This window comes from Patella vulgata, chromosome 9 (genome assembly GCF_932274485.2).
Source record: "Patella vulgata chromosome 9, xgPatVulg1.2, whole genome shotgun sequence".
In the NCBI taxonomy this organism is placed as follows: Eukaryota; Metazoa; Mollusca; class Gastropoda; family Patellidae; genus Patella; species Patella vulgata.
In genome coordinates this window covers 23,314,212-23,436,107 of record NC_065887.2, presented here as the reverse complement: position 1 = coordinate 23,436,107, position 121,896 = coordinate 23,314,212, and the positions used below count along the sequence as shown (strand labels likewise).

At 37.0% G+C, this 121,896-nt stretch overlaps 2 protein-coding genes, 4 long non-coding RNA genes and 1 pseudogene across 8 annotated transcripts; 2 read left to right on the top strand and 5 right to left on the bottom strand.

Moving 5' to 3' along the window:
- The first annotated feature begins 1,017 nt into the window (after positions 1 to 1,017).
- LOC126832244 (uncharacterized) lies at positions 1,018 to 27,947 on the top strand. 2 transcript variants are annotated; one of them, XM_050562959.2, is made up of 13 exons: positions 1,018 to 1,178; positions 1,543 to 1,836; positions 2,777 to 2,833; positions 3,989 to 4,022; positions 10,372 to 10,450; positions 10,706 to 10,834; positions 12,071 to 13,698; positions 15,550 to 15,688; positions 17,083 to 17,223; positions 17,902 to 18,069; positions 19,265 to 19,375; positions 25,764 to 25,932; positions 27,445 to 27,947. In XM_050562959.2, the coding sequence occupies exons 3-13, from the start codon at positions 2,809 to 2,811 to the stop codon at positions 27,939 to 27,941; spliced, it is 3,120 nt and encodes a 1,039-aa protein (XP_050418916.2). In that variant the 5' UTR covers positions 1,018 to 1,178; positions 1,543 to 1,836; positions 2,777 to 2,808; the 3' UTR covers positions 27,942 to 27,947. The 2 variants fall into 2 exon arrangements, with proteins under 2 accessions (XP_050418916.2, XP_050418919.2); XM_050562962.2 differs by lacking the exon at positions 1,543 to 1,836.
- Positions 20,595 to 23,477, bottom strand: LOC126828389 (piggyBac transposable element-derived protein 4). Its single transcript, XM_050558170.2, has one exon. It carries the CDS (start codon positions 23,328 to 23,330, stop codon positions 21,582 to 21,584), a length of 1,749 nt encoding a protein of 582 aa, XP_050414127.2. The 5' UTR covers positions 23,331 to 23,477; the 3' UTR covers positions 20,595 to 21,581.
- A 1,742-nt stretch (positions 27,948 to 29,689) lies between the features above and the next one.
- On the bottom strand, positions 29,690 to 33,201 carry LOC126832262 (uncharacterized). Of its 2 annotated transcripts, none has more exons than XR_007684631.2 (4): positions 33,108 to 33,201; positions 32,043 to 32,190; positions 30,552 to 30,699; positions 29,690 to 29,774 (listed from the first exon to the last, which is right to left on the bottom strand). It is a non-coding gene; the product is annotated as an uncharacterized LOC126832262 (long non-coding RNA). The 2 variants fall into 2 exon arrangements; XR_007684632.2 differs by having other exon boundaries at positions 32,056 to 32,190; positions 33,108 to 33,194.
- A 5,511-nt stretch (positions 33,202 to 38,712) lies between these two features.
- LOC126832257 (uncharacterized) lies at positions 38,713 to 39,659 on the bottom strand. The gene is made up of 3 exons (XR_007684624.2): positions 39,553 to 39,659; positions 39,010 to 39,157; positions 38,713 to 38,775 (listed from the first exon to the last, which is right to left on the bottom strand). It is a non-coding gene; the product is annotated as an uncharacterized LOC126832257 (long non-coding RNA).
- Positions 39,660 to 54,004: 14,345 nt separating this feature from the next.
- On the bottom strand, positions 54,005 to 55,142 carry LOC130014225 (uncharacterized). Its single transcript, XR_008789181.1, has 3 exons — positions 55,048 to 55,142; positions 54,642 to 54,789; positions 54,005 to 54,061 (listed from the first exon to the last, which is right to left on the bottom strand). It is a non-coding gene; the product is annotated as an uncharacterized LOC130014225 (long non-coding RNA).
- Positions 55,143 to 58,562: 3,420 nt separating this feature from the next.
- Positions 58,563 to 60,323, bottom strand: LOC126832260 (uncharacterized). The gene is made up of 4 exons (XR_007684628.2): positions 60,280 to 60,323; positions 59,695 to 59,787; positions 59,264 to 59,411; positions 58,563 to 58,675 (listed from the first exon to the last, which is right to left on the bottom strand). It is a non-coding gene; the product is annotated as an uncharacterized LOC126832260 (long non-coding RNA).
- Positions 60,324 to 87,985: 27,662 nt separating this feature from the next.
- Positions 87,986 to 90,083, top strand: LOC126832710 (putative nuclease HARBI1; annotated as a pseudogene).
- The last annotated feature ends 31,813 nt before the right edge of the window (positions 90,084 to 121,896 follow it).

The window sequence follows — 121,896 nt, the reverse complement described above, 5'->3', positions numbered from 1 at the left end:
AGAGTATGCCGTAGTGCCGCTGTACGGGCAAAATTTCACTCATCCCACAGTGTATGGCGTATGCCCGTCTTCATTAGCACAGTTCCAAGCAGAACAGTAGGACGTTAAAACCCCATTTCATTTCGTTTCATTTCTTGAAACTAGTCGGGAAGCCCCCAGGTCCCTACCCCATGCCCCCGGCTCCTTCAGCTATGGCTACGAGCATGATTTGCTACTAATTATCTTAGCCCGCTGCCACCGCTACTTAATATTGAGCGACTCGTTTATTCGACTGAATTATTCGACTGAAGTATTCGACTGAACTTTTCGACTGAATTATTCGACTGGTTTATTCGACTGGATTATTCGACTGAACTAACTGACTGATTTTATCGACTGGACGAGGCCACATGAAAATGTCAAATACCTCATCCCGACACGCCCCCCCCCCCCCCGCCCCATCGCATCCCCTTTCCATGTTCATATCATATATATTGACTCTATTCTTTTCGAGGCGGACAAGGACAGCTGTCTAGTCGTTCGGATGGGACGAGCATGAACTAACTTACTGATGTTATCGACTGAACTAACTGACTGATTTTATTGACTGGACGAGGCCACATGATAATGTCAAATACCTTATCCCCATATGCCCCCCTAACCCAACATATCATATATAGGGACTCTATATTCTTTTGGAGGTGGACAAGGACAGATGTCTAGTCGTTCGGATGGGACGAAAAACCGAGGTCCCGTGTACACATTGGCGTGCACTTAAAAGATGGGGGCATATGGGGATGAGGGAAAAAGTAAAGCATGACTTTATTAAGCCGCGGTGGCAATAACACCTTAAAGTTTTAATTTGAACAATCAAATTTGAACATGAGGGGACGTAAAAAATAAACAAAAACAATGATAAAAGATATTGGAATTAGTGCGTTTTTTCTTTAACTTATACTGATTACAAACGATTCCAAAATTTTAATAAGCCATCGACCGGTTTATTCGACTGACTATTTGATTTGGACTTAGATGTGGTCCGTTGTGCACGATCTGGAAAATATCTTTCTCTAGGGTTCGGTTTAGGTTTACAAATTACAAGTCAAAGTGCCCGAAATGTGGTGTTACGAGTTCAGTCGAATAAGCCAGTTTTGATCTTCTATTTATTTCCGTTTTTTTCCAGAACTATTAAAAACAGAGTAAAAATATAAGGAACATTTTTTAGTTACTTTGTATGTAACGGATTCTTATCCGATGTTATCGGCTCCTACCGACGGCGACTGTTTAGTGTTTAGGGACGACAACAAAAAATTCAACTATCCCGTATTGCTTTAATTCTGTTATTTCTGAATAAGGCTGTCCAACAGCTTTACAATGACAACAAATGAGTTTGATAGGCCTATATTCTATATTAACAGTCGTTGTTGTTTGTATGGCGCTATTGCACTTTCGTACCTCTACCAGTTCCTGTGGTCGTAGGAACTTGAAATTATTAGAGGATGTTACGGGGGACTAGCAATGACCACACACCAAATTTCAGCCGAATCGATCAATGTATTTCAGAATCAGAGGAGAGCCAAAAAAAGATCCCCTCAATAGTCAATGATCAATAAACGAATTGAAAAAATCGCTCCCCTCAAAAAACGCTCCCAGTTTTGACAAGAAGAGTGATTTAGAAATTAAGGAGAGTGATCTGATATTAAGGAGAGTGATTAGTTAAGTGAATGGGAAATGGTTCTAAGATCAATAACTGCATTCCTGGTTTCATGAATGATAATAAACCCCCAAAGACTGGAAAGGAGAGTGATTTTCAGTTTTAAGATGAGGGAAAAAAAACTCCCCTCGGTTGACATTCAGGTGAGCGGCAGGTGCTCGAGAGTGATCGCTCGCTCGCCTTAAAAAACAATGACTGTATTAATGGAGTTATGCCTAATTAATTGTCGCTAATTAACGCCTCCTTTGTCTGAAGAACAAAGAAGGGAAAGTGAGGCCATCGAGTGCAGTCACTAGCGGTAAAATTCCACTAACTTTCTTACATGGCGGTCACTTCGAATCGCGCATATCTGAAAGTAACTTACCGGATTATGGCCCCTGATTGATCGAAAAATTGCATTTTTAGCTTGTGTAGGCCTACCTACTCGGATGTCACAATTTGTATTCAATTTTAAACAACATTTAAATATAACACCGTTACACATCAGTGAAGGTTGAGTTTGAATTTCATAAAAATCTGACCTAAACTGCCCGACAAAGTGGCCGCTGCTTGTATACAAATAATGTAAAAGTATGTAATACCAAGATTGTGGACACTCTAGAAGTCCTATTTTTGTCCGATTTTTATCCGATTTTATAAAACATATAAATGTATCACTGTTGTTACACCCTAATGACGGTTGAGTTTGAGTTTCATGTAAATCAGACCAAAACTGCCGGTGAAAATGGCTGCCCCTCATACGCAAATAGTGTAAATATATGTAATACGAAGGTTGTGGACTCATCTGATTTTGATGAAACCTAAAATATATCTTTATATATCAAAGATTTCAGCCCCTTTTGATATTTGCGCATTTCAGACAATAATTTTCTGGATTATGGCCCCTGATTGTACGAAAAATCGCTTTTAATTTTGGCTTGTTCTCTATCCATCTCTTGCAAAATATAGGCCTATGTTGCCAGGCAACCACTGTTTTTTTAGCTTGTTCTCTATCCATCTCTTACAAAATGTGTGTATCTTGCTTGCCTGGCAACCTCTGGTTGAGTTGAACATTGGCTGACAAAAAAATTCATATAATTTCAGATACAAGTCCATGAATATCATTCTTGTTAAAGATGAGTAACCTTGAAGCATCCGTAGGTAATGTAATCTTCAAAAAACTAAAATGAAATGAGGTTTAATGTCCTACTTTTATACAATCACCGAAGTAATGAAAAAATGAAATGAAATAGGGTTTAATGTCTTACTGTTCTACACTGACAGGGCTAATGAAGACAGGCATACGCAACGCAGTGTGGTACATGTATGAGGGTAGTTTTACCCAGACAGCGACCGTACAGCCTACTTTTGTATCGCATTCCAGCTGCCAAGGATTATGTTATGTCTGACTGTCCGTCCGCAGGTCACAATTCTTATCCGATTTTAACAAAAATTGAAATATACGTTTATCTCCAACAGATCTCAGTTCCTTTCGATATTGGCATGTATCGGACACTCTATAGGTTACAATTATTATCCGATTTATATGAAACTGCCCGACAAAATGGCCGCCCCTTTCACGCAAATAAGGTTGTAGGCCCTCTAGATATATGTTAATATCCCATAGGTCATGTTTCCTTACGATAGTCGCGCATATTGAACTGTAACTCCCTCTAGAGATCACAATTTTTATCTTATTTAAAGAAAAAAACGTTTAAATATATCATTGTTACACCCTAATTACAGTTGAGTTCGAATTTTGTGAAAATCGGGATGAAACTACCCGACAAAATAGTCGCCCCTTGCATGCAAATAAAGTTGTGGGCCCTCTAGATATATGTTAATATCCCATACATTGTAGGTCATGTTTCCATACGATAGTCGCGCATATTGAACTGTAACTCCCTCTAGAGATCACAATTTTTATCCTATTTAAAGAAAGATACGTTTAAATATGTCATTGTTACACCCTAATTACAGTTGAGTTCGAATTTTGTGAAAATCGGGATGAAACTACCCGACAAAATAGTCACCCCTTGTACGCAATAGTGTAAAAGTATGTAATACAAGGATGTGGACCCCCTAGAGGTCAAAATTTTTATCCGATTTTGATGAAACTTAAAATGTTTTTTTATATCCCAAAGATCTCGGTATTCATGCATATCGGATGAACTTCCTGGATTATGGCCACTGATTGTACGAAAAATCACTCATTTTTTGAGCTTGTTCTCTGTCCATCTCTTGCAAAGTGTGGGTGTATCTTGCATTGCAACTACTTGTTTATAAAGCAAAACTAAAGTGATTTTTTTTTTACAGGTGCAAAAGCCAAAGATAATCTTGGATTGAATGGGTGAGTTTATATAATAACAATTTTTGTCACCCGCCTTTTGAATAAAGAAGGGGACTATTCAAATGGGTTCGGCTGTCTGTCCGTCTGTCTATCTGTTCGTCACACTTTTTGGGACATAATAACTTGGTATAGGTGTTTATTAGGTCATTTTCTGCTTAGTGTAAGCAGAGATAAGCAATTTGATTGGTGGATGCTTTGGGACACGATAACCTTAGTTCTAATTAAGTGAGAGTGATGAAACATGGTGTAAAGTTTCATTACATCAATACCTTGCTTAAAGCGATAATTTCAAATTTTCTAAGAAAGTCAAAACATAATTATTTCTATGTCTTTTGCTGAATAGGTTATCAAATCACTATTATACGATCATGGGCATTATTTCCCACCCTTAAAAATCTATGACACAGGAAATAACAACACAATTACCTCCCCTGTTTTGCTATTGACAACATGGGGCAGCCATTTTCTAATGTTGGAATTTGAAGTTAAAAATGATATTTTTGCAAATTTCTCAGCTGGCAATAGCGAATTATAGGATTAATAGGATTATTCTTTAACAAAGTAGGACTGTTTATGGATACCATCTATTTAAAGGCTTTATTTTAATACATTTTAAAAATATAACTTGAAAATTTGCAATTGCAACTGTAAGGTCGATGATGAGCAATTTCTGTTTAGGGTAAGCAGAGCGATAAGCAACTTGATTGGCTGAGACTTTGGAACACAATATTTAACTCTACTTTAATTGAGCTAGAAGGTCCAAACTTGGTGTAGGTGTTTATTCAATCTGATTAAAATACAGATCTATATTTCGTTTCGGGGGGTATGGCTTAGTGGTTAGCATGTGCGCGCTGTATCATTAAGTCTGTCATTGAGTCAACTGGCGTGGTTTCGAATCCTCGGTTGTACGTGACAAGGAGTAGGGTCGCCTGTCCAACCTCGTGGGTTTTCTCTGGGTCCTCCGGTTTCCTCCCACCGCTAAAGACCCCTACGCGCAAGCGAATTATGGAAATAAAATTGAACCATATGTTAGTCCCGAAATGACCTAGTGTGTGTCGAGTGGACGTTAAAACCCATTTCTCTCTCTCTTTTATATTTCGTTTTGTTTTTTTATACGCCCACATTGAAATGTGGTCATATATTGTTGTCGCCCTCGTCCGTCCATCGTTCCAGCCGTCTGTCTGGCGGTCCGACGTCCACAATTGCTTGTGGACGCTCTATAGGCTAAAGTTAATATCCGATTGAGTTGAAATTTATACACAGTGTTTAAGGTCATGAGAGGACGAATTCTATTCATTTTCAGTGATTTTCGATAATTAGTGCTAGAATTATGGCCCTTGATCACTTCAAAAAATCTTGTGGACGCTCTAGAGGTCAAAGTTTATATCCAATTGACTTTAAATTTATACATAGTGTTTAAGGTCATGAGACGAAGAAGCCTATTGATTTTCAGCGATTTTCGATAAATACTGCTAGAGTTATGGCCCTTGATCACTTCAAAAAATCTTGTGGACGCTCTAGAGGTCAAAGTTAATATCTGATTGACTTTAAATTTATACACAGTGTTTAAGGTCATGAGACGAAGAAGCCTTTTGATTTTCAGCGATTTCCAATAATTACTGTCAGAGTTATGGCCCTTGATCACTTTGAGAAATCTTGTGGACGCTCTAGAGGCTAAAGTTATCATCCGATTGATACACAGAATTTAAGGTCTTGAGACGAACAAGTATATTGATTATCAATGAATCTTTATGACTTGAACAGCTAAATCCATGATATTAAAAGTTTTGTATACTAAGTGTTAGCATGGGGCAGAACTTTATAAAAACCAAGCAAATTCTAATGGTTTTCTGATAATTACTTAACCCCTTTCCCCGCTAAATTATAATTAGTAAAATCATGAGAATCTGTTGAATTAATTTTTGGCGCTTCAACCACTTTAGCTGAATTATCCATAACTTTCTTATTAAGAAAGATAACTTGATGAAGTAAAGTTTTCTGAGTTCATAAAAGCTCAGGGAATAATTTGCTGATCATTTTGGGGAAGTTTCATGATAAGGGATAGGTGAAGGTTTTTTTGTCAATAAAGGGGTCAAAAAATCTGACCCCAAAATCTGCAAAAAACACCCCCTGAAAAATACAAAATATCATTTTAGTTCAATACAAACTGGTTTTATTCACTCACTTAGTTATTAGCTTTATAATCGACCAGTGTATGATAGCGGTTTAAAAGTCCTTTGCACAGAGGGCGGGTTGATCGTGACATGTCCCACAGAAAAAATGTGTCTTGTGGCGATGATTTTCTTTTCTGTTACTGCACACCTTACACTCACATTTTCTAGCCCCGGTTTCAATTCTATGGAATTGTTTATCAAGTCTTTGAAGTGCTGGGGCTTCAAGAGGCCTTCCACATTTCCTAGGGGGTGCTCCGGGCACTGCCACAGCCTGGGTCACAAGTCCCCTTACAAGCATTTTTCGAAATGTCAAAAGACTCAGTTTGTGCTTTGTAACTGGTGCAGGCATACTTAGCTTGTACAAAATGTAGCTATTAACAACAGTCACTTCAATTAACCAGAAAAACACCTTTTTCCACCATTTTACCGACTTGCGACAGAAACTATAGTACCCACTCAACTGGTCACTGAGATCGACGTCACCCATGCTCAAATTATCTATATATATATTTGTGACTGTCGTTTGTCTGTCTGTCGGTCTGTCTGTCTGTTCGGGGCCAGGTCGCGTTAGTCTACCACTTCCGGTTTCGGAGTTATGACCCCCGAGCGAAGTCTGGGGTATAGGGGTATGTCGGACCGGGGAGTAACATAGGCCAGGTGGCGTTAGTCTACCACTTCCGGTTTCGGAGTTATGACCCCCGAGCGAAGCCGGGTATCCTGCTAGTATCCCATAACTGCGACTGGTTTCTTCACTATATTATCAGCTGCTCCTCTCTGTCGCTGTACAATATCTTGTGTTTCGTTACCAACATGATTTGTAGAGATCATAACTACGTTTCGGTTTGATTTTGCCTTCCAGTTGAGTAACAAAATATTATCACTTCTCTTCGCTTTGATGGCGTAGAGTTGTAATGGCGCCTTCACTTCATCCGGTATGCCGACTCTGTTTAGTTGCAATGTACGGGTCAAATGCGTCCTCTTCGTTTCTAAATGCTCAACTAGAGGTATGGAATTGTACAATTGATCGGTATGTATATGGTATCCACGGTTCCAATAGGGTTCCACTAATTGCGATATGGTATGGGAAGTTTTCGATAATCCATCAGCGGGAACTTGATCATCAGTCTGGCCGTAATACATTTTTATATTCAACATATATCCAGTGGTGTCTGCCAAAGTTCGAGCAAGTATCCCCCATTTTGTCGGTTTTTTAGGACAGTATTGTCTGAAACAAACACGCCCTTTGAAACCTATCATGCTTTCGTCGGCCGATATATTCTGAAATGGCACAAAATAGTACTGTGATTTTTTTACAATGTCATCCACGATTGGTTGTATTTTGGCTCCTCTCTGAGGCACAGGTTCATTAGGATCTGTGTGTGCCACATGTAACATTGTGTGGAAAATAAGGCAAAATCGATCACGGACCATTGCATCCCTGAAGAACGGTACGACCGATGTCCATTCACCTGTCCAATATAAGTCTACGTATGACTTCTTTACAATACCCATCTTCAACAGAATGCCTATAAATCTGTGCATCTCATGCGTGTTAGTGTCCTTCCATCGCTGTAAACAGGATTTAGGTTTCAGAATAGTATTCTGTATCTTCTCCGCAGCATAGCGGTTTATTTCAGTAACCAATTTAGTCATCAGTTCATCATCAAAGAAGAGTTTGAAAAAATCGACAGCCTCTGGTTCGTTGTCCATTAGATGATCAATATTTCGAGGGCCTGGATCATCTTCTGGTGTAAATCTATGACGCGTAGGCCCTAGATCATTGACTGTTTCAGAATAGTATTCTGTATCTTCTCTGCAGCATAGCGGTTTATTTCAGTAACTAATTTAGTCATCAGTTCATCATCAAAGAAGAGTTTGAAAAAATCGACGGCCTCTGGTTCGTTGTCCATTAGATGATCAATATTTCGAGGGCCTGGATCATCTTCTGGTGTAAATCTATGACGCGTAGGCCCTATATCATTGACTGTAACATCGGTCCACTGTCTGTCTGGTTGGACAATACCACGGTTTCCCACTCCACGGCCTGGATTTCCTCGAACCCTTGGGCGTCCATGACCTCGCCCACGAATACCACCCCTTATTACTGGGGCTTGGGTCACCTGTGCTTGACCAGTAATACTTTCATCAGAATCTGAACTGTTACTCATATTAGAACCATGATAGTCACTAGAAACATCGTTATCGTGGTCAGTATTATCTGATTCTGAACTAATATCTTGTGCATGGTAAGAACCCGCTTCTGATTCACTTTCTCCTGAAGATAAAACATTATCTGAGCCCTGATTATCAGCTACAAAACTGTCTTCAATGTCTGATTCTTGTAAAGATTCTTCATCATTTCATATCATTCATTTCAAGGCTGAAAGTGCTTGCTCCACAGTCAGCCTTTGTCGGCGTGAGGGTGCCTCCATGTTTTATTTACTAATTTACTTGAGAAAATTTGATAAATCTCGGTTGAAATTAAGGTTGAAACATTTTAGTTGAACACGGAAAGACGGCATCCATTGTTGTTATATTTACCGGAAGAAGATAGCCTCTATCATCCAGGCGTTAATTTATGCGAGATATTTAGCTACAACCTGTTAGAGGTCGATTCGTGTCAACCCGCCTCACGGCGGTATTCGTGGCAAAATCAAAATTGAAAATCCGCCTGAGGGCATTAAACGCAGGGAAAGGGCTAGTGAGTTGTTACTCTTAATCAGATTTTAATGTATTATAAATGTTTCATTACCGAAAAAAGTAAAAATATGCGACAACTTTTGTTGACTGCCCGGATGATATAGCTGCTGTGGGCGTATGTTTCGTTGCCTGGCAACCTATCTTTATACTTTTAATCAGATTGGTGTTTATTAGCCCAATGCCTTGATGGAGTTCGAAGATGAGCATTTTCTGCTTAGGGTAAGCAGAGATAAGCAATTTGATTGGTTGATGTTTTGGGACACAATAACTTTAGTTCTAATTAAGTGAGAGTGATGAAATTTGATGTATAGTTTTATCACATCAATACCTTGACTAAGTTAGATAACGAGCATTTTCGGCTCAGGGTAAGCAGAGTGATAAGCAATTTGATTGGTCGAGACTTTGGAACACAATAACGAGCATTCTAATTGAGCTAGAATATTCACACTTGGCGTAGGTGTTTATTACGTGAATGCCTTGATGGAGTTCGAAGATGAGAATTCTGCTTAGGGTAAGATGAGATAATCAATTTGATTGGTTGCTTTGGGACACAATAACTTTAGTTCTAATTGAGTGAGGGTGAGGACACTTGGTGTATAGTTTTATAACATCAATACCTTGACTAAGTTCGATAATGAACATTTTCTGCTTAGGGTAAGCAGAGCGATAAGCAATTTGATTGGTCAAGACTTTGGAACACAGTAATTCTCCTCTCCTCCTTATTGTGGTAGATTGTTCAAACTTGGTGAATGCCTTGATGGAGATCTATGATGAACATTGTCTGCTTATGGTAAGCAGGGATAAGTAATCTGATTTGTTGATGCTTTGGGGCATGATAACTTTGGTTATAATTAAGTGAGAGTGATGCTTTGGACAAGTTAACTTTGATTCTGTCTGATGGAGATTGATGAAACTTATTGTATAGTTGATAATCAGTTGGATTGCTTATACTTTTGAAAAAAAATAAAATAAATGAGCGATTAATTGATATGTGTCATCTGTTTATTTTGTGATTTCGGCGGGGGACATCAGCCTCTCATTACTGATATGACAATTGGGTAAGAATGTAGCATGTGTTTTTGTGCTTCAAGGAAGCATTAAAAGTTTTTTTCACAAAAATTGATTTGGATACTGTCAATGGCTGCTTTGGTATATATGCTGTTTCGTAGACAAAGAAATAGTTTTTACAATTATGAAAAAAATATTCAATATATTACAGGCTATATGATATATTTGTGTTCAATGGAAATGTGTGTATAATTGTAGGGTGAAATGTAATGATTATTTTTTGTATTGTATGGTGGAATGCATTGTTGATGGCAGTGATGTGTTTTGTATTGTAGGGTGAAATGTATTGTTGATGGATATGATGTGTTTTGTATTGTATGGTATAATGTGTTTTTGATGGTAGTGATGTGTTTTGTATTGTATGGTATAATGTGTTGTTGATGGTAGTGATGTGTTTTATATTGTAGGGTGAAATGTATTATTGATGGAAATGATGTTGTTTATGCTAAAGACTGGGCTGTTTTATTACACAATATACAAGTGCAGGTATGCATTTTTTTTGACTTGGAGATCCACTTCATTATTATTGCACTGTGAACATGGTTATCAAGGATTAGATTTAAAAAATGAACAATCATAAATTCGTCAAAGGTTGAATTTAGAAGAAATCTTTACTCAGATTCATCCAGAATATTTGTGTCCATCAACACATTATTAGAGATGAAAATATTTGACACCACTTCCTGCTGCTTCCTATTTATTACACAGCTGATTGGAATAATATTATGTATTTTATTTTAGGATGACGGTATGAGTGAAATAATAGTCAACATCTGTGAAGACTATCATAGACAATATGGCTGTGGTATAAAGACTATGTTAGCTATGGTATATCTATTATCACACTCAGCACACAACTTAATACAACAGGTATGCCCTTCATATTGCTTTAGGTAGCCAACATATTTTTTTTGAGGAGAGGTCCGGCTCTGGCTCATTGAATAAGGTGCTGGCTAATCAAGCTGGATGTCTTGACTTTGATCCCGGTATTGGCAGAGAAAGTTCCATGTGATATTTTCGACTTGGGTTACCCTTGCCAGTTGTGCAGGATGAAGGGCCTGGCAATTAAGAACAGCATATAGTCTTCAGATGGGACAAAAAAAAAAACAACCCAGAGGTTTTGTGTACACGAGTCACGTTCGGTGTCCGGGCAATATTTCCCTCATATCACACTGCATGATGTATGCTCGTCTTCATTAGCCTGGTTGGAATTATGAATTATTTTGAAAAAGTTATACTAAAGTATGATTTTGGTAATTACTTCATTTACTTTGTGAAAGATACGGAAGATACAGTAGAATCTGTATTCAGCAGCCACTCGAGGGAATTTTCGTGAGTGACCTCTTCATAAAATATCAATGTTTGTTAATGCTGACATCAAGTAAAATTTTACACTTGCATACATTGCTAATTTGGTCTTTGCTGAAACTTGATTGGAATAAAAATTCTTTGACTCGAATCTCCGCTATAAGTTCTGTAAACATATTGTACGAACATTGATATTACTGTCTACCATTGTTGTGTATTTGATAATATTTATAATATAATCCAGGAATTATTTTATTTTATCAAACAACCACATGTCTATAAAAAGCCATCACTGAATTTGTCACCAATTTTCAGTACTGTAACTCTGTATGTAATATATATATATATGGGGGGGGGGGGTAAAACTTTGGTTTAGCAACAACGCGGCATTAGAAAATACACTGGCATGCACGTAATAGATCCCTTGGCAGTTGGAATTCAATATAAGAGTAGGCCATAGTAGTGCTGCTGCCTATGCAAAATGTCTCTCATAGCACACTGTACGGCATATGCCCATCTTCATTAGGCCAGTCGGAGCAGAACAGTAGGATGTTAAACCCATTTCATTTCATGCGCTGGAAAATAGATACTAGATGATCAGAACAAAGCTCGGCTTTGACGGTACATTTAGTTTATCCAATCAGTATCAAACAATGTTTTGTTACATGTGAAAACAATCAAGGTTGTCATTTAATAATAACAAAACTTACAAGAGATTTCTCTGAAAAGGAGATTCTGCTCACACTGATTCTACTGTATGTAATATGTTTCTATTACCTATTCTTTCTTGTATTTTAGAATGTTCCTCTTTATTGTGTCATCAAATTAATGAGAGAAGCTATCCATGATTGTATTGAGCACATTAATACCACTACCATTCCTTTCAAGCTCATCAACTCAAATTCCAACCTGAAGGTAGACTCAATAAATGGAGATAACCCATTTGTGACCCCCAAGGAAGGCACAACATATAAAGATAAATCAGTTGCAGTAAAAGGAGATAGCATATATGTAACCTTGAACGAAAAAGCAATAAATGAAAAAGAAAGTAAATTTTTAGTAAAAGAGACATTTGAAATTCAAGATGGAGTTGGTTGTAATGTCTCCAGTGATTTTTTAGATGTTCCTCTTCAGTTTAAGACTCCGTCTGAATTGATGCAGAATGTCCAGAATGACAGATCAGAAATGAAAAAATTCAATGATAATGAAGATATAGTGAATTGTAAGCCGGTTCTTTTAGAAATGAAAACATTAAAAAGTCAAGAAGAATTAATATCTGATAACGAGGATATTTCTTGGTTCTTTGAAAATTCAACAAATCCACTGACTTCAGAGGGTTCATGTGAAATCCTTGAGACTCACATTGAAAAAATGCGTAAAATATCCTTTTATCAAAAAGATGGAAATTTCAGTATGTTGACATCCAGTGGAAAATGTCAATATGATTCTGATTTTGAAGACTGTTTTGATGATGATGATGAAGAGGAAGCGAAAGAACATGGTGAAGATGAATTGGACTCATGTTTTAATTCTGCCCCTGAGAGTGATATTCCCACAAAGTATGAAATATTAGAAACTCATAACATTTCAAAGAGTGATAAGAGTTTTCAAATCAGAGCATTAGATACATCTTTAAAAAATTCACAAAGTGATCAAAACATAGAAAAGAATGATGATTCCATTGGTAATCATCTCAAAACAAATAAACTTGAATTGTTTGAAGAAGATAAAACAACTAGGAATTGTTCTGTAGAAGATCAAGATAAAGTTGATAATCCTTATATAGAAACTCAGTATAATTCATCAAAAACAAGTAGTGATATGAAACGTATTGATAAAGTTGATAATCTTAATATGGAAACTGAGTGTAATTCATCAAAAACAAGTAGTGATATGAAACGTATTGACAAATTATTACATGGCTTGTCACTTCGACAACCTTCATCTTTAAAGTCTGCCAAAACTGTGTTGAATTCAAGTCGCCATTTTAAAACAAATGGCCAGCTTTCTTTGAATTATCAACCAGATGCACATACTGAAAGTGCATATAATCTTGAAGAGGAATCAAACCAAATTGATAGGCTTTTAAGTAATTCTAGCTGTCATTTAAAAACATTTAAAGCAAATAAAAAACATGAAACTAAGAACATTTTAGACAAAGATCTGAATTTAAAAAAAACAAATGATTTTCCTACTAACTTTAGTGGAATACTGGAAAAGCAACCCTGTTTAGAATCTGTTCAAAGCACCCCCACTAAGAAATCACAGTTTGTGAACATGACATTTAAACCTTTAGAGGATGAATACAAAGATACTAGAGCTAGACTTTGTATTGAAGCTCTTGGTAGAGGATTAAGCAGAGGCTCCAATATGATGAAATATGCTGTCGACTGTTTGAGAAAACAGATTTCTGAAGATTATAAGACGTAAGCTTACATTTTAGAAGTTTGCTATGTTTGATTGGCAGGAAGCTCCGGACCTGGTTTCACAAAACATACTCAGACTTGATTTATGAATTTATGCAAAATTGTTTTCCTTATTATCTCGCACCAAACAAAGTTAGGGAGGGTTATTGAAATGGCGTCCGACCTTTGTCCCGATTTCGTTTCCGGAGTAGATCTCATAAACCGTTCAAGACATCTTTCTGAAACTTTGTAAGATAAGCAATTTGATTGGTTAATACTTTGGGACACGATAATTAAGTGAGAGCTATGAATTTGAGTATAGATTCATTATATCATAACCTTGACTAAGTTTGATGAGAATTTTTTGCTTAGGCTAAGGAGCGATAAGCAATTTGATTGGTCAAGACTTTGGAACATAACAACTCTGCTTTAAATTAAGGTAGAATGTTTAAACTTGATGTTGATGTTCAATAGGTGAATGTCTTGACTGAGTTCAACGATTAACATTTCCCGCTAAAGCTAAGCAATTTCTTTGACTTTGATTCTAACTGATAGAGACTGATGAAAATTTGTGTATAGTTGATAATCAGTTTGATTTCTCGATACTTTTGAAAAAGTTAAACGTTCAATTAATTAATATGTGTCATCTATTTATTTTTGGATTTCGGCGGGGGACATCAGCCTCACTGTTAGCTTGTTCATTATCCGTTCAAGAAATATATTTGAAACTTTGTACAAACATCAGTTTATTATAGTATTTTATTTTCTGATGTATAAGCTTATTGTTTAACATACAGCAGTTGATTGAGGTAGGCAAAGGTTGTTGTGCAAACCTTCCAGAGAGTTGCGACCGTGCCTTGCCGAGCTACTGTGATCAGAGTATGAATTCTCTGACTAATCCCATTTATATTCCAAGAAGTTGTGTTTCCTTATGCCTTCCAAACAAGTGCAAGCAAGGGCGCAGGATGGTGATGACTAGTCATCTTGTTTTAACTAAAATAGAGCCGTTTATAAAATGTTTGTTGTTTAAATTATCATCTATAAGAAACTATGTACAAATTTTTGTGTTTCTGGATCAAAGATATTTCTCATAAATGGTAATTAAAAGTTGAGTACCGTAAATTCTTGATTTAAGTCTTCGAATGCTTTTTGAAACCGGGGACAGATCTATATTCTTTGCTGATACAGAATCGTTCTTTTTTTTTTTAATCGATTTTGCATTCCGCTGATTGCCAAAATTCAAATAGTGGTCACTTTCAAGTCAACAACAAAACATCATGTTTGTCTTCCATAAATCAAAGGCTTGATCTGAATTCTTGTCAGTCAATCTAACTCAAAATACTAATTTAACAGCAGTACTTTTTGTTGCTCATGATCATGATGCCGGACTAATAACATAAATTAACACAAAAAATGTTAAAGTAATTTTGACGTAGCTATGGTATTAAACAGCTTGTAATGCACATTTTATTAGGTCAATGAAGTGAATATCAGATGAACAACATGTATAGATTTAATCCAGTGACCCTCTAACAAAGTCAAAATTACAAAAAATGTAAAACAAAAACTGTACCAGAATACCCTTTTTTATGGCAAAACTTTACATCACATGCCCACAATAACAGACTAATCTTGGGGTAGTTCACTTCATTGAATGATGTTATGATCAACAGCTGCAGAACATGGGCTTTAATTGTCAAGAAATTTATCCATTTTTAGGATTTTATGATCTTGTACTTTAAATCTTCACTAATAAATCTCTCTTGCTAAATATATAGCAGCAAAAACACAACCCAACAACTATTGGCAATATTTATAAATAATGTAGTGTTTGATTTATGTATCTCTATAATGATGGTCTTCAAATTTTAGGTTTCATACACGTCTTCTCAATTCATGTTTATTAATTGGTCCAAATCCAGATTTTACCAGGCTTGTAAATGGCTTGGTTTTACCATGTACAACAGATGACATATTATTGATGAAGAACAATCATCCAGTCAGATCATTGGTGAGCTTACATGTATATTCACCAGGTTTTTTTTTATCAGATATTCTGGGAGGTTTTGCAAGAATTGTCTAGAAGAAGTATACAGATTCAGGCTTGCTCAATGATTGATATTGTCTGTGACAAAATATATTGAAAACTACTTAAAGGGACAATAACACTCTTGCTGGCTTGAAAGCTCCAGAAAATAAATAATGTCTCTATCTAAGTACTAGATGTTTAAGTGTCCTACCTGTTGTGTAAATTATCCATTACATCCAATTTTACTTGTCCAGAGGGTTCGAAAATATTTTTAAATTGAAGTTTCATTTGAAAAGATTTACGTTAGACGTTTCAAACCATTATGTTGAATTTTTCAAAATTTTTAAATAAGGTGTGTTAAGATGAAATTTGTATCATCAATTAATTGAAATATTCTAAAATAGTACAATTTGTTGACCAGAATAAAGATTGGGACATATAATTCAGTTACAACAAGAGTGGTATTGAGCCTTTAATGTATGTTCAATGTTTCTGATCAAGGGCTATATATAACCCCAAGATTAGTTCTTATATACACCCTTGAATTTTGATAGTGTCTGATTCCTATTTCATGGAAAATGTAATCAAAAAAACAGACAATCCTAGCAAGATTTCAGAATTCTATAATTTTTTATGGACCTAGACAGATAATAGACAAATGTCAACATCAAAGAGACATAGCACAAAATACATTTGATTGAATAATTTCTGGAGTGATAGTTAAACTCTATGTTTGACCATAATTCAAACATGTTCTACAAAATGGATGGGTTGTACTCAAGAAGTAGTGGTCAAAGTATTTATGGATAATAATTACTATATCAAGCATATATCAACACAAATAAATAAATTGAAAATAGAATTATTTGTGATGATATGCTTGATAACGACTTGTGAAATCTTGTCGAAACATCGCAGTCAAATAAACCATAGTAATTATTTTCCATAAATAATGTTTTATTTGATTATGTTCCAATTATAAATGCCATTCAAAGAATAAAGTAGTGATGTTGCTTGCCTAACCTCCAACTGCTATAGATCCCTATTGAAACAAAGCTATACCAAAAACTGTGAATGACCTTTGGGGATGGGGGGGGGAATGACTGAATGGTCTAACACATGCATTTTAGACCATAAGGTCTGTGTCGTTGAGTCAAGTGGTGTGGTTTCGATTCCCAGCTTATACATGTTCAAGACAAGGGGGTAGGGTCAGTTGTACTAAAATTGCACCACATTTTAGTCCTGAATCACCTAGTTTATGTTGCGTGGACTTAAACCCCAACTCTCGCTCTCTCTCTCTCTCTCTCTCTCTCACACCATTTCCATTGATGACTTCTACAGTATCTACATGTGTGTTGTTTTTTTTTAAATTTCAGTTATTAACTGGTGATTTAGTGTATAATCAACATCATAAAGGCTATAAGCAAAATTTAAAAGGCATAATAACAACTCAATCAGTGGCAAAAATATCCCAAAAAGATCTGTGGATATCAGAAACTATATCTGTTCTAAATAAGGTATAATGTTTTTTGACTTAGGTGTTAGGAATTAGTATTCTACGCATCCTGGCAAAAAATTTAATTTTTCGGAACATGGGAACAGCCCGCTAATCTGTCCTAGTTGAGGGCGTGACATTTTGGGCGTGTCTGTTAGGGGTAACTCACTGCACAAACTGTCTGGCAGTGGTCATTCATGATTCCTGTGGTGGTACCGAACAACCCTAAAGCTGTTTTAGCTGGTGCAGATTTCAGCTAATCTTGCCTAGCTGTGGTCTGGAAATTAGATAACTCTTGTCAGGGATACTCCACCACTACAGGTATCTGGAAATTACATAGCACGGTTAGGGGTACCCCACCACTAGAAATGTCTGTCAAACTGTTTTTGTAATTCTTGAAGATGTAAGGTACACTGCTGTACCATTTTCATGTTGTCCACTTTTGAGCTAATCTAGCCCAAGAATTCATGCCCAGAATCACAACCCTCACAGCCACACCTACCATCAGAAACCTGACAGACTTGCATTCTGATGATACCAGATATACATGCATTGATACCATATAGGTGAAAATTGGTACACTTTTCAGCTAGGTTGACACCCTGGGCTCCTGGTCTATATATCCATGTTATACTTGAACATTTGAATTAATGTTATGGGAGGCTACTCTTGAATTAATGGTATTTCATTTTGATTTCAGCTATCTGTTAATTTTTTATTTGTCAAAGGTAAATCAGATGTCAAATTAAAGGATGCACTTCAGACTCAAAACATAATTATATTAGATTCAATACCTTATAAAGCTCTAGAGATTTTAAGTTTTACAACATTAGCTATTCCACTGGTATATATACATGAAGCGAATGAGGTAAGAATAAAAAAAATTGGTTTGACTATCTTATTAAGAATTAGTTCTGTGTTACTAGCTAGTTACTATGGTTGTTTGGCCGAATGTTCTTGGTCTAATGCCTGCTCTTCTGTTCATAAGATCTGTAATTGAGTCAAGTTTATTGGTTTCGATTCCCAGGTTGTATGTGACAAGGAAAGGGTTGCCAGTCTAATCTTGTGGGTTTTCTGTGGGTCCTCCGATTTCCTACCACTGCTAATGACCACATGTTAGTCCTGAAATGACTTAGTTTGTTTCAAGTGGATGTTAACGCAATTTCTCTTTCTCTCTCCTAAAATTTAAATCTATAGTATAATTGCAAATGATACTGTTTTCATAAATTATATGATCATAATGCTAAAGTTTATACTAATCATAAGTAAATCTTCATTTAGATTATCCAACCTCATGGGTTTCTCGGGTCCTCATTACTCTCTCTTTCTCTCATTAAGATTAAATACTACGCCAGGCATGATTCAGTTAAATGGTTTCTTACCAGATAAATAGTGTTTTTTTAAAAGGAAGTGTTCTCCCTTTGGCTAATAGGCTTGAGAAATGTCCACAATCATGGGTCATAAGCGATAGTGAAGTGATAAAATATTTATTGCCTGAAAAGGGCTAAGTTTGGTTCATAAGTGTTCTAATGATGAGATTTTAAAACTGATGTATTTCATGCCAAATTGGGAGTGCTGACATGTCTACATTCACTTTTGATATGACATACTAAAGCGGTGGACACGAGCTGAATCCTTCGCCCAATTCACCAGTCAATTTCATCATCTTTCACGTCACATGATTAATAATGGCGGAGAGCCAGAGACCCTGTCTTCAAACATTCACATGACTTCTCGATATGAGTGGATGATGAGTGGTGATTTGCTAATAATTGTACAATCAGATGAATCCTTCGGTGTAGCGTACACACTAGGCGAATATATCAAATATGTTTGATTCGGGTGAATGACAGTGGACACACTAGGCAAATTAAGATAAAACTGGTTACTTCCTACATAAGCCTAAATTTTGATTATGTACCTTGTCATATATGTATAGAGAGTAGTTGGCATGTATATCTGATTAGGAAGTAAGTTATGTTACAACTTTATTCTAATTATTCTAAACACTTTTCTATTGTCTATATGTATGATATTTATGATATATGGTATATATTTTACAGGGTAATGTATGTAAAAATATAAATGTTTTACCATATGATGAAAGTTACTTGAATTCAAGACATCACTCAACAACTCAATTTCAAGTTACTTGTCCTTCATATCCAGTTCAGGTAATATATAGAAATGAAATGAAATGGGGTTTAACGTCCTACTGTTCTGCTCCGAACTGGGCTAATGAAGACGGGCATACACAACAGTGTGGTATGAGGGAAATTTTGCCCGAACAGCGGCACTATGGCCTACTCTTATATCGAATTCCATCTGTCTTGGTGACTTTTACGTGCACACCAATGTGTACACGGGACCTCGGTTTTTCGTCCCATCCGAACGACTGGACAGCTGTCCTTGTCAGGCCCTCCGTCCTGCATCACTGACCAGGGGGAACCACGCCAGAAAATCTGGAGGAACTTTCTCGGGCAATGCAGGAATCGAACACCCGACGTCCAGTCTAGCGAGCCCAGTATCTTACCCACCTAAATTCCATAAGAGACCTAGACTCCAAATTAGCCTGTTTTATTATTAACTGGTACTCCTCCTTTAATTATTTCTCACTAAAGATGGTATGGCCATGGTGGTTTAGAGACTGTTATGTGCTGAATATGCTAAAGATAAAACAACTTGTCTGATATCAGTTGACATTAAACCCTAGGAACAACAGCATTTATAAGGGAGCTACATTCAGGTTGTTTCGAAAATCGTGTACAAAATTTCTACTATGCTAGATGAGTGGACAGCAGTGCCCAATACTCTGAACCTTGATTCTTAAGTTGGAGGTCCCCTTCCCATGGGGGTGGGGCCGACAAAATGTCAAAATTTTGTGTTTAATTTGACTTTTGCGTACAACAATCAACTTTCATGCATAAGTCGGCCAACTTCAGATGTCGCCAAAAACACTGCTTAAACATACATTATGCAAGAGCTAAATCTGTCTATTTCAGGTCTATTAGGCCTGAAATGTTATCTAAATTATTAATTAGACATTAATTAACCTATCCAGGCCATAATCAACTCGAGATGGCAGCGCTTACCATTGATGTTTAGTGGATTGTAAGCCGATTTACTGCATAACTTTCCTTCTCGATTAAACGATTAAATGGATAATGGAGACTGCTGTTTATCGTACTGACTTTAGTAATGATGAACGAGGCTTATAGGAATTTCAATCCCTTAGTTCTTGGTTCATCGTGGATCAGTTTGAATGAAATTTTCACCAAATTGCCTTTATATTATCTAGTTTTTAACTATTATAGTGAGAACTGCCAACTCGTTATCGAATCTCCCATAATGTATCTTTAAGAACACCTCTGACCCTTCCTTCCTCTCTTAACCCTTTCATTACTAGTGAGTTTTATAATGTATGACGCCAAATCCTGACAATATTCAGAAAAAACGTCGAAAAAATATGCGAAATGTTCATGTGATTATAGCTCAAAACCTATCAACTTTCAAAGAAGACAAGTTATGATTTTCTGAAAGGAAATTGAATTCTCTTTCCAATGGAGTCAACTAGAAATATGCATCTCTCATCACTACTTATGTATCATAAGATGTATCTGAAAAAAAATTTGAAATTTTTTTCAAGATAACCTTTGGAGAAAAACTTAATGCTACAAAGTTCAAAATTAATCTGACAAGTTAATTTCATTTTAAGGAGAATTTAATTTCCTTCACAATGGTACAATATTTTTGAAAATCTGATGGTAAATAAAAAAATGGCAACCATTTTAGTAAAAGAGTAACAAAGTCGTCAACCGTACTGTGATTGTTGCGACGGAGGAAACCGTTAGGTTGTCGACATATTTTGCTTACCTTGACTTATTTAACTTAATATTAATGTACAAAGCTGTAGTTTTTAAGGCTTAATGGTGTTAACATGTATTCCATTGAAAAAGCTCAATATACAAAAATAAACAATTTTTTGTTGAGTTTCTGGGTGCTATCATCAAATTCGGGCGGCGACTTCAATGGATTGGATTTATGTTATTTATACTAGGTAAATCTGTTGTATACATGTATCTGAAGGAAGATATCCAGAAACATTCTGGGGAAAAAATGAGAAACACCAAAGAGTTTATAAAACCATCTTTATACATGTACATGTATATCTTTCAAACTTGTAAATTGAACTCAAAACTTTTTAAATTTTAACTCAAACTTCTGAACTCAAACTTCTGAACTCAAACTTCATAAAAGTGAACTGGGTAACATAACTCTGAAATAAATAAAAAGTAAAAATTAAAACTAGAACATAGTCCATTTTAAAATCAGCAAAATATCAACAAATCTTTGGTCCAAGTTCATTGTTATTACAAATGTCTATTTTGACTGAGATGCGTGGTACAGTGGAAAGCATGTTTTACACAAATTAACAGAACAGATATTGCATCCGAATGACGATTGGATCCCTCTACCACTTGGTGCGCGTTTTCCTGAGGCACTGCACAAAACACACACACGTTTGCGCCCAGAAAAATGAACTAGCGAATGACCAGATATGTTGCTTTCATCGAACACGTTTTCTAATTTACGTTTTGGGGTGCGTCTGTAACTTTTAGAAACTGCTCCACCAATCAAACACTTAGCCAGCGAATGACGAAATTCAAGTTGAGTCATTGGGGTTTTACCCAGTGCTTTCATGTGAAGCTTATAAATCAGAAAGCTGTTTACACATGCAACATTTAATAAAAAGTAAAACAAATAGCGCCACCATTTTAGGCTTGTACGGCCAAAAGAATAGTATTGGCGGAGCTGGTCACCCAAGTCTACTCCCCCCATACATTTGTTGTAATTAATTATGCAAAGTGGTTTTGAAACATTTTCAATAATTCCAGCTCTTGTTCTGCGTTGTACTACCAACATTTCAGCATCACAGTTCGTAGACAAAATGTGCACCGTCTTTTTATCCTGCCATGCTGTTGCGATCAAGTTGTTACTTTGAATAAATTTGGTACTGCCTTTAGCAAGTTTATGAACATGTGATAGTGGATAGTATTTCCTATTGGACCGAATAGTACCACAGCAGTATGTCTTTTTATTCAAGAGTTCGATTGCCAAATCAATACTAGTGAAAAAATTATCGAAGTAAACATGTCGATACTCGTATAACATGGTTTCCATAAGGTCCATAACAACCTTGTGTCCAAGATTTTTTTCTTGTACTCCGTCGAGGCTTTTGCCAGTGTAAACATTGAAGGCATGTACGTAACCTGTATCAGACGCAGCAGCAATCCAAACTTTTATACCTCTTTTCGTGGGTTTCATGGGCATGTATTGTACAAATCCGAGGCGACCCTTATACTTAACCATACCCTCATCAATACTTATATTTTGTGGGGGATCATATTGTTCTCTAAAAGATTTTTTGCACATGTCTATCATGGGTCTTACTTTATACAAACGATCAAAACCATCTGCACCCTTAGCTGGCTGTTTAGTAGAATCGGTGAGATGCAAATCTCTTTGAATTGCAAAATATCTGTCACGAGACATGCACTTCCTTATGAAGTCACTGTTCAACGAGGGGTCCGACGACCAATATTGTTTCAGGGACGGCAAAACAATCAACCCCATCAGCATTGTAATACCTATAAAAGTTTTCAGTTCACTCACTGATATATTTACATCACGTCCATTTTGAGATGAATAACGGTTTGTCTCTAATTTCAATGTCTCCCAAAAAGTATTAGGAATCAACTGATCAAAATATGCGGAAGCTGGAGGCAACTTGGAACCATCTCCGGCGCCATCAACTATGTCAATCTGACCTACATTTGGAAAATTAGTCGGTCCTTGTTTTGCCGAAAAACGTTTGATAATTACCTTGCGAGTAATCTGACTCCATTCGAGATCGTCCCTATTTAATATGTCCTCAAAGTCATCATTTTCGCTGCTAGACTCTCCAGACGAATCGTATTCCAGTCCTTGTTCAATTTCAATGTCACTTTCATCGTCAAAATTATCATCCAATTCACGGTCATTTATTACCTCTTTTTGCTTCAATTCGGCACATTCAACGTCATAAGAATCGAATCCATTAAAATCGCCGTCTGAATCCGATGACGCCATTCAAAAATTCAACGAAAAACCTTCATTTTTACACAAAACTCTTCAATATAAAAAATTTCACGGAGGCCGTCATTTTGAATACTGCTATGTTTACAGTACACTCCAGTTGTCGTTAGTCACGTGAGAGTTTTGTTCCGAGCGGAAAATTACCGAGTTTTACCGACCGTCATTTCGGGCGACATCGGGCGATCCCGTACAGGACGTTACGGGCGGTTTCGGGCGCTTACGTAACGAGAGGGTTAAAAACACCCCCTTTACCCCCCTGAGAGATGAGTTAATTCGACTCCGCGTACAACATTAATTTTTTCGTTAAAAGTTCCACTATGGGTCTGCTAGAATATAACACTAACTTAAGATAGGAACGCAAAATCTCCCTCCATCCCATGTAAGAACGACAAACCGGGGGCCCATGGGTGAAATGACCAAAATGACGATTTAAATTGACTTTTGCGTACAAGGATCAACTTTCATGCATACATGTACCAACCTCAAATGTCACCAAAAACACTGCTTAAGAAGACCCCCAATCCTTCCTTCCTCCCTTAAGAACATTCCCTACCGGACCAGTAGTGAAACTTTTTAACGAAAAAATTAATTTTGTACGTGGAAGTCGAATTAACTCATCACTCAGAGGGATAACAACCTGAATCTAACTCCCTTACTACATGGTACTCACAAAAATATTTGAAGATTTGATTTCAGATAGTGTAAATTTAGATTGATGGAATTTTCCGTTTTACCATATATACATGTATATACTATTCAAAAAAAGTAGGGGATATTTGATTTTGGGGGCATAATACTAAAATATGCAAATGACTACGAAAAAAGTCACTATAGAACCTAACAGAAGAAACATTTCCAGTTACATGTGACGCCCAAACGCACCAATAGCTACCGCATGGAATGCAGGTGATGCTTGGGATCATCATGGGGGTCCAACCCAAGATTTGCACGACTCTGACTTTGAATGTTACAGTCATTGTGGCATTGAATTCCAGGGTGGAAACATCAGTTTAATTGTTTTAGTGACCAGAAAACAAATTTTGATATGCGTCGGCTTACCCAAAATGAAAGGTTACGTGCCCTTGGCATGCTACAGATCGGCACAACACAGGCGGTTGTGGCGCGGACGATGAATGTTTCTCAGTCTATCATAAGCAGGCTATGGTCCAGATACCGTGATACACAATCTGTACAGGACAGACCACGCTCAGGTCGACCAAGGGCGACAACTCAAGCCCAGGATCGATTTATCCGTACCTTGGCCTTGAGAAATCGTGTCATCACAGCAAATCAGATCAGCGCTCGTCTTCAAACAGACACTGGTGTGAGAGTGAGTGGCCAGACGATTCGGAATCGACTGCATAGGGGTCACCTTCGCGCCCGACGTCCTCGCGTGATCCCATGTTTGAGAGATCATCACATTCAGGCAAGACGTCGTTGGTGTAGGGATCGTCAACACTGGGATAATCGACGCTGGAGCAATGTGATGTTTTCAGATGAGTCAAGGTTCACTGTTGATTTTTTGGACAGACGTAGGAGGGTGTGGCGTCGTCGAAACGAGCGCTTCCAAGACGTTAACGTCATGAGACATGATCGATTTGGGGGTGGTTCTGTTATGGTGTGGGGAGGCATCACTGTTGCTGGAAGAACGGCTTTACATGTTGTTGCAGGGCGTGTTACAGGCCAGTACTACCGGGACAACATCTTGGCAGTCCATGTTGTGCCGTTCGCACGACGTCATGGCCGCCGTTTCATCTTCCAGGATGACAACGCAAGATGTCACAGGGCCAGGATCGTTACAGGTTACCTCCAACAACAGAACATCACCACATTACCTTGGCCAGCACTGAGTCCCGACCTCTCCCCCATCGAGCATGTCTGGGACATGCTTGGACAGAGGTTACGTCAACGTCAACAACGTCCTGCCAATGTCCAAGAACTTGCTGCTGCGTTGCAACAGGAATGGGACAATCTGGACCAAAATGACCTTAGACGTCTCATTAGGAGTATGCCACGTCGGATCAATGCTTGTTTGGCAAAGAGAGGAGGATTTACCCGTTACTGACTTGGTTGTGATGCTGTGGTAACTTTGCTGTTTGACCCCGGGTATCATTTTACCCTTATAATGGTCAGTCTGTGCCTTACTTAGTCTAACGATCATTTGGAATAAATCGATGAATGTGAACTTCATTTCATTTTGTCATTTGTTTCTTCGTCAGTTTCATTAGGTGACTTTAATAACACTTAAAAATCAAATATCCCCTACTTTTTTTGAATAGTATATATTCAGTGATGTTCACAATGTCTCGAAATTTGAGAGTGCACTAAAAATGGTCCAAATAATGTGACTGTTGAACATGTATAATATCCCATACAACACTTGAATACTAAACGTGATAATTTATGTCCTGTATTATTTAATTTCAGACTTTAGTTATTTGTCATCCGTGTCAGTTAGGATGTGAGGTGAGAGAACAAGAGTTCTGGGCATGTATAAACAGACTGTATGGTGCTATGAATGATAGTAAGATATTACCAGGAGGTGGAAGAACTGAAGAGAAATGTTATCAGTTTCTTCAGACTAAAGTCAAAAAAGGTGATGTATGTATGGAAACTAAATATACTAAGTGCAGGAGAACTACACAACATGCAAAACAAAACTGATCAGACAAACTTGCAGACCAGACAAAATACACAAGGACATTGCAAGAAATAAACAGCACATATCAAATCAAGTGAATAAATCTGGAGGCCAGCCATGCTGTACTGTCAAGGGCTTGGAATAATACATGCTTCACTCTAAATGAAAAAAAGATAGTGATTTACAAGAAAGACATAATTGAATGGTCTTATTCATAGCAGGATGAACTATTGCAGTAAAGTTACAATTTCATATTTTTAAGTTATATTTTTAAAATGTATTAAAATAAAGCCATAAAACTGATGGTATCTATAATCAGTCCTACCCTGTTAAAGAATAATCCTATTAATCCTGTAATTCACTATTGCCAGTTGAGAAATTGGCAAAAATATCATTTTCAACTTCAAATTCAAACGTTTAAAGATAGCTATTCCATGGTGGGGAATAGAAAAACAAGGGAGGTAATTGTGTTATTATTTCCGGCGTGAAGATTTCTATTTGTGAGAAAGATAACCTATGATCATATAATAGTGAGTTGACAACATAGAAATAATTATGTTTTGACTTTCTCAGAAAATATGAAATTATAACTTTAACTAGTTTAGGGACCCCTGAAACTACCATACTCATTTTCAATCCATTGACCTCAAGGACTGTAAAAACAGATACCTAACAATTTCTAAACTAATATTAGGCCGAAAATGCTTAACAACTGGGTGTATCGAAACCACGTTTACCAAATGAAGAAATTTGCACTAAAAAAAGAAACCTAATCAAATGTTTGAATTTCTTAATTTATTTTTGAACCCAAAATAGAATTCAATACCCCTGAAAACCTTATTAGAAATATTTTAAAAGCAATATCCAGATGGAAGGAAACTCCATTATAGATTCTGTTTTGATTGCCATTTTAAATTTACACCATTTGGGCTATTCAGAGTTACTTTTTGGAGTAGGAATCGAACTCGGTAACCTCATTTATTATTTCATCTGCTAGAATTATTAACACATATAACCAAATGTTTAATGAATTAAGGGAATAGAAGACAAGTTTTTATATAGCATTTGAAATATACATCTTCTCGTATTATCAGCACATGGCATTTCTTCATTTTGTTGTGAAATTTCCGGTAGTTCTAATTTTTAAAAAGCAGAATACAAAATTCGCAGGAAATAAAGGTATCCTGATCATCAAATGGCATTATTCCCATTTTTGGGTGTTCGCCATTTGCCGTTTTAAGAGAATCACACACACCTCTCTAACTACTTTGTATTGTACGATTTTAACAAAAATCGATTATTGTCCCACACTGAAAAGCACTGGTTATATCCCTCTCAGGAACTTCCCACATACGGACATATTGAATTATGTTCATTTTGCCATGGCCGAATTTGAGTATGATTTTATTTTAATAAGTATGATTTCCTACAGTAGACAAATAAACTTTTATTATTTTCTTTTTCTAGCTTATGAAGACATTGGGGATAAATTGGATGAAATGACTTTATTTAAACCTGTGGTGTTTGAAGAAATTTCTAATGTTTTTAAGGAATACTTCAAAACTGTTCAACACAATCAGAATATGTGCAGCTCTAGTTGTCATGGAGATAATCTGCATAATACATGTATGTCTCTTCCGGAAATTCAAGGTGGCATTGACTCAACAAATATAAATTTTTCTGATACATTTCAGTCAACAGACAACTGCCACAAAAATCAGAAAGCTTACCAGATTGAACCCTCTAAATTCTTGTCAATGGAATCAAGCCGTCCAATAGAAAACTGTGTTACAAATTGTGTGTTTGATAATTTTACATGTAAAGTGAATTGTTGGAAGAAAGTTGTAGAAACTATTGTAGATAGTATTAGAACTGATGCCATTATTAAAACTGGTGCAACAAATGAAAACTGTGATAAATTTCCGTCTCTTCAGATTCATTCCATCAATAAAACTGTTTTATAAAAAAAATTTATAGTTTATGTATATGAAGAGGTTTTTTTCCAAAATTAAATATGATGTATATCTTGAGCGCAGATTCTACATCGCGGACAGATTACTCCAGCGCAAGCGCGAATTTCTAATTTCCATTGACTAATCTGCGTGGCGTAGTTAAGTCTGTCCAGAGTATTTAATGGATTACCGCGATGATAATCCGCAAATATATGTGGAGTAGTTTACAATAATATATTTCAGTGGGAACTGACCAAAGTTTTATTGCGTCACAGCCCGACAGCCTTTTGAAAAAAAAATGAACACACACATAGACATACACATATCCACTTAACCAGAATTCAGAAACACGTAGGCTACACCGCACTTTGATAAAATATTTAAAAATCTGTCAGCTGTTTGTTATAACTGTATTTATTTCACTATACAAAGTAACACTGAAGTTTACCGTAATTACAGCATATATTTTTTGACATTCAATTACGTGGCCAGTTGACGTATATAAATAGCGAAGATTGTGAGATACTGAGGACTCGAATTTAAATCTTATTCTTAGCATGCACGCTAATTATGCCGCGTTTTTTGAAAATTATTTGAAAAATCATTACAGTACAAAGACCATGGAGGACAGATGTTACATGGGAAGTCTGAAAGACTATTTTCATAATTCTTTAAAAACATCGTGGAGCCACGGTGACTAAGTGGGTAAGACGCTGGCTCGCTAGCCATAAGGTTGTGTGTTTGATCCAAACATTGGCCGAGAATTTCATCGGGTTTCCCCTTTGGTTTCCTCTTGTCAGTGAAGGATGGATGGGAAAAAAACCGAGGTCCCGTGTATACATGGCCGTACGATCTAAGAGTAGGCCATAGTACCGCTGCCCATGCAAAATATCCCTCATTGCAAACTGTAAGGTGTATGCCCGTCTTCATTAGCCCAGTCGGAGTAAGACACTGAACCCAATTTCATTTCATTTCTGAGCACCAGTTTGGAATCTGCGCGGACTGTTTACTGTGCGCAACACGGCAGCGAAGATTGCAATTTGTGAGGGGTGAATAATGCGCTCAACATGTCCATTTCAGATAGGAACCCCGCCTGAACACAAGCCTGGGGCGGCAAGTGCTAGAACCAACTCTAAGATCCCCGATCTGTTTGATATCTAAGTGATGTCTAAGAAAACCTGAAGCGCACAGTTTCTTATAAGGTAGATAAATGAAATAGTCGAAGACGTTTTGCGGCCATTGAACGAGTTGATGTCTAGGGCACCAAATTAACCAAAATCATGCCCTGAACTACTTTATACAATTTAACCAAAAGTTGGTCTTCAGTTTTAGTCATCTGATCGAAACCCGTTCTCGCGAGAGATTTGTCGATGTGTATTAAGACCAAGTTTATCGCGGTAACTTTACAACGGTATGGCGGGTGTAGTATATATATTATTATATTTAGTCCAGACAATATTTATGCCAGTGACATTATTTGTTAGATCCATATGTTAATTGAAGTAACTTTGCGTACCCTATAACGCGCAAAAATACATCCTTGGCGATATTTATTTTCAAACGTGACTGGCAGAAAAGATATCCTTTGAAACCAAATTATTAACATGTTAATATAACTCATTAAATGTTATTATTAATATAGAACACATTATTTATTGATGTGGCGATGACACACACCCTTGTTAATTTCTCTAGTAAACTTTGGGCATAGTTATTTTAAGATTTAAAAAAAATGTCAGTTAATAAGATAAGACAAAACTTAAAATACAAATTTATTGATGTCTCAATAATTTAAACAAATCTGTGCCATCTTCAATGTGGAGTTTCTGTACAAGCAGTTGAAACCTAAATCATAAAATAATAAAGGAAATAAAACAAAAAACAAATTTTTCAGCTGGTAGAATAATTTCATACTTTACCCCCAAATCCCCTTAACAGGCGTACTGTTAAACAGAAATGACGTCTCGGCTAGGCGAGAACATCCAGATATATTCTATCTTCAGCGATAATGAAAAACAAATATATCAGACATCGATAATGCTGGAATTACCACCAACCAAGAGTAGACAAATCCGTCCCAGGATGTCGGCATTAATACAAGTAATATGCAAAGAATAAATACAGCTGTTTAAGTTAAACATGTAAGAGATCTACGTATTGTAGGTCTTTCTTTGGACCTTAAATGTTATATAAAGTATTAGACAATTATTAACATCAACTCTTGATGTCACCGGATAGCTCCGATTTTAAGTGGATTAGAACGGTTCGGTCATTTAATGGAGAAGCGAGCGAGGCTAAGACTCGAATAACCAGTACGGTGGTTACGATCAATGCACACATCTAGTCAAAACTACAACTATTGATAACTTCACTCAAAATAAAGTAATTTGAATGAAATTTTCAATATATTCATATAGCGAGAACGGCCTGATCTTTATCTTGATATTACATAATGTATCTTTAACAAAGCTAGTAATTTATCCAGAACGGGGATAACAATACTAGTCGACGATAGCTATATAACATTGGTCATTTTTGAAAAAGACCAGATAGGTCGATTCCGTTGTGATAACTATATATACCAGTAGTTAAACCTGAACAGCAGTAACACTAGTAAATTACCCAGAACAGAATAATGGACAACCAGCATCCAGGATATCCTTTGTAGCTATTTGAGTACAGGCTGTTACACACTGACTAGCAGTCGAGTTGGAACCGATTCTATCCAGGATCTTATTGATGGTATCCTTCAGGTGTTTAAAATCAATATCTAAAAGAATACAATATTACTTATTACAATCTCCAAATATGGAGTAAAACCTTTCGATTACTCCTGCCCCACCCGATTCTTCATTGCCGTGTGACTTTAGTGTTATTTATCCTAATTTATACGACAAGCCCAGAGTAATTATTATATCCCTATTATAGCTGCAAAAACAACTATGAAGTTTCATCGACCAGGAAAATTTGACATGGAGACTGAATCTGGATCATCAAACGATATATTTGACGAGGTGAACTACCCACACACCAGGTTCTATGACGAACAACGTACAGGAACGAGGAACAGTCTATTTAGTGCCCTTGTGCATTATTTCGTAATTCCAGATTGTTAGATGAGCTTACAGTCGTCACTTAACCAATAACACAGCTACAATTCACTCATCTATCAAACTTTTTATCATATGCGTTTTGATGAATTCAAATGCCTGATTTAGAAAATCGAAAATTGGTGAACAAACCCGTTTTGGAACCGTAAACGTGATGGATCAGTAAGCAGAAGTTTTGATATCACGTAGAATCACAGAAAGGTTAGTTTCAAATAGGAACTAGAATGGACTTATTAAGCATATTACCAAAAAAAAGTTTTGATAGTTTTATATGTGAAAAGAAATGAAATGGGTTTAACGTCTTACTGTTCTTCTCCGACTGGACTAATGAAGACGGATATAAACCATACAGTGTGCCATGAGAGAGCCCTTCGTCCTGCATCACTGACAAGGGAAAACCACGTCGGAAAATACCGACGATCTTTCTCGGCCAGTGCAGGGATCGAATACGGGACCGCCAGGCTAGCGAGCCAGCAGTTTTATATATATTCACTTCTCAAATATAACAAAGTGGTTCATAACTATACGTCTTCTTGCAAACAGAGCTCAAATCTATTCGTGGGAATCCCCTCCAACCTAGATATATAAGTGTCGTCAAGGTACTCAATGCTATATTTTTAATACATTTGTAGTTTCAATGACCACATCAATTTAAACTATAATTAGAATAAATACTGGATCCAAATAGATAACTGACAATGCCAAAATTGTTGTGAATGATTTGGATATAATATATTATATTATAATGCTTCTAGCACAGTTGCCCCTTAATTATCTGTGGTTGGAAGCTTCGGCCCGGATGCATGCTTGAAAAGCTTTTTAAAGGACTCATTAATTCTTTCAGTCTGGCGCCCACCCCTCTTTGGAGGAAATTTTCCGTAGATCCTTTTGATAAAAAAGTACAAGAAAGGTTTAGCTACGCGGACTGCTCTAGAGGGGAGTGTTATCAGGAAGATAAAGGACACCCTGTCTAGGAATTAGTTATACTATATGGACAACTAACCTTTTCTACACACCTTGCACTAACTTATCTACCAGATCCCCTAAGATAAATCTCTTGTCTGTGGTTAATACCAGGGGTAATACTATCAGCAAACACCATACTACTTTCATCTTGGATACAGTTATCTATACTCCGTGATGACACCTCACTGAAAATAAACGGTGAAAAGAATTGTTTTTATCTATTCTTAGAAATATGTGATTATACCATATGTTTTTTAAAAGATTAGAGGTGAAATAATACCATTATTACCCGCGTAAAACTGTATGTAGCTTTTATATTACTAATGGTAGACTGCTATATAATAGACAGTCTTCCCTACATTTCAACTGGTTTGATCTTACAGCATTAATTGATGACAATAATGTTGTGATTTGTCGAAATTACAGAATCGACCTTGAAATAAAGATAGTAATCTGGCTGTTCAATATTACTCAATCTGGTAGCATAGCAAAGGATGTTTAGTACCATGTCAGTTGACGATTCTAAAACTAACACATAATTCAGTCAAGGTAATTGCCTGCACACTGGCACATAATTCAGTCATGCCTGCACCCATCTCACAAAGTCCTTTCAGTTTTCAGTAGAATCATTTTTTTGGAGTTCTATAGAGAGAGAAATGAAATGGATTGGGGTTTAACGTCCTACTTTTCTGCACCAACTGGGATAATGATGATGAACATCATGGAGTGAGCTATGATGGTTCTTTTCCGTGCACATAAACATGTACATGGGACCAAAGATTTTCGTCTCACCGTAGAAGCGGTTTCTTTGCCAGGCACCAATCAAAGGGGTAAACCTAGCTAAAAAAATCAGGAGGGATTCTCGGGTAATACCGGAACTAAATTCCGGACTTCATGGTTAGTAAGAAAACGACTTACTCAGCGAAACACCATTTCTCAATCAAGGAGCGAAGCCAACGAGATAATTTGCTGTAAAAATTACTTAAATTCTTTACTATTGACAATTTATATTTCTCGCCTTCGGCATTCCTTCAAAAACATGCTAAGAAACCAGATATTTGATCATAATATGATCAATACAATTTTAAAAGAAAATTTACACCTTGTCTTTCAGAGCTTGAAAACACCAACCAAAAACTGGAGACTAGAATTTCAAAAGTTAGTATGCTATTTAAAAAAAAGCTTATACGATTTAATAAAAGAACATCTAAACCTTGTCTCTAAAGAGCGAGAATCGTCAAGACCATATTATAACTTTACCCGATTAAGCGTCGCCCAACTTACCTTCTCCAGTATAAAAAAGAAGAAAGTTAGCACATGGTGTTTGTTCTGACAAAACAACCTTCTTTGACACGAACACAACTCAAAACTAGGTTAGTGACCTCCATGCTTTTTTTGGTTCTGTCAATAAAAACGTTATCGTGACATTAAACTAGTTCTGAAAACTATTTTGAAACCGGTCGGGTTTTCTTATCTCTTGAATGCAATGCGTTGGATAATAGTGTTATTTACGAACATTTCTCACCACAGTGTTTTACTGGAACCATTCTATTGTAGAGAAAAAAAATATTTAGCCGTATATACTGCTATATGATGTAGTCATCGTTTCGGATTGACATAATTTTAAACAACCTGCCATTCACTTAAGCTATTCTAAGGGGCCCCCACACTAACAGTAATTTGAACAGAACAAAACCCAATGAAAAATCTCCCCTAGCCTTTTCAAAGCCATGACTATATTGTACATGAATGCATTACACGCCTGTGGTGCTTAATAAAAGCATCTGTTACGGAATCAAATCAAATCACCTGTTGACGCATTGATGTAGCCCCACCGGGAATCAACTATTTGGCGAGAGACAAAGACATCCATTAATCTTTCCAGCGTTTTAAGTATTGCTGTTGTTTTATCACATGAAAGAAAAAGGGAAAAAAACATCTTGGAAAATAACATATTATACGCCCACTGGCGGCATATCGCCCGCCCAGTTAAATTTACATTATGTAAGAATTAGATAAAGGTCATATGTTGAAAATTTCAGTCAAATTACTTTATTCTTAGCAAAGTTATGAACGTCCGTAGTTTTGATAAGAATAGCGATTTTCATCGCTACTATTGTTACGATAATAACCAAAGTCTCGAATATCCATTTTTGAATTAAATTAATAAATGGCGATCGTGTTTCAATCCATTAAAGATCGGGACCATGTTCTAGAGAATTGATTATTGGCTTGTCGTGTGAATTAATGTCTGGTAAGAACTGCAATGAGTATCTTTAGGAGCTAGTGCCAAATGAAAGTTTATCAGTCATTTTACCACAAATTAATCACTAACTACAAATGAAAAACTGTTGATTGTATACCATTTACAAGATATCGAGACAAGTAATTTTCATACATTTGGTCCTTATAGCAATGGCAGACTCAGGATATCTGGTTGGCACCCCCCCCCCCCCCCCCATCACCTGATCTCCAACCAACAAAAAGATAAACATTACACGTATCATAGAAACATGATTATAAGTGAATTTGTTTATACTGTTATCTTGACAGTTTATATCTGTAATGCGTCACAAGGTTTTCAAAACAATGATAAAATAAAGTGCAATCTGCGCAGTGTCTGGAGGTGGGATTGAACCTGGCTGCGGCAACGCTACCCGTCCATCTTGTTAACACACTACACACTACAATAATTATTGGACCTTTTTGGACTTTTAATAAGTTGTTTAGTTTGGTAGAAGACAGACGTCTAACACCAAAAGAGGCCCTAAGCACATAGCAGATTTTGGTGACCCCATGTAGGCCTGTATATATATTATATAAAATATTATAAACAATAATAAGCCATAAAACCAACTTGTGTTTTTCAAACAGAGGTTTTATACACGCTATACCTAACTGAAACAAAGCGGTCATTAGTAAGGAAGGAGAAAGCGGATGACGCCCCCTTATTAAAAGTTATTGGGCCCTTTGAATGCTCGTATAAAGTACGTAAAACCACTATATATCATATCATTTTGAATTTGTTGTTAATAATCAACATCAAATCACCATTAGTCCGGTGGCTGAAGGGGGTGTGTAGGGGGGGGGGGACTCGCCACCCGAGCTGTGTTTATGAGACTAAGTTTCTAGATCAGTATTTTGCGTAGATTCCGAATCTGTGGGGTGATCTGGCGTTTGAGGGGGCGTTTTCGAGATATGGTGGTCCAATGTCTACAATTGGGGTGAAATGTGATTAGCACATGTGAGCTGTATTATAAGGTCTGTCATTGAGTCAACTGGCGTAGTTTTGAACGCCCCCTCCCCCATACAGCCCCCGCATTACATTGTATCCCCACACTCTCCGATGGCCAATCGTTATTGACAATCCCCTTCTAGATGACATGTTCAAAAACTAAGAGCTGTGCATGGGTACAGGCGTTAAATTCAGACCTGGCAGCGTGACTGTATTCAAGGACCGATTGTCGAGATAAATAGAGCTGGCCAGATACCGCCTGTCGCCTGATCACTAGTTTATCCGACCAGGGAGGAAATTGTAACCTCAACGAAGTTCCCGAAAATTTAGAAAATAGCCTGCCGGAAATGCAGTCTGGCAGTATTTCAGGCACTGATCGTCGAGATAAATAGAGATTACCAGATACCGCATGTCGCCAAATCACTAGTTTATCCGACCAGAGAGGAAGTGTAAAACGAACGGAGTGAGTGAATCAAAGTGAATGAATATTTTCGCCACGATATTTTGAGAAATAGACTGCCGGAAATGGAGCCTGGCAGTATTTCTGACACTGGTCGTCAAGATAAATGGAGCTAACCAGATACTGTCTGTCGCCGAAGCAATAGCCTACGCGAAACGAGAGGGAGGTGTCAAACGAACAAAGTGAGTGAATCAAGTGAATGAATATTCTTGCCGCGTTGAAACTATGTCCAAACACTTTGAGGATCGTAAAAAGCACTTCGCAAGTGGCTCACGTGTTTTCATATATATAGTCCAGTCAATTAATGATTTTATCCCCCCCCCCCCAAATTTTGCGCACCGGAAAGCTTTAAAATCCAAGAAGGCCGACATTTGCCTAATCAATGTATATGAAAACCCTAAACTATTGGTTTAAGACCCTATACATGTATTATGAACATATAAATTAATGCTTTTGGGGCCATTCTTTCATTTGAAGATATAGCCAGTACTGTAAACTGGCCCCTTAATTAAAGCGGTAATAATAAGTAAAATCCAAGATGGCTGACATGCGCCAAATGATCAATGTACAGGAAAATCTTAAACGTTTGGTTTAAGACCTATAAGTGTAATATGAACATGTAAATTAATGTTTTTGGGGTCATTCTTTCATTTATAATTGCTAAAATTTAACTAGTTGTATAATATGATACATACAAAAATTCCTTTAACATTATAGAAAAATACTATCTCATATTTTAAACTGCTGGCTTTACTATGTGCCATACAAATTATGTCATAAATGGAATGCGATTTGGCATGTAAACTTCCAAGAATTATTACACAGTGGGCTTCCCATACAGTAGAATAGAAATGAAAAAGTCGCATCCTTATTTCCATGACACAATGTAAGCACCCCCGTGAGAAAAAGTTCCCTCAAGCCTAGTCCCAAAAAATTAAGTGCTCAGTTATTATAAGTCGCCATTATTATAAGTCGCCATAATGTCACGATTCTTTCACTAATCTCATAGGTCTCATACTATCGTATCACTATCATATTCACGATTATAGCGAATCCCTAAGTTAGTAGTACCACTAGTTAGTGGGCCTTGGGGCGACAGACTGTACAAAACAGGCGGCATTGACAGGCAGGCCTCAAGATTCTTTCCCATTTCTTATCCACTCGTTCACAGGAATTTGCCCCCACCAGTGAAATCAAATGCCTGGAAATTGACTAAAATTTTCAGACCCAGTCCCAAATAATTAAAATTTCGGTTATATATTATACGTTGCTATCTGATATCTACGACGCTCGATTCTATTACGGTAGTATTCTTCCACTCCTCGGTGGTCTGGGTCGTGAGGCGATAGACAGTACTACTGTTCTGTAAACTCTCACAAAACAGACGGAATTGACAGGCAGATCTCGAGATTCTGTCCCATTGATTGCCATTTCTGATCCACTTGTTCACAAGAATTTGCTCCCAGCAATGATCCCAAACGCCTGGATATTGGCTCAGATTTTCTCCTCTTCGGGTTACTCTGTATTATAGCCACTGGCCCTAAGATTCACAAAAAATTAATAACAAAATCAGTAAAAATCATAATATGACACGAACTTTGTGTCAACTTGAATAAAACTGCTTTCCAGCGAGATAACGATCGTCGAACAACTATACAGGCAAAAGGATCTATTTCCTACCGGGACGCCCAGTATTAGTGCCAGTATTTTGTTGACATTCATTGTGGGGTGGGGTTATGGATGGCGGCCTAAGATTCGGACTTCCCCCACCCCCTCCTACTTACAGCCTCTAGATCCGCTACTGGTTTTACCTCGAGATTCTATGAATGTATAACAGTAAATATGATGCAAACTATAACGTTGTATAGCACAGCAAACTGAGATAGGCGCTTATTTTAGCTAAAGTTGCTCAGTTAATAAAATACACCCTCATGTGTCTTAGAAATCATATAGACGGCATCACGCTTCATTCTATGAAGAACAAATTGGTAAATAATTTCTTGCACATCTATTTGCTTGTCTTGCTTCACTCATCTTCCAGGACATCAGGTTATTGGGGGCAGGGACCCAAAAACGTACATACCATATATGCCAGTAAGTGATGGAGAAGTGCAGAGTTATGAGTATACGTATTTGGGGTTGGGGATTCCCCGAAAATGGTATAAGGAACCACTTGAAACCACTGGGCTTATCTTCAAATGAAAGAATGACCCCAAAAACATTAATTTATAAAGAGACCAAAATTGTTATTTTATGATAAAACAGTGCAGAGTTATGCCCCTTTATACATTTGGATTCTGTACAGCATGTTTCTGGGGTAATATCCCCGAAAATGGTTGAAGAGAGCATCGGACATCTATGAAAACCATGCCATATACAAGTTTGACCATGACAGCCTAATGCATGGCGCTTGTTTCATGTGTTTCCGATTTTAGGAAGGAAAATGCCCCCACCCCTTGACGCCGCCACTGAAAGAGCTGCACCCTTTCCTAAAATAAATCCCATAAATCATGCATTATTTGGAACAAATAAGAATCACGACAACGAATTAGGATTTATAGATACGAAATTTTACAATAAAAAAATAGGAGTGTCGAATGCTAAATAAGCAATGTAAATATTTTTTTTCTGAAATGACAAATGGGCATCGACATAACATTAAAAGATCCGATAATCTTGCCAATAACCTAGATATTCCCATTCGTAGAACATTTGTCGGAATGATAGAGTCTAAAATTGTTGATGAATAGTCGTGTATCTTACGGTAGCGCAAGTCTTAATGTCGCTTGTTTATTGCATTTTGTCTAGCTTGATTCCCCTTCAAACATGGCCGGCGGATTACATATGAACAACTGCGGCAATACAAAGGGAGATTGATATGTTTAGAGCGATGAGGACACAACGTAGGGAAAACCACGAGGTTAGACAGGCATCCATCCTACCAATATTGACGTGCAGACGATTTAACCACCAAAACACACAATAGTATATCAAAAAATACAATAACAAATACAAATTTCAATTACAATTTATTCCACTTAACCAATCTTAAAGTGAGTAGCCATAAATTGGAATCTGAAAAAGAGAAAATAGTAAATGTTATGTTTTGTTCCTTCCTTGTTATGTAGCTGAAACCTATACAAAAAGAACGGAGCCAAAACGTGTACCTCGACATCAGTTATCTGATCTTGTTAAATTCTAAACTTACACTTCTATTATTTCATCCATTATTTTTAGCCAAGCTCGTATAAACCAATGAAGATTCTGTACTCTAATCACGAGCTTCACTGACAGAAAGACAATACTTACGATTTACAGAAGAGAGGACATCCAGAACCAATAATCTCTGCAGTGGCAATTTTGTGACATTCGACCTCACACTGGGCCTCTGTGGCATCAGTTCCGATCGCAGCAGCGATTTTATTTACATTTTCCTTCAATACATCAAGATGGATATCTGGAATTAACAGTATATATTGTAAACATAAAATATCAAATAACACAAAAGAGCAAACAATATACAGAAATTGACTGTCACTAGAAAAGAGTCATATATTATGAATTTTTACTAAAAGTTATAATAGTTATGTTGGTCTAATAAATATTAAAACTTATAATTTCTACACTAAACCATTTATAGTTTACACCCGTGGCCAGTGATTTCACGCCTAAATGTCTTGGGAGAAATAAAAAATAATTTGATTGATTATTTCTAACATACAGGCCAGTCCATTTTTTACACCAGTTTCTTCGTTCCTTCTTGGAGCTGAATTCGCTTACAGAAAATTTCACGAGATGTTTTGTGCTTGGATCTGCTTTATTATATATTACAATAACAATCTCTGAACGTACCTTTTTTGAGTTGGTTGAAGATGTCAAGAAGTGGATTGGCGGTAAATGCCAAGGGCAATAGAACCAGAAGAACAATGGCAAATTTCATTTTGATTTCTAAAACAGAAAAAGAAGTGTGACGATTTTATAATTAATTGAAAAAAAAAAAAAAAAAAATTTCTTTTCCGTATAGATCATATAATTTTAAATTTCTGTTTAATTTCTTTTCTGTATAGATCATATAATTTTAAAATTCTGTTTAATTTCCATATTATACCTATTTAAGACTGCTTGGGAAATATATGGCTTCAAAACGGATTAATCCTGATACACCCTTTAGACTGTCAAGAGAGAATCAAAGAATTTAAACTTTTACCCAGAAGTGGCCGCTTCGTCAGCTCCGACTATATATTGTTTATAAACCCAATCAGGGTTATGTACTGAAATTCACTATTGACGGATCCAGTTGTCCATCTCATTTACTTAGACAGACTCAATATGTGAGGTTATGTGAAACAACAACGTTCCCTTACATAACTAAAAAGTAAGCGGCTCATAAATAAAGTAAGCGGCTCATAAATAAACTAATTAGCTCACCTGACTGGAGATTAGATTCAGTAGCGATTCAAGTATTGCATATGCCTTTTATAGTGAGTGCGCCATGATTTGCAATGTGTATCTGCCATCTGCAAGGCTAACCTTGGGATATACATAGATTAAATCAGATAAAGTAAAGTTTATTGGCCTAGAATGTTCCCGGCCGTTTCCTCATGTCTTTTATCTTTCTTCTTTTTAAAAACAAAATCAATAAAACGACATAATACATAGTTTACATTACATTCACAATGTATAACATCAAATCTTAGAATCTCATTAAAATTTCAAAACAATAATCACACAGATCACCGATTTATTATTGAAAGCTATATTATAATTCATTTAGTAAAAAAGAAAGACAAAGAAACTAAAAACAAAACACAAAAATACAAAAAATAGCTAGAGGTATGAAAGGAATCCTAGAAAGGTATGCATAATATTCATGTTGTATAATCTCATTAATTTACTAAAGTTTCATTTAATTCATTTTTTCTTTCAAGTAGTTTCGATAATTAATAATTGTAGGACTAATATTTTCTATTTTCGATTTATAGAGGTAATATTTTGTTCAAAATATGAAATGATTTATAAATAAGAATTCACGATATGATTTAGAACCTGTTTCTTTCAAAAAAGCAAAATGAATGTTTGTAATTGTACTGAAATGTCTTTAGTTGAACATATTTTATGCAAACCATTCCATATTATTTGTGCGTAATTGCAATATATATAAATGTGTTCTGTGGTTTCTATATATTTGAATAGCAAAAATCGCACAAAGAAGATTCTTTTAATTGGATTTTAAATAAAAGGTCGTTTGTAAATATAATTTTATGGCGGTATTTACATTGGAAGTTCTATAACCTGATGTTACTGTTAATGCTGGTTTTATAGACCAAATTGAAGACACATGAGATTTCACTTTCTTCTAAATTAAAACTATTCGCTTCTTCCCGTTTACTTATTGATAATGGTTAACTTTTAGAATCTAATCGTAGTAAATAAAAATGTTTTTTGTTTTAATCTCATCTAGTGATTTTTTATATATAATTATAAAATTGTTATTAATATTGTCAGACACGTTTTGTTTTCTTACAATAGGCGTAGATTCGTAGTCGATTTTATCCAAAACCTCTTTAACTGCTAAGCAAACGCTTTCATTTTGCTCGCAGAATGGATTGCTTGTTAGATCCGAAAAAAAAAAAAAAAAAAATTCCAGCGGCTGCCGGGCAAGATGCGCCCTCACTTTGCAAGAGATGGATAGGGAACAAGCTAAAAATAAAAGCGATTTTTTTGTACCATCAGGGGTCATAATCCAGAAAGTGATGGTCTGAAATGCGCAAATATCACAAGGGACTGAGATCTTTGGGATATAAAGATACTGTTTAAGTTTCATCAAAATCGGATAAAAATTGTGACCTCGTATTATATACTTGTACACAATTTGCGTACAAAGAGCGGCCATTTTGTCTGACAGTTTCACTTCGATTTTCCCGAAATTCGAATTCAACCTTCATTAGGGTGAAATGGTGACATATTTAAACGGTTTTTCAAATCGGAAAAAAATTGTTGCCTCTAGAGAATCTACAAGCTAAAAATGGGATTTTTCGAACAAACAGGGGCCAAAATCAAGGAAGTTACGTTCGGATATGCGCGATTATCAAAAGGAACCAAGATCTTAGTGTGTAACGGTGATATATTCACTCGTTGTGTTTTTAAATCGGATAAAAATTGTAACCTCTACAGGGACAACAAGCTAAAAACGCAATTTTTCGTACAATCAAGGGCCATAATTATGCAAATACCTATGCAGGTTGTGATATGATAAATAGTCATGGACACTTGACATGCTTTGAGAGTATGTTCACAGATGAAGAACTTATCGCCCCAACAGAACCACTGAGCTGCACATGCTACACGCAATAGCGCCATAACACGTGGGAGGGGTTTAATTTCAAATTTGACACTTCAAGGAAGGGTTGATGAAAACTGCCGCGTGCTGGTTTATCCTATCCATGTTTGATTTCCTATCGGTTCTTGCATAAGGTTTACTGTTTAGCGTATCTTTGCTTTAGTGTGTTACGTTTAATTTGCAATGAGACGTCTTCAAAATGATGAACGTCTACGTGCTATTGGCAGGCTTCAAATGGGTTCTACACCACAGCGAGCAGTAGCCAACATGCTTAATGTGTCACAGTCTGTGATCAGCAGACTGTGGAACCGGTACCACAGTCTGTTATGATGTGGGGAGGAATCACCACGACTGGCAGAATGGACTTGCATATTGTTCAAGGAAGGGTCACTGGTGTGTACTACCGTGACCTCATCCTGGCACCGATAGTTCTGCCCTTTGCTCAACGTGCAGGTCGACGCTTCATCTTTCAAGATGTTAATGCCCGTGCCCACCGCGCTTGTGTCGTGAATGACTTCCGCCAGCGTCACCATATTGTCCATATGCCTTGGCCAGCCATGAGTCCTGACCTTTCCTCTATAGAGCATGTCTGGGACATGATTGGGAGACGTGTTCGTTGACGTCAACGTCAACCGTCAATACTGATAGAATTGGCCGTGCCACTACAAGAGGAGTGGGTCAGATTGCCCCAAATCGTGATTTTGTTTTAAGTGTATAGTTTTTAGCTTCAGTTGAATAAAATGAACAGATGTTTAAAATGTATTGTGTAATAGGATACTTAAGATAATAAATAAAACAATTTTTATCAATGTAACTATACCTTTATTACATTATTTCATTTATAGATACACCAATAATCCTGTAGGTATTGCTTTGTTACAACTATTTTATATATAGATACACCAATAATCCTGTAACTATTGCTTTATTACATTATTTTATACATAGATACACCAATAATCCTGTGTTGATGGGGCGTTGTAATGTTGCTATTATTCCGGATTCGTTGTTTGATTGGCTACGTGATTTGGAATGCGCAAATTCCTGGACCGTATCGCGTATCCATTTCGATTTTGCGTGTGACGTCATCAGTGCGTGTGTATTTCTCATACGTGAGATACTGCAGCTTTCACTCGGAAAAGGCCCGTACAACATCGACGTCTTTTTTTACCGCATTCTTGGCTTCTTTTAGACGCTGAAATGTTGTGCAGTAGCGTTTTTATGAATCTATGTGTATCCTAGAACACGAAGGTGTATATTTGATGTGATTTTAACCATGAAAAAGATTGGAATTTAATCATTATTTTTGATGAGCTGTTCGCGGAATTTTCATATTTTTCCTGTCTGTCTGCATGCTGGTTGATCTACGTGCTAAACTTAGGGAGGTGGGACCTTGCAAATCTGTAAAGACGTATATACTTTCTGAAATAATACATTAGTGAAACCAAAAATTGTTGCCCAATCGAAGTCGAATTTTTAATAAGATTCGATACTAAATTTTTTAAAATGTTAAATGACTCATCGACTGTCAAGCGACTTTACTCCCTTTAGGAATTTGTAGGCTAGGCACTTGACTAGTACTGCCATCATGCTGTAATAGAACTAAGCCCATCTCAGCTACCCATACGTACGCGGTGTGAAAATCTGCCCAAACTCTAAAACTACATTAACGAAACGTATCACGTAACGATACGGATACGCGATGCGAATGGGAAAAATTCCACTTGCCAAAAGTCTCTAATAATACTCAAGTTAAAACGCATTAATTACAAATCGTTCCAGTTTTAATATTTCATAACATCTGAGAATTGATTGGCCATGATACTTCCATTATCTTTGTGAAACACCGCTAAAGAGATTATCATCAACCTGGTTGTTTATTATTCTATTTGGTGTTGCATTTCGTTTTTAATTAAATCTATTGGCAGTGGCGTGCATAAGTATGGTGGTGCTTGGGGCCTACTCTTAGATTGTATGCCCCCAAGACTCAAGTATATGACTGACTCTCTATTAAGCCGTACCTATGTCCAACATATTAACGGGAAATAATATACCAAAGCTATACGAATGAATGAATGAAATAGAGTCTTATGGCACATCGACTCCAGCCTTACAATTTTGCACTAAAAATTTGGTGACAGCGTACCCAAAATGCACAATTTCTCCTAATCCTTTCCAGATTACTTTTAGGGGGTGGGGTGAGGGTGAATCTTTACCGGACTATAAAAATGAATGGCTTCCCGCCAATATGTCGAAAGTCAACATATTTCTACAATTCAAATCGTAGTAAAGCCAATAAACGACATTTCATCGAACTGTGGTTTTATCCCTTAGACAGCTTTGTGGAAATCACCCTTCCCCACTCCCCATCCCAGCAACATACTCCACAAAAACAACAACAAATGTTATTTCAATTAAAATTTATTCAATTTAACCAACTATATGAAAGTGATTAGCCATATACTGGAATCTGCAAAACAGAACACATAGGTTAAATTATGACATGTTATATCTGGAATGACTCCTTACCTCTTAACTACCCCTTCCAAAATTATTAAAGAGTCGTATTTATCGGGCCATTCAGTGCAAAATTGGAATTACTTAATTTTCAAACAACTTAGTATTTTGATATACAATACCGCTTTATACTTTGGCTTCTTATTTGTATACTTAAGCGAGTTCATATGACAAGAACGGTTTAATTATTCCTGACAGGCCAACAATCGACCGTATGAGTTACTCTCGTAATCGAACCTTTCAGTTTCTCTGTATCCACGTCATGATTAATTTATATACGCAATTCTCTCCAATCGATTCTCTACCATCAACTATCAATATCTCCTTACCTTTTCTCTTTTTTGGTATTATGTAGATATCAAATGCTTCCACGACTGAAAGACAATACTTACCCTTTACAGAATACGGGACATCCAGAATTGAGGATCTCTGCGGTGGCAACTCTTTTGCAGACAGTCTCGCATTCAGCCTCCGTAGCATCGCTTCCAACAGAAGCGGCAATCTTATTTACATTTTCTTTCAATACATCAAGATGGATATCTGGTATATAGTAAACATAAAATATCAAATAATGACACAGCAGTAGAAATTATATACCACATAGAGCTGTTACCTAGCTTAGATTGATAATTTGTAATCATGGTCTACGTGTAATGTGCGACGTCATAAACACGACAACTACACTGCTTTAAAGACATATTAACAGACGCAATCTTAGAAACCCATCACCGAACAAAGTAAAGTTAACACTAGAAAGGCTAAGTATAAACGTTTCAAAGAATCTTTCGCACAAAAATAACACTGTTTAGTAAAACGCATCTAGAGTCGATCTTTTGACGCCCTTTATCCACAAATTCTATAATGTCGAACACCTTACAAAAATCAAAACACAAAAGTCAATCCAGGATATGTCAATGCCCAACATCCTCTCGTAAATGTGCCTTCAGATAAGTAATATGAATATAATTAATATATAAATATATGAATTTTCCGTCTGAGAAAGTAGTTCCCATATTTTCAAATATATCACAATTAACAATTACAAAACTATTTATATAGTTTTAAATAACAAGGAGATAAACATATACGATAAACCAATTAGTATAACTTCAATACAATACGACATAGCTTATTTGCGAGCTATGCCTACAGTCGGTTCAGTGCTGCTTTGCAGGTCTAGCTTATTAGGCTTTCTGACTTTCGATTGAAAGACCATAGTTTTTGCTAAAATTATTATTATTCTTAAAGTCCTAAATGTTCTCAGCGTACCTTTCTTGAGTTGGTTGAAGATGTCAACAATTGGATTGGAGTAACATACCAAGGGTAAGAGAACAAGAACAACAATGGCTAATTTCATTTTGATATCTAAAAAAGAAAAAAAAGAATAAATATAATAATTACTTAATGAAATAAATCTGATTTAGATATTAAATACAGTACTTCATAATGCAGATTTTATATTGTTTTGTTTTTTTCAATTCATGTGCAAATTAAAAAGCTTCAAAATTTTTGTAGGCCTATCAATCATAAGAATGATCAATTCTAATGCTATCAGTTGAACTATTCAGCGACCAGTCAAATATGAACCTAAATACATACGATTTTAGTCCTGTCTGACACAAGATATCTCCTCGCGAGCCCATTACGTAAAATTGGAAGTTTTCTAATGATGAAGCGGTTTGAAGAACACAATTCAAAACTAATTAAATCACGGTTGTTACTGTTATTCATTTTTCAATTTTACAGATAAACTCCAAGACCTTTATTCAGAACAAGCTTCCATAACAAAGTTTGTTAGAACTCAAACGGCGTTTAGGACAAATACAACCCCCCCAAAAACGTCAACCAACGCCTTGACAGATCCAATATTTGTCTGCTATTGTCCCCTCCTCTGTAACTACATAGTTACCCTAAGCCCATTCGCTTACCTGACTGTAGATTCAGTGGTGGTGTAAGTGCTGCACATGTCTTTTATAGTCAACAATGGATTGATAAGCCTTACGCATTCTGTAGGACTTACTTCACTATCTTTGGGTAGTTGACTTATAATGTCAGTGAAACTTTGATTGTGTTTCTCTGTATGGGCCACGAAGGCTGTACATTTTGCTCATGTTCTTTAACCAATCCCTAATCACGCCAAGAGCAGAAATGGTACCGGTGCTATTCTGGTGTATAACAACTTAGAATGCATTTCTTAAATATTAGAAAATTTAAATTAAACTTTAAAAGTGTTTGAAAATTTCTGATGCATTCTAACTGAAACTCTGGCTAGTTTTGTCTTCTCTTGGTGTTGTAATTTCAGATTTGGATTATTGTGTGTCTACAATTATTACATTACATTAATACTTTATTTTATGTTATCCTTGTCTGGAGTGCCGGAATGGGCCCTGGCAAAAAGTAGAGTCTAGTCTGACATTATGTTATCACATCAAATGACCAGTCGTTCCAACCAACGACCGAGGTAAGGTGAAACACATTGCCAATGGTGGAAACATTTCCGAAGATAACAGAATTTAATGTTCCTTATCAAACTTTATCCAAATAGATGACTCAATCTCTGTAACAAAAAAACTCCAAAACGTTTTATAAGAACATAACACGTCCCAGTATATTGCACTGGAGGAATGTATTGGGTGAATGTTATTTCAAATAAAATGTTCCAGCAACAATCGAAGGATGTACGAACTTCGTTACAATTGCATTTCTTTCGTGTGTTTCAACATTGACTATGTTACTAATTAAAAAATTGATTACGAAAACCACCTAATGCATGCCACTTATATAACAATCTCAATGAAATAGGATGACAGAGGAATTTAGTTAATAAATGCTAGTTAGAGTTGAATAATGTTAGACTGTACTGAATTCAAATCGCTACTGCACATAAGTACCGAGCAGTCTATTGGATGTAAGCACTGTTCTAACCTTTCCTCGCTTCCAACTATCCTTGGTCTCCACCCTATGATCAAACCCCGATACTCACCCCCCACACACCATGCCCATTTTGCGAAAATGATTAGCCCACTCCCTCTCATGGTTCCCCTTAGCATAGATGTAACATTCACGATGTTAGTCTCAAAATGACAGAATAAATAAGCGTTGGTAAGACATTAAACCCTAGTCTAGTCCAAACAACAAACAATCTCATTGTTGGGTGTCCCACCATAAATAAATATTTAAAAGAGAATCGGTTTCAGACGAGTTATTTGCCCCTGAGTTAGCAATAGGTATCAGACCAGTTATTTGATAATCTCGCTTACGAACATGGACGTAACTGACTTTAGACATGTACTTAGTCATAGCTTGATGTTATTTTTGAAATATTTTGAACGTTACAGGCGCATGTGACGCTGTTGTGAGTTAAACTTGGAATGGCGGAAATTCTGGCTTGCGTGCGGCACTCTACAACCAGTGTTTAATGTTTATAAAAATTATATTGAACTTGAGAAGTATAAATCCTAATAATTATAACAATTTGAATAGGGAAGTTGATAGTCGTTGGGTGATATTAATGAGTACGTAAAACTTTGTGGTAGACTCTATAATACTATTCTTGAAATTTATATATCTTCCGCAGCTATTCTTCCATTTTGTGGTATAATTAAGGATTGACTACACAACTAGAATAGATAACCAAAGACAGATAGCTCCAATTGTTACATGGCTCCTATAAACTGGGGTAACAGTTTACACTAGAATTCATCTGACCATTCTATAATATCATTTAAAAACTCAAAAGTCTCTGAATTTCACGCTAAAACGTAAAAAGAAAGAAAATAACGTTGAGATTACTTTGAATCATTGCCTATGATTTATCATATTGAAAATGTTCAACATCTCTTGAAATAAACTTATTTAAATTAACAGTCTTAATTCACTTTCATTTACACCAATGGTTATATCAAGGCGTCGCGATGTTTTTTTTTTCTTGGTCTTAAGTTTCATCAGCAATAGTACCAATTTATGAACAGGTTATTCGAAATACTGGACTGGCTTAACTCTTTTACAATAACGATCTAATAATAAATCAGTCATCTCTAACTTAACTTTACGTACTAAGCGGTAAGCCATCTTCTTCAGGATACACATCTAGCCAAATCCCAGTGATTTCTTGGTTCATTATCAGACTTGATACTCACGATATCGTTGACTTGTAGATTCTCATGACTTCTTGACCATTCCTGGATTTCTTGGAGATTCTGGAGGTAACTCTTTCTCCATGAGTTCCAAAACCCATTGGCGATATACTGAACTTTTCGCCATCTCTTTCGAAGGTATATTTTGTCGCCTTGGCAATTCACGACATGGAACGAACGTGTCGCTTATTCGATTAGTTTTACTTTTCGTCCGGTAAACAGTTTCGCCCGATTTTTCCATTGGTGAATCTTGGTGGTAGCAATAAATATGCTATTACCAGAAGATAGCCAATGGTTTAAGAGTATCTAATTCGTAGGAGATTATTATGGGTATATTATCCGATATCGCCCCGCTTTAATAAGAGAGAAAGATTAGTCTTGTGTTTTGGTTATTCTTTATATGTAATGGTCTTTAGAGGTAGGGAGGCACGGTGGCTAAGTGGGTAAGACACTGGCTCGCTAGCCTGAAGGTCGCATGTTCGATTCCTGCATTGGCCGAGAAAGTTCATCGGGATTTTCCGACGTGGGGTACAGAACGGAGAGCCTGACAAGGACATCTGTCTAGTCGCTCGGATGTATATATTGGCTTGCACGCAAAAGACCCCTTGGCAGTTGTAATTCGACTGGTTCATCCACCCACGGGCATACGCAATACGGTGTGCTATGAAGGAAATTTTGCCCGGGCAGTGGCGCTACAGCCTACTGTTATATCGAATTCCAAATGGCAAGAGATCTTTTACGTGCTAGGGGGGGGGGGCGAACGATTAGCGCGTGCGCGTTGTATCATAAGGTCTGTCATTGAGTCAACTGGCGTAGTTTCGATTCCCCGGTTGTACGTGTCAAGGAGTAAGATCGCCTGTCCAACCCCGTGGGTTTTCTCCTCCGGTTTCTTCCCACTGTTAAAGACCCCTACGCGCAAGCGAATTATTGAAATAAAATTGAACCATATGTTAGTCCCGAAATGACCTAGTTTGTGTCGAGTGGACGTTAAACCCCATTTTCCCTTTCTCTCTCTTATGTCTACAGTTCATGCTGGGTCCTTACGTCTTGTTTCTACAGTCCACTTTTGTCTTTCTTGTGTCTTACATTCGATTATAATACCTTATGCATTGTGTCTTACAGTCCATCTTGAGCCATTGCGTATGTCTACTGTCTTATAGTCCATTTTGAACTCGTGTGTCTCTTTTGTTTCTTACAGTATATTTCTTTGTTGAGTAATCCTTGTTTTGGTCTTGTGTTTACAGTGAATTTTAAACCCTTTCGTCTTTCTAGTGGTAGTCCGTTTTATTTGTTTGATAGTGCAAGGTAATTTAGTTATGAATTTACTAACCGCGGTCGTGTTGGACCCTATACTACCAGAAGAAATCTCCAAGACAGTAAAACATCTTCTAAGAAATGCTCGTTTATACGCTGGACATTACCACAGCCAATGAAACAATTAACTACAGTGGGTTATTGCATATCTCAGCTCAAAACCTTGATCTGTAAATATTAAGTAAATATAACCAACTGTAACACTATCTTAGTGATAACAGAGATCAGTTTATTAAATATATGATTTATTTACATCGGAACAGAATATCAAACAGTTAACATAGATACAACATGAACTAAACTACATCGGGAACTAGACTACGACAGGAACATATCAGGACGGTACATAACTATCTTGAATCCAGCATTCCGCCCCTCTGCTAAGACAACGGCTGAACTCGGGCGAGCCCATCCGCCGATCTCTGCTTTTCTCTAGTCTGCGTCTTCCCCCCTCTCCGCTCGTGCCTTAACAGAAGTATATACGAGTTGAAAAGTCAATATAATATATTATCAAAAGCAGCTTAGGTCAATAAGTTCTATGCACCCAGATGATCGTTCAGTTTGATGAAAGTTATAGAGTACTTTGTCCGACAACGTCGCCATGACAACTATAATTCAGTATTAATGCGTTTTACTAAATAATAATATTATTATTACTGAAACATGACCTTTGTGTATATGTAACGTTCCGTTTTCTAAAAATAAAAGTTATATACATGTAGTACTACTAGTATCTACAATATTTTTAGTTGAATTTTGGGATGGATTGAAGTGCATATCTTTAGACGCAGTAGATTATTTTCAAAAATCATGATGAGCTCTTGTTACAAAGTGCTTAATTTTCTATTTTATAAAATACGAACTATTATTTAGATGCAGTGAACCTATTGACCCCGATTAAGATAACTTGTAAATGCCATATATAGTAATGATCTCGTGTGTGTAGACCCAGTTAAAAGGTATATAACCAAAGGTATATTGATGAACGCCATTGGCACCTGGAACCACACTCTCAGAAAAACCTGACGCAAACAATCGGCCGTGTTTGGTCTCGGTACGAAGTTATTAAATCTCCTCTGAATTTCATTCCAAAGATGTTCAATCGGGTTTAAGTCCGGACTAAGGGCTGACCAGTGTATAACATTGACACCGTTTTGCTAATTACTAATCTAATTTCTCTTGTTTAGCCTTTTTCGGTTCTAATCACATGGGAAAAGTTAGTGCAGTACAGGCAACAAACATTCACATGACAATATTCATTCCCTTATTTGTCAATGAAGCCATGAAAAAATATTCTTCTTTATACGTTACTCTTTTAAAAATACGTAGTTACGAACTTCATTAAAGTCTGTCATTGAGTCGACTAGCGTGGTTTCGAATCCCCGGTTGTACGTGGCAAGGAGTAGGGTCGCCTGTCCAACCTCGTGGGTTTTCTCCGGGTCCTCCGGTTTCCTCCCACTGCTAAAGACCCCTACGCGCAAGCGAATTATGTAAATAAAATTAAACCATATGTTAGTCCCGAAATGACCTAGTTTGTGTCGAGTGGACTTTAAACCCCATTTCTCTCTCTCTCGCCCTTTTTATACGCCCACATTTTCATGTGGACGTATATTGTCGTCGCCCCTATCCGTCCGTCCACAATTGTTTGTGAACAGTCTACAGGTCACAATTTTTATCCGATTTCAACGAAACTTGAAATATAGGTTTATCACCCTAAGATCTCGGTTCCTTTCGATATTGGCATGTATCGGACTGTAACATCATGGATTATGGCCCCTGATTGTACGAAAAATCACGTTTTTAGCTTGTGAACACTGTAGAGGTCACAATTTTTATCCGATTTGGTTTAAACTTGAAATGTATGCTTATAACCCAAAGATCTCGGTTTATTTCGATATTCGAGCATATCGGAACGTAACTTCCTGAATTATGGCCCCTGATTATACGAAATTTTTATCCGATTTGGTTTAAACTTGAAATGTATGCTTATAACCCAAAGATCTCGGTTCATTTCGATATTCGAGCATATCGGAACGTAACTTCCTGAATTATGGCCCCTGATTGTACGAAAAATCGCGTTTTTAGCTTGTGGACCCTATAGAGGTCATAATTTTCATCCGATTTAAAAACCCGTATTATTATATCACCGTTAAACCCTAAGGACGGCTGAGTTCGAATTTCGTGAAATTCAGCCCAAAATTGACAGACAAAATGGCCGCCCTTCGTTCTCAAATAGCGTAAAAATATTTTATATCAAGGTTGTAGACCCTATAGAGGTCACAATTTTTATTCGATTTTGTTCAAACTTGAAATGTAAGTTTATAACCCAAAGATCTTGGTTCATTTCGATATTCCCGCATATCGGACCGTAACTTCCTGAATTATGGCCCCTGATTGTACGAAAAATCGCGTTTTTAGCTTGTGGGCCCTATAGAGGTCATAATTTTTATCCGATTTAAAAAAAAACGTATTATTATATCACCGTTACACCCTAAGGACGGCTAATTTCGAATTTCGTGAAAATCGATCCAAAACTGACAGACAAAATGGCCGCCCTTCGTTCTCAAATAGCGTAAAAATATGGTATATCAAGGTTGTGGACCCTATATGGGTCACAATTTTAATCCTATTTTGACGAAACTTGAAATATAAGTTTATAACCCAAAGATCTCGGTTCCTTTCGATATTCGCGCATATCGAAACGTAACTTTCTGAATTATGGCCCCTGATTGTACGAAAAATCGCGTTTTTAGCTTGTGAACCCTATAGAGGTCATAATTTTTATCCGATTTAAAAAAACGTATTATTATATCGCCGTTACACCCTAAGGACGACTGAGTTCGAATTTCGTGAAAATCGGCCCAAAACTGAAGTAGCGTAAAAATATGGTATATCAAAGTTGTGGACACTATAGAGGTCACAATTTTTATCCGATTTTGTTGAAACTTGAAATGTAAGTTTATAACCCAAAGATCTCGGTTCCTTTCGATATTTGCGCATATTGAATTGTAATTTCATGAATTATGGCCCTTGATTGTAGAAAAAATCACTTTCTTTTTAGCTTGTTCTCTATCCATCACTCGAAAATGTGGGCGTATCCTGCCTGGCAGCCGCTGGTTCTATCTATTAAACTCACTCCAGCCGCAACTAACCGACACCGAAAGAGTGTGAAATGTAAAACACTGTAGTTAGTTGCCGCATTGGTGAGTTGAGAAGTTACGTTGTTGCAAGCTCTAAATACGTAGAACTATTTGAGACTGGAAAAATAACCGAAACAAAAAGTTTACTTGTAGTCTTTATATACTGTACAATATATTAAATAATTTATGCATCTGTGAGACTATAAATAAAGTGTTAAATTATTAGATTTATAGGGGCAATGTATTTTTTTCCGTAACAAAGATAATACTGCACAATATATTATTTATCTGTAACTCGTCGGGGTGGTGGATGACCGAATGGTTAGTGCGTGCGCGTTGCGTCATAAGGTCCGTCATTGAGTGAACTCACGTAGTTTCGATTCCCCGGTTGTACGTGATAAGGAGTAAGGTCACCTGTCCAACTCCGTTGGTTTTCTCAGGGTCCCCCGGTTTCCTCCCGCTGCTAAAGACCCCTAAAAGCAAGCGAATTATTGAAATAAAACTGAACCACATGTTAGTCCCGAAATGACCTAGTTTATGTCGAGTGAACGTTAACCCCATCTCTCCCTCTCTCCCTAACGCGCACGTCAATGTATACACGGAACCTCAGTCTTTAGTTCCATCTGAACAACTAGACAGCTGTCCTTGTCAGACCATCCGTTCGGCGCCACTAACAAGGGAAAGCCACGCCGGAAAATCCCGATGAACTTTCTTGGCCAATGCAGGGATTAAACACGCGACCTCTAGACAAGCGAGTCGGCGTCTTACCCACTTTATTTTAAAACAATTGTACACAACAATATATTTTCTTTCAACTATTTATTTCATTAAACAAATTATACACAACAATATATTTTCGTTCAACTATTTATTTCATTTAACCAAGATGGAAGTGGCCAACCAAGGATTGAAATCTGAAAAGGAAACCAAGAAAGAATATAAAATATAGTCTTAACAAACTACTCATCCTAGTAAATGGAGCTTGATCGGTACATGGACATCTTAAAAGTATTCTTCATGGTTAGATTTATAACTAAATTTCTAATGAACAAAGAACGAAGTATGGATATTCAACATTTACGGTAGAAAACTGATTAACTCGTAAAACAACAAACGCATCAATTACGTCAAAATAGATTTAAAAATATGAATGTTTTCATCATCTGGATTCTTTGATCAATGTTTCCGCTGGTATTAAAAAGTCTTGACTGACTTTATTACGTAATATTTATTTTTTCATTGTGGGGTGGGGGGGGGGACAGTTAATGCTTCTTTCAAATCATTTATGAAATTAGAACCGGAATCACATTATAGGTCATATTTGCCCCCTGAAAATGTTATTGTTAAATCACTTATCAGACAGTAACTAGAAGATTCGAATCGTGATCTTAACGTTTAGACCGTAGCAAGCATCAAACTTAGCCTTTACAGAAGAATGCACAGACAGAATCAAGTAGCACCATCTTAACATTTAGTCCTTAATATTTAACTTACCCTTTACAGAAGAAAGCGCAGCCAGAATCAAGGATGGCTTGGGTGGCGATTTTATGACATTCGGTTTCACATTGAGCTTCAGTACCGTCACTTCCGATTTGAGCAGCAATTTTGTTAACATTTTCCTTGATTACATCAAGATGAATATCTGAAAATATGAATGATCAAAATAATTTAAAATGAACACAAATTAGAACACTAACTTATTGCTAAGTAACTTATGGTGGATAAACTACGATTCGGTACTGCGATAATACCAGGTATAGAATTCAGTGACCTTTTATCGCCGATTATCTGTTGACAGATACTTTTGTTTGGAGAACTATGATTAGCCTTTTGCTGGCCTTAAATCTCATTTAATTCGGTAAATAAAATGAAAATGGACAGTTCAGATGAATAACCTTACCCTTTTGTAATGTGTGGAGTAGATCAGATATTGGGTTGCAGTAAGCCAATGGCAAGAGAACAAGGAGGACGATAGCTACTTTCATTTTGATATCTAAAATAATAAAGGGTATAAATATATGTATATTGTAAATAAAATGGTTTCTGAATCTGACCATGTTTTATACCCTACACTCTAACTCTTGTTTAGGTAATATTAGAGGTTGGCAGATTATGAAATTTAGCCTGTGTCTTTTGGTTTCACAAATAATTAATTATCGTGTCTTGCTCTTTCTCTATCAAGGGGAATACCGACGGACAGTTTTTGATACATTTTAATTTCCCCACAGGTTCCATCCATCTCAATGGCTGTCTGATTGATGTTCGAATAACTTATTTTCCAAACATTTACATTTTCAAAGGCCCGCCTAATAGATTTTACTATTTTAAATATCGTACAATAATTTTTTTTACATCACATTGATTCCAACTATTGTGTTAAGACAAGACAATTAATATTTAGTCGGTATATCAGCTCGTGACAATTTACTGAAAAAAATGTATATTACAGATAGGTAAACAAGGCAGATGTTTAAATTTTCAGATTCTTTTATAGAGCTTACATGTACGTACCTGACTGTTAGAAACTTCAGTAACTAGATTAGCCCACAATCCTTCTTTTATATTTTTTTTCTTTAAAGATAAGAAAACGGATCAAACTAAATTCAAAGATAATGGACACCTGTCACTGATCCCATTGAAGGTCTTTCAGTCTGGAAATTTATAATAAAAAAAACTACATTTTTAATGCTGTGTCATGGACGTGTTTGTGATGGAATTCGTGACATAGACAGGGTACCACACCTGTGCGCATTTATCAGAAAATATTATATTTTGTACCTTTAGTGTTGCTTTCATTTAATTAAGCATCATCTTATTTTGCTGAGCATAGGTTGCACTTTTGATGTATTTTTGTCTTTTTTATTAGTATTGTCTAGTAAAGTGGTCTAAATAGATAAACATCCCCGTCAGCTCTAACCATTCCTAAAGCATTCGATCAAAGACGGCGGGGCGGGACGGATGAGCGATAATTTGAAAGTTCCTTTGAACGATCAAATACCCACTTGGTATATACCCACTTGGAAAATAGCAGAACCTTGACAAATGGAATTCGACGAACAGTAGGTGGAAACTCCACTTTCTGGGAAAAGTTTCTCATCGCACACTGCATGACGTGTATCCGTCTTCAATATATTTCTAAAATACACTGGTAATAAATGAATGATGTTATTTCTAAAATACATTGGTAATAAGCACTGGTAATAAATGAATGATGTTATTTATAAAATACACTGGTAATAAATAAATGGTGTTATTTCTAAAATACACTGGTAATAAATGAATGGTGTTATTTCTAAAGTGTGTAGTGCTTTCAAAGTCGAGATTTTATTCATATCGGGGAAAATCATACATATGTGCGAGCTATTCCATCTCTTGTGGACTGAATTTGATGACTCATTTAGATCTGTTGTATTGGGATACTTTCGTAATGTTTTTCAACTGCATGATTACATCGGTGATGATAAGAATCACCAAAATCAAATATGTTGAAATGATGTCAGTACATTCGAAGAACTGTACCTTGGTAACTTTCTAGCTTTGTTGGGAATCCTTTCAAGAATATTTTCACAGGGAATCTCTTTTGACTTTCGGTATTTATTAAAGACGAATATTTGAAGCTTAAGTAGATTTTGAATCGGGTTAGTTAATTTGGATTCTATGTTAATTGTTTCAATTATGTTGCTTTCGACATCTTAATACCTTTTATTTACGTCTTATGTCTACAGTTCATGCTGGGTCCTTACGTCTTCTTTCTACAGTCCACTTTTGTCTTTCTTGTGTCTTACATTCCATTTTAAAACCTTGTGCATTGTGTCTTACATTGCGTATGTCTTCTGTCTTATAGTCCATTTTGAACTCGTGTGTCTCTTGTTTCTTACAGTATATTTCTTTGTTAAGTAAACCTTGTTTCGGTCTTGTGTTTCCGTCTTTCTAGTAGTCTGTTTTATTTGCTTGATAGTGCAAGGTAATTTAGTTCTATCTCTGAGACTGTAAAACATCTTCTAAGAAATGCTCGTTTATAAGCCGGACATTACCACAGCCAATGAAACAACTAATCATGGTGGGTTATTGCATATCTCAGCTCAAAAAATTGATCTGTAAATATTAAGTAAATATAACCAACTGTAACACTATCTTAGTGATAACAGAGATCAGTTTATTAAATATATCATTTATTTACATCGGAACAGAATATCAAACAGTTAACATAGATACAACATGAACTAAACTACATCGGGAACTAGACTACGACAGGATCATATCAGGACAGTACATAACTATCTTAAATCCAGCATTCAAGGCAGTGGCTGAACTCGGGCGAGCCCATCCGATGGTCTCTGCTTTTCTCTCGTCTGCGTCTTTCCTCCTCTCCGCTCGTCTGTCCGTCAGTAAACTCCTGATTTACTTTCCTTTACTTTACTTTATATGATGATTGTGCCAATAACACTGAGCAATCTGAGAAAATTTTGAAAAATTGAGTCAATGTCCTGGCATTTGAGGTCATTGCTGGGAGAAATTCTTGTGGACGAGAGGACTAAAAATATGAGTCAATGGGACAGAATCTCGAGATCTGCCCCTGTCAATTCCGCCTGTTTTGCAAGAATTGACATAACATTTGTACAGTCTGACGACCCACGCACCAGTGGTACTACCAATAACTGGACAGTTCACTATAACTGCGAATATGATAGTGCTGAGACAGTATAAGACAACAGTGGAGTGGAAGAATGATGTTATAATGGAATCGAGCGACGCCAGCGCGAAAAAATTTCAGATATGTAATCGATCTATTAATTTTTTGGGACTGGGACTGAAAAGTTTTGTCAATGTCACGGCAAATTCTCCTTGAGAGGATAAGAAATGGGACAGAATCTTGAGGCATATCTGTCAATTTCGCCTGTTTTGTGACAAGCTGACTAGGTTATCATAGCAATTTAGGTGCACGGATTCACACAAAATTATTCCCTTCTATTATGGCATTGTTTGTTTACCTCATTAATTCATTTAGTCTGAGACCGACTGCGGTGAGCACTTTTTTTGAGACCGACTATTTTTTTTATCATGGGATAAACATTTCTTAGAACAACATACAACAGAATAAGAGTGCAAAACATTTTTACAAACATGACAAGCAGACATGGTTATTTTATACTATATAGTTTTGTGTGACGTATGCATAATTTTGAGACCGACTGCAGTGACTGTACTTATTTTGGGACCGACGTGCACGTCAATGTATACACGAGACATCAGTCAGGCCTTCCGTTCTGCACCACTGACAACGGAAATCCACGCCGGAAAATCCCGATGAACTTTCTTGGCCAATGCAGGGATCAAACACGCGACTCTAGGCTAGCGAGTCGGCGAATACCCACTTAGCCACCTTTTTTTAAAACAAATGTACACAACAATGTATTTTCTTTCAACTATTTATTTCATTAAACAAATTATACACAACCACAATATATTTTCGTTCAACTATTTATTTCATTTAACCAAGATGGAAGTGGCCAACCAAGGATTGAAATCTGAAAAGGAAACCAAGAAAGAATATAAAATATAGTTTTTTAAAACAAACTACTCATCCTAGTAAATGAAGCTTGATCAGTACATGGACATCTTAAAATTATTCTTCATGGTTAGATTTATAACTAAATTTCTAATGAACAAAGAACAAAGTATGGATATTCAACATTTATGGTAGAAAACTGATTAACTCGTAAAACAACAAACGCATCAATTACGTCAAAATAGATTTAAAAATATGAATGTTTTCATCATCTGGATTCTTTGATCAATGTTTCAGCTGGTATTAAAAAGTCTTGACTGACTTTATTACGTAATATTTATTTTTTCTTGGGTGGGGGGGGGGGGAACAGTTAATGTTTCTTTCAAATCATTTATGAAATTAGAACCGGAATCACATTATAGGTCATATTTGCCACCTGAAAAAATGCTATTGTTAAATCACTTATCAGACAGCAACTAGGAGATTCGAAAGTAGAATCGTGATCTTAACGTTTAAACCGTAGCATTAAACTTAGCCTTTACAGAAGAATGCACAGACAGAATCAAGTAGCACCATCTTAACATTTAGACCATAATATTCAACTTACCCTTTACAGAAGAAAGCACAGCCAGAATCAAGGATGGCTTGGGTGGCGATTTTATGACATTCGGTTTCACATTGAGCTTCAGTACCGTCACTTCCGATTTGAGCAGCAATTTTGTTAACATTTTCCTTGATTACATCAAGATGAATATCTGAAAACATGAATGATCAAAATAATTTAAAATGAACACAAATTGGAGCACTAACGTATTGTAAATTAACTTAACGTGTACCGCAACTTCCCGCAAAAATGGTGGATAAACTACGATTTGGTACTGCGATAAAGCCAGGTATAGCATTCAGTGACCTTTTATCGCTGATTATCTGTTGACGGATACTTTTGTTTGCAGAACTATAATTAGCCTTTTGCTGGCCTAAATCTCATTTAATTTGGTAAATAAAATGAAAATGGACAGTTCAGATGAATAACCTTACCCTTTTGTAATGTGTGGAGTAGATCAGATATTGGGTTGCAGAAAGCCAATGGCAAGAGAACAAGGAGGACGATAGCTACTTTCATTTTGATATCTAAAATAATAAAGGGTATAAATATATTGTAAATAAAGTGGTTTGTGAATCTAACCACCATGTTTTATACCCTACACTCTAACTCTTGTTTAGGTAATTTTAGAGGTTGGCAGATTATGAAATTTAGCCTGTGTCTTCTGGTTTCACAAATAATTAATTATCGTGTCTTGCTCTTTCTCTATCAAGGGGAATACCGACGGACAGTTTTTGATACATTTTAATTTCCCCACAGGTTCCATCCATCTCAATGGCTGCCTGATAACTTATTTTCCAAACATTTGCATTTCAAATAGATTTTACTATTTTAAATATCGTACAATAAAATTATTTACATCACATTGATTCCAACTATTGTGTTAAGACAAGACAATTAATATTTAGTCGGTATATCAGCTCGTGACAATTTACTTAAAAAAAATGTATATTACAGATAGGTAAACAAGACAGATGTTTAAATTTCCAGATTTTTTTATAGAGCTTACATGTACATACCTGACTGTCAGAAACTTCAGTAACTAGATTAGCCCACAATCCTTCTTTTATATTTTTTTCTTTAAAGATAAGAAAACGGATAAAACTAAATTCAAAGATAATGGACACCTGTCACTGGTCCCATTGAAGGTCTTTCAGTCTGGAAATTTATAATCAAAAACACTACAACATTTTTCATGCTGTGTCATGTACGTGCTTGTGATGGAATTCGTGACATAGGCAGGGTACCACACCTGTGCGCATTTATCAGAAAATATTGTATTTTGTACCTTTAGTATTGTTTTTTTTCTTCATTTAATTGAGCAACATCTTATTTTGCTGAACATAAGTTGCATTTTTGATGTATTTTTGTCTTTTTTATTAATATTGTCTAGTAAAGTGGTCTAAATAGATAAACATCCCCGTCAGCTCTAACCATTCCTAAAGTATTCGTGCAAAGACGGTGGGGCGGGGCGGGACGGATGGGCGATAATTTGAAAGTTCCTTTGAACGACCAAAAAACCACTTGTAGCTGTAGATGTCCTTCGTAATATGTAAGGTATAATTACATTAGACTGTCATTATAAGAAATAGCTCTGCACTTAATACCTGTGTAGGTCCAGCCACACCCACAAAGTCTACGTATTCCCCTTGTTAGTGGAAAATAGCAGAACCATGTACTCGTGGGCGAGCACATAAAAGACCCTTGACAAATGGAATTAGACGAACAGTAGGTGGAAACTCCACTTTCTGGGAAAAAATTCTCTTGACGGGTTGGTGCAGAATTAATATTTCTAAAATACACTGGTAATAAATGAATGGTGTTATTTCTAAAGTGTGTAGTGCTTTCAAAGTCGAGATTGTATTCACTTCGGGGAATGTGCGAGATATTCCATCTCTTGTGGACTGAATTTGATGACTCATTTAGATCTGTTGTATTAAGGTACTTTCGTAATGTTTTTCAACTGCACGATTACATCGGTGATGATAAGGATCACCAAAGTCAAATATGTTGAAATGATGTCAGTACATTCGAAGAACTGTACCTTGGTAACCTTTCTAGCTTTGTTGGGAATCCTTTCCACAATATTTTCACCGGGATTCTCTTTTGACTTTCGGTATATATTAAAGACGAATATTTGAAGCTTAAGTAGATTTTGAATCCGGGGAGTAAATTTGGATTCTATGTTAATTGTTTCAATTATGTTGCTTTCGACATCTTAATACCTTTTTTTATGTCTTATGTCTACAGTTTATGCTGGGTCCTTACGTCTTCTTTCTACAGTCCACTTTTGTCTTTCTTGTGTCTTACATTCCATTTTAAAACCTTGGGCATTGTGTCTTACAGTCCATCTTAAGCCATCGTGTGTGTCTTCTGTCTTATAGTCCATTTTGAACTCGTGTGTCTTTTGTTTCTTATAGTATATTTCTTTGTTGAGTAATCCTTGTTTTGGTCTTGTGTTTACAGTGAATTATGAACTCTTTCGTCTTTCTAGTGGTAGTCCGTTTTACTTGTTTGATAGTGCAAGGTAATTTAGTTCTGAATTTACTAGCCCCGGTCGTGTTAGACCCTATACTACCAGCAGAAATCTCTGAGACAGTAAAACATCTAAGAAATGCTCGTTTATAAACCAGACATTACCAAAGCCAATGAAACAACTAACAAGAGTGGGTTATTTCAAATCCCAGCTCAAAACATTGATCTGTAAATATTAAGTAAATATAACCAACGTCGCCATGACGTATTAACGCTTTTTATTAAATGATAATATTAATATTGTTGAAACATGACCTTTGTGTATATGTAACGTTCCGTTTTCCAAAAATAAAAAGATCTATACGTCATGTAGTACTACTAGTATCTACAATATTATTAGTTAAATTTTGGGAAGGGTTGAAGTGTATGTCTTTAGACGCAGTAGGTTATTTTCCAAAATCATGGTGTACTCTTCCTTATCTGACTACGTACTGAACGCCTTTTAATTGTACTGTGTAAGAACTTGTGGTCAATGACTCTTGAACTGTCTGTAGAAGTTGTTGGTCACGATCCGAGGCGTGGTTGGACGTTCTCAAAAAGGGTGCAATATCTTGTAACGCTCAACCAAACAAACATAGGTTGGAAGGCCGCAAGTAAACTAGCTGGGGTTCTGACGAGTGTTGCAAGCTCGCCCCTACTCCGCTTTTCCCCTTACATTGAGCCCCTGGGAAAGCTTTTTAAAGAGCCAGATATGTAATCATTTTATGCCCCCCGCATAAGAGAAAATACAAAGTTTACAAGTGGGAGGGGTGGGGGTGCGTCGGTACGTTCCTAATGGCTCGTCTGGCGACCATGGTGCAATATCAGTATTTTACCTTTCTGTATTTCTTAATTATATGCCAACATTTGTGTGTGATCGGTCTATTAGCACAACACTACGTTCTTTGGTTAAACTATTTTGAATAGTTGTACCGATAATTCTTATAAAGACTTTTCTATAGCTTAATCAAGATTCTCCTTTGGCAAGATATGGGGGTATAGATCGTCTCAATGATTCTTATTATTTTTCGCGTATGCCTGCAATCGTTTCTGACTACCTCAAATATTGCAAGATTGTCAAAAGCGTAAATTAACCAAATCGTACAATACTCCAGCATAGCCATTTGAAGCCTGACATGTCGATTTATTTGGTCCTTTGCCACAAGGATCTTCATAATATGTGTTTACAGTCGTTGATATGTTTAGTTACCCCGCTAAAATTCACACCTAATTTTGCACATCATTGTCTGAGTGCATGCGAACGTACGCAGAATTCTAGCTGAAAGACTGTATCCAATAATCGTACTAAATAGGACAGCCGATCGCTTTCTCTATGAATAAATGTGTCAACTCATCTTTAGGATATTCCCCCTTTGAGATGGTCTACTCGACTTTCCCTTGACTAGTAATATTAGCAACAATATGGCAACAACTATTCCAAGTGCCATCTCTTTTTTTTATTGAAAAACAAAGCAAAAAGCTTCAGCTTATTTGTTATCAAGTTCGTTTAAATGTTGCAATATCACAAGTTCAAATGCATACCCGCGTGAACCAAAACTCTCCAACATTACAATTACATCTTGTTCTACATAATGTCAGACGTTAAATATTCATGTCTTTACTCTGTAGAGAAAATACACAGTAATGATCTAGTCGATTTAATAGATCCTGTTAAAGGACAATATTGGTGTCAGTCATTATCACATATGTGACAGAACTGGTTAAACACGTTCCAGATATTATTGTAAAGCGGAAGTGACGAAAGCAATAAGAAAACACGAGTTATCCTTCTATATAGCTGACTGAAGTGACGACTGATAACATATACACGGGCAAATTCCCACTCGCCACTTCAGTCAGTTATATAGAAGGATAACCCGTCTTTTCATTTTGCAACTGTAAGACGTTCTTTTGAAATACCTCGTGGGTTTTCTCCGGGTCCTCCGGTTTCCTCCCACTGCTAAAGACCCCTACGAATTATTGAAATAAAATTGAACTATATGTTAGTCCCGAAATGACCTACTTTGTGTCGAGTGGGCGTTAAACCCCATTTATCTCTCTATTTCCCTCTTGAAATTTTTGGGTGTTGGTTAATGGTGACGTCATGTGCTTCCACTGCATACTTTGACTATTTGTCTAAGGGTCAAAAGGAATCAACCCAGGTATGACCCAAGAAAGCACGCGGAATTCCCCGATGATCACCGAGAAGCTATTGACTAACCATGACTCTCTTGACGTTTTTGTTCTCCAGTCAACATTCTGCGCACCCAGACTTGTTCATGTGCAGATGTTATGAATTATTCGTGGCCTGCGTTATAGTGTCGAGAACGGGGTCAACTTTATCTTGGATCACTGCACAAAGATACTTAATCAGGTGTCTGCATTCGGGTTTCACATTTTGAGGGCAATGAGAGGGCCATGCTGTTTAACAACTATATATAGGAAATTATAGGACATGAAATTTGTATTTTGCATGATACATTTCTAGCAACATAAACAGAGTAATTCAATTTTGGCGATTTATTTTGAAAGTTTGTCAGTCCGAACCGATCTATCGTAATGCTTTGCGGCCAAACGCATCAAATAATATTTTAGCTTCTAAAGAAAGAGTTATTGAAAAGAGGCGTTTAGTTTTGAACTGATTTAATTTATCAAGACGTACATGTAGACCAACTAAACAAAAAGTCAAATTACATGAAAACTATGTTCACTTACAAAAGATTTTCCTTAAGAAATTTGAGGCTTTGATTTGGACGAGTACCAGCCCGTGCGACCTCGAGGTGTCAAAGGCACAGCTAGCGAGATCGTTTGCATATATCGCATATATTACACATTCTAATAAGCATGTTAGATGTAAACGTCCTTTCGATCATAAGATTTCCCCTTCTCGGCGAGGGTAGCAGTGATTAAATCAATTCTTACAACCCGTAATTTCATTAAACAAATTATAGACAACAATATATTTTCGTTCAACTATTTATTTCATTTAACCAAGATGGAAGTGGCTAACCAAGGATTTGAATTTGAAAAGGAAACCAAGAAAGAATATAAAATATAGTCTTAAACTACTCATCCTAGTAAATGAAGCTTGATCAGTACATGGACATCTTAAAATTATTCTTCATGGTTAGTTTTATCTTCTTAAACTAAATTTCTAAATTTCTAGAATATTGGCGTGCACGTAAAAGATCCCTTGACAGTTGGAATTCGATATAAGAGTTGGCCGTAGCGCCGCTGCCCGGGCAAAATGTCCCTCATAGCACACTGTATGGCGTATGCCCGTTTTCATTAGCCAAGTTTAGGAGCAAAACAGTAGGACGTTAAACCCCATTTCATTTCATTTCATTTTGCATATTGTTCAACAGTTATTGTAGACCATTGACATTGATTAACCCTGTAAAACAACAAATGCATTAAATTCTACGTCAATAGATTTAAAAATGTGAATAATGTTTTCATCATCTGGATTATTTGATCAATGTTTTCACTGATATTAAAAGTCTTGACTTTTAAAAACGTAACTGAATTTTATAAATTGTTGGGGGAGGGCTGGAGTGCAATATCGAAGAAATGGAAAATAATTAGTAAAAAGTAGTACCAGAATCACATTTTAGGTCATATTTGCAACTTGAAAACTCTATTGTTAAAACACTTATCAGTCAAAAGGTAGAAGATTCGAAAGTAGCATCGTGATTTTAACGTTAAGGCCATAATACTGAACGTACCCTTTACAGAGCAAAGGCAGCAAAGTTTAGACCATCATAGTGAACTTACCCTTTACAGAAGAAAGGACAGTCAGTATCGGGTAGCAATGTGATCTTAACATTTAGACCATAATATTGAACTTATCCCTCACATGGTGTCCTAAACGTTTAGACCACCATATTGAACTCACCTTTTACAGAATCAAGTAGCACCGTGATCTTAATGTTTAGACCATAATATTAAACTTAACCTTAACAGAACAAGAGACAGTCATTATCAAGGATGGCTTGGGTGGCGATTATATGACATCTCGTTTCAGATTGATCTTTAGTACCGTCACTTCATGGGGATCACGTGGCTAAGTGGGTAGGACGCTAGCTCGCTAGCCTGGAGGTCGGGTGTTCGATCCCTGCATTGGCCGAGAAAGTTCATCCAGATTTTCCGGCGTGGTTCTCCCTTGTCAGTGATGCAGGACGGAGGGGCTGACAAGGAAAGCTGTCTAGTCGTTCGGATGGGACGAAAAACCGAGGTCCCGTGTACACATTGGCGTGCACGTAAAAGATCCCTTGGCAGTTGGAATTCGATATAAGAGTAGGCCGTAGTGCCGCTGACCGGGCAAAATTTCCCTCATAGCACACTGTATGGCGTATGCCCGTCTTCATTAGCCCAGGTTAGGAGCAGAACAGTAGGACGTTAAACCCCATTTCATTTCATTACCGTCACTTCAGATTTAAGCAGCAATTTTTTAAAACATTTTCTCAAGATGAATATCTAAAAATATGACTGATCAAAATAATTTAAAATGAACACAAATGAGAGCAGTAACGATTGCAAAGTAACTTCGCATACGTCAAGGGTTCTGTTGTGTACACTGGATTTCACCCGACTAGACCCTGTTCCTTGCATCACTTACAGGGAGAAACCACGCTGGAAAATCCCGAGTAAGTTTCTTGTCCAACACCGGGATCGAACCCAAGATCTGCCTTTTATTGGGCCAGCGCCTTGCTCACCGAGACTTCTATCTTAGGTCAGAGTGACCGAACATTGGACATTCCATGACAGAATTACAGATAGGTAAACAACACAGATGTTTAAACTTTCAGATCCTGACTGTTAGAATCTAGATCGACCTACAATTCGTTATTTTATACTTTGTTTTCATTAAAGATATTACTGAAAAAGCTAAATTCTAAGATAACTAAGACATGTAAGTCTTTCACTCAAATTTAAATTTGCAGTATCTGGGCTGTATACGAATTCAAGCGAGCTTTTGTCTGCATTGACTATTTTTTGGTAATTCTGTCGAAGAGTTGGCCTACATATATAATATTATCATTCAACTCAAGCCAGGAGTATTCCTAATCTAATCTAGTCTCTGTTTCTCCACGATAAGTCCAGTAAAAGCGATAGGACTTAGTAACTTTATACACCCAATGTAAGAAATAGAATCGCCATGAATTTATGCTAATACAATGCTAGCATGAAATTAACATCGCGACTTAGGCATACCCTGAAAGTCCATAATTATATAGTATTAAATTACTTTTTGTCACTTTGTATTATGGCCTTTAAATTTGAATGTCATTTTGGATCAAAGGTATCAGAATTTAAGGTTTACTGAATAACACCAATTCCTCTGGATCCTCACTAAAATAAACTCTGTGTTCGTAATTTCAGTATGTTTTTAAACTACAACAAGAATACATTGACATTACTGAACAGAATAAAATTCTAACAATTGCCGAATATATTACCTAATGAACTTTAAAATATCCTTGACCTCTTTTTTAACTTATTATATTCTTGGAATTTTCGTTCCGTGTTGACCATGTCTGACTTCAGAAAATTTTGTTTTTCCAGAATTGGGCATTTTTCTCAAGAAAAAAAACAAAATTATTTATTTTCTGATAATATAAATATGAGTTTTGTTGAAATTCAAAGATCGTATTCGAGATTTGCCAAATAGTCCAGGATAGCCAAAAACGCATCGGGGTTAAGATTCATGATATCGCACAGAAACGTAACGTCAAAATGTGGAACGCAAAATGGCGCATTGCTACAAAGAAATATATAAATAGACTAGAGTGGCCGTCACGTGACCTGCGACATGTAAATAGTTATACAAACTTGAAAAGGATAGATCAATTAAGGTTGAAACAAAATGAAATGAAATGGGGTTTAACGTCCTACTGTTTTGCTCCTAAACTGTGCTAATGAAGACGGACATGAGGGAAATTGTGACTGGGCAGCGGCGCTACGGCCTACTCTTATATTGAACTCCAACTGCCAAGGGATCTTGTACATGCACGCCAATTAGTACACGGGACCTCGGGTTTTCGTCCCATCCGAACGACTAGACAGCTGTCCTTGTCAGGCCCTCTGTCCTGCATCACTGACAAGGGGAAACAACGCCAGAAAATCTGGATGAACTTTCTCGGCCAATGCAGGGATCGAACACCCGACCTCCAGGCTAGCAGGTTGAAACAAACTTTTGCCACCAACAAGTACAGTCAATGAATGAACCATAGGCATAAGAACGACATCTGCAGTTGTATTATTGTCTTCGTAATCATTGAAATTACCAGAAATGACCAAAACCTGCTATAGGGCTGTCACCTGATAGGATTAAACCTAACGCAGATACATGGCGACATGGTCTCCACTATAGGGGATGACTCCCCTTCCTTTTCCACAGTAAATTAGTGGGCTGTGGAATTTAAGCGTGGCAGAGAGAGAGTTTTGTCGGTGGCCCACGTCCTGGACGGCCATCAACAGCAGAAAACATTACCCGAATGCATATTATGAGTAAATCGTCAAGTTCATATTTGTTCCGTTAAACAATATATACAAACAGAAAATAATAAAGACAAATAATGCCTGGTATCCATTTATGTACTTAAATATGACGTCTTTAATAGCATGATTTGTTTTTGAACCACCTTGTCGTCAATAAATCCATCATGTATGTAGTTGTAGATAAAACACTCCCACCAGAAGTAATGTGACGGTTTACATTTAAGTTTTCGGGGTTTGAGGTAATAACGACTTATAAAAGTTGTTCGGCTAGGGATTCTCTTCTTCAAGTTTAGTGGAACAATCGTGATAATCTTGACAAGGAAATCCCAAAATAGACTGCACTCAAGGTGCCTAGCATCCTTATATAAACATATCCGAATACACACACCCCATGGAACCTACCAAAATATCTAATGCCGCCCTGATCCGCCTCTGTTTGGTGAGCAACTTAATATATCGGAATAAAACCACGGACGCGATTGACACCTTTGGATATTGATACAAAAGAAGGGAATACACTTTCTCCTGACCCCCAGGTCCGACTGCACCGGGGAACACAAAACAAAACACAATATACAGAATACATATCGTTCAATTTGTTGTGAACGACAAGGCACTACGACTATATACCATACACAACAACTTTATACATAAATACAATACAACTATACACACACAGTTACCCCTTACACAATTTTGTTCAACAATTTATTGGAACTGATTTTATAACGAAGCGAATGTTTTGTCAGATATAATAACTACTATGTGCGCACGCACGTGCAACCAATCACGTGACACAGTATAACATCGGGATCTGACGATCGAGGGAAAACAAATTTTCTTTCATTCTAGTCTCGGTCACAGAAAACCTAGTCTTCAATGTCAATGTTTGACGAAAAGTTCCATTGCCCATGCGTAACCGGGAGTTTGTTTTTATATGCCCACATTTTCATGTAGACGTATATTGTCGTCGCCCCTGTCCGTCCATCGACAATTTGTTTGTAGACACTCTGCAGGTCACAATTTTTATTCGACTTTGACGAAACTTAAAATATAGGTCTATCTCCCAAAGATCTCGGACCATACCATGACCCCTGATTGTACGAAAAATCACGTTTTTAGCTTGTGGACACTCTAGAGGTCACAATTGTTATTTGATTTTGATGAAAATTGAAATGCATGTTTATAACCCAAAGAGCTTGGTTCCTTTCGATATTTGCGCATATCGGATCGTAACCTCCTGAAATATAGCCTCTGATTGTACGAAAAATCGCGTTTTTAGCTTGTGGTCCCTCTAGAGGTCACAATTATTATCCGATTTCGAAAAACGTTTAAATATATCACCGTTACACTGTAATGACGCTTGAGTTCGAATTACGTGACAATCAGACGAAAACTGCCTGACAAAACGGCCGCCCCTCGTACGCAATTTTTCGTAAGACATAATTATTACTACTGTGCCCCGTCTCGTCGAAGTACCCAACGCTGAGTACACGCATGTACAACCAATCACGTGACAGTATAAAATCGGGACCTGACGATCGAGAAGAAAACAATTTTACTTTTAATTCCTGCGACAAGCAAAGAAAATTATATACTATTCAAAAAAAGTAGGGGATATTTGATTTTTGGGGCATAATACTAAAATATGCAAATGACTACGAAAAAAGTCACTATAGAACCTAACAGAAGAAACATTTCCAGTTACATGTGACGCCCAAACGCACCAATAGCTACCGCATGGAATGCAGGTGATGCTTGGAATCATCATGGGGGTCTCTAACCCAAGATTTGCACGACTCTGACTTTGAATGTTACAGTCATTGTGGCATTGAATTCCAGGGTGGAAACATCAGTTTAATTGTTTTAGTGACCAGAAAACAAATTTTGATATGCGTCGGCTTACCCAAAATGAAAGGTTACGTGCCCTTGGCATGCTACAGATCGGCACAACACAGGCGGTTGTGGCGCGGACGATGAATGTTTCTCAGTCTGTCATAAGCAGGCTATGGTCCAGATACCGTGATACACAATCTGTACAGGACAGACCACGCTCAGGTCGACCAAGGGCGACACCTCAAGCCCAGGATCGATTTATCCGTACCTTGGCCTTGAGAAATCGTGTCATCACAGCAAATCAGATCAGCGCTCGTCTTCAAACAGACACTGGTGTGAGAGTGAGTGGCCAGACGATTCGGAATCGACTGCATAGGGGTCACCTTCGCGCCCGACGTCCTCGCGTGATCCCTTGTTTGAGAGATCATCACATTCAGGCAAGACGTCGTTGGTGTAGGGATCGTCAACACTGGGATAATCGACGCTGGAACAATGTGATGTTTTCAGATGAGTCAAGGTTCACTGTTGATTTTTTGGACAGACGTAAGAGGGTGTGGCGTCGTCGAAACGAGCGCTTCCAAGACGTAAACGTCATCAGACATGATCGATTTGGGGGTGGTTCTGTTATGGTGTGGGGAGGCATCACTGTTGCTGGAAGAACGGCTTTACATGTTGTTGCAGGGCGTGTTACAGGCCAGTACTACCGGGACAACATCTTGGCAGTCCATGTTGTGCCGTTCGCACGACGTCATGGCCGCCGTTTCATCTTCCAGGATGACAACGCAAGATGTCACAGGGCCAGGATCGTTACAGGTTACCTCCAACAACAGAACATCACCACATTACCTTGGCCAGCACTGAGTCCCGACCTCTCCCCCATCGAGCATGTCTGGGACATGCTTGGACAGAGGTTACGTCAACGTCAACAACGTCCTGCCAATGTCCAAGAACTTGCTGCTGAGTTGCAACAGGAATGGGACAATCTGGACCAAAATGACCTTAGACGTCTCATTAGGAGTATGCCACGTCGGATCAATGCTTGTTTGACAAACAGAGGAGGATTTACCCGTTACTGACTTGGTTGTGATGCTGTGGTAACTTTGCTGTTTGACCCCGGGTATCATTTTACCCTTATAATGGTCAGTCTGTGACTTACTTAGTCTAACGATCATTTGGAATAAATCGATGAATGTGAACTTCATTTCATTTTGTCATTTGTTTCTTCGTCAGTTTCATTAGGTGACTTTAATAACACTTAAAAATCAAATATCCCCTACTTTTTTTGAATAGTATATATTTAACATTTCTTCAACACAATAGTTCGGTCATTTTAAGATTAATTTATTTTTTTACAGTTGTAAGTATAGCCAAGGGTTAGAGATAGTTCTTCGTCAGTTACCGTCATTTCATTTCATAATTACATCAGTTATTTTTATAGTCACATGTACATCAAATCTCTTCATCTTGTCGATAAATCCTTTCTTCTGATCCAGTAGTTCATTCCAGTCTATAAATCTATACTCACCATATCCCCCATCACCAGGATTAAATGTATATGTGGATTGCCTAACTATAGATTTCTTATCTTCTAGAATATTTAACAGTTTCAGTTTAAAATCAGCTGTAACTGATTTAATGGTCTTAATTTGCACGCTCATCAACTTCATGTAAATCGCGATTCCCGAGAGAAATATATCTGTAAGATGTACAGCACTCACACACCATGTCATGCCTTGTATCACTACATCATTATTTGTGTGGTTCTCATCCGCGTTCACCAAAGCGTTCATATTAAAACTGCAAGTAAATGTTGTAGTAGACTGTATTTCACCGAACAGTTGTTTTAAAATTCCCACATTAATCTCCACCATAGGATAATCTGCCTGGCTTACTGTGGGTGTTTGTAAATTTGTCGATATGTCGTAATGGATTTTTTTCCGAATATCTGCTAATCCAGATTTATCAAGAACTTTAATAATCGATTTACTTTCTAAGATACGATCCGAGTATTCACACCATTCTTTTAATTTCGACGTCATCTTTTCAACATCATCTACTAGTTTGGATATTTTACATTTTTCTTCATGTCCCAGTTTATTTATTTCGACTTTAATCCTTTCACCCATATTTCCCACCATTTCACATATCTTGCTAATCCTTATATCAACATTATTACACGCTTTGTTACACGAGTTGTTGATATCAGATATTTTGGTTATCAAAAAGTCAGAATGCTCTTGTAGTTCTTTTATCTTCTTTTCCGATTCTTTCTTCAGTTTCAAAATGTTATCTCGCATTTCCATGTTAACTTGATCGGACAAACCTTTCTTGTGGTTTTCATGATCTACCGTAGTACGAACAGAACCACATGTTACACAGCAGTTATAGCAATACACCTTCTTCTTCCCTTATAGACTCGGGTTCAAAATGGAACGTAGTTGAATCTATTTCTTCGTTCTTGTGTTTTGTACAGAACTGAATTTTATTCCCATTATCGTCCGCAGCAAACTGACTGGAACCAGCTTCGACACAAACTAGGTCATTTCGGGACTAATAAATGGTTAATTTTTTATTTCAATAATTCGCTTGTGTGTAGGGGTCTATAGCAGTGGGGGGAAACCTACGAGGTTGGACAGGCGACCCTACTCCTTGTCACGTACAACCGGGGATTCGAAACCACGCCAGTTAACTCAATGACAGGCCTTATGATACAGCGCGCACGTGCTAACCATTCGGCCATCCAATCCCCGTCAAGTAAATCAAACCATCCACTTATGTTTTACCAATAAATCTGGACCTATGTTGCAATGAAAATACAAGTTACTTAGGTTTTCTAAAGAATTCGCAACACACACTAATGGAATCTGTAATCGTCACTGATTTCTTCGAGATGCAAATAGCAAGGTACAATTGTCATCTCGTTTATGTAAGAAAATGTAGACAGAGGAAAACGACGTATCACGTGTAAACAGAAGTTGCGCTATATACAGTAACGGTTGAAGTTGTCGTGTACCTGTCGAAGGTACTTTGGGCAGACGGTACAAGTAGTGCAATATAGTTCATTTATCAACGTTATTAGTGGTAGATCATATCAGTTAAGTTCAATAAAGACATTTGACATCTATTAATAGAGCTATGGTAAATGTCTACAATATCAGCGCTATATATAACTCAAAATGATATACACACCTTATTAAAGGTGCAAAAGGTCAGAGTTGAAATATGTATTTACTTGGCAGTCACGATCCTAAATATATACCCAACGACTGGAAAATGTATTTGCTACCAAGAATATTACATGGCCGCCATTGTGTACATGAATAGACAGGTCTCAGATCACCAATGATCCCCATTGATTTTAATGTTATTTCTTTTCACTTAGACCGGCTCTAACTTTACCCCAAACTTTCTACCACAGATGGAGCAACATCTGGCAACCTCTTGCTCAAACGCACGTATGAGGTTCACCTTGGAAAACTTCAGATACACAAACTGTAAGTAAAGACCACTAAACATGCAATTTTCCGCTCTACATTTCAATCTAACCAACCTCTCAACACTCGTATCCTTCCGCCTCAAAATCATGAATATTCACCAAAACCTGGCAGAAAATATATATGCAAACCCTTTTCTTTGATTCTACACTAAAAGGTCAACCAAGATTGTCATGCAAAAGGGGGAAAGGGGAAAGGGAAAAACACTTAAGATAACTTTCGCCTCTAACTTCCAGTCCGTCGATGCACACCCTAATGTGGATTTATGTGTGTTTTTTCCGCTTGATAGACTTGCATGATACCTTTCATATGTTCGTGACCTCTTTATTAGAGTGGCTGATTATCAACTCAATAAACCAATTTTTATTTTATAATTAGTAATTTAAACGTTTTACAAGTTCTTGTTTTTATATGTATGTAAGCATACTATTTTAGGGTCTACTAGGCATGAAAGGTTCAATATGGCTCCATCAAATTTCTTTCAATGGAACTAATAGTTGAAATTTTTGTGAGATAGCGGGAGTAAAACTAGAATCAATTTGTATGAAATGGTAAATGAATGTCAATGGAGGTGAACGTCTCGTCAATACAAAACCTCGGTCATAAATATTAACATGAACTGGTAAAAGAAAGTAATTTTATGTTGATACAGACGACTCGCTTTTCGTCAGGTTGAATGGTTTGGCGGAGTGTTAAAATAGTGCGGGATTTGGAAAATTTTATTTGATTAATTTTTACAGTTGAATCAATTAATATTTCTGTATTGTTGGTCTATATTCTATTACTGCTCTAAAAAATGTCTCTTTATACCATCCGAATAACTAGCCACTGTCCGTGCCAGACCCCAGTCCTGCATCAGTGACATGGGACGGAGAATCAGGCCGGAAGAAATCGGTTATATTATAGAAATATATTTCTATGGGTTATTAACATCGTCACCTAGTATACAAGCTTTATAATATTTCTGACATTCTTAGTTCCGTCCCTATGGCCAGACCTAGAGATTTCCATTCGATTTCGCCGAGCATAACTGATTAGAAATTACAGTAAAACAGAAACGATTGAATGTAAATAAGTTTATGTATTACATTATTATATGCGTTGCGACCCATTTGTGTCAATTTCTAGATTAGCGATTCAGCTCCTTTAAAACGCGATTTTCCATACAATCAAGGGCCATAATTCAGGAAGTTACGATCCGACATGCGCGAATATTGAAGGGAACCAACATATTCTGTTACAGTTAAACCTATATTTCAAGTTTCGTCTAAATCGGATAAGAATTGTGACCTGTAGATGGTTCACAAGCAAATTGCGGACGTCCTGACGTACAGGGGCGACGACAATATAGCTTGTTCTCTGCCCATCTCTTGCAAAATGTGGGCGTATCTTGTAGTTATTATTTTTTTGTATTATAAAATATTGATAGAATAAATGTGGGAACGTTTCAGATTATAATAGAAAAATATTTCCTTATTTTGTGAACATTTCATGTCGTGGTATTTGTTTATTTATTTCATAATTCGTAATATTTACCCTCTCCCTCCAATTAGATCAGACATCGTGCACAGAAGTTTTTGTTTATATTTTTTTAGAAAACTACTGGTCAGTCTATGACACCTGAATAACAGATCGACAAATAGACATAATTTTTATTCAGAAAAAAGATTGGTTAGTGCGTAGCTACATACAGACCTATGTTACATAATATCTATTTAGCACGAGAGCAGGACAATCCTGGCATCAAACGACAACCTTGGAATGAAATTTGACAATGTTAAATTCATTAAATCACAAAGACAGCCACCGAATCTAAAACGTCCCTAACCAAAGCAAAATTCAATTCATCTATCACAAGTACTGTTTTTTTTATGTATCTATAATAACAAATATAATTTTCATAACTTTAATTTTAGCGTCAACGACAATACGAATGGTGACACAATTGTCAAAAATTTTATATCTCGGAAACGGGCACTAATCTAAGGGATAGAGTACGCAACCATCGACGGCATTGTAATATTGAAAATGGGCCCTTATTTGTAAATAGACAATTCATTAGGTGTACACAACACCTACAGGTGTAAATTTCAAATTTTCCGTTTTTATAAAGTAAAAGCCGATGACATCACGAAAATAAAATAAATGGAAAACCATTTTATTAAATAGTCAATAAGTATTAACTACACTAATTTTCTTAAATTTATGCCTGAATTATTCTCCGCTCATTGTTTCTAAATTGTACCCATATACAGCAGATTAACACACGTGTATACATGTTTTCGGTTAGTTACCGATATATAGTGACTATAGTGTTGCAATATGTAAAATATACTATGGTGTCCCTCTTTAAGCAATGAACTTTATACACCTGGCCGAACATTACGTACATCAGATAAACTACTTTTAAAGCCCAAAACTGTTCAACTAGTCTCTTATGGTCAGCGCTCTTTTAGTTATCAAGCACCTGTTTTATGGAATAATCTACCATTTAGTTTAAGATGCTGTACATCTCTATATTCTTTTAAAAAACAACTTAAAACACATTTATTTAATCAGGCTTTTAACTGACTCTGTATACAATTGTTAACATGTCCATAATCTTGTTGTTTATGTATGATTTACATTGTCACTTTGTAAAGTGCCCCTGAACATGTTATATGTAAGGGTGCACTATAAATATGCTGTAATTATAATAATAATAATATTTATGAATACTCTAAAAGTACGTGACAAGGAGTATGGTCGCCTGTCCGACCTGGTGGGTTTTCTCGGGGTCCACCGGTTTCCTCCCACTGCTAAAGACCCCTACACGCAAGCGAATTATTGAAATAAAAAATTGAACCATGGGTCGAGTGGACGTTAAACCTCATTTCTCTCTCTTCTTAATGCCAGCTCCCCACTATAACGATTCGTGCATATTCCAGAAGCAAGGTATTGAAAACGGCGAAAGTATCTCACGACAGTGGGAACAGAGCATAGTAATTGTTTATTCCAAATGCGTATGCATATACATGTAGGTATTACATTACATAGTAAACATATAATTAGATGACGGATACCGTTTAACACAGGGAAGTGAATATTGTTCATGCATACATATATTAGAATATCAGTCAACAATAAGTAATATACAAACAATTTGTTTATTAAATTAAATTAAATTAATGTATTTTGCAAAACAGTTCTTGTAAAGGTTGTTACATACTGGTTACTAGAGGGTATCATTTTTTCGTAGCTAAATATAAATACCAAGAGTTCTCAGTGTATTACTATTTGTTGAGCTAAGTAAGAGCGATAATTTATATACTGATGTTTTTTTTTCTGTATAGTGTTTTTTATACGCCCACATTTTCATGTGGACGTATATTGTCGTCGCCCCTGTTCGTTCGTCCGTCCGTCCGGACGTCCGTCCGTCCGTCCGTCCACAATTGTTTGTAAATAGTCTACAGGTCACAATTTTTATCCGATTTCAACGAAACTTGAAATATAGGTCTATCACCCCAAGACCTCGATTCCTTTCGATATTGGCATGTATCGGACTCTAACTTCATGGATTATGGCCCCTGATTGTACGAAAAATCACGTTTTTAGCTTGTGAACACTGTAGAGGCCACAATTTTTATCCGATTTGGTTCAAACTTGAAATGTATGCTTATAACCCAATGGTTTCGGTTCCTTTCGATATTCGCGCTTATCGGAACGTAACTTCCTGAATTATGGCCCCTTATCGCGTTTTTAGCTTGTGGGCCCTATAGAGGTCATAATTTTTATCCGATTTAAAAAACCGTATTATAATATCACCGTCACACCCTAAGGATGGTTGAGTTCGAATTTCGTGAAAATCGGACCAAAACTGACAGACAAAATGTCCGCCCTTCGTTCTCAGATAGCGTAAAAATATGGTATATCAAGGTTGTTGAACCTATAGAGGTCACAATTTTTATCCGATTTTGTTGAAAATTGAAATGTAAGTTTATAACCCAAAGATCCCGGTTCCTTTCGATATTCGCGCTTATCGGAACGTAACTTCCTGAATTATGGCCCCTTATCGCGTTTTTAGCTTGTGGGTCCTATAGAGGTCATAATTTTTATCCGATTTAAAAAACCGTATTATTATATCACCGTTACACCTTAAGGACGGCTGAGTTCGAATTTCGTGAAAATGGGCCCAAAACTGACAGACGAAATGGCCGCCCTTCGTTCTCAAATAGCGTAAAAATATGGCATATCAAGGTTGTGGACCCTATAGAGGTCATAATATTTATACGATTTTGTTGAAACTTGAAATGTAAGTTCATAACCCAAAGATCTCGGTTCCTTTCGATATTCGCGCATATCGGAATGTAACTTCCTGAATTATGGCCCCTGATTGTACGAAAAATCGCGTTTTCAGCTTGTGGACCCTATAGAGGTCATACTTTTTATCCGATTTAAAAAAAACGTTTTATTATATCCCCGTTACACCCTAAGGACGGCTGAGTTCGAATTTCATGAAAATCGACCCAAAACTGACAGACGAAATGGCCGCCCTTCGTTCTCAAATAGCGTAAAAATATGGCATATCAAGGTTGTGGACCCTAAAGAGGTCACAATTTTTATCCGATTTTGTTGAAACTTGAAATGTAAGTTTATAACCCAAAGATCTCGGTTCCTTTCGATATTTTCTCAATTATGGCCCTTGATTGTAGGAAAAATCACTTCCTTTTTGGCTTGTTCTCTATCCATCTCTCGAAAATGTGGGCGTATCTTGCCTGGCAGCCGCTGGTTTTATATACCTTTCTCGATATTCCGTATAGACAGGACATATTAGAATGAAATGGTGCTCATCCTCTACAGTGTGCATGTCACACAAGGTACAAAATCTTACAGCTCTTATCAATATTAGAATATCTACCTGTTTCAACCATTAGATATTATGTGCTGATATCCTGAACTTACATATGGGATCTTTATCTACTATATTTCTTTGCAGGTAAACCTGTAATTCAAGTTTATCGTCAATTATATTATATAACTGACATTTTGAAGAAGATCTAGTAATACTATTATATTAATGTAGCTGGCAATCTTTTATTCACTGAACAAACTCTGAAAGAAATGCACTTTCATTTGTAACCGACTGTAATTGCCACACAGTTCCAAATCCATTACTAAATAATAGAGATTTTACTTAACTTATCCAAGGGTAGTATCATTTACCGCTCTCTAGAGCTTTATACATTATCATAGTAACAATTACTTAAAACACTATTATTATTTTTAATTATGTTTAACCAGTACTTAATTATTAACATATTCCTCTGTATACTAAGAGGATATCTAATATGTTGCTTCTTGATGTTCTAACACCCAACAGTTTTTACAAAATGACCTATGGACCTTTTCTATATGTGTCAAATAATGCTAAACTAGTTTGTATATTAAAATGGTTGTCTTTGATGATTTGCATTAAACTAAAGCAGGCTTTCTGTCCCTGTAGGGCTATAGTTTTCCGGGTAACAGATAATTTGCCGTTATAATTGAAAACTATGCCAAGGTAATTAAATATTTCTATAATACCACAATTCATTGCACATGATCTTACCATTGTTTTTAAAAACGACGATTTTCATTTTATTTACATTTAAATCGAGGCAATTGTCCGAACATTATTCTTCTATTCTATTCAACATATTCTGTAAATTATCAGGTGAGTAGCTAAGTAATACGGTATTGTCTGCATACATTAGTAGACACAAATTTATCTCGCCAATACTTATAGATTCACTATTACAGCCAAGTAATTTAGTTTCCAAATCGGTGTTATAGAATGAAAACAGAAGTAGTGAGAGAGACTCGCCTTGTAATAAGCCAGAAGTACATGTAATGTAATCTGAAAATTCCCCTTTAAATTTGACGTATGATTGTATTTAGGAGTACACAGATTTTAACAATTAAGAAGTTTCCGGTTACAACATGTTCGATTAGTTTCTGCCATAATTTAGTGTGGTGGACATTATCAAATGCTTTGGAGTAGTCTACGAAGCAGCAATAGAGCCGCCTTTTCTATGACAAGGTCTTAAGTATTAGATTATTTAAAGCGAAAATGGCATCCCTAGTACCTAAACCCTCTCTAAATCCGAAAATTGCATCTGGCAATATAGTATGTTCAGAGTTAAAGTTCTGCAATCTCTTAATAAAAATCGATGTCAACATTTTACCTAAATGACTAGCATCATGGGGGTCGCCGTTTTTATAAGAACTCATGTTGATTAACTATTTGGATATACACCACAATCAAAAATATAATAAAACAATACATGTGAAGTTGGGATGAATATCGTCTTGTATTCTAAGAAGTATTCATTTATAAGATTATCTATACCCGCATTTTTATCACGCTTCAAAAGTAGAATGGTCTTTTCAATTTCTTTTGTAGTGATTTGGGCGTCCAGTTCGACTAAAAAAAACAAAAAACGTTTCAGGTATGCCAGTATTTTCAACAGGGGTACTGTCGACATTCCCGACTATTCCCGTAATATGATGAAACAGTTCGTCGATCGATAATGTCGTGTTGGTTTGTAGTTTTCTGCTGCATATTCTGCTATAAAAAAGTTTCGGTTGGTACTCCCTAAGGCGTTCCATCATATTGCCGTCATGATTTAAATATTGTGTCCAAATCTGAAGAAATGACTGCTATTTTTATCCGTAATTAAATAATCGATAATACTAGACCCATTTTTTTTTTAAAATGTGGATTGTTTATTTTTCACAGTGACCATTTTGTATGGACAGCCCAGTGGTTTTACAAAAGGACCAGAGTTTGTTTCCAATTTTTTTTGAACTTATAATGTTCCCAGTTATTATTGGGGAATTTTCAGGCTCTTCTTCAAAATATATTAATTCTTTTATTTGTTTGGATATATTTCTATCAACTTTGTGGTGGTAGATCTCTGAGCTCCCTTTCCCTACTCGCCCATTAAGTCGCCTATTAAAGCGACATTACCTTTATCGGTGATATTATGTCTTCTTCTAATCTGTGAAATAAATCGCAATCATAGTACTTGTAGTATTCTGCCTTTTCGGGTGGTATATATAAACAACATATGTAAAGATCAATAATATTAGAAAACAAACGTTTGTCAAGTTTGAGTAACACTAAACTGTCTTCTCTAACACAGTAAACTGTCTTCTCTAACACAGTAAACTGTCAGGTATTTCAACTCTTATACAGCAAGACACGCTCTCCACCTTTACACTTTGTTCTTTTGAAGACTTCAATTTCAAAAATTTCAAAACCTGTAACTTGAGGCTGGTCTGATTTCTTCAGTCAACATTCCTTAAGAAAAATTAAATGGGGATTAACGTCCTACTGTTCTGCCCCGAACTGGGATAATGAAGACGGGCATACGCGATACAGTGTTCTATGAGGGGAATTCTGCCCTGACAGCGGCACTTCGGCCTACTCTTATATCAAATTCCAACGGTCAAGGGATCTTTTACGTACACGCTAATGTGTACACGGGGCCTCGGTTTTCATCCCATCCGAATGACTAGACGTCCTGCATCACGTAAAGCTTGCTGATTTTAACTTCCCGAATAGAACTCCATAAACATATTTTACTTTACCTCTTGTGTCCAGTTTCATACAATTCACCGCGGACATAGCATTAGTGGAGTAGGGTGGGGTCAGGCAAGCTCTTCGAAAAAGCCTATGGTAATTTAAGTCCGACCAACCGGAAACGTAACATGCTTGTCCGATGGACAATATTATGCATCGATTAACATATTTCAAAGGAATAATAAAAAGGATTAATTAAGATATCATAACTCTTTTGAAGATACAATTCCTCGTTTAAATCTCTTGATTTGTATTGCTATTATTATTCCTTTTTATTGTTCCTTTGGCGGTTTCAGATTAGTTATTGTTTTTGTTACCTTGTTGTATATAATTTGATTTCTTGTTATTATACTGCCATTTCGTACTTGAGAATGACAAGAGGAACTTGTATAATCGCCGAATCATCGGTATTACCCAAAGGCTGTTGAACTGATGATTTAAACATATTTCCCATCTGGAACCATCGATAAAATGAACTTTTAACATAGATGGTCTATATTGTGCAGAAAATAGTGTGGATATGTCATGACTGATTACGACTGATTAGCAACAACGGTAATGTTAATCCATGTAATGCATGTAGTATATAAAAACGAGGTAAATGTATTATCTGCAAGGTCGAATAATAATATACACGAACAGCTTGAGAACTGACATATGGTTTTTCGCATTAAAAATGCATATTAGTATAAATTGCATTTGCAATACCGAATCAGCCATAGTGTAGATCTAGCATTATCCTTTAAAGGTAGGTACTTGGTACTTGTACTGTACATTTTACTACGTCGTTTATTTAACCTTATATTACATGTTCAAATTCTGCCATTATGGCTTCTTCGTTATATGTGCGATGATTTGTTACTGTATGTGTCATTATCATAGGTAAACATCCAACCGGTACGCCTCCCGTTTGCTTACACTAATCCTTATTGGACACCACAGAGTTGTATTGGACAGCAGTTGGTCGATTAAATCTTATAGACAAAATATTATTTATTTAAATGAAACAAAATACAGATCTGATTATAATTTGACTGCGCTGTATAATATACTTAGTATAGTTGTTTAGTTCAAATTTCAAAAAAATGTTTTAAAATTTACAATCATGCCCTGAGTTCACAAATCATTCTCAGACTTAAGTTAAGAATTTACTCAACTTTCAATCACTGTTTATGAGAAATATCTTTGATCCAGAAACACAAAACTTTACACATAGTATCTTATTGATGTATTTGATACATTAAAACAACAAAAGTTTTATAATGGGCTATATTTTGGATAAAATAAGGTCAAAACAACTAAGTCCGACTAGAGTGGTTATGTTAGTGTTACGGTTACATATATCATGAGACCATCAGAATCTTTTAGAAATGATAAAATATAATTCTATCTACTTTTAAAGAGATACAATAAAATGTAAATGTCCAAAGAAATAAGTCTGACTAAAAGTTTTACGATTACCTTTATCTTAAGACCATCAGAATCGGCTGAAATATTACTTTAGTTTTCTTTTTATCAGTATTCAAGATGAAATTAGCTTTGTTGTTGGTTGTTGTTTTGCCGCTGGCTTTTGCTGCCCCTGCACCCGAGAAGAGATTCCTTCTCGATGGTAAGCATTAAAAATATCGTAAAGTTTATTGAAACAATTATTGTTTTAAAAATATAAAATAAGATTGGTAAACGGCCTAATCCTGTGTGCACCCCCAGTTCTGTGTTTACCCTCCTTCACCTTTTTGAGAACGTCCAAGGGAGACAAAATTGTGTTCATTGTTAGCAACGGTCTTGTTCTGTTATGCAAAGATGTTTAGTTTAGTTTAAACTGTCATGGAAACATATTTAACCCCAATATATTCAAAATTGTATAAACATTCTACCTCTATTAAAAGTAGCGTTGCTATGTTCCAAAATCTTGACCAATCAAATGGCGTATCGCTACATAGTGTCCGGTCACCTGATGTGAGCGTAATTGACTAGTATATGAACGATTAAATCACACAGGTATATATGTTTTCTAATTGTAGATTTTACCAAGGTATTCAATATCGGCGAATTGAAAAACACCATCCAAGATATAGTCAATAAAGCTGGAACAGATGCAACTGAAGCCGCTTGTGAAACTGAATGTAAAACCATCATAACTGCTACCATCCTGGTTGATACTTGTCCAGTCATCTGTAAATCGTAAGTTGCAATGGAAGGGAAAAGAATGGGGGTTGTCCGTCAACAGAAACCTAATGTCATTTTGGCACGTGTACAAGTGTGATCCTGTTTTTTCATATCCAAAAGACTGGGTAACCCCCTTGCTTGTCAGCGCCAAGCTTGATAAGTGTGAACCAGGCTTGCAAATCCCAAGATGCTTCTGCCAACTGCCGTGTTCTTTAACGTACATGCCAACTTTTACACGAATGGACCTCTAGTTTTTATCTATTTCCATTATACCTCTACCCTGGACAAGTGGCAATCGTGCTTTAAACATTCCGAGATACTTCTGGGAATTCGTAAGCCGTGGACACATCTTACGATCACGCACGTAGTTCACCGTAGTGCCATTCCATTCAGCTAGGTTAAAGTAGGTTCAATATTGGCAACAAAAACCTATTCTAATCGTGGTTTAAACGTAGTTGGCCTTGGTTAACCGTACTTAACAGTACTGAGAACGTACTTCAAACGTATTCCAACCCTGGTACGTTGTTATCCCCAGTTGACCATAGTTTTAAACGTAGTGCCATGTAACTGCGGTCAATTACGGCCAAATATGGTCAATATAGGTTGACCATGTTCTCAAACTACGATCACAGTAGGGTCTTGGCAGCGAAGATATTTTTAACATGTTGAAAATTGTTGAGTTAACCACGACCAAATCATGGGTTTCTAGAAGTTCCATCTATGTTTATAGGTAGTTTGAACTATGATTAACTAAGTCCAACTACGTTTAACCAGGGTCAATTCAGACTTGGATTTAAGAAACTAATACTAATTATTAATATTTTGATGTGTTTTTCTTCTTCAGATTCCAGGCTCTGGTCAGTCGATTCCAAATCGTTAAAAGTACACCAGCAATATTGTAAAATGATCTAATAAATAGTATAATAAATTACAAAGTTTTATATATTTCCTATGCAATATTTCCGAATTGTTTCCCAGATAAATATATGTGTCTGCGAAAACCACAATAGTAAACGCTTAACCGTTGTCTAGGATATATATTCATACATGGAATAAAACACATTTTATCTTACACGATATGTCAAATGCTTATTTATTCGCCCTCATTCAATGTTGGCAATCGGCCTGTCAACAATTGGCTTGTGAACGGGATATACATGTAGGCTACAAATTTGGTTCGAAGCATTGGGATCAAATGAGGACGGACACAATTGATATTCACCGTTCTGTGACCTTCCGCCCCGGAGTTACCCCCGTTGTTAAAAACCTTCTGAGCTCGATAGCTGCTATATTTCTTTCAAATGTTTGAGGAGGTGTTGGGAGTCATGAGAAGATTGTGGCCATGAGAGGATAAACGCTACCAATATTGAGTATACCGTGACCTTTTGTTTCAGTTTTACACCCCTCCCATCCCTTTGCCGAAAACTATGTACACGACAGGTGTTATGATTTTTGAGAGCTTTTGTAAAATTTGGTGTGAAGCATTGAGGTCATATGAGGATGGGCCCAATCCATATTCAGCGTTCCGCGATTTTCCTTTCTGGAGTTACGCCCCTGTTTCCATAAAAACTTGTGTACGTGATAGAGACTTTAGTTTAATGGATTTTTTTTCATATTTGGCTTGACACATTGGGGGGTCATGGATCCTTATCGATATTGATAATCCGCAGCCTTCTGTTCCAGAGGTATAGCCTCTAGGGTCTAGTGCTAACATTTTAGCACTAAAAGAAACAAAAAACCACAGCGGGTGCTAGGCAAGATACGCCCACATTTTGCAAGAGATGGATAGAGAACAAGCTTAACAAAGGCAATTTTTCGTACAATCAGGGTCCGGTTTCCAGAAATTTATGGTCTGAAATGCTCAAAAGATCTTTGGGATATAAAGATATATTTATCTTTAAGTTTCATCAAAATCGGATAAAAATTGTGACCTCTTAAGGGTCCACAACCTTTATATAACATACTTTTACATTTTGCGTACACAGACGGCCCATTTTGTCACCCTTCATCACGGACCTTTAGAGAATGCACAAGTTAAAAAGTACAATCAGGGGTCATAATCCTGGAAATTACTGTCTGATATGCGCGAATATCGAAAGGAATCAAGATATGCGCGAATATCGAAAGGAATCAAGATCCTTGGGCTATAAATCAGCATTTCAAGTTTCATCAAAATGTGATTTTTCGTTAAATAAGAGGCCATAATCCATAATCGTTGAAATCAGATAAAAATTGTGACCTGTAGAGTGTCCACAAAGAAATTGTGGGCGGTCGGACAGGAGCGAAGTCAATATACGCCCATATATGGAAATTTGGGCGTATATAAAGGTTGCTTTGGGTCCCTGCTCTAGGATGGAAATGCAGCACTATCGCCAATACTGCTTCCTGTACTGATGTCCTCTTAAATTAACACAAAGGTGCGCTATCGGCATTCAGGTGTGAACCTCGGCGAATGGTTGTTTTTTTTTCCACAGACCTGCAGGAGTTGTACTGATCTTAACTTTTTGAAATCCACATTTTATACAGTAGCACACCATGGAATCATGATTATCACCATTCCAATTCTGTCGAATTCATTTATTGTGGAATTGGTCTTTGATGCGTATTCACGGTCGTGAAAACAACATATTCACGTGTTGACATCGTGATCTGATATTGTCACATTCAAACCTGCAATATTAAAATTGTACCATTGTTCAGGCCGTAATGACATCTTTCACACAGTTTTTGTCGAGTGGGTGGTAAAGCTCTGCCCCCCTCTCTCTTACTATGTAAAAAGGCGGGGGGGGGGCAGGGCAAATAGAAATAATGATAATGATCCCACTTGCACTCTTATATTCTTACTTACCTTAAACGCTAGACAAAAGCGGCTGAAATTTTGATAGAAATCGATATTTATTTTATAACAGTCCCTTTGTAAACCAATCTGAGGTAAGCTCCTCAAAAATAAAAATAAGGGTATGGTTACGGTAATTCAAGTACGATCAACCTAAACCTTGATATGGCTGTTCGATTGACAAGTATGCATCGATTAATATATTTCGATATTTTTGATAATACGGCAGAATTTCAAGACGGCGGTGCTGTCGAGATAAATTTAGTCGAGCGCTCGAGATACTAAGTTGAGCGCTCGAGATAATACAATCGAACACGTCTCAACCTATGTTTTAAGCTGTATAATTTTGTGCATTATTTAATGATAAACTTGCAGAATAAAGATATTCATTTGTTTGTGTTTACAGCCCATACAAAACTGCAGTGACGGAGCGCCCCCCCCCCCCCACACACACACATGCTTATCACCACCCCATGCTTATCACCACCACTAACTACATATTTCCAGTTATATTTACCCCCTTCCAAGTGGGGAGTATATTGCATGTTATTATACGAATCAATAATTATATATATCGAGGTTACAGAATTTTGCTAGGAGAGACTGACATTTCCTCTTATCTAGAAGCCCAACAATGATCCAAGGTTATATATTTCATATGTGTAGGAACTGTTCATTGCCTAATTTACCCTGGCGCGATCGTGTCGGGCTTCTACATTCACCCCACCCCCCTCCTTAAGGCCCAAATTCAAAAGTTGACGCCCTTATGCCATACGGAATAAATAATAATATGTCAAGTTCCAAGCTGATCCATTCAGAATTGTGGCCTGTATACGGTAAACACGAAAATTGTGCGTGGCTCTGCCCCTGGGGTCGGGACATGCAGTTGTCGTCTTTGGGCTATAAGGAATACATATGCCAAGTTCCAGGACGATCCATTAAGAATCCTGGCCTGCAGGCAACACGCTGATTCACAAAGAAAAAATTGGTGTGGCGCTGATCCTGGGGGCCAGGCAATCACCCACCCTCCAAAAAAAACAACAAAAAAACAATATGGGTCATCCTTGGGGTATAAGGAATAGGCATGCAAAGCTTCAAAAGGATATGTTAAGAATTGCGCATTGTAGGAGAAACACACAAAAATTTGGTGTGGCCTTGTATCTCGAGCGCTCGACTTAGTATCTCGAGCGCTCGGGATATTATTTTTTTTTTTGGCGTGTCCTAAATCAGCCACCGTAATACTTACATAAATTGTTGTACAGTATAATCGCCCAATTGTACGTATTCCCCAACGCTGTTGAAATAATGATATATGTATTCACCGTCTGGAACCATCGACAAAATGGACTTTTAACATAGATGGTCTATATTTTGAAGGGAAAAATATTATGGATATGTCACAACTGATCATTAGCAACAACGGTAATATTAATGGGGCATTATGTAAGATTTATATAAAGAGCTGGCCGTTCTCGCTTCAATATTTCAAAAAAAGATAATGTAAAATTAATATATTGAAAATTTCAATCATGTCACAGAAGTCATGGTCATCCAGCGAATTCTTTACTGCATGCTAGTTTGATTCGCCCTTATTGAATGATAAGTCGACTTATTGGGCGACCTTCGGTTATATTGTTTTCACTACTGGTGGTCGGAACTAAAAACCGAACGAGGATGGTCCGGACAACGTCTGTTCAAAGATGGCTGCCCCCATGGACATGGTGATGTCATTTTACTCTACTTTAGAACTGTTAGCGGAAGATTTAGAACAAGACATGTTGATGAATCATCTGTTTACTTTAAACACATTAATAGTCAATAATTCGGGACAATATCCCATCCCGGAGTTACCAAAAATTAAAGGATATGCAGAAATAGTAGTTTCAAAGTACAGTTCCGACGATTTCAGGTGAGAATAATGTAGCCTAATCTGTTTTGTGTTATTTCAGTTCAGTTATGTTTATTATTGCGATGTTAATCCATTCATAAATTTTATCTGAACAATTTTAGTAATGACACTAAATACATCTTTAATATTTGAATGCTCCGTTTGCCAATTATCTAAAGAATGTAAAATAAATAACTGTCAATGACTTGGTCACTATTTACTATCATTCGTATCACAATATTTAGATATTTTAAATTCTGCAATATCGGTCCAATTGCCATATTAGGGTGCCAACAATATATGACGGTAAGTTATGTCATAGTTAACAACCCACAGAAGATAGACGCTGGTATTAAAACTGCCTTTTTGTTTCTTATTTTTACAGGTATCACTATAGATTATCACTCGAATCATTTGATCTTCTGTTCAACATGTTAGAACCATATCTGATAGAAGACATCTCAGGGCGTGGAATTTCTAGTGTGGAACCAAAAAAGAAGGTGCTAATTTTCGTTTGGTATATAAGCACACAAGAATCGATGAGAGAAATAGCCCATTTGTTTGGAATTTCAATATCAACAACGCATAATATAAAAATCAAATTACTGGACAATATAATGAAGCTTGCAGACAAGGTAGGTTGGTTGATACGTTAAAGCTGCATGCAGAAAATTATCTAGATAATTGGCAAAAAACAGGTCATTCAAATATTAAATATTTATTTATTCAGAAGAAGAATTTCTGCCAAGATAGCTACCGTTTTCTTTTTATTCTGTACAAATTAAATAGCATTGTCACCGGTATCATGATTTGTTGCATTGTTAGTATTTCAGTACCGGTAACAGAATTCAACTACACCAACCGTAATTAATCAGGTCCTTTGCTTAATTGTTTTATTTCTAGTTATTGCTATTTTCAGATAATAACTTGGCTAAGTGCTGAAGAACAGCAGAACATATCGCGTAAGTTGCAAGAAGATACAGGCATCCTAATTGATGGCATTATAGGTTGTATTGATGGCACCCACATAAGATTAAATCACCGATTCAAGCAAGACCAGGACTACATCTGTCGTAAGAAATTCCCGTCAATTCAGTTACAGGTAACTAATTTGTTCACATGATTTCAAAGGTCGGGGTGCTTTAAATGTTTGTTCTTTTCATGCACCACATGGACAGGCATGTATTCGTAAAATTAGAAATAATAAAGGTTTAGTTTGAATCCATCACGGGCGATAACGTTTCACATAATAATAACTTTGTATAAGAAGATCTTATAACACGTACAGAACTAAAGTAAATCAAATTAACTAATAGCATCAACTAAAGTTGATCTAAAACAGAATGCAATACATGTATTATGAAAATAATAATACCTTAGAGATGGACACCAAATTTTTGCTCCAAACTGTATACAAATTTTAACGATTTATGCTTATAAATTTATTTTTTTCAAATTTTCAGTTAGTATTTGACCCTTCTATGAAAATATTAAATTTTAACACTGGGTGACCTGGTTGTGTTAACGATGGAAGGGTTTTAAAGAACAGTATCCTGTATCAGAAAGCCGAAAGAGGAGACCTATTTGAAAATGGAAAATTCATCATTGGCGATTCTGCATATCCGGTAAAAAGGTGGTTGATGCCAGTAATAAAGGACAACAACAGACTAACAGATGCACAGCGAAAATATAATAGGTGTTTGGCTTCCATTAGACAAGTAATTGAACGTGCTATTGGGCATTTAAAAGGGAGATTTAGGCGACTGAGATGCATACACATATATACCAATGATACTGCCAGTAAAATAATATCCACAGCTTGTATATTACATAACATATGCATTTCTACTCATGATGAACTAGAGGACTTTATGGAGGATGACATAAAAAGAAATCAAAACCGTATAGGCATAAACGTCCAGGGAATAGAAAATGACGAAAATGGCTTGGCTTTGCAAAATAGGCTCTTAGAATTATTTAACTGATGATCTTTTTCAAACTAGTTCTGTCCAGTCACAACCTTTTGTTGTTTCAAAATAAAAATTAAAATTTTTAAAAAATCAATATTGTATTACATTTTTACATGGTAGGTAGGTATGTTTTACGCATTTCATTCCCTGGGCACATAATGCTGTTTATCCATGGTCGCAGCTTAATACAGCAGATACATTGGGTGGATCCAAAATATTTTGCCGGGAAGCGGGGTGGGTGTGGATCCGGATCGTTCCCCAGAAAATTTTAAGAAATTGAACATGTCATTTCCAACCATATCTGAACATACTCTGCAGTAATGTGGTCAGCACTTCTGTTTATTTATTTAAACAATAATAATCCGCGGCCTGGGATAATCAAAATGAAATGAAATGGGTTTAACGTCCTACTCTCCTCCTCTGACTCGGGTAGTGGAGACGGGTATACGCCATACAATGTGCTATGGTGTAAATTTTGCCTGAACAGCATCGCTACGGCCTACTCTTATATATCGAATTCCATCTGCCAATGGATCTTTTACATACACGCCAATGTGTACACGGGACCTCGGTTTTTCATCACATCCGAACGACTATCCGTTGTCCTTTACCAGACCAGGCCCTCTGTCTTGCACAACTGGCAAGGAGGGGGGGCACGCCGGAAAATCAAATTCAGATGAATTGTAGGCTATTATAACTGAAATTGTACTTTACCAAATAGATATTGAAATTAATATGGATACACTCATCAAATTGGATATTAAATTTCGGTTATTAGATTAAGTTAACTCGCTTAAAAAAATGATCACAAATAATCAGGGAAAACGGATTGTTTAACCAGGACTGTCCAGACCAAGTTCCGGCGGATTCCGATCTTCCAGTGAACGCCACTCAATAGCTTTGCTATGTCATATTTTTATGTTCTCTACAAATGCATCATTCGTTGGAGCTAGACTACATGGTTTAGGTGGGGATGAATAAATACTATGGGATCTATAGGGGATTATTTGATGTGGCGGCCGTCTTGGACGCCATCTTGAATTTCTCAAAACGCTCAAGAGTGACCGAGGTTCACCCGGCAGATTCTGAAAGAGGACACCCTGTTAGACTACTAAAATCAGTCATAAAAAAAACTTTGTATATAATTTCCAGGTTCACTCGAAAAATTGGGTTTGGCGACAGGACTAATATGAAAACCTTGCAATATGACATCAATATATATTTATTTATTTTATTTATTTGGCTAAAACATATTTTCGACAAGTAAATATGGGGCTGCCACCAATATAGGATGAATTATTAAGCTAAAAAGGTATTGTTAGTTCATTGCTATGTATTAATCATTAAAATTTTCTTCTTTTCAGTTTCCAAGCTTTGGTAAAAAAATTGAACATCGTGCCAAAAACCCTTCAAACAAAGATGAAAATAAAACAATATAACCGTTAAAGGGGCAATAACACTTTTGCTGACTTGACAGCTCCAAAAAATAAAAAAATAGCCTTATTCTAAGTACTAGATGTGTTAGTGTCCTACCTGTTGTGTAAATTATCCATTAAATCCTATTTTACTTGACCAGAGGGTTCAAAAATATTTTGAAATCCAAGTCACATTTGAAAAGCTTTACGTCAGGCTTTTCAAATCATTTAGTTGAATTTTTCCAATTTTTTAAATTAGGTGTGTTAAGATGAAATTTGTATCATCAATTAATTGGAATATTGTAAAATAGTGCAATTTGTTGACCAGAATAAAGATTGTGACATATTATTCAGTTACAACAAGAGTGGTATTGAGCCTTTAAGCCTATCTTATCCAAATTTAACAAATTAAATCGGCTTTCAAATCACAATGCATACACCCTGTACATAAACATAAAGTGCTATATTCCATGCAAAACCACGACTGAGTTTAATCCATGCTCCGCAGCTTGATGGAGGAACCCCAGATACATTTCAACAAATAGTACTGGTTAATTTTTGTGTAGAAGGAAGGTTCCAAGAAACTATTTGTTTGTTTTCACAGAAATACCAATTAATTATCAAATTGTATATACCGCCAACCCAGTTTATCACGTCTTCTGTTCAAGGCGTACTCAGGCGCCTCTTACACTGGAGATGTACGAAATGCTGTTAAACTTCCTATGTGTACGGTGTCGATAATTGAGTTCGATCCTATTAATGTGCAATGCAATCTGAGACAAACACGGTCTGCTCCCCAATCATACTAGGCCATTTTTTTTTGGGGGGGGGGGTGGGGATATGGGATTTACTGATAATTTCATATCATTTATCAACTCCAGAACATTAGTCTATTCCTCAATAGAAAGGCGATGAACATACAAGTATACCTCTGATATGACATGATATAAGCATGTTGTTACTTTGAAATTGACTTGAGGTCTGTCTATAACTTACACAGACGGCAGTATGTTTTTTCCCAATTGTACGTACCGTTACACGTAACACTAAACAAACAGGTTTCACTATCAAAAACCACTTTACAGCACCAACAGTCTACAAGTATATGGAGTCGTAAAGGGTGACATCTAATATTCATCTACTCACAGAGGAATAATACAATTACTGTCCCCACTAAATAATACTAATAATCAAATAAAAACTCACTTCCATTTTTTTTTCAATTACGATTCCCCATTAGTCAGTCGATACATCAAGGATCTGACTGACTCTAAAAATATTCGTTCTGTGCGTAAAATGTAGCCATTGCGCATGTAACTAACTATAAACTTCCGAGGCGAGAGTCGCCGTTAAGCAAGTCGCCGATTTTTTCGGCGCGTGGCTTAACGGCAACTCTCGTGTTGTGAAAGTCGCGGGTCGCCGATAAGGTAGTACGACGAAAAAGTCGCCGATCGGAGCCTTTTTCGTCGTGCTGGCTTAACGGCGACTCTCGCGTTGTATCTAGAAACCCGCCGATCTAAATGGACGCTTTCAGCCACCATAGTTTTTGACACGACATTAGTTTGCTAGAGAGTGGACAGTTCACTCAGACGGGTAAATTTGTAGCATGTAGTATACTAAACGATGGCCCAGGAATACCAGTAATGGAAGAGGATATCTACAAACTTAACATGGGGTTAGCCAGTAATATGATATGGGGACGAATAAAGCCACATCTACAATTAATTAATATACAGTATCTCGTTTGGGTAATCATAAAAAGAGTATTTCTTAAGCTAATAACATTATTTATTATAAAATATGTTACTGCTGAGTGTAGAACGAAAATTTTTTTTTACATTTAACAAAACTAATATGTAGTTTTTCAAATTCCAGAACGTATACAGAAATGAAACAATTCGTTGATGGATTGAACGCGGTTGATAAGTTACTGCTTCAATATCTTTCTGAGCGACACCGCAAGTACATGTAATAGGCTTGTTTTAAGTCATTGACTACCGTCATAAAAAGTTAATGTTCTATTATCATTTATCATTGGGTGCAAAGTAAAATGATTGTATGAAATAAACGTAAGGCATATGGACGTAATATTTCCTGTTGTAATAATTAAAAATAATGGCATCTCGTTGTATTCAATTTTGTTTCTACAGATGGCGATACCTGTATCTCCATGAAAGACTCATTGCCGTTTGGATAGGGGCAGATGAAATTCCACCTCTTGGTTTTCACAAGAAATTAGAAGTGGATTTCTGTAGCGACCTTACTCGTATGCCCGTAGCTCATACATGTGGTATGGCACTGGAAATACCACGATAGCATAATATAAGTACCTACACTGCAATCAAAACAGAAGTCTGTATTATTGTGTTTTCGGCAAACAATTATTTACAGTTGTATACATGTGGTCGTATATTGTCGTCGCCCCTTCTGCTTGTTGATGCTATACAAGCTAACGTTAATATCAGATTGATTTTACATTTATACACAGTGTATTATTACGGACAGGGTTCTTGATCACATTGACAAATTAAAATGATGCTGTAGAAGCTACGTTTACCTCCGATTGACTTTTAATTTATACACGGTGTTCAAGATCATGGATGAAGACGCCTTTTGAATCATTTCCATCAATGAGTCAAGATTAATCTTGTGTACGCTCTAGACACGAACGTGTAGCACGGGACAGAAAAACAAACCCTAATGATAATTACTTTATGGGTTTGGCAATCTTATCTTAAGATAACTATATAACTTGTCTATAAGGAAAACAGGTCTCCAATAGCTTTCAATTTATGGTACATGATTATTGAATGAGATAACGAAGTTTCTCTGCCTCCCTTGTATATTGTATTTTAATAAGTATTAAAGATACATTAGTTAAGAGTTTTATAAAGAGTTGGTCATTCTTGTTATAATAATTAAAAAATAAATGATAAAAAAAAGATAATGTTGAAAATTTCAGTCAAATTACTTTGTTCTGAACGGAATTGTCACTGTTGGAAGTTTGGACTAGAAATAGGCATCAATTGTGTCTACACCGTCTATAAGAATTGGCGATCGTCTGATTGACAGACGATAACTCCACCCACATATTCTCGATTATCAAGTAAACTGCTCAATATCTATGGTAGCCTCACATGACAGGCCTTTCATGACCCATTTCCGGTAATGACATCAGCGACTAACGGTAAACATTAGCTTGGTCCGCCATTTATTGATTTTATTTTAAATGAACGACTGTTTAAATCCAAACTACCCAAGCCATCCGTCGTTCTACAGAGTTGATTTTAAGCTTGTCGTGTAAATAAAGGTCTCATTAATAATTGCTATAACATCTGAAGCCTAAATAAAAACTTGCATTAGGCAGATTTAGCTCTTGCATAATGTATGTTTAATATATGAACCAGTCTTTATTTGTGTAAAGCGAAGATATCTTGAGCTCTAAATCATTTTAAGAATTCGATAGATTGCAGTCAAATAAAATGTTACGACGTGTCATTTAATCTTTATAACTATTCTCAAAATGATAGTTTTGTCTATCAGATCAGATTATTATTTCACCAGAGATCAAGTTCGTTAAGTAACCATGTTAATAATTCCACATCCTCATTTGTATCACCCAGCATATTTCCCCATTTTCTCTTTAATAGGTTTCGGCATTTTTGAATGGACTGGCCATTGTCTTCATCCGGGAGATTGAGCATTCAGCTGTTGTACTGCAAGAATATCGTTCATACTAACATCAAATTTGTAGTCTTTGGAACCTTAAAATAAATTGAATTGCATTCAACAAAATGCCGATATTATTTTATTGGTTAAAAAAAACCTATTTATGCCATTAATACGTTTATAAAACGATTAATATGGGAGATATACCGAAACTGTTTTCATCCATATCGTAATGAAAGGTTAACTGAATTTTATGGGTGGTGAGGGTAGGTGTGATTTAATGAATGTCAGAATGAAGTAAAGTGGAGAATTATTTACTTGGACGTATTTTTTATTTATTTATGTATTTATCTACCGTAAACAAAGAAGTACTTTAATATATATATATATATATATGTATATGTATCCAGAAATATTAGCACAACCGTAAAGCTGCACTACTTTGTTTCACGGTAAACGATGAAAAGATAAAAGGTATGCCGACAAAAACTGATTTCAACACTGGTTTAATAACATATTAACATTTTAAAGTACTTTTCGTCCGTCTTGGGACTATTCATTGCTAGATTTGCTTAATTGAGTTTTGTAATTAATCTAAGGCTTCCTACGATCACTTTTAGTATGTGTCAAGTTAGCTTGGAATAGCGTATTATTTGTGAACAATATATATATTAGATTAATTACAAAACTCAATTAAGCAAATCTAGCAAATAATTATTTATTGTATAGTGTTTGTATTCTTACCAAAAATCTCTGGTGTGAAAAACAGCAAATCCGGTTTTCAACCCCTAAACCAGACTAATTGTTCGATCTAAGTCGATGTTAATTCCAGTCAACCATGATTTGATTAAGTTCAGACTGCATTACACTTTTAAAACAGAATTGAAAACATACTCTGAAATGCAAAGAAGGAAAGTTTGTGTTATGTTTTCCAATAGTTACTTATTTGATTCTGATAGGAAGAGTTCTATGTTAGTAATAAATATGATGTAGTTAGCAGAGTGACTTTAGTTTAGAATCGTTTCAATGTTTTATGTTCTACGGGTCAGATCATATGAGAACGCAGAAAAAAACAACGCGGTTACACATGCGATCCTATTCCTTGTTACGAACAATTATATTAGACAATATGTATGTATGATAATAAAAGTGACGGCAACGACGGAAAGCTTTATCATATTTATGACTTTCCCAAAAGAATAAATAAAAGGTAGTTTCTATCCTAAATTAGACGACCAATTTAACAATGTCCTTTTTGGTATTAGTCTCAAATGAATTTTAACGTATATTTATTTAAATAAGAAGCAAAAATAAATACAGTTGCGAATAATCCAGTATCAACCATATCCTTGAACATGTCAATCCGTAAACCAGCTCCACCACTTCGCATGGAAGACCACCATCTTTCAACACGCTGAAAAGGCGGATATATTTGCTTACACTGGAATATAGATAGCCACTGAATATTATACGCGTATTAACCTTATTAATAGTCTATTTCCTATTAGATTTAAGTCATTGTTGTACGCAAAAGTCGAATCAAACTAAAAAATTTGACGTTTTGTCGGATCCCCCACCCCCATGGGAAGTGGACCCGCAACTTAAGAATCACGGTCAGAGTATCGGACACCGCTGTCCACTCAACTAGCATAGTAGGAATTTTCTACGCGATTTTCGAAACAACCTGAACCTAGCTCCCTAACTATTTCGCATTGAACTGTTGAACTTTCGTGCATAAGTCGACCAACTTCAGATGTCGCCAAAAGCACTGCGTAAGAAGACCCCCTTTAACCCGCTGAAAGAGGGGTTAATTCGACTTACTTCCGCGTACAACATTAATTTTTTCGTTAAAAGTTTCACTATTGATCTGCTAGAACATAACACTAACTTAAGAACGCGAAATCCCCTTCCACCCCGGATAAGAACGATAAAAAGGGGGGGGGGGGCGCATGGGTGAAATGAACAAAATGACGATTTAATTCGACAACTATCAACTTTCATGAATACGTCGACCAGTATCAGATGTCATCAAAAACACTGCTTAAGAAGACCCACGACCCATCCTTCCTCCCTTAAGAACACCCCCTTTACCCCCCGGAGAGACGAGTTAATTCGACTTCCGCGTACAACATTATTTTTTTCTTTAAAAGTTTCACTATTGGTCCGCTAGAACAGAACACTAACTTAAGAACGCGAAATCCCCTTCTATCCCGGATAAGAACGACAAAACGGGGGACCCATGGGTCAAATGACCAAAATGACGATTTAATTCGACTTTTGCGTACAACGATCAACTTTCGACCAACCTCAGATATCATCAAATACACTGCTTAAGAAGACCCATGACCCTTCCTTCCTCCCTTAAGAACACCCTTAGAGATGAGTTAATTCGAATTCCGCCTACAGCATTAATTGTTTTCGTTAAAAGTTTCACTATTGGTTCACTAGAACATAACACTAACTTAAGAACGCGAAATCCCCTTCTATCTCGGATAAGGACTAGAAAACGGGGAGCGGAGCAAGGGTAAAAAACTGACGATTTAAGTCAACTTCAGCCTACAAACCCGAACCGTTCCTTTTCAACCTGTTTTTTGGTTCTGAAAGATGGATAACACCTTCGTTATGTTACAAAAAGAAGATGATACTGTCGCCCCCCTGAATCATTTAAACAACCAACGCCCAAGAATGAAGTTCACAGTGGAGATAAAACCAACAGCAGCTTCCCATTTCTTAATGAATGGTAAAAAGAGAAAACTCCAATGTCACTACCTCAGTGTACATAAAACCAACACACATTTAGGAGATAAACACCTCTTGTTTCGCATTTAGAGGGTTTAATCGGGTTACACAGGTATCGTTATCATCTGGGATATGAAATCTGCCTTCGACGTTGAGTTTCATGGTTCATAAAGCGGGACGTCTGTTAATATTCAACAGACCTATATAGGCGCCCCAAACTCAAACGGACCTTAGTTCGTTCCAATAAAAAATCACAAAAAATTTCCATGAATGAAATGGGCAAAATGGAAGCTACCGGGGGCATCATCTTTCCAAATGTCAAAGATATGTCGTCTGAACAATTCGGCATTTTGATAATCTCGTGATAAAATTAACTAATCACCATGAAACAAAGCCCTCAAAAGTATGGAGCTGCAAATCAAAGAAAGAGCATTGGTATTGATATTGTCACATAAAAATGTTGTTTGTAGACGCTAGTGTACATGTTCAGTAAGAACAATCAGTACCTGGTGGACCCGCCACGTATCCGGGTGACACACTCCACCCTACGTCTCATGCCTCCAGTCATATTTCGGATCTGTTCTCGGGTCAACAACACCCACTCAGCGTGCAGAGCTGCCTCTAACTGATGTAAGTTCTGTACTGGATTCGGCGTCCTATAATGTCCCACACATGTTCCAGAGGGTTCAGATCTGGGCTTAATGCTGGCCAGGGTAGAACTGTCACTGCGTTGGCCCTTATCTAATCCACTACGGCACGTAATCGGTGAGGCCTGGCGTTATCGTCCACGTACTGAGGTTGTGTAGCAAGTGGATCGTTATCGAAATGAGATATAGCGACTGGCTATAGGACGTCCTTGATGTATTCAGCTCCCGTTAAGTTGCCCCTGATGGTGACCAAATCCAGCTTGCAGTCATGAGACAGGCATCACCACACCATAACAGAGCCACCGCCATAAGCAACAGTTGGCAGAATGTTCTTAGGAGTATAAGCTGTCTCCAAACATGTGTACGTCCATCAGTAACATGAAGCAAGAAGCGACTTTCGTCTGACCAATGAATTTTCCTCCAGGTCCTCAGATTCCAGTGTCGTCTGGCCAAACACCATGCCAAACGTGCACGTTTATGGTGGTCTCTCAACAAGGGACGTTTAATTACTCTACTTGCCTTAAGTCCTGCCGCTGATGGGTCGATTGGGTAACCACAGTCTTTTAAGCTGAGGACTTGTATGTCGTATCTGTTGCCTGTCTTCTCGGGGTGTCGTGACAGGAGGTCTTCCAGACCTTGGACGGTCCATTGCACTTCCGGTCTATACATGCTTCCGGACTAAAGGCTAACAACAGTCTAATGGTAGCCCAGATTTCGTCCTATCGCCTTAAAAGACATTCCTGCAGAAGGCATACCAATAATCTGATTCCTGATCTCTGTTGACATTCGTCTCCGTGCCATGTTCAATAATTATGCTTGAATGGCCGTTTCAGGCAACGTTAAATACTCACAAATACAGTTGGATCATATTGCTTTTTATGATTATGCGTGTCACAAATGATGCAGGTGCGACTGTCACGCGTCACTGGTTAAAACGTATCGCGCAAACACCACACTTCCCATAATTGTACCTTGTTTAACTATTTCAAATAATCCCAAGGAGAAATCATCACAAATATTAGGGGGTGCTTAACTTTTTTCTTTGTGTATATGATAAATAGTCATGACACTTGACATGCTTTGAGGGTATATTCACAGATGAAGAACTTACCGCCCCAACAGAACCACTGAGCTGCATGTGCGACACGCAATAGCGTCATACACGTGGCAGGGGTTCATTGTCAAATTTGATGAAAACTGCCGCGTGCTGGTTTATCCTATCCATGTTTGCTTTCCTATCGGTTCTTGCATAAGATTTACTGTTTAGCGTATCTTTGCTTTAGTGTGTTACGTTTAATTTGCAATGAGACGTCTTGAACATGAAGAACGTCTATGTGCTATTGGCATGCTTCAAATAGGTCCTACACAGCGACCAATAGCCAACATGTGTCACAGTCTGTGATCAGCAGACTGTGGAACCGGTACCAACAAACACACAATGTTGATGATAGACCTCTTTCAGGTCGTCCTAGAGCCACTACACAAGCCCAGGATCGATACATTCGTACACAGGTCCTGCGAAATCGAGGACAAACGGTCAATCAGCATTCTGTAAACTTGTACCAAGTTACAGGAATTCGAGTTACGCCCCAAACGATTAGAAATCGGCTACATGCAGCCCATTTGCATGCGCGACGACCGCGTGTTGTGCCTCCATTAACTCGCCAGCACATGGCAAACAGGCGTCAATGGTGTAGGCAGCGTAGATATTGGAGTAATTGTCGATGGGCGCGTGTAATGTTCTCAGGTGAGTCCAGATTTACTCTGGAGTTCACCGATAGGCGTGCTCGCGTTTGGAGGCGTGTAAATGAGCGTCTTGCTAACGTTAACGTCAGACAGCATGACAGATTCGGGCCTGGGTCTGTTATGCTGTGGGGAGGAATCACCATGACTGGCAGAACGGACTTACATATTGTTTAAGGAAGGGTCACTACTGTGTACTACAGTGACCACATCCTGGCACCGATAGTTCTGCCCTTTGCTCAACGTGCAGGTCGATGTTTCATCTTTCAAGATGATAATGCCCGTGCCCATCGCGTTCGTGTCGCGAATGACTACCTCTAGCGTCCGTATGCCTTGACCAGCCATGGGTCCTGACCTTTCCCCTATAGAGCATGTTTGGGATATAATCGGGAGACGTGTTCGTCGACGTCGACCGACAACACTACAAGATTTCGCCGTGGCACTGCAAGAGAAGTGGGTCAGGTTGCCCCAAATTGTGATTGGGCGGTTGATTAGGAGCAGGCCACGAGTGAAATGGGGCCGTCAGATAAGCCGCCCATATGAACTGTTTATGTTCATGTGTAAGCAATTGGCCTGTTATTAACATACATTGGTTACCTTAAATAAAAACAGCAGTGCATTTCCGAAGTTTGTGTATTGTTTCTGAATATCCGCTACTTTCTCTGTAGAGTATATTTTCGATTTGTTATACCAATCCAAAGGGGGAGCAACGGTGGCTAAGGGGGTAAGCGCTGGCTCGCTAGTCTGGAGGTCGGGTGTTCGATACTTGCGTAGTTTCCCCTTGTCAGTGGTGCAGGACGGAGGGCCTGAGGACAGCTGTCTAGTCGATCGGATGGTACGAAAAACCAAGATCCCGTGTATATATTGACATGCACGTAAAAGATCCCTTGGCAGTTGGAATTCGATATAAGAGTAGGCCCTAGTGCCGCTGTCCGGGCAAAATTTCCCTCATAGCACACTGTATGGCGTCTTCGTTATTGCCGAGTTCCAACCTTTTGGGAATGTTTACAAAAGGCGGGCACTGTAAAATAGTTCCGTAACCTCTAGAAACTCATAAGACAATTATTTCGAAACGGATTACTATTTCGATCTGACTTTTCGAACAAAGTAAATAGTCGTTTTGCATACTTAAACTTATTCCTAGGAGATCCAGTGAAAACAAGAAGTTCTGTGACAATATAAGTTAAACTAGTCACCGTGTGTTGTGTAACTAATTGTCATATAAACAGCAGTCACTCTTGGTTGACCCTGCAGGAATAAAATAAAAAAAAAAATCTGAGCGGACTAAACTTAATCTGTTATATACAGTTCTACAGAACCAATAAATAAATACACCAAACTGACTAAAATCCAGACATTGATGAAATAAAAATCACATTAGTTTAATATGTTTTAACTATCCCATTCACATCATTACTTTTTTATGTTTCGTAAGACTACCAAAAATCTAGCCTTTTAGTCACTCAGAACCTATATGGCTGTTTGATCGGAGATGAAAATGATTTCTTATCATTTAACCTTATCTTAGTAACCAATTCAAACATCAGGTGCTTGACCACGCACTGTGAACTTCGCAGCTTTTCCGTTTTATAGACACGATTATTATCTGAAACTGTGAATATAAAAACCACTCGAGTTATTATTGGTCATTGTGTATTCGTGACATTATCTTACAAAGGTGAGTAGTTACTATATGTTAGAATTATGAGATTTGACCCATGTGCGAAGCAAAAATAATTGCGCATCCAGTCGTGACAGTGTACTGTTTGAAGAACAAGGCTCCACATTTCCTAATTTGATTCATTAATCCGAAATATTAAAATTGCTAATACAAATGAGTAGGCTTCCTGTCTTACTTTGTTATTATCACGGGGGTGCAATGCGCCGCTTCTAATCATCCGATGGGTCAATTAAAGTCCAGGGTTACGCATGTGCTCTAGTGGTGTATAACGGGTGTTCTTTTTCATGTCTTAACCTGAGGCTCTAAATTTAACACCAGTGTATACACTAGTTTAATACCAGTGTTAACACTGGTGGAAAATAGATTAATATAGATTGCCCATGAAGTCCTCTGTAAGCTGCATCTCCGAATACTACTTTATATGGTTGCATATTGTTTAAATACTTTGAAAACTGCGCTGACCACTCTGCAGTTTTATCATGAGTAGCGCCGCGGCTACCACTTAAGATATGTCTAATCACGTCCCCCGGGTCCTCAACATATTGAATATTCAGGGCATTTACATGATTTACCACTTTACCACAACATAAAGCATCTCTGGCATAAGATGGGCGTTGTATTTTAACAATTATACCATCAATGTACTTAAAACATATTTCATCGGTCAAATGGATTGGACCGGATTTCACCATGAACGCAAAGGCGGACAGCGCTGACAATATCCTGCACAGAATTTGGACGCATAATAGAGTTAGCAACACTCATTTGTGTCAGTCGGCTTTAAACGGCAATACCTTCACCACCAGATATTTTCTCATTACTGTCCCCCATTGTTGCATTTAAATTGGCATAAAATTTGAATTTTAAACTATTTTCACAAACTAAATATATTGCAATATGAGCATAAATACAATACTAGATTTTATTTTCAGAATTCAAGATGAAATTTGCTCTGTTGTTGTTGGTTGTTTTGCCTTTGGCTTTTGCTTCACCCGAAAAGAGATTTTTTTTGGATAGTTTAAGCAGTAAGGACATCTTCACTATTTATAATCCTGCGAGGAAAGCACTGTAGGGAATGATTATCGGGGTTAACTGTCCTGTGTAATCAGTTGATTTTCTAACTGCACAGGCCAAGCTATTTCGAGAATGAGTTTTCTAATCCAGTTTTCCTACTTCGAATCCGGAATAGCGCGCACTGGGTCTCGGATCGTCGGATGTTGTCCTAAGGCCCAGATGGTTCAGGGGCCTATCGACCGGATTACAAACAAAATTGACATATATCTTTTTCAAAATTAAACTAAAATTCATCTTCTTATCTACTGAAAAATATAAAGGACTACGGGGTAGGGTGTGGTAAAAGTGAATCAAGCTAGTTTGGTTGTCTCATTCTGAAAAATGTGGGGAAATGAACAAGGTGTTGATTGGCTGACAGCCTCCTATATCTACAGACCTGGTCTCACATTCATTGTCTTGATATCTTTACTCTTTATGATTTTAGAACTAAGCGGATTATTGAACCTAAATGAAATTAAACATGCCGTTCAAACCATTGCCAACAAAGCCGGATCTGACGCCACTGAAGTTGCTTGTGAAACTGAATGTAAAACCGTCATCCATGCCACACTCATCACTGAAGCTTGTCCCTTTATTTGCAAATCGTAAGTAATAAGTTAAGCGTATATTCATCTAGTAGTTACTGTTCAGACCAAATGATAGTTTAAACACACATTATGTAGCATTTAGAGAAAGGGCTGACCGTTCTTACCGTTTGTAATTTTGAACAAATATGTGGATTGATTTTTTTATTATCGTAACCAAGGTACTGGTGTCTTCGAGAATTTTTAAATTAAATCATTAAATGGCCGAACCGTTCTAATCTACTTATAATCGGAGCCACCCGATAGCATAAAGATTTAATTACGGTCTTGTCATGTTAATAATGCCTAATTAATAATTTAAATGACATTTAAAGCCTCAAGAAAGTTCATGCAATAGACATATTTAGCTCTCGAATAATGCATATTTAAAAGTTGAAGGGAGTACCTCAAGATGAGGTGGGCTGTACAAAACTGCGCCGCGGAATAAGAAACAAGGTGGCGGTGTTCGTTAATAAGGCCTCTGTATTTGCACACCTATTGATGTGGATACGTCACCTATACCCGCATCATTATTTAGGATTATTGCAATTGTTTAAGTACTGAGTGTATTTAATCATTATCATTTTCTTTTTTCCAGTTTCCAATCATTGGTATCACATTTCAACATTGTACCAAAAACTCTTTAAACAGAGATTAAAGTATAACTTGAGTTGTTTAGACGTTCATTACTAAAATTTACCAATAAACAATATTTTGATATAAAACCCTGTGTTTTACCTCTTTACTCTTCCGTATAGTGGTTTACCTACTAATTAATAATATCAAAGCGTGCAGCCAGTAAATCGTTCCAGATCCTATGGAACCCCATAGATATTTATTCAATTTGTTTACGTCGTCTTTGTATTTGTGTCTACGATCCCCGATGCCGGCTTTGCAGGGGTAAAGCCAAGCACATAAAATACCAACTCTAAGACTCTCTCATCGTGTCGGAATGATATCTGTGAAAATCCAGGTACGCCCTCTTCTTTTATAGACGATAACACCTCAGTAATTGTATCCTCGTGTACTAATATGGAACCTGGTTGTTCCTTACCTCTAATTAACCCAAATCATAAACATACCTCATATCACATATATGTATCTAAGCGATTGTCTAAATTACTAGTATCTCTACCTCCCTAAAGTTGACAGGCACAAATCTTTGGCTGGCCGAGGTATATTAACCTTAGTAACGTGTTCATTGTATCAAGATGCCAAAACTAACACATAAAGAATATCAACTTGTTTGCATACTATCAAATGTCTTTTATCCGTGTCATCAATTCCCTTGGGCTATCGTTTGTCTTTGAAGAATGTTTTAGTGTCGCATGATCACCTTCTGGACTCACAAGATCTTCTTTTCTTTCTGGTGCTACGTGTTTCAAATATAAAGAAAATACATTTCAAAGGTTCTGATCCCCCAAATGCACTATAAACATTCTGTAATCTAAGACATCATTATGATGTCATCATAACCATACCTGCTTCAACTTTGAATTATCAGGAAACATCAGTTTTAATCAGTTCTGGAATATATTTTCGACAATGTTCATTCCTTCCAGAAACCTCGTCTTCAGTTTAACATCTACTTCAGCACAACAGATTTATGCACTTCTTTATTCATGGGATACCGAAACAAGTTAATAGCTTTAATTAGCCGGCATTTTGTGCTTAAAGTTGTATATTTCATAAAGCTGGGCATATGTCGATCTGAAATGGACCGTCTGGGCACCTTATACAACCCAACGTAACTAGTTACGATCCGATTAACCTAATCGCCCGGTTTAATCGGACTTCAACTCATTTCCATAAAAATAATCATCACGAAAAACACCAAAATGGAAGCCAACGTGAGCATTGTCTTGTGTCAAAGATAGATCATGCTTTTTGGGGTGAATGGTCTGAACGGTTCGCCATGTTGAAGATCTGCGAACTGTCACATGTTAAGTGTTATCGTTATCAGTTCCCTGTCGTCATAAGAAATCCGACTTCAGTTGCGGATTTAATCGACATAACCAGATTCACAAGTTGGAAGCAGTTGCTCTCAGTTAAAAGGTCAACATAATACTGGTCAATTCTGCACGGAAGACTCTTACGAACCCTTTATTCTAGCATGTTGAAACAATGTGAAGATCTTCGCAGAAATAACAATGCTCCAGTTGTCTGGTGTGGTTGGAAACCAGGTTATCACCTTGTGCCATGATAAATATGTCTGTGATGCAGATCAAACCTCTAGCCATATATTTTCGCTTTGTTATTGGAATCCTAAGGTTATTGTTGAGTTCTAACTCCTTGCAATGTTTTCAAAGAGTAGCATTCATGGTAGAATTGGAGGCGAGATCTGTAAAATAGTTAGTTAATTTCGTCAAATTTTGATTTGCATACCCATAGACAATGTAAATTTAACTTGAGTCACAGTGTATTGTACAACTTTTATTGTCTACAGGAGTTCCTAAAGAACTGACCAAACTTAATCCGTTAAATACAGAATCAGAATTTAGATACACCAACATACCCGTGCAAATGCTGGGGTCAATGCCCCGTATAATCCTTATGTACCACTGACGCAATCGAATTTATAGCATATTGTGTAATATACACCCAAGATATTTTCGCATGAAAGTATTATAGCGTGTTAATACATTTTTATACGGCCACATATTCATGTGGTTGATATTGTCGTGTGTCAGTCCGTCCGCCCGTTCACATGTTGTTTGTAGACACTCTACAGTCACAATTTTTATCCGATTTAACGAAACTTGAAATTTAGGTGTGTATCCCAAAGATCTCGGTTCCTTCTCATGTATCGGACATTAACTTCATGGATTATGGCCCCTGGTTGTACGAAAAATCACGTTTTTAGCTTGTGGACACTCTATATGTTACAATGTTTATCCTATTTTGATGAAACTTGAAATTTATGTTTATAACCCAAAGATCTCAGTTCCTATCGATATTCGCGCATATCGGACAGTAACTTCCTGGATTATTGCCCCTGATTGTACGACAAATCGCGTTTTTAGCCTGTGGCCCCACTAGAGGTCACAATTGTTATCCGATTTTAAAAAAAATTCGATTATAATGTCGGTCGAGTTAGAATTTCGTGAAAAGCGGACCAAAACTGCCGGACAGAATGACCGCTCCTCGTACACAAATAGTGTAAAAGTATGTAATACCAAGTTTATGGACTCTCAAGAAGTCACCATTTTTATCCGATTTTGATGAAACTTGAAATGTATGTTTATAACCTAAAGATCTTGGTTCCTTGAGATATTCGCGCATAGGTGACCGTAATTGTCCCCGATTGTACGAAAAATCACGGTTTTAGATTGTGGACTCACTTATAGAAGTCACAATATTTATTTAATGTTGATGAAACTTGAAATATGTGTTTATGATCTCGGTTCATATCGGACCGTAATTTCCTGGATTATGGCCCCTAAATTGTCTGAAAACCCCCCACATTTTTTAGCTTGTGGATCCTCTAGAGGTCACAATGATTTAAAACACTTTTTAAATATATTACCACTAGCAGGATACCCGAAACCTGGTCTATGTTACTCCCCGGTCCGAGCTACCCCTATACCCCAAATTTCAGACTCGGGGCAGACCTAGTGTAGCCGCCAACCCCGAACAGACAGACAAACGACAGTCACAAATATTAGTATAGCTAGATTGCACACTAATGATGGTTGAGTTCAGATCTCGTGAAAATAGGACCAAAACTGCTTGACAAAATGGCTGCTACTTGTACGCAAATAGTGTAAAAGTATGTAATCTCTCCAAGTACAGTTTTTATCCTATATTGATGAAATTTAAAATATGTGTTTATATCCATTAGATCTCAGTTCATTTCGATATTCATGTATATCGGACCGTAACTTGATTATGGCCCCTGATTGTACAACAAATCGCCTTTTTGTTTAGCTTGTTCTCTGTCCATCTTTTGCAAAATATGGGCGTATCTTGCCTGGCAACCGCCGGTTCAATAAAAACATTATACTTTAAATTTTATAACATACGGAATGCGTTAAGCATAAGAAAAGGATGGTATTAAAATAAGAAATACAAGCCAAAAAGAAAGAAATGAAATGAAATGAAATGTTGTTTTATGGCACGTCAGCTCCAACCGGGCTATATTGCGCCAGACATATGGTGAATTTAACGAGAGAAATTAAAACAATATCACAGACTTGTATTCATATATGTAAATAAAAACAAATATCACAGAAAATATAATTAAAAATAAATAAATCAATTCCTTTACATATATAAATATTTAAAACACAATATGATAAATATATACAATTAAAATTTGGAATAAAAATTTGTCTCTTTTAAAAATGCTAGCAATTTATTATATAGCTCCGGTTGAGCAAATAACTGACGTGCTGACTGGCAACGGTAATATTTAGATCTTATGGATTTGAGATGATTGCACTCAACCAAAATGTGTTTTACTGTCAAAGGAACATGACAGTGAACACATTCCGGCTGAGGCTCTCGCTTCAAAATGAAAATATGAGTTAAAAAGGTATGACCAATGCGAGAGCGACACAAAACAACTTCATCCCTCCTGTTGGTTCTATAGGAGCTTGGCCAGTCTCATAAGAGAGGCTTAATGTGATGAAGTTTATTTGTGCCTGCAAGATCCCAAGACCGTTGCCAGCGGTCATATATAAATAATGTAATGGACGATTTAAAATCGGTGAAAGGTAAAAGGAATTGTGATATGGGAAGATCTAAAGCAGACTTGAAACAAATTTAGTACGGCAGCAGGTGGGTACAACCTTGCAATCGATTTGGTAGTATTTTTTTTTACGACGGTTTCTTATGAAAAAAGATATGCTGAATCGATTGTTGCTTACTGGACCGCTGTCAGGCTTGGGCGTTGGGAGATATTCAGCTAATTAATTAATTAGGATGTACCTCATCGTAATTAGTGACATGTATCTCTAAAATGGCAAGCTTTCCGATAATAATATGGACGGATAAAAGTTAGATAACACACATACCTTATCAACGAAGTATTCATCCCTGTTAGCTTGGAAAATTGTATTATTTATTTGTCGGATGTATTAATTGTTATTCAAGGAATGTTTATGTACATTATTTGGCAAATCAATGTCTATTTCTTCGTTAGCCGAGTCGGGGCAGAACAGTAGGACCTTAAAATTCATTTGAATTCATTTCATTTCAGCACTCCAAAGGTTATTGCCGAGTTCTAACCTTTTGGGAATGTTTACAAAGAGTATCGAAAAGTTGCAATCATTGCAAAATTGGAGGCGGGCAATGTAAAATATACACACAGAAAAAAAGTTAAGCGCCCCCCTGATATTTTCACAATGCCGAAAGGCAAAAACATGTTAGGTCGACAATGACGCTAAAATACTCTGAAATTCAAATTTCATCTGATAGAACAACCATCTGGCAAAACAGAAACACAACAATGGCTAGTTTTGATTATAATTTAATGTCGATTACGTCATGTTAATACAGGTACTGTTTTCACCATGAAACAAAGCCCTCATAAGTATTGAGCTGCAAATCAAAGAATGGGCATTGATATTGTCACATAAAAATGTTGTTTGTAGACACTAGTGTACATGTTCAGTAAGAACAATCAGTACCTGGTGGACCCGCCACATACCCGGATGACACACTCCACCCTACGTCTCATGCCTCCAGTCAGATTTCGGATCTGTTCTCGGGTCATTAACATCCACTCATCGTGCAGAGCTGCCTCCAACTGATGTTCTGTACTGGAGGGTTCCGTGCCTGGATTCGGCGTCCTATAATGTCCCACACATGCTCCAGAGGGTTCAGATCTGGGCTTAATGCTGGCCAAGGTAGAGTTGTCACTGCGTTAGCCCTCATCTAATCCACTACGGCACGTGATCGGTGAGGCCTGGCGTTGTCGTCCATGTACTGAGGTTATGTAGCAAGTGGTTATCGAAATGAGGGACGACGATTGGCAGTATGACGTCCCTGATGTATTGAGCTCCCGTTAAGTTGCCCCTGATGGTGACCAAATCCAGCTTGCAGTCATGAGACAGGCATCACCACACCATAGCAGAGCCACCGCCATAAGCAAAAGTTGGCAGAATGTTCCTAGGAGTATAAGCTGTCTCCAAACACGTGTACGTCCATCAGTAACATGAAGCAAGAAGCGACTTTCGTCTGACCAATGAATTTTCCTCCAGGTCCACAGATTCTAGTGTTGTCTGGCCAAACACCATGCCAAACGTGTAAGTTTATGGTGGTCTCTCAACAAGGGCCGTTTAATTGCTCTTCTTGCCTTCAGTCCTGCCGCTTTGAGGCGATTTCTGACTGTTTTGGTGATGAGGGGTCGATTGGGTAACCACAGTCTTTTCAGCTGAGGACTTGTATGTCGTATCAGTTGCCTGTCTTCTCGAGGTGTAGTGACAGGAGATCTTCCAGACCTTGGACGGTCCATTGCACTTCCGGTCTGCGCATGCTTCCGGACTAAACTGCTAACAACAGTGTAATGGTAGCCCAGATTTCGTCCTATCGCCTAAAGGACATTCCTGCAGAATGCATACCAATAATCCGATTCCTGATCTCCATTGACAATCGTCTCCGTGCCATGTTCAATAATTATGCTTGAATGGCCGTTTCAGGCAACGTTAAATACTCACAAATACAGTTGGATCATACTGCTTTTTGTGATCCTCGAGGGTAGCATGTTGCACGTGCATGCCACAAACGATGCAGGTGCGACTGTCACGCGTCACTGGTTAAAACGTATCGCGCAAACACCACACTTCCCATAATTGTACCTTGTTTAACTATTTCAAATAATCCCAGGGAGAAATCATCACAAATATTAGGGGGTGCTTAAGTTGTTTCTTTGTGTATAGTTCCGTAACCTCTACAAACTCAAATGGCAATCATTTCGAACTGGATTTATATTCCAATCTAACATGTCAAACAAAGTAAACAGTCGTTTTGCATACTTAAACTTATTCCTAGGAGACCCAGTGAAAACAAGAACTTCTGTGTCAATATAAGTTAAACTAGAGTCACCGTGTGTTGTGTAACTTATTGTCATAAAAACAGCAGTCCAGAATACAATACTTGGTTGACCCTGCAGGTGTAAATAATCTGAACAGACTAAACTGAATTCGTTAAATACAGCTCTACAGAATCAGTAAATAAATACACCAAATTGGCTGAAATCCACACATTGGTGGAATAAAAACCACATTAGTTTAATATGTTTTAACAATCCCATTCACATCATTACTCTTTTATGTTTCGTAAGACTACCAAAAATCTAGCCTTTTAGTCACTCAGAACTATATGGCTTGTTTGATCGGAGATGGAAATGATTTCTTATCAGTTAACCTTATCTTAGTAACCAATTCAAACATCAGGTGCTTGACCACGCACCGTGAACTTAGCAGCTCGTCCGTTTTAAAGACACGATTATTATCTGAAACTGTGAATATAAAAACCACTCGAGTTATTAATGGTCATTGTGTATTCGTGACATTATCTTACAAAGGTGAGTAGTTACTATATGTTAGAAGTATGAGATTTGACCCATGTACTGTCGTGACAGTGTACTGTTTGAAGAACAAGGCTCCATATTTCCTAATTTGATTAATTAATTCGAAATATTAAAATCGCTAATAAAAATGAGTAGTTTAATGTGCCGCTTCTAACCATCCGATGGGTCAATTCAAGTCCAGGGTTACGCATGTGTTGTATAACTGGTGTTCTTTTTTAGGTCTGTAATACTAGTGTCATTTTCTAAAAATTTCATCTTTTGCATTCAATTCTTTTCTGGTCACTATGATGTTGCGAATACAAACAGTTGGAAGCTATACAAGATTATTAATTGCATTCAGATCATAACCAGTAAGGTTGTGGAATACAGATTGCCCATGAAGTCCTCTGTAAGCTGCATCTCCCAATACTACATTATATGGTTGCATATTGTTTAAATACCTTGAAAACTGCGCTGACCACCCTGCCGTTTTATCATGAGCAGCGCCGCGGCTACCACTTAAGATGTGTCTACCCCCCCCCCACCCCGGGTCCACACATATTGACTATTCAGGGCATTTACACGATTTACCACTTTACCAAAAAAGAAAGCATCTCCGGCATAAGATGGGCGTTGTATTTTAACAATTATACTATCAATGTACTGAAAACATATTTCATCGGTCAAATGGATTGGACCGGATTTCAGCATGAACGCAAAGACGGACAGTGCTGACAATATCCTGCACAGAATTTGGACGCATAATAGAGTTAACAACACTCAGTCGGCTTCAAACGGCAATACCTCCACTGTCTCCCATTGTTGCATTTAAATTGGCATAAATTTGAATTTTAAACCATTTTCACAAACCAAATATATTGCAATATGAGCATAAATACAATACTAGATTTTATTTTCAGAATTCAAGATGAAATTTGCTCTGTTGTTGTTGGTTGTTTTGCCTTTGGCTTTTGCTTCACCCGAAAAGAGATTTTTTTTGGATAGTTTAAGCAGTAAGGACATCTTCACTATTTATAATCCTGCGAAGAAAGCACTGTAGGGAAAGATTATCGGGGTTAACTGTGCTGTGTAATCAGTTGATTTTCGAAATGCACAAGCCAAACTATTTCGAGAATGAGTTTTCTAGTCCAGTTTTACTACTTCGAATCCGAAATGGCCCGCACTGGGTCTCGGATCGTCGGATGTTGTCCTAAGGCCCAGATGGTTCAGGGGCCTATCGACCGGATTACAAACAAAATTGACATATATCTTTTTTAAAAATTAAACTAAAATTCATCTTCTCATCTACTGAAAAATATAAAGGGGTAGGGTGTGGTAAAAGTGAATCAAGCTAGTTTGGTTGTCTCATTCTGAAAAAAAATGGGGAAATGAACAAGGTGTTGATTGGCTGACAGCCTCCTATATCTACAGACCTGGTCTCACATTCATTGTCTTGATATCTTTACTGTTTATGATTTTAGAACTAAGCGGAGTATTGAACCTAAATGAAATTAAACATGCCGTTCAAACCATTGCCAACCAAGCCGGATCTGATGCCACTGAAGCTGCTTGTGAAACTGAATGTAAAACCGTCATCCATGCCACACTCATCACTGAAGCTTGTCCCTTTATTTGCAAATCGTAAGTAATAAGTAAAGCGTATATTCATCTAGTAGTTACTGTTCAGACCAAAGGATAGTTCAAACATACATTATGTAGCATTTAGAGAAAGGGCTGACCGTTCTTACTGTTTGTAATTTTAAACAAATATGTGGAATGATTTTTTTATTATCGTAACCAAGGTACTGGTGTATTCGAGAATTTTTAAATTTAATCATTAAATGGCCGAACCGTTCTAATCTACTTATAATCGGAGCCACCCGATAGCATAAAGATTTAATTATGGTCTTGTCATGTCAATAATGTCTAATTAATAATTTAAATGACATTTAAAGCCTCAAGAAAGTTCATGCAATAGACATATTTAGCTCTCGAATAATGCATATTTAAAAATTAAGGGAGTACCTCAAGATGAATACCCTGTCTCTTGGTGGGCTGTACAAAACTGTGTCGCGGAATAAAAACAAGTTGGCTGTGTTCCTTAATAAGGCCTCTGTATTTGCACACCTATTGATGTGGATACGTCACCTATACCCGAATCATTATTTAGGATTATTGCAATTGTTGCAAAGTACTGAGTGTATTTAATCATTATTATTTTCTTTTTTCCAGTTTCCAATCATTGGTATCACATTTCAACATTGTACCAAAAACTCTTTAAACAGAGGTTAAAGTATAACTTGAGTTGTTTAGACGTCCATTACCACAATTTACCAATAAACAATATTGTGATATAAAACCCTGCGTTTTACCTCTTTACTTTTCCGTATAGTGGTTTACCTACTAATTAATAATATCAAAGCGTGCAGCCAGTAAATCGCTCCAGATCCTACGGAACCCCATAGATATTTATTCAATTTGTTTACGTCGTCTTTGTATTTGTGTCTATGAACCCCCGAAGCGATCCCCAATACCGGTTTTGCAAGGATAAAGTTAGGAACCCTATTTTTCACATAGCCAAGCACATAAAATACCAACTCTAAGACTCTCTTATCGTGTCGGAATGATATCTGAAAATCTAGGTACGCCCTCTTCTTTTAATCAGTTCTGGATTAGATTTTCAACAATGTTCATTCCTTCCAGAAACCCCATCTTCAATTTAACATCTACTTCAGCACAACAGATTTATGCACTTCTTTTTTCATGGGATACAGAACCAAGTTAATAGCTTTAATTAACCGGCTTCCAATAACAAGATGCGCAAATTCTGTGCTTAAAGTGGTATATTTCATAAAGCTGGGCATATGTCGATCTTACTACTGGGAGCAACTGATTTCAACTGAAATGGACCGTCTGGGCACCTTATACAACCCAACGTGAAATGAAATGAAATGAGGTTTAACGTCCTGCTGTTCTGCTCCTATGCTGGGCTAATGAAGACGGGCATACGCCATACAGAGTGCTATGCGGGGAATTTTGCCCGGGCAGCGGCACTATCGCCTACTCTTATATCGAATTCCAACTGCCAAGGGATCTTTAACGTGCATTCTAATGTATACACGGGACCTCGGTTTTTCGTCTCATCCGAAGGACTAGACAGCTGTCCTTGCCAGGCCCTCCATTCTGCACCACTGACAAGAGGAAACCACGTCGGAAAATCAGGATGAACTTTCTCGGCCAATGCAGGGATCGAACACCCGACCTCCAGGCTAGCGAGCCAGCGTCTTAACCACCTAGCCACCGTGCCCCCCCCCCCCAACCCAACGTAACTAGTTCCGATTCGATTAACCTAATTGCCCGGTTTAAACTGACTGAAACTCATTTCCATAAAAATAATCATCACGAAAAACACCATGACTGAGAAACGGCAAAATGGAAGCTAACGTGAGCCTCGTCTTATGTCCAAGATAGATCATGCTTTTTGGGGTGCATGGTCTGAACGGTTCGCCATTTTGAGGATCTGCGAACTGTCACATGTTAAGTGCAATCGTTATCAGTTCCCAATCGTCATAAAAAATCCGACTTCAGTTGCTGATTTGATCGACATAATCACATTCACAAGTTTGAAGCAGTTGCTCCCAGTTATAAAGGCCACATAATACTGGCCAATTCTGCGCGGAAGACTCTAACTACCCTTTATTCTAGCACGTTGAAACAATGTGAAGATCTCGGGGAATGTTGTGCCATGTTAAATATGTCTGTGACGCAGTCGAGCCGCAGTTAAAACATCCAGCCATATAATTTCGCTTTGTTATTGGAATCCGAAGGTTATTGTTGAGTTCTAACTCCCTTGAAATGTTTACAAAAGTATCAAAGAGTAGCATTCATGGTAAAATTGGAAGCGAGATCTGTAAAATAGTTACGTAACCTCTATGAACTCACATGTCAATCAACTGGAAACGGATCAATATTTGTATCTCATATTTTCGAACAAAGTACAGTCGTTTTCGTCAAATTTTGATTTGCATACCCAGTGAAAAGAAATTCTGTGACAATGTAAATTTAACTGGAGTGTATTGTACAACAAAAGAATCTGAACTGACTAAACTTAAACCGTTAAATACAGTTTTACAGAATCAGAATTTAGATACACCAATATACAATATACCGCGTCCAGATGCAGGGGTCAATGCCCCGTATAATCCTTATTATGTACCACTAACGCAATCTAATTTATAGTCTATGGTGTAATATACACCCACGATATTGTCTTATGAAAGTATTATAGCGTGTTAATACATTTATATACGTCCCTGTCTGTGTGTCAGTCCGTCCGTCCGTTAACAATTTGTTTGTAGACACTCTACAGTCACAGTTTTTATCCGAATTTAACGATGCCCCTGGTTATACGAAAAATCCCGTTTTTAGCTTGTGGACACTCTAGATGTCACAATTGTTATCCGATTTTGATGAAATTTATGTTTATAACCCAAAGATCTCAGTTTCTATCGATATTCGCGCACATCGGACCGTAACTTCCTGGATTATGGCCCCGGATTGTACGACAAATCGCGTTTTTAGCCTGTTGTCCCACTAGAGGTCACAATTTTTATCCGATTTAACAAACCATTCGAATATATCACCGTTACATCATAATGTCGGTTGAGTTCGAATTTCGTGAAAAGCGGACCAAAATGCCGGACACAATGACCACTCCTAGTACACATAAAAGTATGTAATACCAAGTTTGTGGACTCTCTAGAAGTCACCATTTTTATCCGATTTTGATGAAACTTGCAATGTATGTTTATAACCCAAACCAAAGATCTTGGTTCCTTGAGATATTCGCGCATAGGGGACCGTAATTGCCTGGATTATGGCCCCCGATTGTACGAAAAATCACGGTTTAAGATTGTGGACCCACTAAAAGTCACAATATTTATTTAATTTTGAGGAAACTTGAAATATGTGTTTATAACCCAAAGATCTCGGTTCATATCGGATCGTAATTTCCGGGATTATGGCCCCTAAACTGTACGAACAAATCACGGTTTTTTTTAGCTTGTGGAACCTCTTGAGGTCACAATGATTTAAAACATTGTTTAAATATATCACCGTTGCACACTAATGATGGTTGCGTTCAAATCTCGTGAAAATCGGACCGAAACTGCTTGACAAAATGGCTGCTACTTGTACGCAAATAGCGTAAAAGTATGTAATCACTACAAGTCACAGTTTTTATCCGATCTTGATGAAACTTAAAATATATGTTTATATCCATAAGATCTCGGTTCCTTTCGATATTCGGTTCAATAAAAACATTATACTTTAAATTTTATAACAAACAGAATGCATTAAAAGAAAAGGATGGAATTAAAATAAGAAATACAAGCCAAAAAGAAAGAAACAAATTTAGTTCGGCAGCAGGAGGGTATACATACAACCTTGCAATCGATTTGGTAGGGTTTTTTTTACGACGGTTTCTTATGGAAAAAGATATGCTGAATCGATTTGTTTTACTTGACCGCTGTCAGGCTTGGGCGTTGGGAGATATTTAGCTAATTAATTAATTAGAATGTACCTTATCCTAATTAGTGACATGTATCTCTAAAATGGCAAGTTTTCAGAAAACAACATGAACGGATAAAGGTTAGATAACACACATACCTATCCAACGAAATCGACAGCTGGAACGTGGTCTATCTGATTGCGCCGCAGTGGCCCTTTGCGGCCCTCTGTATTCATGCAAAATATGCACAAGCGCGTATATCCCAAAAATGACTGCTGAGAGTCACTTTTGTTAATCAGTCCAGTTTGAACACCCCCCCCCCCCACACACACACAAATTATGTCGATGCACTTTAGAACCGGATTCCTGTCTGAGAATGGCGCTTCCGGGCTTCTAGCCAGTGGCACAGTTTAATATACAGGTAATTGTATTCTTTTTTTTATACTGAACCATTTAGTATCATTTTTATTATTTCATATCCCTTTTAGCTTGGAAAATTGTATTCTTATTTGTCGGATATATTAATTGTTATTCAAGGAATGTTTGTGTAAATTATTGGGCAAAACAATGTCTATTTCAATTCATACAAATGTCTTTTTCTTATGCGCAATAAGGGAAATACTAAATAATGTTGTATCTTCGGTAAATTAAATAATAGTTAAAACGTAGTTAATGTAAAGAGAACATGCTGAAAATGTCAGCCAAATTACTTCACTCTTGAGCCGAAAAAACATGTAAATAACACTGTCATTGTTACCGTTGTTACAATAATAAACAATGTCTTGATTATCCATTTTTACGGTTAATCATCGACAGCCGTTGAACAGCAGATATTCAATTCTGTTGAAACCGTGGGCATCCGATGGCATCGAGAGTTGATTATTGTCTTATCATTTTAATAAATGGTTAATTAATAGTTTATAAAACATTTAACGCCTAGTCCTTGCAAAATGTATGTTGAATAAGAAACCACTGATGTATATTTAGGTAAAGTTTTATCACATTTTTGGTCGTTTTGTTTTTGCTTGTTTTAACTTTACACAGTTATATAAGTTCTGCTCGCTTTGGATTAACGCCGTTTTGTCTATATCCCTTTTAAACAAGCTGTTGCCATCTATTTAATTCGATTGAATCCATGCCGGCAAATTATCTGTCGTTGGGATCTTGCTTTTTATTTCTTTAACAATCAATTTGCGTACATAATTGAGAGTATGAAGTTGGTGGGACTATGAAGTTAATGAGAGTATCAACTTAATGAATGTTTTTTTTAATGGGGGCACGAAATAACGAATGATATTAAATGGAGCATGAACTGAATTTGTCGATCCCGTAATATAAAAAAGTTCTTTGTTGGCCTAGCTATCCGATAAATCAGTGTATGGCGACCTTGAAATATATTAGAACACTTTTGCTTTCATGTGATTGACCCTAATGTGCTTTTTCGTATCCTGTAATTACAAGATAGCTATCTTACAAGATAGTAATTACAAGATAATGAGAATATTATTATTTTTTACATTTGATGGACCCTAATTGTCTTCAGTTCATTCATTAATTTAGTTAATTAGTCACTATCTCATCATATTATTAGATAATATTATATGATTGTCCGTTAAATGAATACTACTATATATGTATTATAACTTGTGAATGGCTGTTAAATACTAATAAGGTTGTTGATAACACCTTGACCGTTATAAATGATCTCAGGTAGAAGCATAATTCAGACATGCTTATCAAGAGACAGGCTTACCGAGAGACCACAGATCGGAGATCGCTGTACAATACAGAACGAGGGCATGTGACAATGGAAGCAGACGTGAAGTAGGACGATGGCCATAATAACTACAATCTGTTATGATATGTTATGTCCCTGTGTGCTGTATTGGTTGTTAGAATTATAGATGTAATATAACTTTTAATGTTTGTCCCTGCATTGTTGGAATTAAGAAGTCAAATCCATATTCATCGTTATCATTATATCCTTTACTATGTTACAATAGTCTCGACTGTCAAGTACCATTGCTACGAAAATAAAAGTCTCAATTATCCATTTTAAAGTTGAATTATTAAATGGCGGGCTTTTGTTATCCATTCAATATCACGGTAATCCGATTATGGGCTTGCCATGTGGATAAATGCCTAAGTAAATTTTATATAGCATTTGAAGCAAAAAAGGAAGACCTGCAATATTATGTAGGTTTAGCTTTTACATAATGCATCTTTCAGTAACGCTGAACTTGTATATCGAGAAATACTTGGGTCGTGTGTCTTCGTATAACTAAAAGTGGGGTTTAACGTCCTACTGTTCTGCTCCGGCTGGGCTAATGAAGACGGGCATACGCCAAACAGTGTGCTATGAGGGAAATTTTGCCCGACAGCGGCTCTTGGTATAGCAATATATTAGAATGCGGGTGAGGTTTAATTTTTAATATGCGTTGTGGGAAATTTTGGGGAATTCATCTAATGAAACTTTATATCCAGGTACATTGCTGAATCTGAAACATACATTAATCAGTTTTCGATCATTCATTTGTATGTTGATTCCAGATGTGCCCAATACGTATATCTCGGCTTTTAGGTATAGCCCATTTTTTTGTTGAATGAACTTAACCATGCAGTACAAACTATTACTGATAAAGCCGGATCTGACGCCACTGACGCCAGAAACTATTTATAATTTACGGCTTACAGTTGATCAATGCTTATACAAGGTTTTTTTTTCTTTTGATTTGTTTTGTGAGACTATATTATGTCTTAATTCAAAAAAGTAAAACTCTTTACATAGGTCAAAACTTAAATTAAAACGTGCTGGACGAAAAGTAAAATCGTCGATTTCATTATATTTCACGACATGGGCTTGAATTGTGAGACTATGGTTTAATTCAAAATTTTATATCCAAACTAATAACAGCACAATTCGACACAGAAAGATAAAAATAAACTGGAAACGAACCGAAATGACCCGTCATTAATGGAAATGTCCAAATTCATTATTTTATTTTGACCTAGCCACAATAACCATACACGTTCATTGCGAATTTTAAAAATCCTAAAATGGACAGTCAGTTATATTCACACTTTTTATACGCCCACATTTTCATGTGGACGTATTATGCCGTCGCCCCTGTCCGTCTATTTCCCACAGATCTCGGTTCCTTTCGATATTGGCATATATCGGACGATAACTTCATGGATTATGGCCCCAGTTTGTACGAAAAATCACTTTTTTAGCTTGTGGACACTCAAGAGGTCACAATTTTCATCTGATTTTGATGAAACTTGAAATGCATGTTTATTACCCAAAGATCTTGGTTCCTGTCGATAATTGCACATATCGGATCGCAACTTCCTGAATTATGACTCTTGATTGTACGAAAAATCAGGTTTTTAGCTTGTGGTCACTCAAGAGGTAACAATTTTTATCCGATTTAAAAAAAAACGTTTGAATATATCACCGTTACACCCTAATGACGACTGAGTTAGAATTTCGTGAAAATCGAACCAAAACTGCCGGACAAAATGGCCGCCCCTCGTACGCAAATAGTGTAAATATATGGTATATCAAGGTTGTGGACCCTCTAGAAGTCACAATGTTGATCCGATTTTGATGAAACTTGAAATATATCTGTATAACCCCAAAACTTGGTTCCTGTCGGTATACTTGCATATCGGATCGTAACTTCCTGAATTATGACTCTTGATTTTACGAAAAATTGCTTTTTGTTTAGCTTGTTCTCTATCCTTCTCTTGCAAAATGCGGGCGTATCGTGCCTTGCAGCCGCTAGTTAAACTAATGTTTTGTTTTATTTTACTTTCAGCTTTCAGTCTCTTGTAAAGCGATTACACATCGCCCCTTCAACATAATTTAACAAAATTAATTAAGTTATTTGTTTGCTTATTTCTTTTTATAACAATTCTAACAAATAGAACAATATTTCAGTTGGAATAATTGTGATTCATATTTTGACTCATTAATAAACAGTCAATAGTCGTATATCTCAGTAATCGATAAACCATGGATTGTTCTGTACAGCAGAAAAGTTATACCGTATGCTTAAAAAAAATAATCCCTGTCCAGTGGAAAACTCGCCAAGCATTATTCCATATTTCGATTTGTAATAGTTCAATAAATATTCTCAATTCCCCCTGTTAATGTTATTCCGAAAATGATCGGTCCATAATAACAAACCAAAATTTGTAACTGAGGTGTTGACGTTAAAAACTGGAATACTCGAATACCTAAAGTAAATTTATCCGATAATCATTAGATTTTTTATATGGGGATATGAAATCATGAAAATGTTTGAATATATGCTCGTATTATACACAGTGAAAAAGGTATCGCATCACCCTTTTTTGAAAATAGTGTTAATGTTTGATCAGATATGTTAGCTATTTTACGTTCTTGGAGGCATCTCATCTTGTGGAACTGCCCCGAGGAAATATTGAAGAGGGACATTACGGAAGTTGATTTAATGTAATGTATTCTGGCTTAAAGATGGAACCGGAAAATGGGTGAAACCAAGTTCAACCAACTATGGCTGGTACAGGTCAATAGGAAAACCTATAGTTAAGGTTAATTCATGTTCAGGTTGTCGTGCTGCATTGAAAAATAATTGAAACGGTTAGCTAGGAGGGCGAATCCTAATGTCAATCATCTTCGATAGAGGGCTTGTTCTCGCTTTACTGTGTTGGCCGTATATAGCACCGCTGTCCGGGCAAATTTCCCCTCATAGCACACTGCATGGCGTATGTCCGTTTTCATTAGCCCAGTCAGAGCAGAACAGTAGGACGTTAAACCCCATTTCATTTTATTTCATTGATCGTTTTTCAAAGGTCTGTAAATATGAGTATCGCCCTTCTACTGACCTTGACCTTGTAGATTGCTCGCGTAAATTATTATTTTCCGTCCTAGTCCGGAATTTTGTTCGTATGCAAATGAGCTTCGTCGTAGATCCCATATCAGGTATATGTTCTAATACTAAGTCTATTATGCATTTATCTATTATGCAAACTGCAGAACGGAAAAGTGTAATGTGCAAAATAACTAATATACTGTATTTGTATTAATGAAAAGTGTATTTTGTATTTTAACAATATTGGTATTGTGAAGCAATGGAAATTGCAAATTGTAACACTCAAATACGTATTTTGAACTGCTGACATATGCAGTTTGCACCGTGAACATTGAAATAATATTGGCAACGTTATCCTTCCATATTGAAAAGTGTATTTTGCATTTTAACACTGTGACATTGATATTGTGGAGCAA

Excerpts from the sequence above, each read along its gene's own strand:
- LOC126832244 (XM_050562962.2), top strand. The coding sequence starts at position 2,809 with ATGAGTAACCTTGAAGCATCCGTAG. Across the intron at positions 2,834-3,988 it reads TAACCTTGAAGCATCCGTAG|GTGCAAAAGCCAAAGATAAT; the intron begins GTAATGTAATCT and ends TTTTTTTTACAG. Across the intron at positions 25,933-27,444 it reads TCAGACTAAAGTCAAAAAAG|CTTATGAAGACATTGGGGAT; the intron begins GTGATGTATGTA and ends TTCTTTTTCTAG.
- LOC126828389 (XM_050558170.2), bottom strand. The coding sequence starts at position 23,330 with ATGGCGTCATCGGATTCAGACGGCGATTTTAATGGATTCGATTCTTAT.